The sequence below is a fragment of the Saccostrea cucullata genome, unplaced genomic scaffold (assembly GCF_032062105.1).
Source record: "Saccostrea cucullata isolate Sc308-1 unplaced genomic scaffold, CSIRO_AGI_Scuc_v1 ctg123, whole genome shotgun sequence".
Lineage (NCBI taxonomy): Eukaryota > Metazoa > Mollusca > Bivalvia > Ostreida > Ostreidae > Saccostrea > Saccostrea cuccullata.
This window is the reverse complement of record NW_026927579.1, coordinates 185,001-318,458: the sequence shown is the minus strand read 5'-3', so window position 1 is coordinate 318,458 and position 133,458 is coordinate 185,001. Positions and strand designations below refer to the sequence as shown.

Genomic DNA, 133,458 nt, shown 5'->3' with positions numbered 1-133,458 from the left:
AAGATAAGCGTAGTGTAGAAATATGTCTCGACCAGTATCTTAAAGTTATCAGCCAGGAAAACAGTCAAAGGGAATTTTCAGAAGACCTCTTAATGAAGTATTTTTCTCTTGCCTGTCTCTCTCTTTCTTCCATTGCTTCCTTGGTTACTATACTAACGTTTTTAGCTCACCTGAGCCGAAGGCTCAAGTGAGCTTTTCTGATCAAAATTTGTCCGTTGTCTGTCGCCGTTGTCGTTGTTGTTGTTGTCGTTGTCGTTGTTGTCGTCGTAAACTTTTCACATTTTCATCTTCTTCTCAAGAACCACTGGGCCAATTTCAACCAAACTTTATACAAAGTATCCTTGGGTAAAGGGGATTCAAGTTTGTTCAAATGAAGGGCCAGGCCCTTTTCCAAGGGGAGATAATTATGAATTAGAGAAAAATTAATGACATTTTTAAAAAATCTTCTTCTCAAGAACCACTGGGCCAGGAAAGATTAAACTCATGTGGAATCATCCTCAGGTAGTGTAGATTCAAGTTTGTTCAAATCATGACCCCCGGGGGAAGGGTGGGGCCAAAATGGCCGATCAAAGTTTTACATAGGAATATATAGGAAAAATCTTTAAAAATCTTCTTCTCAAGAACCACTGGGCCAGGAAAGATGAAACTTATGTGGAAGCATCCTGGTATAATGTAGATTCTAAATTGTTCAAATTATGACCCCCGGGGGAAGGGTGGGGCCAAAATGGCCGATCAAAGTTTTACATAGGAATATATAGGAAAAATATTTAAAAATCTTCTTCTCAAGTACCACTGGGCCAGGAAAGATGAAACTCATGTGGGATCATCCTCAGGTAGTGTAGATTCAAATTTGTTCAAATCATGACCCCCAAAGGTAGGTATATATATATCCTAGCCAATTTCTCAGGTGAGCGATGTGGCCCCTGGGCCTCTTGTTTCTAAATAAATCTCACAGGTCAGTCGCAGATATGAACATCATTACTTTAGCTGTTTTGTCAATTTTTGCAAACACTGGGTACACTTTCTCTAAGTTTTTTCTTTGGAATGAGTCATTGTGCATTGGGATGGGCATGCTGGTTCATTTCCTCTGGCTCTCTGTCATATGTTGGATGAGCTTATCTACCTTTCAAATCTTTCAAACGTTTACGACTATATCAACTGTACAGAAGAAAGACAGTACACGGGTATTAGTTTTCTTACTGATTGATGCCGTTCTATGTTTGGCAATAGTTGCTTTGAATGTCATTGTAAGCTCTGTCCAAAGTGATTGGTTGAGCCTCGGTTACTCTCCTAGTACCTGCTACATTGCTGATCCAAAGATGACCCTCTTTACTTTTACACTTCCAGTTGGTTTATTCATCTGTATCAATTCTTTTATGTTTCTGGTGACCTTATCTAGGATCTGTGTCAAGGCCGACATCCGAAAGTCAAAGGATAAGAGTAGATTAAGTGCATACTTCCGGCTTTCTACCCTCGTTGGTGTTGCCTGGTTGTTTGGCTTTCTGGCGCAGTTCACTGAATTACAATTATTTTCTATGTTGCATACGCTTTTCAATGGCGGTCATGGCGTTTTTATCTACATGGCCTTTGGTTTACCTCTGAATCTCAAATCTTTGTCGCGCAGGCTTGAACAGAAGGAGAAGAATACGGATAGTTATACTACAAAATAGATCGTGTCGTTTGTGAATAGATCCAGTGATTTGAATACTGTAGACGTACTTTTTTCCATGGGGTAATAATTCCGAGGAATTTCAATTTCACTTGAATCCGCGGTTAAAAAATTTCGCGGATTTCTCATGCTATCACTATACTGTAAACGTATTACATTTAGCGATGTATTCTTTTTAGCAATTTTGGCGGAAAGCAGAGTCCGCTAATTCAAGTACATCGCTAAATGTCTTGTATATTAACTTTTATAACTAGCAACTTCAGACAGCACTTAATCAAATATACGCTAACTTGTTGAAAATTGAATTTCCGCCAAATATCGTATACGCCAATTGTAATACATTTACAGTATGCTTTGCATTTATATCAAGTACGTTTGGACATATCCGCGGAAAATTTGTGACCGCGTACATAGCATAAATAATACCACGTGGAAAAAAGTACTTCTACAGTAGAAAAATAACCTAGTAAAGTATTGAAACACGTTCTTTAAGAAGAAGTTTTTTTTTCTTTTTGCGTGAATAAATATCAAAGCAAGTACTTTAAAGTAATATGGTCCAATACATTTCAAAACCCTCCCCAGGTGATTGATTTTTTAATGGCTTATATCACAAGAATGTCCTTATTTTAGACAAGTTAAAATTGAGTAAAATAATCTATTAACAAGCATTTTGAAAAACAAAGATTTAATGACTGTTTTCAAACTAACCTGAATGATTTGACACCCGGAAAGGAATAAATGTTATTGCTAAGTTAATGGTTGGCATAAAACCACTCAATTTATGTATTTTCGCGCATTGCCTAGTATGTAGAAAGTTTGATGAGGTAAAAACACTTCTTCGGAGTTTGATATTTCGCACATATCTAGAGTATTTACATAGTTGTGAGTGTTCAGTACTCTGAATGCTCCATAATTGTAAATAAAAACGCTGAAATATAAAAAAAAAAACCCGAACTAGTTACCACTACTTCTACATTACAATTTTCAAGAAGAAGCCTTAGAGCCTTTTTCTTACGGTTCATACGTAATTCAGAATAACAGTAACATAGGCTGATGAAATTGAAAGGAATAATGTTTTCTCCATCGAATTACACCCAAAGTTACGGACCATATCATATCTAATAAGCCGGAAATCTTTGAAACATTGCGGCATCTTCTCAGTTTTGTACGAGTTTGTGATTGTGTTCTCTGTTCATTGTTGTATTTAAAGCAAAATTATCTGGGAACCCCCCCCCCCAAAAAAATAAATAAAATAAATAAAAATAAACAAAAGAAAAAACAAACGAACAAGAATTTTATACCAAGGATAAGAGGTTTTGCTTGAAAAAAAGTTGTTTTTCTGTGTCAGGTTTATGTGTTGTGTGAGTGATTAATGTCGCGTTACCTAAGAATTTCAAATGTAAGAAGTAAAGATTATCAGCCGAAAACTGATGGTGATGCTGGATTATGAACCGTTCTACGCGTCTGACCGCCTAGAAGCGATGAAATGTTTTAGGTTTATATCTGATGACCAACACTCCCATTATTTACATACTGGACAACAACTACAGTAGTTAAGAAAAACTGTTTGCGTTTCGATAAATTTATCTAGCACTAACCACGAAGTTGTCAAATGATAACTGATTTATTTTAGCAATAATGGGAATCTACATTGCATTCTCCTTGGTCTAATTTATCTGCATTGCAAGATTTTTATTCTACATATGTATATACATGCCTGATTTTTTAATTTTTTTTTAGGCCTTACAACTAGTTTTATTAAAATCAGCGCAAATCCGAGGATTATGACATTAAAATCAAGGCAGAGACAAGCAGAAAAGAGGGATACATTTACCTGTATTCCATCGATCAAAAATCTACAGTATAACTGTAAGAAAACATGTGTATCTTATTTGTCTTTGTATTCCTAGTTTTTTTGTAATTATTTCTTTTCAAGTGTATCAATCATTGTAGAATTTAATATTAAAAAGTGTTCATGCAAATATGTTTCTTTTTAAAATTGAAACTATAAGTTCAAGTTGCTGATTTGCCAGATTGCTCGTGTTAAAATGTTGTCTTCGAATTCTTTTTTGCTGTACTACAGTGTTGTTATTTACCTGCATTTTTTTTTCTTCCAGTGTTACCTGTAGCTGCCGAAAAATTTTATAACTTTTTTGGCACCTACAAGTACATGTAACCTTAAGATAAAGTAATAAAATGTTGTTTTTATTGGAGGGGGTAAACAATTATGACGTAACAGAATCGCCTAGTAAGGAGTTGCTCCTTTCGTCGCGGGTTCCAATCCCATTGCGGGATGTAGAAACCGGTCCTTCGATGAGACCGTATTACAACAGATGCTGGCTCGAAAAAGGTCACTACTCAATGACCCTATGAGAGATTAGCTCAGAATTTGCAGTTCTCTCCTGGCAAGTGGTGGGCTCTCCTTATGAATGAAAAATTCTCGAGAGGGACGTTAAACAACAAACAAACACGTATAGTAAATTGTACATGAATGTGCTTCGATGAATTAACCTTACACAGACCATAAAGCAAGGCAAATGATAACTAAATTTTATTTTGATTTCTAATAATTTGAATCACCTAGTATATACATGTTTGAACGTTTTTAAAGCCTTAAGAATATGAATGTTAATTGCTGAACGCCTAGTTGGCGATATTTCAGCCATATTTCGGAGGAATAATACTATTAGTTTTCTTACGTCACCTGAGTAAACTCAGGTGACCTATTGCTATCCGTTTTTGTCCGTCGGCGTCCGTCGTTCGTCGTGCGTCGTGCGTTAACATTTGAACATATTCAGCTTCTTCTCTGAAACCACTGAACCAATTTCAACCAAATTTGGCATATAGCATCCATGGAAGAAGGGCAACAAAAATTGTGAATTTCATGGTCCCTGCCCCCCTGGGGCCTGGGGGTGGGGCAAAAACAACTAAATTTAGTGCAATCTTTAAAAATCTTCTTCTTTACTCCTGGACATCAAGCAGTCAAACTGTTGGTATGATTGTTATCAGCATTGAGTCCTCTACCAAAATTGTGAAATTCATGGCCCCAGGGTCAGGGGTTGTAGTGCTAGGGCGAGGCTAAATAGTTATTTGGTGAAAATGCATTATTTCTTTGAAATTCTTCTTTTCTGCTCCTGGACCCGGTTGTATCAACGGTTTATTAATTGATTATTAAATTCCTAATGATACATTAGTTAATAAAGTCATTAAAGTGTGTTGTACAAAACCTTTATTAGAGTCTTATTACTTAATGAATCATTAAATTTTTAAGAATTCATTAAAGATTTATTAACATTAGGGGAATATCCCACAATACAATGCGCTACCACTTCCGGGGCGTATAAGTAGGCATTTCCTTTGTTTATAAAATACCTATAATAAAGAAGCTCTAATTAATAAAACGTGTTTTTAAAAATCATCCAAATAGAAATTGTTTTTGATTATGACGTATAAATGAAAAAAAATTATGTCATTTAACAAAGTCTGTGAGTGTCTTGAAGGATATAGACCTAACATAAAAAGAAACGTCATTTCATCAAAAACTGCACTAGAATTACTGACGGAATTCAATTTAAATGTAATAGAAATCAGGGAAAGAAAATTTATTCTAGCGAAATTCAACTTTTAACCGAACTTATAGAGAGAAATTTCGATATCACAAATACATGAAGCGGGGGTGGGGGGGGGGAGGGAGGATGGAAGGAAAATACAAGCAAAAGTCTGTATATTTTGCTTTCATTTTTATTCTGTCTGCTTGTCTATTCTTTGGTATTACAGGCTCGGGGGAAATACCGCTCCTTCCCTTTTTTTCTCTCTTTAAAATCTGGGGTCGTCACATCTTTTTCCTATTTATGTATTCTATAGGTTATATGAATGCACTATACCTGATGGATGATGTAACCCTTTTGTCTCAATAAGCTGTTTATATTCGTGCTTATTACATTTCACTTTGATTTATTCTCTTCATTTACTCCTATGTTGTTTTATTCTTATAAATTCATTCTTAGATTCAGTAACACAAACAATAAAACTCATTCAACGATTGCGATTAAAAGTCGTTGGAATTTACGTTTTTAAACCATGTATATAATCGTAATAATGGGAGGGGGTTGTAGCAAAATTCAACGTATTTCTAACCGTACGAATAGAAGAAAATATTAATATCATTAAAAGAAGAACGTTCAATACAAACAATTAAGAAAAGGATAAAATACGGGAGAGTATCACGGGGCAAAATGAAATCACGTTTACCTTTTTGCAAAAAAGATTTCATTTATGTATTGTACATGTAATATTATGTTCTGCATTTTTTTGCATTAATTTAAGTAATTTATTAGTGTCTTTATGACAATTTTCTAGATGCAGATACAAATCAATTTTTAGATAACTTAAAAATACGTTTATTTATAAAATAATAGCTTGATGAGACATCGTTTACTACAATGTAACTGAATCTTTCAATTATGATTTCTAAGAAAAAAAAAAGTACTATTACGTCATGTTTATGAAATGTTTAGTTGGTAGGCATGATTTTAAAAAAAATCACATAAAGGCATATACTCGTATCTTAAAGATATTATATGTGAAGAAGGTTACAAACCCTTTTATTGTACTCAAAATATAATTTTATCTTTCTCAATGCAATGAAAAATTTCTAACATCTTGACTTTAGCAATGAATTAAAAAGAAAATAAACCGTTAAAATATCTCTGAAGCGATTGTTTTATTCGTTGTTACATGTACTTGTGATAGAAGAAGTATCAGGCTTGTGGCAATATTTTTCAAAAATGAGTATTTTTTTTTATTATAAATTCACATATAAAAAAACATTCGGCCCTAACACGCCAAAAATGACAATTTGTGAAAATATTTCGTGATGGTAGGCTTAAAGGTGTGTTTGTGGGAAAGGAGGGGGGGGGGGGGGGTTGCTATTACAGTATTAAGAATAAAATCTCTGATATATTATTCATATTCATGATTTATTGAAACCTTTAGACCTTATAATAGGAGCTGTATTTATTCTTTTACTGTTTACCTTTGTAACAAAGACCTTAGCACCTCATAGATGATGACGAAAGAAATGACGTCACTTAGTTTACAATATACACGAAGGTATTTTGGATTCACTGGGATTAACGTTACAGTTGGGATTTCTATTGTAATTTGATTCAAAGAAGCATCGATCTTTATACCTATAATTTTGTTGACAAGGTAGGTGATGTATTTGTGATTTCGAGGTTCAACAGACCGTCCATTATTTTCTTTACGTTTTAAAGCGGTATCCTTTCCGAATTTCCTCGTCCATAATGTGCAGTGAAAAATGGTCACAAAATGCACTGATTCTCCTCCTTCTGTCAAGCGGGCAAAACATAAAGTAGGCCACCATACTTAATGACTACCTTATGAAGCCCCCACACCTTCATTAAAATTTAGGAATTTAATGAAGCTTTAATGCACCGATTCGTTCATTAAAACATTGAAACAACGGAATTTAATGACACATTAAAAATGATCACTTTAATGAAACTTTAATCAGTCTTTAAATATTGATACAACTGGATCCTGGGCATTAAATAAACTAACCAAGTGCATAGTTAAGTTGAAAATGACTGCCTCTTCCAAAATTGTTAATTTCATTGGCCCAGGGTCAGGGGTTCTAGTGCTAGGGCGGGGTTATATATATATTGTATAGTGAAAATGCATAAATTCCTTGAAATTCGTCTTTTCTGTTTGTGGGCATTAAATAAACTAACCAAATGCATAGTTATGTTGAATAAGACTGCCTCTTCTCAAATTGTGAATCTAATGACCCCAGGGTCAGGGGGTTCTAGTGGTTGGGTGGGGCTATAGATTACATGTATATAGTGAAAATGCATTATTTCTTTGAAAATCTTCTTTTCTGCTCCTGGGCATTAAATAAACAAAACAAGCACATAGTTATTTGAATAAGGCTGTCTCTTCCAAAATTGTGAATTTCATAGCCCCAGGGTCAGGGGTTTTAGTGCTAGGGCGGGGCTATATAGGTTATATAGTAAAAAATGAATCATGGGTTATATAGTTAGCAATGATTCATTTCTTTGAAAATCTTCTTCTCCAAGTACATAGTTATATTGAATTGTGAAATTGTGAATTTCATGGCCCCAGGGTCAGGGGTTTTAGTGCTAGGGCGGGGCTATATAGGTTATATAGTAAAAAATGAATCATAGGTTATATAGTAAAAAATGAATCATTTCTTTGAAAATCTTCTCCAAGTACATTGTTATATTGAATAAGGCTGCCTCTTCCGAAACTGTGCATTTCATGGCCCCTGGGTTGAGGGTTCTGGTGTAAGCGTGGGGCTTTATTGATTATATAGTGAAGATGCATATATTCTTTAAAAATATTCTTTTTTGCGTCTGGGTATTTAACCAATGAACTATGTACATAGTTATGATAAGGAAAGGTGCCTCTTTGAGATTTTTGAATTTCAGTTCGTCTTGTGTTAGGGCTGGACTCTAATGTTTATATAGTGAAAATGCATGAATTCTTTGAAAATCTTTTCCTTTGATCCTGGGCATTATGCCAATGATCTTAATATATATTTATGACAAAGAAACCTGCTTCTTCCAAAAATGGTTAATTCCCTGGTCCCTGGGACAGAGGTACTTGGGGGGATATAGTCTGAAAATAATTTATTGCTTTGAAATCTGCCTTTGGTATTAATCAACAACATGATGACATAAAATTTATAAAATTTCCAAAATTTTGAAAGATGTGGCCCCAGGGTCAGTGGTTGCTGTGGGATGGGGTGCACAACTGTAGACCCGCCCTGACCCAGGGGCCGTGACATGCACAAAAAGTGGAAATGCATTTTCTCTGATCTACCTCTGGGTATTAAGTAACCAAGCATGTTGAGTGTAAAATTATGATGAGCAATGGTGCCTCTTTCAACATTGTGAATTTCATGGCCTCTGGTTTAAAACCATCTTCGCTAGCCAAGGGTTTCTGATACGCTACTCTCCTCATGAACCCTTGGCATACGGTGAAGTCAACAGACGGGATTGTTTTCAGTACGTGATCTCCAATCTATCAGGTACGCACAGATTGCTTCATCGACAGAAATAAAGACTCGTTTTAAAAAAAAAAGATTAAATCAAAGTTTTTTCAAAAATAATTTAGAAGCAATAATTGAGTCTTGTCTATGTAATATTTAAAGCACAAATCTGAAGCTTCAATATAGATTCTTAATCACATATTTAGAAGATATTGGATGACACCATAGCTATTAATAGAATTGCATGTTATCTTACGGATCGTTGCTTACTTGCGTTTTTCATTTCCAAGATTACAGAGTCAAAAAGTATCCCAAACGCAAATATCGTCATTTACAAAAAACCATAGTTGATTGGTCGACCGGGTGTACCGAATCCCAATCAGAACTTGAGAAAAAAAAGTTCTATCAACACCGTATGCCAAAGGATTATGAGGAGAGTAGCATATCAGAAACCCTTGGCTAGCGAAGATGGTTAAAACATGAATCAAATTCAATTGTTGGTAAGTTTTGCATGATACTGTAAATCACTTTTTATTCGCGACAACTTTATTTTCGCGTAATTACGCGAGAAAATGTGTTTGCGAAAATTTCTCGTATAAAAGTATTCCTTACGATTATATAGAGGAATAACAACTATTCGTGAAAATTATGTCTCGCTTACAAAAATTCAATGACAATCACGCGAAAATAAGGTGTGGCGAAAAATTAGTGATCTACAGTACTCAGGTGACCTATAAGGCCCATGGACCTCTTGTTTTGTTTTTGAACCACTTTGCACCTGTTATTCATTTAAATTTTTTCAATACATTACACTAGAAAGATCTGTCAAATTACTTCTCTACTAACGATCAAACTGTTGATCTTATTTACAACTTATGTGGCGTATATACTCGGAAGTTAAATTTTAAACCAGAAGTGCAGTTGCCCTATCAAAAAATCTTATGACCAGGATAAAACTTTAAACTCTGTAAATTTTTGTTTAATACGCTCGTAAATATATTTATTTTTTGCTGAAATATTCTATTAAAACGTAATTTAATGTAAAAGAATTATCAAATTTTTCTGTCCTTATGTATAGTGGCATACTAGGCTTGTCCAAAAAGTTCATGGACAATGACGTTTTTTCTGAAAATAAATGGTTCTATATAAAACTTTTGTATATCAAAATATTTCTTATGAAAAAACAAATCAGAATTATTGATGGAAAATAATAATGTTGTAAAAATCGGGGTCTTTAAAGGTCGCGGATAGTGCACACGAACCAAGGTTCAAATGACATAAACTCTAATATAAAGTCTTCGGATTAAAGTGATTGTTTTCTATATAAAGCAAGTCAAAAAATTAATAAAAATTTTATGTAACACAAATAAAGAGGCTATAATCATTTTGTTGGTTTGAACATATTTTATTGTTTTTGATGTTATAACAAAAGGATTGGACACAAGTTCTTAAAAACTTAGAACGTCCTCTCCTTATTTTGTTATATCTTAAGTATCGCTTACTATATAGACAGTACAAATACTAAACAAAAACCCTAACAAATATATGTCAAAACTCGACAAAAAAGCGACGTCGGCCGTCGATCCGCATGGGGCAGCGTCCGATCAAAAAAAGTTTTTATACGGTTGAAACGACCTAAGAGACAAAATATTTGTTAAAACAATTCAAAATTATTGAAATATATTTAGTGTATCAATTTTATATTGGTATATACGATTTTTCAACGGTGTGTACAAATTCGAAGACACTACAAGAATTTAAAAACACATGTAATTTACTGCAAATGGAGATTTCTATTCATGACGTTGTTATAAATCTAGCGCAGCGTCGGACTGTGTTGTGCAGTTCGTGACGCTCGTAAATTTTTGTGCATTGTTTTGAATTTTAAAACTTAAATAAATTATAGTCTATGCTTAAAGAGTATTGCTAGCACTTGGAAGTGCGTTGCGCCATAAAAAAGATATGAAGTATGTGTCCTTGAACATGTGTTTAGTCAAAATCCAAATGTTTGACGTTAAAATAAAATTAGCATACCGTCAGACTGGTCCGTGCGCACTATCCGCGACCTTTAAAGACCCCGATTTTTATAAAAATGTTACGTTCCGTCAACAAAAATTAAATCATTCTGATATATTTTTTCATAAGAAATATTTTGATATGTAAAAGATTTATATAGAACCATTTATTTTCACAAAAACGTCATTGTCCACGAACTTTTTGGACAACCCTCGTATTTATGCCATCTCGTAATTTTTTGTCAACATGACATATCATGTTAAGTCAAAATAATTATCATTATAGATTATTTATCCGATATTAGCTGCAGTTTCTTGCAAAATATGCGGGTCAATGGCTATTTTTTTCTTCCCAGTTGGGGCGTCTGTATCAAATGAGATGATAAGGTTACTGCGTGGTTCATAGATAAGTTAGCGTGGTGCAGAGCTAGACGCTTTTATTTTCCTTTTGTTTCTAAAGTTAAACGAGACTTACCTGGAAGGTGAAGTTTGACTGGAATTTCTTCGACCAATTGGGGGTGCAGAGGGATCAAATGATAAGCTTACCACGTGATTCATACTTTTAGAGTTATATTTGGATTTATCAATTTATACTTTACGGGTGGGTGTATACTGCAAGTATACGGGAGGGCATTTGATCCCTCTGCACCCCCAATTGGTCGAAGAAATTCCAGTCAAACTTCACCTTCCAGGTAAGTCTCGTTTAACTTTAGAATTTCTTCTCCCAATGGGGTGCCTCAGTCTCAAATGAGACTTTAGAGTTGATAAATCCAAATTTTAAAGTTTTCTATAAGTATTAATATAAAGTTAAACTTGCATCCGCATTAAAGCTTACTTTAGCTGTGTCTCACGTATAAATAATCGTAATTCATAATGTCTATGATTTAGTTATAAAATAAATATTTTCTTGCTTTTTAGTAGTAATCAATATAAAGTAGAAGTCAAATTTGTTTCAAATCTATTAAAATGAAATAAACACCGGCATACATGACATATATATGTGACATTCAAACTTGATCATATTTGGAAAGCATTCTTTGATTAAAATTGTCATCCACAATGATAGGGTTGTTATAATATTTTCTAAAAACACAGTCACTTTTCCATCCAACAGTCTTCAAGATGGTAGACATTGGAAGTTTGCGCGCGAGCGCTGCGCTGCTGGACGCCGCCCTAGTACTATGGGGTTTGAATATGTTAATGTCAATTCCAGCCGCACACATAACGGATTTCATCCATCTGCCAACAGTGTCCCTGGACACCCCGCGATGGGGTTTCTGCGTTGTAATGAATAAGTTTGTAACATCATTTCTCAGGTTACTCGTTCTTAGAAGATAGTGTTTCATAACACGAACAACACATCATCATGAGGATAGCTTGAAAAATTTAGTTCGCCCATATGTGACTTAGGATTTGATGTTTTCAACAGATCACCTATAACAATTTTCAATAATTTGTCTTCGACATGTACATTTCTTATATCTATTAAATGCAACGTTTGACCCCTTTGTCCTGACAATAACGCAAGTAACATTAATAACTTGTGAGATACATGTAACAAGGTCAAATCCTTTAAAGGTTCTAGAGATTTCAAATAATCCAACACAATATCTACATTCCATGTTACACTATATTTAGGTAAAGCAGGTTTCATAATAAAAACACCTTTCAAAAATCTACAAACTAAATGATGTGAGCCAATATTTACAGAGTTTGTTAATTGTAAAAACGAAGATAATGCACTTCTGGCGGTATTCAATCCGCTGTAACCTAAACCTGCATTATACAATTTTGTCAAAAACGCCAAAACATTATTTACATTTGCGTCAAAAATATCAATTTTTCTTTGCTGACAAAATAACATCCATTTTTGGTGATATGTCCAATATTGTTTCTTTGTGGATTCCCTCCACGAGGAGAGGAGTACGTCGATAGTGTCCTCCGATAAGCCTCGGTTCTGGAGCGATTTCCGGACACACGAAAAACACCCAGTCTCATCTTGGGTATCGGATGTACTTTGTCTGGATTGTTCGGTAGCCTCAGAAGTTGCTGATTGTTCGGTAATAAATAGCTGCTCGCTGCTATCAGCTGTAGTAACTTGGGAAACCAGGGTTGCGTCGGCCATATCGGGGCTACAATGACTGCTTCCACATTCTCTATCAATATTTTCTGCAGTACCCTGCTGAGAATACAGAAAGGACAGAAAATATAACATTTTAATTCACTCCATGAAATTGTAAAAGCGTCTATCGCTATTGCATGTCTATCAGGGGCATATGACACATATGGAGAAATTTGTCTATTGTATCGGGATGCAAATAAATCTATGTCACAATTCCCGTATAGTCTTGTAATCTCGTCAAAAATCTCTGGATCAAGCATCCATTCCATATCAGGATTAAAGTTTCGTGAAAGGTAATCAGCTTCTACATTTTCTACACCTGCTATATGACATGCCGTTGCCCAAATGTTTCTTTTTATACAAAATTCCCAAAATTGTTTTGTTAATTCATTTAGGGTTTCAATTTTTCCTCCCATTTTATTAATATACGTAACAGCGACAGTGTTATCTAAATACAATTTTACATGACAGTCTTTCAAGTATTTGCACATGCGTGTCAAAGCGAGATAAGCTGCTTTCAGTTCCAGGAAATTTATATGAGCTTCCTTATCGTAGTCATCCCATAATCCCTGAATGCACTCCCGGCTGTTTTCATTGATAGCGCCCCAGCCATTCCCCGAGCTGTCAGTTTTTATCGTAACGAGGGGGTTATCATGCATTATTTTTCGAGGATAATTATTCACATTATTAATCCACCATTGTAGGTTAATTAGGGCATCTGGCGAGAGTGAAATACGAGCTTCATAGTTTCCAACGTTTTGTTTTAGAAGTCTTTCTTTCTCTATTTCTAATGACTTGTAATACAGAGGTGCGAATTGGACTTCTTGCTCACTTGCCACGAGTTTTCCTATCAGTTGCGCTAATTGCCTAATTGTTAGACTTTGTGAGGCAATGATTTTGTTACAAGTGTCTTGTATAGATTTTGCCTTATCGTCCGTTAAAGAAACTGTCATTGTTTTCGAATTGATGATAAATCCCAAAAACTCGATTTTCTGTGTAGGAATAAAGACTGACTTTTCTATATTCACTGTTAAACCGAGGTTGTCTAGCAATGTAGCAGTGGTTTTAACGTTTTTTACACATTCAGTCTTAGAATCACTGATAAGTAATGTGTCATCTATGTATGCAACATTTGAAAAACCTTGTTTCCGTAGAGTTGAAAATGCGGGTTTCATTAATTTGGTAAATATTCTGGGCGCTGACGCTAATCCCATTGCCAAACATGTATACTGATATTTTTGTCCGTTCCACAAAAATCGTAAATATTTTCTGTCATTAGCATTGATCTTACAGGAATAATACGCATCTTGTAGATCTATTGAGGCCATGAAACAATCTTTGGTCACTAAATTTATTGCGGCTTTTAAAGTCTCCATTTTGAAATGATGATATTCTACACAATTATTCAGATTTTTAAGATTGAGAATTACTCGATATTTCCCATTTTTCTTTGGTCTAATAAAGATATTTGATAAGAACTCATTTTCCTCCGAATCTATCACTTCTTCGATAATTTTCTTATGCAATAATTGTTTGATTTCTTGATCTACCAAAATCATTTCTTCATTGTTAAATTGAATTGGTTTTGGTGAACACATTTGATAGGGAAATTCATCAAATTCTATGGAATACCCTCGAACAGTTGAAAGTACTGTTGCATCAGAAGTTATTTCTGCCCAAGCTTCAATACAGTGGGATATTTTCCCTGCTTGGAAATTATCATTTGTGTTCATGAAATTCATATCAAATTTACTCACTTCTTTTGTAGTTTTCATTTCCGCTGTTTGTATTGAGTGCTCGGGGCCTTCTTCCGGAAATGAGGAGTGGATCTGTGGCCTAAAAAATGGGACTGTTTTCCCGATCCTCCGTACTGAGTGTAATTTGACTTGTATCCATGGCCAAAAGGTTTCCTGTTATAAGGTTTTCTATCCTTAGGAAATGTTCCGGATATCTTCGACCCTACTTTATTGCTTTCCCAAGGTCGTCTCCGAACAAGTTGTCAGTCACCGGATGGTCATTGGAACACAGAGCCTTAAACTCCTCGTTTTTGTCCGGCTGAACGATCAGCTCTCTGCGCCGATATGAAAGGTCGCAATATACAAAAGTCATTAATTTGAGGCTGTCCATCGCTAGTTTCGTAACCTCGCCAATCGGAGCTGTTTCGCCCCCCTTCTTTTTTGACTTAAGAAGTAAATCCAGCTGTTGGAGTTGTGGCACAATAGCTTTGCATACCAGTGCCTGGGTTTTTTGAAGTCGGACATCCTGTGTTCTGACTTCCCTGTTAAGATGTGCCCAGATTTCGCTGTTCACTTTCGGTGTGATCAAATTTGCGACATTTTTCGGTCTGCTATACTTTTCACCGATCTCCTTAATTTTGTCATTGTTTAATTTTGTCCGCATGCCTTCATTTGCGACTTTCGCCAATTTCTCATAAATTGGTTCGCTGCATTTTTCATCAGAACCAAAACATTCTGCTAGCTCTTCTAAGAGATCGTCTGGATCGCTTTCTTTTTCTTCTGTCACTTCAGACAGAAGTTCCTCAAATTCGTCTTTGGTATTGTCTGCCTCCGACTCGGACTTGCTACAGTCAGGTGCCTGCTTTTTACTTGTTGATGCAGACTGGGGATTATCCAGCGCCTTGCGCTTCTCCCCCTTATTTGTTTGTTCGCCATTCATGCGTTCTTGCATCTTTTGTACAGTTTGTGTAAGACACAACATTGATTTTTGATTTTCTAATAATTGTTTTTGCATTGTGGCAACTAGTGATTCCACAGCTGTCTCAGGTGCGTCACCTTCGAGATCTTTAGCATTACGATCATTGCCATTGACGGCCATTGTTTCTGAGTCTGTGCTCATGTCTTTGGGCGCGTCGCCACTAGACAATTTATATATATAATGTTCAATTAAGAAAGTTCCAAAGATAGTTAATCCGTCTTGCAATCACGAAAAGAATCCAATTAAAAGTTCACACATATTATCTAAACTAAACTATAACACTAAACTAGAACACAAATAAAACTAAAAAAATCCAAGAGCGTAAAAATTTGCTGCCGTACGAATCACGTTTGCTTTATCTATGAATCACGTGGTAAGCTTATCATTTGAGACTGAGGCACCCCATTGGGAGAAGAATTTAGAATTCAACAGTATATTTATCTGTTGGAACTGTGGCATCATGGCTTTCGCAAAGAGTGCTTGTGTTCTTTGAAAACGCATGTCTTGACTGCGTATTTTGCGGCCTGAGTGCGCACAAATTTCTTCGTTATTTTAGGAGGCACTAAGTTCTGCACATTCTTTGGCCTGTTGTATTTTTCACTTACTTCTTTTATTTTTTCCGCATTCGAAGTTGCTCTAACTCCCTCGTTAGTCAATTTAGCTAGTTTTTCATGAATTGGTTCTCCACATTATTCTTCCGACCCAAAACATTCGGCCAATTCGTCTAACATGGAGTCATTATCTAGTTCTTCCTCCATATCTTGGTCTTCAATTAGGTCTGAAAAACCATCTTTATCAACTTCTTCTTCGTCAGAAGATATGTCACTTAAATCTTTAGCCTTGGACGGTCCAGGCTGGCTACTTTCCGAATCGGCTTTCCGCCTTTTCCCCCTTTGCTGGAGGGACGACACAGACGATGTTAATGGGGCAATGCTATTCTGCATGTCTTTTAGCATTGACAGCATGGGCGAATTGTCCATTTGTACATTCATTCACTCTTTTCCTTCCGTATTGAGGATAGGCGACGATGGGTTTTCCGAGTTCGCACTCATTGTTAGTTGCGTTCAATATGCATAAAACTTGCTGCGTTCAATACGCAATATTAGCGTTCAATACGCAAAAAAAAAAAACAGCGTTCAATACGCTTTTAAGTCATGAGATTACACACATTTCAATTGTAGAGAACAAGATTTTCCACGGAAAAAACAAAAATAACACAAACTTAAATCCTTGTCACAAATTTTTTTACATCTGGCTCAGTACAACGCTAACTTATCTATGAACCATACGGTAACCTTATCATCTCATTTGATCCCTTGGCACCCAATTGGGTAGAAGAAATTACAGTCAATCTTCACCTTCCTGGTTAGTCTCGTTTAACCTTTAGATTTTTTTCCGAGTATGGAAAAATACGATCGATTGATAAGGGGACAGACGTATATGCGAGTATATTGGGTATATACGTCTGCTTTCTGGGCAGTAAAAACTGCCTTAAAACGAGGGAATTACGTGTAAGTAATAAATATTATATAATTTTATCACACTGACTTACAAATCTTTATTTCGAGCTTTTCTTCTGAATTATCACTTTAGATATTGAACTTGAATGTAAAATGAGCCTAATGATTCTAGACCCATAAAACCTAATTCATTAATCCAAAATCTTGATAAGATGCACATTCGTATATTTTGCTCTTCGTTTTCAATTGAATTGTTTGAAATGTGCAAAATGTTAACATTTTAGGTAAAGTTCCAGAAACAGTGTTGAATCCTTACCTTATGACAGTAAAAAACCCAGTTCCTGTGACGGAAAAGACACCGGTCTTTGTACCAGACCCAGTCATTGATCACGGACCAGTCATCCCTCACGGACCATTATTACCTAATGTAGAGCCTGTATATGTGGGGACAGCTGTGGGAACAGCAGGGGCTATTGGGGTAATTGGAGCCCTGCTCACGGAAATGCTGCCCGTGTTACCACTCTTTGCTTTTGGAAAACGATCTACAACAGATTTTGGAAAACGATCTACAACAGTTGAGGCTGCAACTTTTCAAAATCTCATTAAGGAAATAATAAATGCTAAAATCAATTGATTGTTTATTTATTGGTGTTCCATTTTAAAAAAAAACATGTCTGTTAGTAATTATCTTTGTTTAAAATTTTGTCTTGTTTATAGAAAATAATACTAGTAGTACGTTCATCATCCTCTAAACTCCATATGCAGCTGAAAAAATGTTCATACGTTAACCGATCCTTAATGTGTATAGCATATGGAATCAACTGTGAGATGCTAATCCCATATGCAGGTAAAGGACCTGTTAGTTTAAAGTATTTTTTTGAACTAAAACAAAATTCGAAGTCAAATAAATAATGCAAAATATATTGATTTAAAAAATGCAGCTATGAATTCCTCTCACTTTAATTGTCAGGTAACCAATGCTATTTACTTTAACTTATCTCAGGCATTTTTGTGTATATTTTTTTCAAATTACATTATGTTTATGAATGGGTCAACTAAAGACACATTTATACTTACCTTGTTGTAGTTTTTTCCATATTTGGAAATCTTAATCTAGTCTGTCTGAACCTCCCTTTTCTCTGTGCGTATTGTTACAATGTTACGGTGGTGCAGTGGTCAGCTTGTGCAATATTTTGCTTCAGACTCTATATCTGAGTCCCTTTCTCTGACCCCAATTATTCTTGTATTCTTAACTTTGTTTTACTACTTTTCGTTATTTAATTCAATCAATGCCATTTTTCACTTCTACTGATATTGTTTGTTTTTGTCTGCTAAATTAAACCAAAAAACAAAAGTTCAGTCGTTTGGTAGGAGAAAAAAGGAACATAAATATATTCATTATAAAAGTGATTTACTTTCATGTGTTTACAATTAAACAGATAGTTTTATTTGAGAACTTATAAAGATCATGTCTTTATTAGATGAGAAATATGACATATGACCCAAACTTGCAGACTTTGAACAAAATGTGGTATATCTTTTTCTTTTTATTCTAATGTATGATTTTAAACTTTTCTACTTAGAGAACTTTCAATTTGAACACAATTTATTTACATTTTTCATTTTTGATTGTCTTTGTAGTAAGTCTTAAAACCAGCTAAGCAAAAGGTATACATCTCCATATTCATGGAAAACCACGCAATTTCAAACGAGATTAAAGGTAAAAAAAAATCAATCATATCCGTTCACATAATATCAAAGTATCAATGGTTTAAGATTTTTTTTTTCATTTTGATGCTATAACTTGGTAATAAAAAGGATAAGGTTTGATTATGCAGTTGATTAATAAAAAATCATTTTCTCCTTCTTATACATGAATTCAGATATTTCTAAGAAGATAAGTCTTGGAGATTTTGGCTTTTATCTTTATAATTTGTATGAGACAAGACTTTATAGAGATAAAAAGAATTCAGAAACACGAGTACCATGGACCACAATGTTCACCTGTTGACTCTCTATGGTCCTAATGTTCTTTATCAGCATAATTCATTTCTCTTCTTAATATCTCTATATAAAATTAAGAGTACCTTTGTTGCCCCATCTTACACCAAAGTTTTAATGATTAAAAAAAAGATTATAAGCATTCTGATAATGATTCTACTTAATCATGACTTATTGTTGTTGTTTCTTCAGGAAGAAAGTTTTTTTACAATTCATTTTTATGTTAACTTTGAAAACTTAATGAAACTTCATCCTATTCTTGGGAGTTATGATTTAAACAAACTGCAATCTGCAGTACAGCTTCAAGTTAAATATAACTAACCATTTATTATTCTGTTCTTCCTATAAATTCCATATATGTTTCAATTTTATTACCCATAAGGACCCATCGTATTTTAGGTGTACCCCAGGGAGCCATGATTTAAACAAAATTAATATTTAATACCTGAAATAACTTCCAGATTATACATGTATATGGCTTATCTTGGCTCTTGTGTCATTCTATTAGATTTCTACTATATATTCCCTTGTAAAATTTTAATCGTGAATTTATTTCACCACATCCAAAACATTGACGCGGTTTCAGAAGATTTATTACGTAAGATTTCTCCTTTTTGGCTTAGCGAGTTTTTAAAAGATCCGGTCCAGTTCTAACTATGTTGTATTTATATCACTCTCACATTGCAAGAACAAAAAAAGTAATTTTTTTTTTTTATAAAAATGCGACTTCAAAAAGACAACGACAAAAGGTCTATTTTCAGAACAATTCACTTAACCCTACGGGTGAGCTAAACATAGATTCAAAGCAAAATTATTCAGAGTTTGTTGTTAATAATGTATTGAAGGTAAGGAAAAATATTTGTGTGATTTATTCAAAACTCAGAATTAAAGAATGAAAATGAACTTCAAGACTCCAAACAGCAATAAAATATATATGTACTCTATCAGTAAGTTCTTAAAAAAAAAAAAAAAAAAAAAAAACGACTCGCGTTGTTTTTTTTTTTATATTATTCAGGGTATGAAAGAAAATATAATTACAAGTTGCGAATCTTTGCTATGATGTTTTTTTAGCTTTTTACTAAATGGTTCCGTATTATCTATTTTTACAATAAAATAAATTTAAAGATTTCTCTTAAAAATAATAGTAGCATTGAATTCTTTGTTTTAAAAAGTAAAACCATTGTAAAAAAATTGAAAAATTGATTGAAATAACAAAATAGAGACAATGTTTAAAATAATTCAAAAATTTTATCAGAAGAAAATTAATGATTTTTTCAAGCACAAAGGCTTTTGTTTTGCTTAGTTACGTGCAATGTGATGGGTTTTTTTCCCTGGAATGAAGGTCTTGTTAGTTTTATTGATGTTTCATAACTCCACTAATTAAATCTCTTTTTAATTAAGACGTGATTGATACCCGTAAGCAGTTGCGTATCACAGGTACCGTTCGTGTTGTTATGGAGGAGTTCTCCTGTTAATTAGTTTCTGAGCAATGAAGAGGACTGTATGCTTGACATTTTGCGTTCTTGCAATTGGTATGTTATACTTGTTTTAATCTAAAACCCCCTTTTTATGGTATAAAAACGTACAGTGATATATGAAAATTTTTAAGAACTTTAAATCATTTATGTAAAATGTGCATACATAAGTAATATCCGGTACAATTATTATCAAAAGAAAAATGATTCAATATACATGTACATTTTATTAAAAGGGATATTTATATACAGGAAAATATAAAGAAAAACAGTGACAAATATTATTGTTTTAAAAATATTTTTGATTTATTGCTTGTCTTGTAGCAATATTCTTGAATAATGTCTTTTACCATTTTATTTTACAGGTGATGTTCAAGGTTTATATGAAACGTACCGTTTCAACAAAGTTCATGTTAACAGTACAACAATATCCTTAATGCAACAATTTCTTCTGTTGAATACTACAAAAGTTTCAAAAATAGCCTGTGCAATTCAATGCTTGGAGATAATGACCTGTCTTTCATACCTTAGTGATGAAAAGTTTAGGTGTGAATTATATTCTGTGAATACTGAAAATGTTTCCGGATTTATATCTGGTACAATAAGAATTTACCAACGACAAGGTGAGTCCTCTTAACATTCTTTATCTGTCCACAAAAAATATCATAGATTTTGATGACATTTGCACCACGGGTGTGTTATGGTACAAACTGGCAGGAATGTTGTCGGAAGTTCCAAACGTGCACTAGTAGACGAATCCATTGAATTTGACCATTTTTGGCACACTTTGACAAAACAAAAACATGAAAATTAAGGAAATGTAAAATATACATATATATCGGTAACTAGTGCACTTGAACAAACATCATTAGATTATAAGATAACATGATTTTTTAGTGTTTATATATAGAAAGAGATATAAAATTATTCCAATTCTAAGAAAAAGGTCCTGCAAACTGATAGTCTGAAAATGTGAAAAAAAAATCAGATTGTAAAGGCTAAATGAGATAATGTGTGCGCAAAAAAAATCCAAATCTTATTGGGGTGGGAGTTTTTACACATTGGGTTGAGTAGTGTCATCTTGTTAAAAATACCATTAGTGTTTCATGCTACATGTATCTGTAAACAAACATAAAAAAAATGATATAGCTAATTTGTAAATATATTTGCAAAATACTTCAAAATAATGCATTTCAAATGAATTCATTTTTTTTATTTTTATTTTGTATGTTCTATTAAGCATCCTGCGAAGATTTTGGATACATCAGTTTACAAACCACAAGGAAGTGTATGAAATTTAACCAGAGTAAGTTGTCCTGGTTGGAGGCAAACATGACCTGTGTTGCTATTGCTGGGAAGCTTTTTGGCATCACAACAGCTGAAATACTGGAAGAAGTGCTTAATTTGATACCTCCCCGAACGGGTATATGAGAGTGTTTTTTTCATGCAGTTATTTCTTGTTATATACTAACTAAACATAAAAGGTTGTAAATAAAAATGTTCTGAGAAAAATGATTCATGTAATGAACTTGCTGACCTCCTCTCTTGATCCAATTAATTGTAAAAAAAAAAGGGGGGGGCTTCGATAACAACCAAACACAAATATTCACATTACTCTCATTTTTTTTGATACGTGTGAATTATGACATATTGGAAAAACATTAAAAAATTGAAACTTTTCATACTGCACAAAAACATCAGAGTTTAATATTGTCAGGAAGACGTGATAAAATTGATTTATATATATTCGTGTTTGATTTCTTCATAGTCATCTTAATGAGCTAATCAAAGGAATCTAGAAATGAGGTCATCTCTCTCTCTTTCTCTCTCTCTCTCTTTCTCTCTCTCTCTCTCTCTCTCTCTCAAAACAAGAAAATTCTTTTCGATTAAAGTTTCCATATCAAATCTTATTTAATGCATTTAAGAGTCATGCAAAGAGAAGTACTGGAATGCAGATATCATGATACGAATTTTAAAGATATCTTTTATCTAATTCGGTGAATGTTCTTTAATCTCCAAATTTCAAGTATCAGCGTAAGTACATATTGTTAAAAAACGTAAAATTATCGCCTGTATTTTTTTTCTGTTTAATTAATCATCTAATTTATCAATCAATAAAAATACTTGATTGAAGCTTTTGATGCTTTAAAATACAACTTAAAACACAATTAAACAATGCTTAACATTCCAGATCAAGGCCTTTTTCTCGTATCATATAAAACGGAAAGCAGTGTAAATGTAACAATGCCCGAGTTTTATCGCTGATTTAAACAAAATTTCATCAAAATACTCAAACGATTGGGCAACAGGTAAACTGCCAATAAATACCAAGCTTAAGGTCATGGGTAAAATTACAATGAATAGAGTTTTACCGTTATAAAACCTTTGACATTCAAACCAAAAAAAAAAAAGAATTAATAGAGACAACAACTCTTAAAGCTTCTTACATGTACTAGTATTAAAATTGTTATATACCTATTCACTTTAAAACAATTACACAAGCAACAATAATTTTTATCTATTTGTTTAGCTTTTTTATTATTTTTTTTTAGCTTTACTTTGATTGTGTATGAAACAAATAATAAATTTTCTCAATTATTAAGAAATTGTAACAATTTTATATGACAATCAAACCTCAACCTTTTTCAGTCTCTTCATAGATTTTTGTTTTATTAATTTATACACTTTTCGTCACTTTTGAATCACATTATTGTGCAGATATTTGAATTGAATGTTAGAAACTATGCAGTTTACACTTATTTATTTAACGTATATAAACATGACTTTAATTAATATGTTACTTTTTTTTACTAAAACCTTAAGCATACCATTATATAAAATTGTATCTTATGTTTAAATGATTTATCACAGATATTTTTATCGACGGAAATGACAACGAACAGGAAGATAACTGGATGTATTTTGAGGGATCTCCGATGTCTTTTTTGCCTTGGGACAGCGGGCAACCTAATGGCGGACAGGAACAAAACTGTTTGCTTGTTCAATCTCGAAAATTTCATGATGCCCCCTGCGAAAATCATCTTGCAAGTTTTGTCTGTGAAAGAAATTTTGTGATTCTGCTTTGAAATGTATAAACCATTTGTATAGTATTTATACATATGTTCAAACCAAATATATGTTTGATACTCATGTTTTGGTTATATGTTCAGTTAAGTTTCTTTTTTTAAAAAAAATGTTCTAGTTCCCATAGTTTCCTTTAAATGTATTTACTATATACATATTCCATGCAACATAAATGAAACATATGTAACATTATACACAATGGTTTGCTTATATTTTAGATAAGTTTAACTTCTTTTTGAATCTTTATTTTAATCTGTGAAGAGTTTAATTTTCATGAACTACCCCATACGGGGGCATCAGTTTTCCACAAACACATCTTTTTTTCTAGACACAAGATCTGACCAGAACAAGACTGTACTCTATCTGTAGAAATAAAGGTCATTAAATATGTGTGTAAACAGTTTTATATGTGTTAATAAATAGTAGAAAAATAAATTTAGTGCTTTATCAATTCCAATATCTTCTCGAGAGATTTGTTTTCATTCTGCTTTATGTCTAACTATTATTTTTTTATAAAATATATTCAAAAGTGTCATTTATAAATGATTTAGCTTGCAATGGACGAATATTGCAATGTTGATCTACTTAACAACGCATTGTTTTCAAGTTATTAAGTGGATGGTTATTTAGTTTTCTATGTTAATCAAATCAATTCAAAAATCTATACCTGATGCCGCAATTGACAGGTTTTTTTTTTTGTTTTCATCAAGAATAGCTTTAAAATGATATAAGAAAGTTACTAAACCCTTGAGAAACAAACTACTGACAATTCTGTCTCTGAGATAACATTATAGGCGACCTCGTTATCAGTGTTAGGGTTTATAATCGACAAGACAATTACCTCACAAGGCCAAACAAACATGTCGTCTTTAAAGGACTTATTTGAGGGGTTGCCTTTGGACCCCCTCCCACCCAAGAGGTATCGAGATGAAACTGTGGCTCACGCACCTGTTAGGACCCCCCACCTAAGTTCTGAGGAGCAGGCGGTAAACATAAATATTTGATATTATATTAGTCCAGACCTCGATTCTGGTTGTGTTCATGTTTGTAAATATGCATTATAAATTATAAGCACTTTTATTGATATTTTAGTCACTGTAATAAGCCAAAATATGATAGAGTCTTAGCGTTGTGTGCAACAAAGCTTTTGCTATGCACTACAGTTGTATACTTACCTTTTATTAAATCAATCTGATCAGAGCATTTTGTAATCGTTTTAAAAACTTCATAGCAAATTAGTTTAGACTATGACAGCAAAACTATTAGTTTCTCAGTTAGTAGGCCTTAGATATAACACGTTTATACTTTCTTAATTCAATTTACAGTTAGCCCTGGAAAATGCCTTGAGATATTTCCCTGCAGAAGTGCATGAAACATTGGCAGAGGAGTTTGCAGATGAACTCAGAAATTATGGACATATCTATATGTACAGGTTTATGCCCGAAACTCAACTGAGGTACTATACTTATTTATCATCAAAGAAAATATAATAAGTTTACAAAATTGCATTGTGGCTTAATTTGAATTTTCATTCTTCAGTTATAACATTTAACCTTGCTTACAAAGCCTATATGGATAATTCAAAATCATACTAGTATATAAAAAGAACGTTTTGAGTTCATTGTTTTAAATCTAATAAATAAATACATTTATCATTTCTACTCATAATTCTTTTTTTAAAATATCTTCTAAGGGGTAATGGCATTTCAGGTGAAAATAATTTCAACAATAATATTAATATTAATTTTACATCATACATTAGAATATTATTATTCCTTTTTCATTAAGAGCATACCCAATAGATGAGATACCAGCACGCACCCGACATGCTGCTGCCATAATTCATATGATTTTGAATAACCTTGACCCCAGTGTAGCCCAGTTTCCGCAGGAGCTTGTAACATATGGAGGAAATGGGCAGGTGTTCTCAAACTGGGCACAGGTAAATATTGTTGATTCCATTTTTGTTCTCTAACGGTTTTTTTTAAAGAAATGGTTTTTATATTTTAATTATATATTAGTGCTTCAAATTTTCCTACCATAAGCATTTCCTGGCATTATTTTTAAGGTAGCCAAAAGGAGATTCAAAAAGTGTTGCCCTTTGATCTTGTCAGTGGAACATTTTTGTACTTATTTTTTAGGAATTTGATTGAGAAAAATTGCCAAAGTTCTACTTATTACGTATTTATCCTTATTCATTTAATTTATACATGCATGTATATGACAGTTTTATAATAATGTTACAATACTTCCTATAAGTATGATCAGATAGTTTTAGAAAATCAGAGCCATTCTAAACAAAAGATAACAGTAAATTATATAATATCATATTCAACATTTTTCGATTTAATATGTATTGATAACATTTTTGGTCATGCTTTTAATGCCACGACAATATCCTTTGGAAAAATCTAAATATTCTGGAGTACCTTTTCTCATTTTAAGCATGCTTAGTGAATCAAAATTCTAAACAAAATTCTGTCTGCTATCCAACCCCATTCACTTTTAATTGTGAATAAGATTTTGTATATATTTTTCCTTGACATAAGAATTTTAGAAAAATTCCAATAGTCCTTCCCAAGTGACCATGTAATTTACAATGAAATGAAAAAGAATTGCAAAGATATGCCCTTCACGCCTTGGATACAGCTTATGACTATTATTTATCTTATAAAAGATCGAATCAGTTAGATTTAAGTTCAGGCTAATTACAAATGGATAGAATACGTGTGTTATTTTAATCTTGCATGAATGTTTTCATATTAGAGGAATATTTTGCTTTGTCTCCCTCACTTCACTGAAGCATGCAAATTGCTATCATGTTAAATTATGAGCTGTACGAGGGTTGATCCAAAAGTTCGTGGAATTTCTTCATATTTTATTTATTTATAGGTGAAATTGGTTGAATATTTCAAATGAGAATATAGACACTTGTTGAATATCTTAAATTAAAAATCATTTAAAATATCTATGATAGTAAGTCTATGGCAGTTGCCATAGAAACGGTTGTTTGGAAATGCGGGGGAGACATTACTGCGTTTATTATCATTTAAATTCTTAATACTTGTAATGAGCATAAAACCGCCCTATGTGGCATATAAAACGAAAAATACGTCATTATTGCGATTGCTTGATCTTTTATAAGCCTTTGTATGGGCGTTTTACTGATTTTTCTGGATAATTAGTTTATTAGTTGGTGATTAATTGTTCACCTTTGAGTTGTGAGACAACGTCAAATTCCGGTCAAGTCACAAGTTTTGTGAAAATCCCGGGATCACTCTATCTTAAATGCTTGTATTATTGACACATGCCGGGGAAAATGCATTTAGTTACTGGTTTTCCAGTGGCATAAGAAATTTAAGGAAAATAGAACGTCCATGGACGTTGATTAAAGATGTGACCGCCTTTAGGAGGCTCTGTTTTAAGTGTTTATCCCCCTAGACAAATTAAAAGCGTTAATAAACGTCTGCTGACGTACTACTTTTGACATTGCTACTGAAATTGGAACATCATATGGAAAGATGGGGAGTATTTTGAAATCAGTGAAAAAAAATGAAGATAAGTCAATGCGAGAGGATATCCAGGCTTTTTTGGAGATAAGGGCAGCATTTTGTAGAATTACGTATTCGAATTGGACATTAGGGTGAGATGCGTCTATAGCGTAACGTGACATATCTAACTTGACGTTACGTTGAATTCTCCCCCGGGTTTCACAACAATCCATTTTCAGAAAGCTCGTGTGACCTTATTGTAATTGGAAAGTTCTGAAATTTTCCAATATTGTTGCATTTGGACTCTAAATTATAAATATACCTATTGTTTGCTTTCATCAAATCACGATAAAATTTTGGAAAGAAATTCCACGAACTTTTGGATCAACCCTCGTATATAGACTGACATAACTTTCATATAAATGTATGATGCATTCGATGATGAATTTTGCTGCCTGCACTCATTTCTGCATTTTATGGACTTTCTTTGCAATACTGAACAAAACATACATGTTTTAGGACACCCCGGTATATGGCATCTTCATTGTATATATAAGCTAGGTCATATGTTTTGAACAGTTCTTATTAATTTTCTGAAATATATAAAGTGTTCAAACTCAAAAGTCCATTAGGTAATACAAAATTGAAGCAGAGCAAACACGGATCTCAAAAACATGAGAAGTTAGATCAGGTGACATGGATGAGTAAGCATCCCATGCAGACCGGTCACACCCGCTGTGTGTTCCTTGTCATGATCGGGAAATAATGGGGAAGCTGTCAACCATTCAGACTGTGTATAATGGGTTAACAATTAGTATGAAAAACATCAGTGAGCATTTGACCCATGATCAATTGTGTTTGCTGACAAGGTCATTGTATCGACCATATAGTACGTACGAAATGACTTTAAACAAGACCGCTGATATTCTTGTTAAATATTAACTTGTTTGCCAAAATTTACTTTCTTCGTTTTAGAAATTGTTTATACGTAGAGCATGCTTTTGACTATCGAATCAGCTGAGAAATATACATGTAAACCCCGTATGCAGTTGACGACCTATACTGCTGCATAAGTAAGGGAAGTTGATGCATGTAAAGTTAATTTTTTTTTTTTTAAAAATACTAATTATGGTTGAGGTGTTTCTAGTAAATTCACATATATATTATAACGTTTTTCATGCCCGCATCAGTTAGGTCCTTTTCTGGAATCAAACTGAAGGGTGCAACCACAAAGTACTAGTAGATATCATTTCTTATGGTTACATTATGTTTTGATTGAATGTCTGTATGAATGTTCATTTGAAGAAAATAGGGAGGATATTCTGTTTATAATTGTATACCCACAGAACATGAAGAACTTACGAAAAATCCCATTGTTTGTATGTAGTGTATTGTTGTTCTTGTTGTTTTATAAGTTTTAGTTTTACTTTGCGACAGTTTCTGCTGACGATGAAATATCTCTCGGAGATGACGGATGAACAGACCCTGGTCATGTATTCCGGTCACCCTGCAGGACTCTTCCCCAGCTCCTCCTCAGCTCCACGAGTCGTTGTCACCAACGGTATGGTTAGTATAAGAATTCTGTTTTGTATTATATTATTATAAAAAGCACGATGGATTGTTACATGTAGCACTGGAATACTGTTAATCTCCATGCTTTATAGAAATAAACTTTTTCATGTGATTTTGCACAATAGAAACTATAGATTACTTCTTGCTAAAACTCAGAAGTGACCTTTTTCCCTTTCTAGAAGTTATTGATAGATCAAAAGCACTCCAGTCTAATTAAAATAAGATTTTTTTACGCTACTGTATTTTGTTATGGCGCTGAAAGAGAGGTAACAAAATAAGGAGCGTAAAAGATCTAATTCTAATTAGATTGAAATGAAAGCGACGGAACAAAATTGTAGCGTAAAGAATCTTATTTTAATAAGACGGAAAGCACGCAAACATTTAAATAAAGTTTTTTCTGAGACTATAATGTTGGATTTACAATAGAGAATCATATAGGCGGATTGTTGGATCAAGACCTCTTTCTATTTCACATCTTCTAAAAATTGCTTTTCATTTGCAGGAGTTATACTCTGGCCTTAAATCATATGGCAATGTTTAATGCATTGATATAGCTATAGCATGTCCTTGTTCAAGATTCAAAAAGAAGTTACACTTCATATTTTCAGCTGATTTAAATCAATTTCAGGTCATTCCCAATTACTCGTCTCGAGAAATGTATGAAAAGATGTTTGCTCTTGGTGTTTCAATGTAAGTCATGTTCTTATTTTTTTCCAGCCCTAACAAAATAGTACTATAACTGAAACAATAATTTACTATAATTGTATTTACTATAGTTGCTAAACTACAGTAAATCAAAGTTCTTAGTATAGTAAATCAAAGTACTTTTGCTATGAATTTCAGAAAGATATGTACATACAAGATGTTATTATTTAAACTTCTTACAGATATTATGAACTATTTCTAATATTATACATAATTTATAAAACAATTACATCATTGATATGTACTTTAAGATAAAGTAAGGCTCTTAATCTTCAGGAAAAAAAGTTCTAGGGAAAAGTTTCAGTGGTAAATCAAAGTATTCCCTATAACTAAATTTAGTAAATTATGATAGTTAACTATTATAACGAAGTTTTGCTAAAGTTAGATCATAATAAACTAACGTCTTTCTTTTTATTTTTTTTTTTTTTCTTAAACGTTTTTTCAGTATTAAACATTTCTGTCAAAACAATCATTTTTGAGGCAGGTACGGACAGATGACGGCTGGTAGCTATTGTTACATAGGACCACAGGGAATCGTACACGGAACTACGGTTAGAACACTTCATAGCCTACACTTGCTTGAATGTATTATAAACAGTTTCTTAGGGAAATTAGTTTTCATTTAATTTTATTTCTGTATAGCTGACTGTTTTGAATGCTGCCCGTAAACACCTGGGATGTACGGATATGACAGGAAAGGTATGGAATACTAGTTGCTAAAAGACAACAACTGAAAAAATTTCTGAGACTGTCTGTACGTAACAACAAACATATATAAAGTCTAAAACTAGATAAGATTATATATGTGTGAGACTCTGTCTCTTGTAAATATTTAGAATTTATTTTATGATAAACTAAACATCAAAAATCGGTACTTTTATATGGTACCTACTGTATTGTACATGAATCCGTATGGACAGAACACGAACAGAAAACGATTAAATAATAAATTAAATTCTAGTTTTTTCGGATATATAAATTAAATCTATGGTCTATGAGTTAAATTTACTGTTTCAGGTGTTTGTGTCCTCCGGTCTGGGTGGTATGAGTGGAGCTCAACCAAAGGCTGGAACCATATGTGGCTGTATCAGTGTTGTTGCCGAGGTACAGATATACATAAGTCCAAAACATTTTCTAAGAGCTAGGAAAACTGATACTAAAACACTTAATTGCATACATATTGTAATGTTACATATAGAAAAAAACTCAGTTTCGAATATATTCGTTTTAATTGCCAGTTTCAACCTTTAAAGGGTTCACAATTTTTTTGGTATAATTCCATCAAAATTTTTGTTATTACCACCAGTACTCCGGTCGCAATTTCTTTTCAGTGCTGAAGTTTTAACTTTTTTGTTAGAAATAGCAGTCAGTTCACGATATATCACAGGCTTGTAGAATTATCTATAATGATTTTATTAAAAACATCAATCACTGTAATCATTGATGAAGGTCAGCAAAGAAGCTTTGGAAAAGAGATACAACCAAGGATGGGTGATGAAGACGACAGGGGATTTGACGGAATGTGTCAGTCTCATACGCCAGGCCAAGAAACTGAAGAGGAAATGCAGCATTGGATACCACGGAAATGTGGTGGATTTGTGGTAAATGAAGTTTGACAAAGAGTTTCTTGTACACAAAGAAAATGTAATATAAGGAAAAGAAAGACTTGCAAACAAGACGTGAAAAAATAAGCAATATTCATGAAATCATCCAAAAATCTAAGGGAAAGAAACAGAAAGAAACTTGCAAACATACTAAAAAATAAGCCACCTTCAAGAAATCATCTGAATGAACAATGAAAATTAATATACTTGAAATTAAAATTGCATTAGCAATATATGTAATATTTAACAATTGGTTATACATGTATTACCAAAAATATTATCATATGTATATGAAAACAAATAAACTGTCTGTGAACTCATTATTACAGCTGTACAAAATTAACAGTAATAGATTGCTGTAAATGGATAGCCCATATGTATCTTAGACATACCTAAAAGAATGGCTTATACAGCTCAACGCACTTTTTAAGCTCACATGGTTTTTCGCACAAATTAAGGTCACATTGTTGTAATGAAAATTACCATTTTCGATCTGCAGTACAATGACATAACCCTACGTTATATTACGTATAGAATGTTCAAACATAGATGTCTTTTAAAATTATTATCTTAAGTTCCCAAAGTGGATGTTTTTTAGGGGAATTAATATATAAATGGTACGATGTTTCGACTACCAGTATACGATTCTACCATAGGTTTTTAACAATTTTATAAAACGAACTTACCTTGATACCATGTAGTTGAAATTTTTTTAATTTTCTTCTTAAAGGTGAGTAGTTTTTAAAATTATTTTTTTCATTTACAATATTCCTCTTGGTTTTGTCGAAATGTAGTGCCGAAAAGGGATAACATTGCAAAAGGAAGCCACACTAAAGGGTAGGATTATGAAGTATTGTTTATTTTTTTTAAATAGTAAATTCTTTCTATGAAAAGGAAAATTCCTCTGCATTTACGGTTTAAAAGGTTAGAATTTTGCTGTGGGATGAATCCCTCATGAGTCTAGATTTTAGAACTTTACTATGAAAAATCCCACCTTATTAACATACAAAGCAGTTAAACAGATGAAAAAATACTATTATCACCCCGAGCAAAAGAGAGTCAATATGTACAGAAATTACAAGTTACAGTAGCTAAACTGTGCCCATGCGCATATGTCTACATTTCTGCAAAGAGCTATTGCTTTTAAAAGAACGGATAAAAACAGAGCTGTAATTGGCAAGAGACCACAAAAATTCAAATGAGAGTAGTTGTTATTTTTCAGCCACGCAAATATCAAAGTTCTACCAATTGATATATGTGAATTATGTTTTAATAAATGAAATACCCCCGTTAAATCTCAATTAATGTAAACAAGTACTTTTAAAATGTATTTTTATGCCTCGATATACAATAGTTTATCCTAATAATGTGACCTTAATTTGTGCGAAAAAACATGGGAGCTAAAAGTGCGTTGAGCTGTATATTCTGTATTCTCAGGGAGCGTTTGGTTTCTGAGTACGAGAGTACCGGAGAGTTATTAGTGGATCTTGGGTCAGATCAGACCAGCTGTCACAATCCCTTCCTGGGAGGATATTACCCAGATCAGGTAAATACATGTACCTTTATATTCAATCCACATAAACTGTATGAGATAGCTGGGAAATGCATGTATAGTGGTTATACATAATAATTAAAAAATATACATGTATATCATACGGAGCAACCATCTAAACATAAAATTACACAGATATTATTTGAATACATGTATTGTCATTTATTAGATGATAATAAGTCAAATAATAGATTAAAAAGATTAATGATCGTAAAAAATTTATTTTGTTTTATATGGTTTTAGTTATCCTATGAAGAAGCGAGAGTTGAAATGCATGAAAATCCTGTAAGATTCAAGAACTTGGTTCAGGAAAGGTAACGTGTTTGAAGTAATATCAATTATACTTGCATAACTAAAGTTTGGAATGAGACGTTTGTATTTCATTATCATGAAAAACAAAGCGGTGCAAACTGTAGATCATACAATATCTATATTGTACCTTTATAGCAAATAGATTTGCCTGTAAAAGATTCTCTCTTGGATTATTTTAAGTAAATATAACATAACATGTGAGAAAACTGAATTCAAAACACAACGGGGTTTATATATCTCAGTTGATTCGATACACAAGAGCATGCTCTACGTATGTACAATTTTTAAACTGGGGTAAATTATTGCTAGACAGGTTGATGAAACCAGAATATCAGCATTATCATTTAAAGTCATATAATTCCGTATGTTTTATGGTCGGTACAATGGCCTTGTCAGCAAATGCAATTTATCATTGAGTCAAATGCTGATTGACGTTTTTCATACTAATTGTTAGTCCATTATTTACATACAAAATTGACGACGTTATTTCCCGACAAGGAGCACATGGTGATGTGACCAGTCGGCAGGGAATGCTAACTCCTACATGGCACCTGATCCCACCTCTGATTTTTGGAGGTCCTTGTTTGCTCTGCTCCTATTTCGTATTGTTTTATGGAGTTTTGAGCTTGAATACTGTTCGTTATCTCCATACATTGAAAGACATTAAAGGGGACTGTTGACTTCCTCGTATTCTCAACTTCAATGCCAATAGCTAACTTGTCTCGTTTTAGATATTGTTCATACAAAGGACATAATCTACTAGAGGGCATACACTGTAGATGCAGTGATAATGGTATATTAAAAGCATTTTAGCATGAATATTATAGCTTCTAATACACTGAACAGACTTGTCCTCCTTGTTGCAGTTTAAGACGTCAGGTAGATGCCATCAATAAATTGTCAGCGAGAGGAATGTATTTCTTTGATTATGGAAACGCCTTCCTTCTGGAGGCTGGGCGAGCAGGTATGGTACATATTTTTTTACTCGATCATTTTATTTCCACAATTAAACTGAACATGGCTTTGTTGTTTTTTTTTATTTTTAACTTGATTCCAAACAATTTTGAATTTTTGTACATCTCAACTTTTCCGTGTTTTTATTTTTATTTATTTATTTGGGGGGGGGGGGGGATATCTGACAATCACAAAATAAAAGAAACGCATGCACTATTGTTATGGAGTAAAAAAAATATTTGGAAGAAAAACTAAACGGAACTATATTAAGTCACTGGCGTTTTTTCAAATTAAATTTTGAATTTTGCGGATATAGTTACAATGTACGATGCATAACTTGTTTAATGCATTAACCCTACATATAATTTATCAATTAGCATTTCATATTTTTGAAAGGGGCGGATGTAGGAAAAAAGTCAGGGGTGACAGGAACAACTTTTCGGTACCCTTCATACGTTCAAGACATCATGGGGGACATATTCTCATTGGGGTTCGGTCCGTTCAGGTAGAAATGCCAGGTTGATACATTGTACAAAAACACATTGTCAAGAGAATTCAATATTAGATAGTTAAAAAGTATGATATATAACACGAAACTTGTTTTATAATTGTTACATGTAGTACATTGTGATAAATATTATATTTTTGATATAAATCAAGTGATTTTGATCTTTTAAAGGTGGGTATGCACGTCAGGTAACCCTGGTGATTTAGATACGACAGATGAAATCGCCACTTCTGTTCTAGAGGACATGATAAACAAAGGGGGTAAACAAGTTCTACCGACTCTGTATCACATAAAGCATATAACACGTCAATATAGATTACTGAAACTTATGAAAATTTATGTATAGGTTCTTTTGGGAATTTTTTTAACGATTTTGTCTCAAATACTATTATATATTCAAATGAGTTGAAATTTATACATTTTATTTTGTGTATAAATATCTAGTTCCGTTGAGCACTAAACAGCAGTATGAGGACAACATCAGATGGATAAAGGAAGCTAATCAAAATAAGCTGGTTAGTACTAAAACTTCTAAAGTGATATATTTCCCCACATCTATATCCCTTTCAACAATACATAGATGAAGACTGCTTCGAATTTTTCTTCCAATTTTTATCTTCGCTTGTCAAGGGATTCTGGTCCGCTAAGTACTCTGCTCTCTTCGAGAGAAGCGGATCAGAAACTATTGGCTAAAGAAAATGCTTGAGTTTAAATATAAATTAACATATGCAAATAGCATGAATAGTCAAGAACGCTTTACATTAAAAAGTAATGGTTAACGTGTCTGGCCTGTATATTTATGAGAAAGTCTTCCTATTGACATCATAATTGTACAATGAAGCACAATTAAATTTTCCAACAGGTTGTTGGATCACAAGCCAGAATACTTTACTCAGACCAGAAGGGCAGAACAGAAATAGCTACAGCGTTTAATGAAGCAGTAGGCAGCAAAAAACTAAGGGTAAAGGCGACAGTCAAATAATTCCTGCAGCTTAGTTAAAGTAAAAAATGTTCGCAGCTGAGTCTTCTCATAAATGCGATGCCTTAATGTAGTTGAATTGCAATTATTGAAAGATTTTTGTTAAAGTGAATTAAATGCATGCTCAATAATATATATATATTTGTGTCGCTGCATTAAATTAAAATGAATGAGATATTTAGAAAACGTTTCAACTCCAAATTTGGAACCTTTCATTAAAGGTACTTGGACACAGATTTGAAGTTATTATTTTCTCTATAATATTACGACTTATATATTTTAATAGAATTTCACACAAAAATTAATTAAAAATCTTATTTCTTATAAAAGATATTAAAATTTCAAATTTTTTGGCGGGTTTGATTGACATCCTTGCACTTTCATAAATTGATTTTATTCTTAATCCTTAGGGAAAAGTGGCAGTCTTGTTGTGTATCAATGAAAAATATTAATACTTTAATCCAGAAAATTCAGAGTAGACATGTTCGAAAGCAAAACAAACACGCAATATATTGTCAGTCCGTGCAGTTGTGGTAAGCAGACTATGACGTTTGAACACACCCGTAGAATAATAAACATCAACAATAACAGAATTCGTGCCCTGTTTACAAAAACTGTGTACATAACACAAGTGTGCTCGATTTGCTAAACTCTGTACGCAAATCTTAGTTCGGAATGACGATACTTGTGAAGGAGTTTTTCTTTCTAACATTTTTATTCTGAATAAAATCATTTTTATTGATAAAAGTTTTAATATTTCTCATTAATACACAACAAGATTGTCACTTTTCTTATAAGGAAAAAGAATAAGGTTAAAATTTGTGAAAGTGAGGATGTGTCAATCAAACCCGCCAAAAAATGTGAAGTTTTAATAACTTTTAAATGACATAATATTCTTAATTAATTTTTGTGTGAAATGATATTTAAACCGGTATATAAGTCGTTATATTATAGAGAAAATATTGACTTCAAATCTGTGTCCAAGTACCTTTAAAGCTCGCATAAAAGAATTTGCACAAAGATACATTATTTCAATTTTGTTCTATGTGACGGCAGGGTCCAGTGGTGATCAGTCGTGACCATCATGACGTCAGCGGTACGGACAGTCCATACAGAGAAACTTCCAACATTTATGACGGGTCAGCATTCTGTGCAGGTGGGCCATTTCTTTTATATCGTAATATTTTAATCTGTTATGTGTACATGTATTGTATTAATTTGCTTTCAATTGATTGTATTAAAGGTACTTGGACACAGATTTGAAGTTAATATTTTCTCATTTTTTTCTGTATAATATCACGAATTATATATTTTAATAGCATTTCACACAAAAATTAATTAAAAATCTTATTTCGTTTAAAAGTCATTATTAAAACTTTAAATTTTTTGGCGGGTTTGATTGACACATCCTTACACTTTCACAAAATTTAACTTTATTCTTAATCCTTAGGAAAAGTGGCAATTTTGATGTGTTTTAATGAGAAATATTAAAACTTTTATCAAGAAAAATAATTTTATTCAGAGTAGAAATGTTAGAAAGCAAAACACCTTCACAAGTATCGTCATTCCGAACTAAGAGGTGCGTGCAGAATTTAGCAAATCGAGCACACTCGTGTTATATACACAGTTTTTGTAAACAGGGCTCGAGTTCTGTTATTGTTTATATTTAGAATTCACCGGGTACGTTCAATCGTCACAGTCTGCTTACCACAACTGCACGGACTGACAATATATTGTGTGTTTGTTTTGCTTTCGAACGTGTCTACTCTGAATTTTCTGGATCATTAATATTTTTCATTTATACAAAACGAGATTGCCACTTTTCCTAAGAATTACGAATAAAATTAAATTTGTGAGAGTGCAACGATATGTCAATCAAACCCGCCGAAAAATTTGAAATTTCAATATCTTTTAAACGAAATGATTTTTAATTAATTTTTGTGTGAAATGCTATTAAAATATATGTCGTAATATTATAGAGAAAATAATAACTTCAAATCTGTGTCCAAGTACCTTTAACGCTTATATATGTATTTGTACTACTCCATCAGATATGGCGGTACAGAACTGTATTGGGGATGCTTTCAGAGGAGCCACTTGGGTGGCGCTCCATAATGGTGGGGGTGTAGGATGGTATAAAATCTAAGTATCTCTTTACTTGCATGATTTATTGTCAAAATGATGTTGAAGTGTACAAGTTCTTCTGTTTTTATTTTTACCACCAATATATAATCACTTACGAATAGCAATCAAATAGCGGAAATAACGAAAACTGCTAATAGTTTGTGATGGCTCAAAATAGTTGTTTTTTTTTATTTAGATATGTTTTAAAGGACGAGATAGGGTAAGACCCGTTTTGGCTCCTGGTTGGGGGGGGGGGGGGTCTTTTAGAAAGATGCAACAGTTTATAAATTCAAAACTACTTATCACCCCTTCCACAAAATGAGTATTGGTAGAGGTTACAGGAAGGTTAATTAGAAAATATGTCAATTTCTGATTTTTCCCACTTTTATGCAAATTTTAATCAATTTTACCGCATATTTTCTTTCAGAAAACATAGAGCACAAGCTTGCCTATCTACCAAATTTATATATTTTATACACTAGTGTCAGATGCATCTTTCGTGTAAAAATCTCAGATAGGCAAGAGTGTGCCCTATGTTTTCCGAAGTGAAAAGTATCTCAAATATGACGAAATTCCACCAAAATTGAGCAAATCAGGGGGAAAAAACCTATTTTTGCACCAACTTGTGGCCTACATGTAAGCTTTGAATCAAACATTAGTGCTGATATTAAAACAAGCGTCAATTTTAGTTCTTAACTACAAACTCTCACAGTTTTAACTGCGTTCAGAATTTACATCAAATACGGGGCAAGATTCAGTAGTAACCCTACCTTGCCCTTTGGTTTTTATTAGAGCAAATATATGGTTTTACCATACAAAGATTATTTTTTAGTGTTTCATTAATGCACTTGAACATGTATCCCTGTATTATAGGGGTGAAGTAATCAATGGAGGTTTTGGATTGGTGTTGGACGGATCTAAGGTACAATGTAGTAAAGGAAACACTTTCTGAACTCAAACTACGTAACATTTTTCTGTGAAAAATTCGATCATTTCAATTTCATTTAAAGTATTGAATGTTTATTAAGTTTCATCAAGTAGTTACCCTCTCTATTTATAGGAAGCTGTGGAGAAAGCCAGGAGAATGCTAGCCTGGGATGTCTCAAATGGGGTACATATTTTTCGGCTTGTTTTAATAACTGAACATTTAGTCTAACAAACCTAATGCCATTAAAAATGGACCTTGGTATGTATCAAAACTAAAACTATGTGGTACCCTGTCTCTTTGTCAAATCATAGGTTAATTGTTGATCTTACTTTTATAATGTAAAGTTGGGGTTTTTTTAAGGTAAATCGTAGATGTTGGGCTGGAAATGCAAAGGCTGAGGAGACCATATGTAGAACCATGGAGGAAAACCCAGGACTCAAAGTCACTGTGCCATATCATGTCCAAGACAAGGACCTCCTGAAAAGGGCTCTAAATGACTAGATACATTCACTCTCCTAAAAAGGCTTTAAAGGATTAGTTTCCTTCACTCTCAAAAAAGGGACTAGATCTATTCACACTTGTTATACTTTGTCCATTTTTTGAGGATTTTGTGTTTAATGCCAAAATCAAGTAAAATCAAAAGCTACCAATGTTTTTGTCATTCAGTAAATCATGAAAAAAATTAAATTCATAACCATTGTTGTTAGATTTATTGAACCAGTAAATGCATCCAATATTTTACACTTTTTAAAACAAAATGTTCACAAGTTTGTTTCCTTCATCAGTATTCACTAATTATGCCAAGTTTCTTGGAGACATCATCATACAAATTTGTTAAGTTTTATAATCGTGTCAAACACATGTATCTACAGCAAGAGTACATAATTCTTGCAAAACCTGATCAAAAACTACTCAATGAAATATTTACAAAAATGCCTGATCATTGATCTTGTTCATATACCAGTAATGTGATCTGCATGACTGTATATATAAGCCCAAAAAGCCAACATTGTAAAACACATGGCAATTTTCAACCAGGTGATCAAAAATTCAATTCAGATAAAATTTTAACTAGGTCTTTGCAAAATCTGTTGTGAATTCAGTACAATGTCAATACATTCCTTTTCATGCTTCAGTTCAAGAATAGTTTTAAACTTTCCTCATAAAGCACTCTTTCAAGTCTGACCATTCAGAATAGCATTCTTGTTTGAATCCACTCTCCTCACATCACTTAAGATCACCTGGTAGGTTGGAGTGCTGGCACTGTTTTTCTGAAGTTATTGAAATGTTCCTGATACTGCAGTATTGTATCTGACGGTGTGTACACTGTGTCTGGTTTGTGCTTGAGAATGGACGGAGGGGCATCCGCTGCACTACCCACCAAACTCTGTAGGAGCTCCTTCATCATGTTCCAACAGTCGTTCATGATGACACAAGGGCAATATTCCACCTGTTCAAAGTCAATATCAGATCTGAACTGAACAGATAAACACATTTTGCATCAGTAACACATATAATTTGATTAAAATACAGTTTTCTTATTTCACTAATACATTTATAGATAGGTAAATAGAAAAAGTAAAATATTTATTCTATGTATAAACTTTACATCCTTTTATTATTGAATAAATTTCATTAAGGACAGATGATACAAACAAACTTTTGTCAACTAATATGAAAATAACAACTTGAGTCATGTTCTAATGAGTAAAATGAATAACTTTCACCGCATAGTTTTTAATTATTTATTCAAAATTTTACGAAAATGAGATATGAAGTGAAAAAAAAATTGTATAGATAAATAAGGATAGTTTCAGAGAGACAGAATTAAAAGGTTACAGAAGGTTTACAAATTCTTTATACTCTGGAAATTTTCCATTTGCATCATTTTCAATGAAATTAAGCCAAAAAATATATACCTATCCAGGCATCCATTTTTTGTTAGTATCATCTGTCTTTAAGTTTTAAAATATATTACACAAACAATGTAAATGATACTGAAATTGCATGCATAATCATGTCAACCTAGAAAATTCCAGGAAAGTTAACCACAATCACTAACCTCTACTAAAATTCCTCTGAAATTGGATCCCATAGAAACAGAACCAATCTTGATAATGAAGTCTCCTATTTCATATCTCTGGCCCCTTGACTCAATTTTGAACCCTTTTCTTTGAGAGTAGAAGCTCTCCCTCCCTGCCTTTGCCATGGTTAATTTTGTCATCAAATCCTCGAACAGAAGGTCTGATACCAAAATCTGTCCCGATTCTGTCACAGCAAAACACGAGGCTGGGTGCTCACTGTTATGGAGAATGTTGACGACACACTGCTGGGCTATAGAGTAGAAAATTTGATGTAGCTGACTGGACACAAGATAAATTAGCACAATAAAACATCTCAGTTCGGCATCAATCAAATGCCATTATGTGCATATAGTTTTTCCATACATGTGTGTTTATATATAGATGATAACACTTTTCTTATACAAAATGTATTATTATCTGACACATTTTAATCTTTATTTTAAACTACATTTAATATATATATAAAATCTCTACATGTGCATGTTGATGATAAGTTAATAACTAAGGTTTCTTTTTTTTCTTCCTGAAGTATCTTTACTGTAAAATGGTTATTAGAAGCATCTAAATTATTCATATAAAGCAGCTTTCTCATATTAAGCATAAAACCATGATAATGCTTAGTTTATACTACCAAATATACATAATATCACACATTATCAGCTAAAATCTCTACTTGTGCATGTGCATTATAGCTATGTTCACTTTTTCTTTTCAAAGATATTTAAAAAAACATCCACAATATAAATCATTCATAAACAACATGTTAAAACTTTCTTATTCTAAGTTTAATATTCATGAAAATGCTTATCATTTACCAAATCTACAAAATAATCCACATTATTAACTTGACTAACACACACCTGACTGCATCACATTCTGTGGATTGGACTGGTACGTCTCACAGTCCACCAGGAAGTTACCGGCCTTACTGGCTCCCATCATCTCCACCTGCTTCTGGAGGCCGTCCACCACCTGCTGACCACTCTTACCCTCAGGCACCGGACAGGCAAACACACTGAAATATAAAATACCCATGAAATATACTGTATCCATATGGTTTTATATTTTACAATAAAGATTTAGGTATTCAGTCTTAATTTATTAAAGTGGTTAGTCTGTTAATGTGTATTAAGGTAGGTCACTCGTCAGCTTTTTGGAAAAGTTCACGCAGAATCTCTTACTTCAAAACTATTTATCAAAATTCAATTTTTATAACAGATTTAATTTCAACAATGTTAATGTGTTAACATGCAACAAAAAACTGCTCAAAAACTACAAAGAAGCAAGATTTGTGAGTGACTATTTTTTGTGGTGGAAGGATATTTAGCTGATAATTCTGCAAATCTGCAGATTTATTAAATCTAATATCTTGGACTTTTAGCCCCACATACTCTTACTCAGAGAATATTTTTCATTATGATATTACTAGGAATATTTAATATAGGTCTTAATTTATATTTTTAGAACAAGTTTTACACCTTCCTTCAACAAACTTTGCCAAAAAATGAAGATATGTCAAATAAGTCAATATAAAATCAACACCATTTTTTGCCTGAAAATCACATATTTTGACCAATATTTCAAAATTAACATTACTGACCCCAACTTTTTCTTTCATTATTTTAAAGTACTCGATACTTCTGACTGATCAGCACTTAAGTCATAAAAAGCTTGATTTAAGAAAATGTTTTATTGCCTATTTAGTTTTTAATACCCCAAAATATGTTACTTTTTCGTGCAAAAATGTCACACAATAATTTACGCGCATTAATTTGCAAGATTTTTTCCAAGATAAATATTATTCAAAATATTTTACGTAAAATAAGATTATATTTTTTGCCATGGTTACATCTGATAAAATAAAATAAAGGTTTAAGTAATTAACCAAAGAGTTAAAATTTAAGTGCCAAAAGGTCAACTTCATTGTACCATAGATCAGTAAGATGAACACTGATCCCATATTTTCTCTGTGATTTTGAGTCATTCTATATGAGTACTTATCCAAAATATACTGCTCAAAAAATCCTTGATTTAACAAATTTCACAAGTGACATACCTTAATTTGATGAAAGGTTAATTTCATTTTATGACAGTTCTTAGAAAATAATGGCCCTGCTACCTCTGGTATATGCAGAATATCTCTAACTCGACAGGGCTGTCACAGCACCTTTTGGTACAGGAACCGGGTCCCTCTATATTGGGAAAAATCCTCGACATTTTTGTCAAATTGGGAAAATTATAAACATACTTACATGTATTAACCCCACTGACCCCCCCCCCCCATCAAAATTTTAATCATGAAAGCCATTTATCACTTTAAAAAGTGTACTAGAAAAGCTAAAATTTACAGGACATTAAGTCTGATAAAATCTATATTTAACAGACCAAACATTTTCTTACTAGACGGGATTTTTTTCTTTTATTTTCATATAATGATACAGAGACTGAAAAAAATGTGGGGAGGGAGTTTTTCTTACTGTTTAATAGCACCTTAAATAAATTAAAAATTTAGATTATGAAGAATAACTTTATTTAAAATTTTCCTTTTAAAGGTTAGAATAAAATTGCCTAAAATTTATTTCTTTTTTTCTGGTCATTTGACTCAAGCAGATGAAATAGATAGTCTCCAAGATTTTATTTTAACTTATAATTCACTTTAAAATATATATATCTATTTTATGAACTAATTCATAATGGATATCCTTGTTTAATAATGAAAATAAGTTCCCCAACCCAATCTACGTATGACCTATCTATAGATCTCTATTCCATGACAGAGGAAATTCGAATTAGAAATATACGATCATGACAGGGTTGTTGCAGATTAAAATTAAGCATGCATTGCTGCTAAATGGATTAAATAAAGGATGTATGAGTGGGATATTAGGTCTTATATACGAGAAAACACGTGTTTGGGAAATTTTTATGTATGAAATTGGGAAAATCCAACACTTTGTGCCATTGGGAATGGGTCCAATATTCGGTCCAAATTTGAGGGGAGTGATGGCCCTGCTCGACAACACTGATGTTTTGAGACTGGATATATTGACTGACTTTCACACACTTTCAAATCATGTGACATTTTGCCCCTCTTTGTAGAAATTCATTTACAAATTCTAGAACTATAGAAAATGCTGTAAGGCACTTTCCATTAGAGTAATGACTAATATTGTACAAAGGGTACCAAATGTCACAGGTGATGAAAAATAAAGTCTCAATGGCCAACGGCTACTGGAACCTAGGATCTCTGGCATACCCTGCCTAGTATATAATAACTGTCTAGTGTTGAGCTAGGTGGTGTCATAACAGTATTTCACTTGGGTTCACGTCAAATCATGGCTGACGCAAAATAATCCCGGAATCTCGGCCTTCCAAATTGGGCATTTTGATACAAGACTGGAGCTGAATTTTTTAATGAGATGAAAAACAAAATGTAATTTGTAAACTTCATGTATTGACCAGATTTATTAAAATTTGGGGCGTGCTGATTTTTCTATATACTGTTAAGAGTGGGGAGTGATTAGGCCCTGGACTGGATTTTCAAGCACCTGCTCGACTTCGACCGAAACAAACTTGCGTGCCTTGCTGGATGACTATGTATTTTTTGGTACTAAAATCTTTATAAAGAATGGTTTTACAAGACATGAAAAGGAAACGTCTCAGAAATTTGTTTCAAATTAATTACATCTACTCAAACTTGCGCATTTTTGGTAAGAATACCAGAATTTAATACTGTTGTGACACCTATAGCTTTCAACCCAGTGACTATTAAATTTGTTGTCAATCCCTAAACATGCTAAATGACAGTAAAATACACAATTACACAATTACTGACTTGTGATCCAATGGTGGCCTCCTTTCTATGAAGTCAATAATTTTATTCTATTGTTTGTTGTTTGATAAGTAAACACACTGCAAACCCGAATTTCCTCAAATTAGATTAAATGTTTATGTATTTTATGAAATGACAAAGCAATAACAATAACAGAAATATATTGGCAACTTATTTTACATGTAGTGCAGCTAGTCTGATCATTTAATTTACCATACTACTCCCATTTACGCTATTTTATTCATTTTCCCTCCATCTAGACAGTCCACTGGGTTTGTTGATGATTTGAAAAATGAGAAAACGAAAAAATAAAATATTAAGGTAATTTTTTTTATTATTCCTACTTTGCACAATAAAAAATTGTAAATAAAAAAGCATTTATATCTCTTTTTTTTAATCTGAAGTTTGCATGTTGACAATATCTCTTACTGTTTATTAAATTTATTTCGTTTTCTCAAATTAAGCATCTCTGATTGCGCATGCTAAACGTTTGGAAGCACGCCGGGTTGAGCATCAAATATAAGGGCCACTTTATTGTAAAATTGTCAACAAATACAATGGCGGTGAGTAAAATAGACCCTTTTAAGTCATAAATGAACATATACTATGTAATGGAACCGAGTAACTAGAAACAGTACCTTGAATTTTATGCATTTTTACGATTCAAACTAAGTGTACACATGGGCAGTGTCTATATGCACGACCGTCGTGCACTTACTTTTTCAACGGCTATTCGCACGACCGTCGTGTACATAATTTTTCAGTGACTATTTGCACGACCGTCGTGTTTTATATATATATATATATATATATATACTTATCAGCTGTTCGCACGACCATTATATTTTTTATTATGGCGTTCCTTTTTTCGTCCCCAGTTAAGTTCGGCACGCAGTAATTAAAGCCCAAAAAGCCTTTTGGTAAGAAAACATCGCAAAAACTTTCTCTCATGATGTTAATTTATATAATAAAATGACATATAGGTCCAATGGACAGATCGTTGTAATGTAAATCTGTTTCTTTTAGAACTACCCTTGTATTGTATACATATAAACAAGTCATTTTCATAAAATATTTACTTACTATTTTGGTAGGCCTGGGTTTACCCTTTCCACCTCAACCCTTATCCCAACAATTAACACGAGCCAGGGCGCATTTGATAAGCATTTTCACCTACTCTAGTACTGAATTCTTAATACACTCTTTTATAACCAAAAACTTGTCATAAAACCTTAGTTTTATACTGTTATACACGTGAAATCTCAAATTAAACAATTATGTTGATATTTAAATGTTAATAGTTCCCTTAAAATACTATTTATAAAAATCATCAAGTTTTTATGGAGTATGTAGTAAATAATGACGTATGTATCATATGTATCTTGTTGAACATGTTGAACACACACGTTGAGCAAACGAACACCTTACGATCCGTTATTTTTGGAAGTGCATATTGTCGTTTACTAATTATTGAATTAGAAATTCAATAATGAGTACACGACAATTAATAAAAGACAATATTATTAAGTCATGAATTTGAGCAGGCATATGATACAGCATATATTTTATCTTAAAGTTAATAAATAAATTTTTAAAAAAATGTAATATATTTAAAATATAACGTGAGATGTTTCGCGCTGAAATCGGCGCGAATCGTCCTGGTGCGAACCATCTCAGTGCGAAACAGAATCGGCGCGAGACATCCCGGATTCGTGTAAACAATATTACCGTCGTGTGCATATATATGCGATTGCTATTTGCACGACGGTCGTGTAAATAGATTTTTTTCTAACCTATGTGCACGACGGTCGTGTATATATCTCAGCAATTTGCATTAGCTATTCGCACGACGGTCGTGTAAATAGACTTTCTTTACTATGCGCACGACGGTCGTGTATATATCATCGGCCGTACACATGTTGATGAAAAGAAAGCACTTGCTACATGTATTTTTATCAGGTCGGGATCAGCTGCCCAAATGATCAGGACACTGATTCCACAAATGGAATCAGTCTCTCAAAGCGATACTTATGGTTAAACAGAGAAAGCTTTTCTTGCCCAATCCATTGCATTTACAGTCTTCACGAAAACTTTTCTGAGGCACTAGCCAGTAGGGCTAGTGGATTTGACAGTATTACTAGCCCAAAGAAATTTTTAATAGCCAACGAAGAGTGTGACTAAAATGGGTAGCGAAACCCGGGCCGGGCCGGAATTTCGAAACTGGAAACCGGGTTTTTGACAATAACGAAATAAATACTCGTTCTTTCTTCATGAAATTTACGGACATAGTTTATAATCATACTATTTGCCTTCGCTGAGAGTTTTAACTCAAAATGTTGTGTTTTTCAATGATTATCGCCGATTGTCCTTTTCCAAGTGACTAAAATGGGTAGCGAGCCCGGTTTACTCATTTTGGCGATTTAAACTTAATTTCGGCAACATATTTTAAATTATTTCTGTAGGATCTTTGAAATTAAACTTAAGCTACTTAATACATCTAACTGTTGTAGTATTATCCCGATTATTAAAAAAATATGCATTTTTTAATACCTGGGACGGCCAAAACCGGACACGTTCACCCGGGACAAACCTTTAATTTCCGAAATACTTATCAGAGGATGTAAGCTATCGCTTACGTTTATTCACTTTAATCCTAATGGAAATTGAACACGAACTCAGAATATTCAAATTAATTAAAACCCCCAGCTAATTAATACCTGTTTACCAATTAAGGTAGCTGTGCAGACATTATCATATTTACTGATAATAACTTCAGGAATCTTAATTAGGAATCTTCAAAGCCACATGTGCTGACATTACCCCGGTATTCAATGTCAAATTAATACGTGAACAGCAAGCTAATTGTGCAGAAAAAAAATTGTCAATGATTACTTAAAATATATTTTGACTGTGGTTTGATTTGCATATTTTTAGTATTTTTTTCAATTTATTTTTTTTAGATGTATCAGTCAATGACTATGAAAAAATCTACATTCTTTCTCTGTCAATAATTCGGAATTATTTAGTTTATCCCGGGCAAACGCGTCCGGTTTTGACCTGTCCCGGGTCTTTAAAAAATGACAAAAACCCTAATAATCGACATTTAATTTCATAATGATTGAAAAATTTAACTATTTGAAGTTAATTAATAATCAACCAATAAATGCAGATATCCCATACGTTTTCAATGCATTAAGCTTTAAATCGCCAAAATTAGTAAACTGGGCTCGCTACCCATTTTAGTCACCTGGAAAAGGACAATCGGCGAAAATCATTGAAAAACACAACATTCTGAGTTAAAACTCTCAGCGAAGGCAAATCGTATGGTTATTAAGTATGTCCGTAAATTTCATGAAGAAAGAACGAGTATTTATTTCGTTATTGTCAAAAACCCGGTTTTCAGTCTCGAAATTCCCGGCTCGGCCCGGGTTTCGCTACCCATTTTAGTCACACTCGCCAACGAAAAAAAGAAAGAAATGAAATTGCAGAATTTACTGTTGTATCACTCTATTCCATTTAAATTTCATACTGAATTCCTTTTCTTTTGTATTTCTTCTTCTTAATTATTTTGTTTTTTCCCGTCATTTGAATCATAAATAAATCAGTTATCATTAATAAAGATTAAATTAATTTGAACAAACAATTTTTGTTTTAGCTTTTTGATAATGTACATGTATTGTACATTAGACCCTTTTCTGGTCATTAGACTTCTCTCCCAAAGAAGTAACTTTTTTCCATATTAAATTTTCAGATGTTGTTAATATAAATTTGGATAACAGTTAATAATAGTTAAATCATGTAATCCTTTACTCTTCAATTAAATGAGTAATCAGAATTATTAAATGGGATTTCTGCACGCATTTACCATAAAGGATCGGACAGCGGAAATTCGGATTAGAGAAAAAAGAAGTTCGTTTTTATGGAAAAATAAACTATTTTAAAGTAGTGCTACGTGAATAAGATGAGGGAGTTTTCTGAAGAATAGGACTACAGTGCTTTGATTTTATTTATTGGTTAAGATTTAAAAGCAAAAATTCTGAAAGTACCTGCTTACTTTTCACTAGCCAGTCGGGCTACTTCTGAAACAATTTTTACTAGCCCAGACCAATTTTTACTAGCCTCAAAAATGCCTCAACACATATCAAGACAGAGGATACATCAACTTTTGGTGTGGATTATAGTGTAGGATAAAACTAATATGAGATTCAAGCCTTTTGTTTTCGATTACCTATAATATTTACATTTCCAATGTCTTTGTCCAAAATAAAATTACAAGTACTTATGTACTTAATGTACTTTATTTTCCATCAATATACTGGTTCATCAATAAGTGTAGTTAAAAAAATCATGCACAGGGCATGACAAATGTAGACAAGAAGCTGTGCTTCTAGCACGTGGAATAGTGGAATCAATACCATGTAAAGATAAGGAATAACTGTCAGATTTTTCAATTTCATGACGATGATAAATCGATTGGCTTGCATGATAATTTTAGCCAATCTATTGATCAAATCATGAAATGGAAAAATAAGTCAGTTATTCCTTAATTTAATGATGATAAATCATAATGTATCCTCTGTAGACTCAAATTATCATGAGGTAATTTTTAAGAAATAAGATACTCATGAAAAAATAACTGGAATGAGGTATTAAATTTAGAAATAAGAAAAAAGTCTATCCATTCTCCAAGGCAACTACATCTTTTTAAAATGATTTAATCATTTAAATGATTGATAGATATAATCAGTAATTAAAAAATCTCGGATTCTCATTGAAATTTTTTTTTTAATTAGGCAGGCGGACGGATTTTATTAATCTTCAATTATTCAGATTTTTTGTTGACATGAATTGATGCAGATTTATCTATTTTGTATCATGTATTTATGTATAAATCAATAACCTGACTTGTTTGATATATTTCAGTCTCTTCCTATGAACCCTAAGCCATTCCTTAATGGACTGACAGGTAAACCAGTGATGGTGAAACTAAAGTGGGGAATGGAATACAAAGGCTACTTAGTGTCTGTGGACGGATACATGAACTTACAGGTATAATAATGACTATAGTGTAAGAGCTACTTTCACCAATCTCAAATGAAATATTTCACTTTCCCTGAATTCAATAGTACATGTTGGTAATTCTGACACTTTAGATCTATACATTAGATAGACATACTCTCTAGAAAGAATTATCCCATTAAAGTGATATATGGCGTATTTTTTTTATAAGTTCAGACTAGCAATTAAAAATTAAAAAGGTCTTGATTATATAAAGATAGGGCTTTTCTGTAAATTACACAATCTAAATCAATCATGTTTTGTAGATATCAGAGATTTAAAACAATAACCAATGTATTTCTGACTGGAATAAAAATATCGGACATGATTGCGTCAAATTAACCTTTAGAAACATAGAGATATTAATCAGTGAAAATTAAAAAAAAAAATTCCTGTAAACAGTAAGCATAAGGAATAAATGGATTGAAATGATCTTAATATGGAAAATTAAATTGAAGTACAATATTTTTCAAATGTATACTACATGTGTATGTGCATATTTACTGTATTTCTAGAAACAGGATATTAGTTAAATTACTTATAAATATAATTCATAATTAAATTTTTTTTTCGAATTCTCAGCTTGCCAACACAGAGGAATACATTGATGGGGCCCAGACAGGGAATCTTGGAGAGGTTCTAATTCGCTGTAATAATGTGCTGTATATTCGAGGAGTGGAGGAAGAGGATGAGGAAGGAGAGATGAAGGACTGATCACTTCTCCTCCGTGAGGAAGAGGCAGCAATCCTCGTTCATCATGGTCATCTCATCATGTTCATCATGTGTCATTTCTCACTGACTCTCACATTTTATGTTGTTTTTGTAGATGTCTACAATCATGTTTTTATAAAATTGAAATATAATGATGTAAATATAACACAAGATGTTTTATAGATTTGTTATTATTTTTTGGAGGAGGAAGAATAATGCTTTTTAAATTAAAATGAGGTCAGTTCTTTCAGTACAAGTTCTTGTTATGCCCCTGACCTCCATGCTGAAGCTTTGCACCTGGGAGCTAATGTGGTGCTCTGTAGACCACATGTTGTCTACTCAGTATTCTGATAACCATTTATGTGAGAGATATCAAACTTAATACACTGATATCCCCTGCAAAAATAGGTCACTCTTAGTGTTTTTGAAGTTACAAGGTCAAGGTGAAACTTAACACAATAAGAAACTGTCTGTTTAGTAACTTCAGAACCACTTTCTTGACAGACAACAAACTTGATATACTGGTTCTTCTTCTATAGTAGATGATTCCTATTTAATTTAATTCTAAGGTCACAGGGTCAAGGGTCAAACTGAACATATGAAGATACTGACTGCACGATTTGTTACGAGAACCTTTTGCCTGATAGAAATGACATTTCTTACACTGGTGGCATTTGAGGACACAAAGTCAAAGATCTAAAGAAAATATTGTCCATTTAATATTTTTAGTCCCCTACCAGTGAAACCGGAGGGGACTGTAGGTTTTCTCTGTGTCTGTCTATCTGTCCCCGTCAGTCTGTCCTACTTGGTTCTCTGCACTTTTTTTCTAAAGGCTTGCAGATATTGAACTGAATTGGTATATGTGAGTGTAGCTTGAAGAGTTGACAAACATCAACGTACAAGGTACCGTGGGTAGATACATGTACATGTATATGCATGAGTTCCCAATAGGGAGTACTGGTAAATGAACCTTGTTGATTTTGCGTACACCAGGTCAAAGAAAAAGGGTCAAAATGGACAATGGAAGTAACTGACCACTGAATATCGTAAAATAACATCCTTGTCTTGACAGACATTAAACTTGATATATTGGTTCCCTCTAAATAAAACATAACCTTGTTGTTTTGTTGGTCACGAGTTGAGGAGGGGAAAAAACTTCAATCTACCAGGATCATTAGATACTATTATTCACAACTAACTCTAAGTTGTAAAGTTGTTGTCCCTGGGATGACTAGCAGGCATAGTTTGCATTTAATACCATAATGAGTATTAAAACTTATTAAAAATACCAAAATTGCAAATAGAAGGAAATACATGTAGTTAACCACAAACTGAAAACACCTTTGAAATTTTTTTTTACTAAAATGAATTACTATCAGATTAAGTGGGATCCACTGTATATGCAACATATTCAAAAGGAATATCTCTCATAATAACACACTGTAGTATGTAGTTTTAAAAAAAAATTGTTTGTCTGATATACGTTCTTAAATTATTCTTTTAATCAATTTTTAATCCATGTCGCAATTCATACCATACTAAAACTCTGTACTCCTGTGTTAAAGAATCTTAAGCTGATATGTACTCGAAATTCAAACATACTTTTTCTACCAAAAGGGAGAAATTAGGTTAAGCCTCAGGTTCATGTACATATAATCTGTCAATGTAATTATTTCAAGAATCTTAAAATATTGTCCTTAATATAATACATGTATAGTAGAACTTGGTTATCTTGAAAACTGCATCTCTAATACCAGGGATATGTCAAGTGTACGCAGACAGTCCCAACTAGCCTATATGTTTTAAATGTTTCTAAAACCTTTTTCTTTGAATCTCTTGAATCTTCAATATCTGGAAGTTTCATCTTGCTCCCAACAAGTTCAAAATAACAAGGTTTAACTTTAGTACGAAAATAAGCATAAAATGATATTCTGAAATATATATTTTATTTTATTTTGTACCAAACGTAAGATTAGGCACACTCTTATGATATTAAAAATTTTCTCATTCTATGTTAAATGTCACTTTAAATTTCCATCGATCAGCTTAAAGCATCACAATCCTCTCTCTCAATCCTTGGAAATTTTCATCTAAAAGAAAGAAATAAAAAGAAAAAAAAATTAAATTTTCTTTGTGACACAATTAATATGGCCAATAATAATAGTAAAATATATATTCAAAGTATATTTTACAGAAATACTGTGCATGTTCACAAGTAAAAGAAAATTAATACGGATTTTGCCATTGCCTGACTTTGGCACTAATGGTACAATTAGTTTTTGACCATAACACTACAGATCCTGCAATGCAAAAAAAGTGCAACTTAATTATGGCGCAAGATTTTTTGCGCACTATTGGGCCCGGGAAGAATTTCTCGGCTTTACAACTTTGGTCAATCAACTACTACCACTCCCTAATTTTAGAGACATTCTTTAACTAATTTGTATATTTTAACCACCTCTAAACCCTAAAACTATAACTTGATTTGAATTTTCTACTATAAAATGGACAATTCAATCAAGCTAGTTTATTGCCTGTACAGTGTCATGACGACTTTAACATGTATAAAGAGTTGAGAGGTGGATGAAACATACAAATTAGTCAAAGAATATGTCTTGAATTACATGTAGGGAGTGCATGGTAGTTGAATGAGCAAAGCTGGAAAGTGGATAAATTCTTTCCAACAGTGCACAAAAATCCTTGCCCAGTAAATTGCACATCTTTTGCATTACAGGATCTGTAGCGTTATGGACAAAGACTGAAGTATGAAACCATAACACTATACCCGGTAGTTGTGCAGTTAACATGTATCTCAATCAATAAATTATGAAATTCTTCTTTAATGAGCTTATACCTGTAGGAAATTCCAAAAATATTCTTACCATTTATATTTATCAGCTTGTTTTAGCAATATTTCCTGTGATTTCTGCAACATTAGCCGCATCAGCAGCTGACATCTCCTTGGCAACCAGGATTACCACAATAAATACCCCCCAGCTCTTTGCTGCCTTCCTGTTAAATGTGAAAAATACAGTTATTATAAGGTCCATAAATTAGATTTATCATCTTGATCATGATTATTCATGATACACAATCACATGAATAATGTAAAGGATGTAATGGAGGAGAAAACATTTCTAAGAGATAAAAAATTGTTTGAAGGCTTCTTGGTACAAATCAAACTGCAGTGTACATTTACATGTATGTGCCACAGGCACCTGACGTTACTTATTTTTCTTTTAATAAAAAAAAATATACACATACCTAATAATAAACTAAAGACACTTTCAAAAAGAATTCGATCTTTGACGTTTCAAAATGGAGGATTTTGGCAAAAGATCAATCCTTTGTTTATGGTATATTTTTTTTTTATTAAAAGAAAAATAAGTAACGTCAGGTGCCTGTGGTATGTGCATATACTACACTATATAAGCAAAATTTAATCAATTTCAAGTAATGCTACACTTAACAAATATTAATATTTACATCAGTATTGCAGCAGCAATATAACATTCTTACGATCTTCTTGTAAATTTGTAACCGACTAACAGGGAAGAAATCATGTCGAGGTAGACCAGGATTCTAACTCAGGCCCACTTAATCTCTTGATCGGTGCTCTACCCACTGAGTCACCTCATCCCACTGTGATCAAACCCATCTCACCCACATTTATTTCTCCAAAAAGGTCTTGAAGGGCCAACCACAGCACTTAGAGGTAGTTCACCTGACATTTCCATGGCATTATACAGATGATCAGGAAAGGAGAAAAATCAAATGGACTAAACCATTAGGATTCAACCCCAACCAACCCCCAATCTCTAGTCAGGTGATTCATTATCATTCTATGAGAGTTATCCAGTGTAACATGTATAATGGCAACAAAACTATACGACTGCTACAGATGTATTTAGCTAATTTAATTTTCTAGATATTATAATTATTGTTTCCAGAGTCAGAACTACCACAGGCACCTAAATTTTTATCAATCAGTTGCTCGATCAATATGGAAAATAATCAAAAAATTCTACCCCTATATTTATATACTGTATAAGCAGAATTTTTAGTGAGGATTTAATTTTGGCATTGCAAAGATTAAAGTACCAATTTTTATGGACACATCCCTTTTGTCTCGCGCTAAAATTTCCACTTATACAGTATACAGTAAAACTCGGTTATAACGAAGTCGCTGGGACCTTTTAAATTACTTCGCTATATCCGTAATTCGTTATATCCATATAAGAGTTCATTAAATTTATATAGCTAAGGAACCAAGATAAATTCACTATATCCGTGAATTCGCAATATCCATGTTCATACTAAACGAGTTTTACTGTATTAAGGGGTAGAATTTTTCCATATTTGACATATTGAGTGACTGCACGATTAATAAAAATTCAGGTGCCTGTGGAACTACATTTGAAAATGTATTTGAACAAACTGTACATGACAAAACAAGAGGCCCAGGAATTACATCGCTCACCTGGGTACTGTGGCTAGGAAAAAAAAGCAAAAATCAGTTTAGTATTAAAAAGCTTTACATTAAATGCATGAATGGTCCTGACCTACCCCTAAAAGCTACAATTTGAACAAACTTGAATCTACACTATCTGAGGATGCTTCCAAATTAAAATGACAAACCAGCTTTGATGTTCTTGAGAAGATTGTTCCTATACATTCCTATGTAAATCTTTGATCATGCAGCCATTGTGACCCCGCCCTACACCCCAGGGTCATGATTTGAACAAAACTGAATCTGCACTACCTGAGGATAATTACATATGAGTTTCAACTTTCATGGCCGAATGGTTCTTAAGAAAAGAAGATTTTTAAAAGATGCCATTAATTTTTAGCTGATTCATAATTATCTCCCCTTGGAAGAGGGCAAGGCCCTTCATTTGAACAAACTTGAATCACCCAAGAATACTTAATGTATAGTGCTCAAGTTTGGTTGAAATTGGCCCTGTGGTTCTTGAGACGATGACAACGACAGACAACCACAGGGGCATCTTATCAACTCTGTTCTCTACTTCACATATAAAAAATATATGTGAAGTAGATAACAGAGTGGATAAGATGCCCCTGTGCTCAGAATCAAGATATTAAACTGTTAAAATTTGGCTCAATTTAGGGGTAACTTAAGATGGTAGAAGAAACAGATGAAACCTCAATAATTTAGCATAATTAACAATTATACCAGAAAAAAGGATTGCCCCATATCGCCTTTACAACGTTTTTGGCCCCCATCTTAATCTGTTTTATATGGATCTTTGATGTTTCACGTGTACCCGTGTTTACCATACACAGTAAAACAACTCGTACCTAAAACAGACAAAAATGCTTATCGTTAAAAATATTACCAATTGTTTTTTTCATTTGAAAAACAAAGAATATACAATTATTCTTTGCCTTATGCTTATGATTAATGCATATTTTTCCTAAAGAAAAATACTGAACATTTATTCTTGTTGTCCTCGAGTAATCTTTGTACGAATTAGTCAGAGCGGTGACACCGGAAATCACTTATCAACTAGAAATATTGAGTTGTGAGAACGTTTCCAGACACTGCAAAAATGTCCACCGGATTGAGCAAAGAGGAATATCTGAAACGTTACACTTCTGATTACACAGCATCGGATAAAAGAAAGAAACGAAGAAAAAAGTCAGAAAATGTCAGAATTCCTAAGTCAAGAATTGTAGATGATGACATAGATCTGAAGACACTTCTGCCAAGTAACAACGAGGAGACCACAGCATACGACAATATGGAAGAAAATGTACCGACTGTTGCAGCTTTTGTGGATGAGCGTCCAAAACATATTCAACAGCTGGAAGCATACAAAACAGACAAGTGGAAGGGAGTAGCCGCAAAAGATGAACACTTGACTTTGGTTAACTCAAAAGTTAGAAAAAGACATGACTCGGATTCTGCTGATTCGCTGTTAGGTAGAGAAAGACATGATTCAAATTCAGACCAGTCACCTCCAAGAAAAGGACGACATGATTCTGATTCTGACCAATCCCCACAAAGGAATCGGAGACATGAATCAGATTCTGACCAATCACCTCAAAGGAATAGGAGACATGAATCAGATTCTGACCAATCACCTCAAAGGAATAGGAGACATGATTCTGATTCTGACCAATCCCCACAAAGGAATAGAAGACATGAATCAGATTCTGACCAATCACCACGAAGGAACCGAATACATGATTCAGATTCTGACGTATCTCCTCCAAGGAAATTTTCAAAAAGTGACTCGAAAAAAAGAAAACAAACAGAAGATGTTTACAAAACAGGAAAAAGTATGAGACGTAAAGAACAAGATGAGAATGGTAGCAAAATGAATAAGACATTGTCTGGAAAGAAAGCTGGTCTCTCCTCAGCAAAAGATATGAAAAGAGAAGCAGATGTGTTGAGAAAAAAAGAGGATGAAACATTTAAACAGATATCATCAGATCTTTTAGGGAAAGATGCTAAGACTCAGTTTAGAAAAAGTGGAAGGCAGCAAAAGAAAAAAGATGCAGAGCCAACAAGAGAAGAAATAGAGAGAAAAGAAGAAATAGAAGCCAAACACCGTGAATGGGGGAAAGGTATAAAGCAAACAGAGAACAAGGCAGCTCGACTAGAAGATCATCTGTATGAAATGTCTAAACCTTTGGCACGAGCACGAGATGACAAAGATCTGGACAATATGTTAAAGGATATGGAAAGAGCTGATGATCCAATGTTAGCCTTCATTAAAAAGAAAAAAAGCAACAACAAAACAAAAAAAGAACTTCCAAAATATAAAGGACCTCCTCCACCTCCAAACAGATTTGGGATTATGCCAGGCTACAGATGGGATGGTGTAGACAGATCAAATGGTTTTGAGCGATCAATATATGCAAAAATTTCAGACAAAAAAGCTGTTGATGATATGGCTTACAAATGGAGTGTGGAAGATATGTAATTTGTATTAAAGTCATGTGTCAATTTTTATGATCTCCTGAGACATGAATATCTTTGATTAAGTGCAAATTCTTCAATAAACAAATGAAAATCAACACAAAAGTTACTTTTACACATGAGACCAGTCCTTTGTGGCCGGAATCTTTATTTTTTAAAGTCAAGCCAGTTTTTCTTAAACTTGATGATAATTGAGAGTTAATGTTCATTTTCTGATATGCGTAAAGAACAAGCTGTGTTCGTGAAACTCTGATGCCCTGTATTGCAGGTTTTTGCAAAGGTTACAGTTTTAATCAGGTCCAGTACAATCAGATTTAGCTACGTAGGTAAACTTGATGATAATTGAGAGTTAATGTTTAAATGACTATTTATTTATACTTGAGGCTATGCAATCCAAAGCAGAGATAATACATTGAACAAGCAAAACGTGTGTTAGCTGTCCGTGCGGTGAGGCATGACTGAGTATGATTACTTCACATTGTACTGAATAATTACCCACCTATTATCGTGTTAACCGGAACTGGGCTTCTTTGTTATTTCATCCAAGGGGTAACTGTTCTAACTGTCAACAGGTTTGATTGCAATTGCAGTTTTTTCCAATTTTTCCATGCAATGAGTTCAAACTGCATCAAAATGGTTGTTCTGCACACCCTGAAAAAATTCTTTTAAATAGAAATAAACCAATTTGGTAGCTAAATAAAGCTACCTCAGGTAGGTAAATAAAGCTATGTAGGTAAATCAAGCTACGTAGCTAAATCTAGTGATTGTACCAGACCTGTTAATTGCAAATCAAAGTGCAAGGTTTAGAGAAAAACATGATGTGTTAGTGAAACACTGATGCCCCCCTATGGCAGTTTATGGCAAGGATTGAAATTTCTCCAATGCAAGTTGAACATCAAGGTCAAAATTGTTGGTATATACCCAATGGAAGGTCATCTCACAAGGAATACACCTGTGAAATGTGGAAACCCAAGTACTACATGTAACAATTCAAAAGTAATGGTAAAGGTAAATATTTTAAGATTACTGTGAATTGGTAACTTTTAAATGAGAAGAGATGAGGGCTTTCATATGAAACATGTTTTTATTACCTGACAAGACCTTTCTAAATATACTATGATTTTTGACCTCCTGACCTTGAAGTTTTTCCTACCAAAACTTTAACCTTGGTCATGACTTTAAATGGGAAGAGATTGGGCTTTCACATTAAACCTATATGTATTGCCTGAGAAAAGACCTTTCTTAAAATACACAATGATTTTCGATCTCATGGGAGATGATCTTATGTACATGTATTTGGCTGTGGATTCTGCAACGATGACCTACAATCTACTACATGTATTAATGAAAGAACACTTAGCAAATTCAAGGAATTGTGGTCCCCCGCTTTCGGTGCCTTTGTGGGTGAGATGTCATTTTTAATGACATATTGTGTGTAATATCAACACCCTATTATATGTCATTTATTTAGGAATCATCACTGAACTCCAAGGTCAGGGTCAAAGGGTTAAAGTTTTTGGTATCCAATAAAAAGTCTTCTCATAAGGATTACATATGTGAAGTTTGACAGCCCTAACCCTTACCATTCAAAAGTTATGGTAAAGGTTAAAGTTTTTTCATAAGTACAAAAAATCGTCAAGTTTGTTGATATCAAATGAAAGGTCTTGCCACAAAAAATACATATGTGAAATATGAAAGTCCTAGTATCTACTGTTCAAAAGTTGTGGCAAAGGTCAAAGGTTTTGAAAAGTAGGTCAAACTCCAAGATCAAGGTCAAAGGGTAAAAAATCTTGGTATTCAATGAAAAGCCTTCTCACAAGGATTACATATATGAAGTATGAAAGCCCTAGCCCTTACCGTTCAAAAGTTATGGTCAAGGTTAAAGTTTTTTCGGAAATTTTCAAGGTCAAACGGTCAAAGTTGACAGCATCCAATGAAAGGTCTTGTAACAAAGAATATATATGTGAAATATGAAAGTCCTAGTATCTACCATTCAAAAGTTATGGCCAAAGTAAAAGTATGGAATTTTTTGTGTAAAAGTGGGTCAAACTCCAAGGTCAAGGTCAAAAGGTCAAATTTTGTGGTACCCAAAGAAAAGTCTTATCACAAGGAATATATATGTGAAATATGAAAGTCATAGCTCCACTAAATCAAAAGTTATGGGCAAGGTTTAAGTTTTTGTGACAGACAGACTGATGGACATACCAATGAGATTTAATGTCCCCTCGCTTTCACGAAAGCGGGGGACAAAAAGTGACCAAGCTGACAATTACCCCACCGCCCCCAAAACTCAACAATGGAACACGTAATGAATGGCACAAAAATAATGGAATACTAATTTACTTGTAATATGCACATCTATGCACACTGTGTACTAAATTTCTGCAAAGTCTGACCAAATTCTGTGCAGTGGTTTCAAAGTTAGTCGCAATCTGATAAACTGCTCATCTCGATATTCAAGATATGGCCAAAAATCTAAGTTGAAAAGTGCTGAAATTCCCGGCAAAAAAGTGGTATCTGAATTTCTTGGTGATATGCACATCTTCACATTGTGTCCTAAATATCTGCAAAGTTTGACGAAATTCTGTGCAGTTTAAGGAGTTGCGCTGACAAAAACACAGGACTGATGGACTGACTGACACACAGACGGACAGGTCAAAAACATTAAACCTCCCACAACTTGTTACGTGGGGTATAATAAGAATACAACAAACACAAGCCAGAGTGAAAATGTTTTTTTCTTACCCAATTCATGAATGTTTATAAATGATTTGAAAGATAATGACTGCTTTACATCCTCAGAGTAATTAGCAAACGAACACTATATTTAGTATTGATAAATCATTTATTTTATTCAAAGCATTTTAGGCACTTACATGTGCTATTATCTTACATGTGGTTAAAAAATGTAAACACTAAAACACTAAGCAATTTGCTAGCAAAAAGCACATATCAGATCAGAAGTGAAAGTTTACACATTAAAAAACTTACTAACTACTTGATGCATATAAATATCACATGCATGGATTTGAAGTACTTGAAAAGAGGATTTTAAAAGGTTTCATATATACCTATGTTAATTAAACTTTGATCAGATTTTGGCCCCACTTTTGATTAAACTTCAATCAAAATGATTCCACATGAGTTTCATCTTTCCTAGCCCAGTGGTTCTTGAGAAGAAGATTTTTCCTATATATTCCTATGTAAAAATTTGATTGGCCATTTTGGCCCCACCCTAGTCCCAGGGGTCATGATTTAAACAAACTTGAATCTACATTACCTAATGATGATTCCGTCTGAGTTTCATCTTTCCTGGCCCAGTGGTTCTTGAGAAGAAGATTTTTAAAGATTTTTCCAATATATTCCTATGTAAAACTTTGATCTGCCATTGTGGCCCCACCCTGGTCATGAAACAAACTTGAATGTACACTCCTCCACATGAGTCTTTTCCTGGTGCACATGATTTTTAAAGATTTTCCCTATCTTTCCTATGTAGAACTGTTTTGGCCCCACACAATGAATTTGAATCTACACTACCTGAGATGATTCCACATGAGTTTCATTTCCTGGCATTCTTGCCATTAATTTTTCTCTAATTCATAATTATCTCCCCTTGGAAAAGGGCGTGGCCCTTCATTTGAACAAACTTGAATCCCCTTCACCCAAAGATACTTTGTAGCAAGTTTGGTTGAAATTGGCCCAGTGGTTCTTGAGAAGAAGATGAAAATGTGAAAAGTTTACGACGACGACGACAACGACGACAACAAACAACGGACAAATTTTGATCAGAAAAGCTCACTTGAGCCTTTGGCTCAGGTGAGCTAATTATTAAATGCATGTCATGTACATGTGTACAATGCACCATTGATACTCGGTAATCACAACACAGGGTGCAGACATATTTACAAGCTATATATTTCTTTCATGTTAGCTATGATTTAGAGTTCCTTGCATGATAAACATGCTTTTATGCAACCCTGACTTGCTGAAAACTCCACAAAACTTTGATTTCCAGACCATAGATATTTCAGCAATATATCCAAACATTACAAATTGTGTATCATTTAAATATATAGTATCACAATATAACGGCTTGCACCCCTGCATCCAGTTTGATAACTTCACCATTCACGTAAGGATTGTCAATAATTTTCTCACAGAGGTGGTAGAATGTTTGTGAGGAACCAATTTTATGAGGAAATGCCATTAAACTGCAAAACTTGACCTCTCTTCTCCTAGGCCAATCCTCTGGTATTTGGTAGTCTAAAAACCCTGTTAACAAAAACAACAATTTACAAAAAAATCATTTAGTAATTAATATAATTTTAAAAAAGGTAAATCTTTAAAGTTTAACTATTACATATAACTGTATCCTTAGCCTAATTGGCACTAGTTGTGCAGCTAAATTATCATCATGTTTAGGAGAGCTGGAAATGTAACATTTAACAATTACTTCTATCAAATGGAATGTGTATTTTTACACTAATCAATTCCCAGAGGTCATCTCTTTTAGAATGTTGGATCTGAAATTGACCTTCTTCTTTATAGACTTTTTAAAATATTATTACAAATGTCCTGATTTACTGCAAATATAATTGTCATTTTCAAGTTGAAAGGTGAAACTCTCTCTCTATACATATGCTAAAGATGAAAATAAATTATCTTACTTCGAATTAAAATATACCATTCTCTATCCAGAGTTGTTGTTCGCGCTTCTTTCCCACATACAGCTCTGTCAATGCTTGTTATACAAAATTCTTGGAAAAATTGTTTTTGACCTTTTGTATTTATAATTGTGTGTTTATATTTCAAAAACATTATTAATTTTAATGTCACCTTAAAAGGAATTTTTAATTAAGCAAATATAATTGTCATTTTCAAAATCTTTGAAAATAAGTTGTTCTAAGTGACTCTCTCTAAAATAAATAATGAATTATCATCTTTATCAAGATTTACAATAAAATTATCTTTTTTGAATTAAAATATACCTATGGCTGAAAAGTGATTAAAAATACATGTATCTATGATTAATTATGAGCTAGTCAAGATTTACAGAATCAATTAAAATTTAACTACATTATACCAGTCTTAATAAAATTTAGTCACCTGTTGCAATACTGTTGACCCTTATTCCCAAATCATGAAAATCCCTGGCCATTGGGAGTGTCATTCCTATTATGGCTGCCTGGGACATGGTGTAAGGAACTAGGGAACTCCCAAATCCTAAAGTATGGGATTTGTTGATGATCACTCCTCTCTGTCCATTTGCATCAGGTTTATTTTTAGACATCAGTCTTGCACTTAGCCTACATACATTGAATGTACTAGTCAAATTTTCCTACAAAACATGTAATCAAGTTGATGGAAAATTCAGATTTAGTGATCGTCCATAAGAATAGGTATTTTAAATTATAGCAAGAAGAAATTTTAGCAAGTTTAAAAAGATCACTTAGGTAGCTATAATAACTACAATGCAATTAATTTTAGCAATATTTAATTTTAGTGATCTCAGCACCTTTGCTAATAATGCCAAAATTAAATCTTCACTTTCTGCTTACACAGTACCAACCCTTAAAAGTTTCTCCATAAATTCCTCTGTTAACTTTTCTTCAAAGGTTACAGTTTGTGTGTTTTCCTGTGATTTTTCTCTCTCTATCTGACTTCTGATATGAATTTTGCTAGACCTGGCATAACTAGGGCAGTTGATTGTAACATCCAGTTTCCCAAACTTTTCTTCTGTCAGATTTATGGTCTTCTCAACATCATCTGCTTTTGTTAGCTGAAAGAAGTGAATCATAATAAATGGAGAGTATATGTATATTTTGATATAAATATTCTCTTAAACCAAGAATTAGCTAGCTGAAAGGAGAAAGGGGGCATGATTTTATTTACAGTGAATTTTCTTCACATATGCATATCATAAACTTCTTTGATGAAAGTCTCAGATATTGGGGCCATTATTAAAAAATCTTTTTGTTTGATGTACTCCTACCCACACTTTTCAATGTAGGTAGATACAGGTAGTATTTCTTTTTTTTTTGTTTACAGTATTGAACAAATTGATAACTGTCATCAAAATCACAGCCTCATAAATTTATGTTTTCATTACATATTGGATAGAGTACATGTACATGTTTATAAATGCTCTAAAAACTTTCAGTTGAAAAGTAACATGAGAAATTACATAACTTAGCTTTGAAATGAAACAATTCTTATGGAAACTAAAAAAAAAATAAGATAAAGTTCAAAGTGCTGAAAAAAACAAGAGATGTTTGTAAAACACTTATGCCCCCTCTCCCAAATTGGAATTTTTTCAAGTCCAAAAGAGCATAACTCTGTCAAAAATGATGCAATTGTACCCAAAACACAATCTGACCTAGATATTAATATGATAAATCTGTATACCAAATTTCATTTCAGTATGTGCAATGTCTGCAAAGAAAATGAATGGAAACTGCAATTTAATTGGAATTTTTTTTTAAGTCCAAGGGGCATAACTCTGTCAAAAGTGGCGTAATCGTACCCAAAACAAAACTTTACCTAGATATTTATCTGATAAATCTGTATACTAAATTTCATTTCAGTATGTGCAACTGTTAAGAAGAAAATGAATGGAAACTGCAAATAATTTGAATTTTTCTGAGTCTAAGGGGTATAACTCTGTCAAAAATGGCGCAGTTGTACCCAAAACACAACTTGACCTAGATATTCATGTCGTTTATCTGTATACCAAATTTCATTTCTGTATGTGCAACGGTTACAAAGAAAATGAACAGAAATGAAGTGGACCGACAGACAGATGGACCGAAAGACAGCATCAAAGCAATATGCCCTCCCTTCTTTGAAGGGGGGCATAATAATTGGAAGGTGTAGCTACAGAACTGTAGCTCTCCAAAAAAAAAATATATTCAATTTGACAGACTGGAGAGCTACAGTGCCACCCATTGAAAAAACTGTATGTTTATAGCACACTAAAAAGTGTGCTGTTTATCGATTTATTTCTCCATGTTTTCAAAACAGTCATCTTAAAATATTACAAACAGTGTGTTCCTAATATATCCTTTCACTATTTCCACAACAAAACATTCCATATAATTGTTGTTGACCCTGAAATTGAGATCATCAAAGATTTTGTCTATTTATATCGTCATTTTGTGACGATTTGATCTAAGGCGCTTTGTACAGATATTAACTACGAAAGTAGTTTATAGAGAAGTAAGAAATACAGTAAAACTCGGTTATAACGAAATCACTGGGACCTATGAAATTACTTTGTTATATCCATGTAAGGAATTCGTTAAATTTATATAGTTGGGGATCCAAGATAACTTCGCTATATGCGTGAATTCGCAATATCCGTGTTCGTACTAAACGAGTTTTACTGTATTTTGAAAATTGAACTTTTTTGCAATTGAGAGAAGAATTTGGGAGAATTAATCCAGAACCAAGCACAAAATTTTGTGTGCAATAATTATAAAGTTTTTTCATTGGGTGGCACTGTAGTTCTCCGGTCTGCCAATATATTTTTTCGGAGAGCTACAGTTCTGCACATACATGTACGAAAGGTGATGATTTTGACGGGTCGGTTGGAATACATCAAACAAACGATTTTATTTTTTATTTTTGACACAAGCACAATATACATGAAAATGCCAACTAAATCATAACCTGTCTACATTTCAACTTACATCTGCAGTAAAAAAGAAACAGTTTTTTCTACCAAGATTTTCTTGTATTTCTTCGCCAGCTTCAGTATCAGTGTCACATAAAACAACTCTCCCTCCTCTCTTCACAAAGTTTTCTGCACACGTTCTTCCCAGGTTCCTAGAACCATTCGCAATTAAGAAAACGGTACCCTGTAAACAAATCGAAAACATTTGTAAAACAATGCTACGCGTTCGAATTATCTCCATGTGAAATATGAATTACATTTCTTTGAGTAAAATGGGCCTGAAATAAGTAAAAATATAAAAATATCAATTGACTGATAAAAACACGTAAATCTTAAACTATGAAATTGACATTATCTTATATTTTAAGTGATTGTATGTGAAATTCTAACCTTAAATTTTGACATAGCCGAGGCCATGTTTTACACATGTGGGCCAAACTTTAAGTAACTCGTACTCTTAATATTCACGTAAATTAAAAATAAAAACAATCAAGCTCACTAAAAGTAAATTAATAACATGTCCTTTAAGTGTTAGTTATTTAAATTTCAGAATTTACTCATAGATATTAACTATCGATGTAAAATAGAGATATCGCAAAACCAAAACTGACCCAATCAGCGTAAGAGTTATTGAAAATAAAAGATGGCTGCGCCCATGTTTGATGCAATGAACCAATTCATTGATTGATTGAAGTCTAATTCTTCTGTCATTGAAGCATTTCTGTTACAAAAAGACGTCATAACACATCTTCCAACTTCTTTCACTACAGTGAAGAGTGTTGATTACAAGATTTTTTTTTCATTATCAAGGTAATTCTGTATTTTTTATGGCCCATGCCAAAGACCACTAAGCCAGTTAGCTACTTCAAGCTACCATTCAATTTTATTGAAATTTTCAGCAAGTAAAAAAGATACGTAATACCTATAATAATAACACAAGGAGTGCAACGGTTGTGTTCGCCCATGACGCCGTTCGCCCAAAAATAAACAATCATACACAATTAACTAGAGATAACGATATTACGAGAGTACAAGTACTTGTAACTCCCCTTTTTAAATTTTCTTCAATGTCACTGTCTCTGGTTTATTTTCGCATATGACTTCAATATAGATTAGCATTTCAATTTTGTTCATCTTCCATCATATCCATCCAAGGCATCTTCTTATATTTTTTGTAAAACACGAGTTTGAAATCTTATGAATTAAGAGAGAATGGTCCCTTCCAAAAAGATTGGTTTGTGTTTTATAACCTTCTTGAAGATTAATTGTGCGACAGCCTTGATATTAAGCGAGGGGTACCCAATGACCTAAAATGTGTTGCACTCCTTGTGTTATTATTATACGTATTATGTATCTTTTTTATTTAAAAATTTCGGTAAAATTGATTGTATCCCCCTAATTAACATCTATATTAATCATCTAAAATTACCTATAATGCAAACACTTGACTAAGCCTAAGGCCTTCTAAAAACACTGGGTTTGTTCGCCATACTTAAATATAGAATAAGAATGTTCATCTTCCATCATATCCATCCAAGGCATATCATATTTTTGTGAGGTCAAAGAGAGATTTGAAAGGTAAAAAACAATCCTATTAATGTGTATCTTTTTCAAAACCTAGCACAATTATAATATTTAATTCATATAGTACATGTATATACAGTTAATTCATCGATATTAATCATCTAATAACATGTAACTATAATGCAAACACAATTTAGGAAACAAGAAGTAGAGTTACCACTCTTAGAAATTGACCATAAGCCTTTTTATTCTAAAAACATGTACATGTATATAAAAACAAATTTGAAAAACTTCAAGTTATTTTTTATGTACAATTTCAAAATGTGCATAAATATACAGTCATCTTAAATGTCTGCTATTGAAAAAAAAAAACAGAATATATTGAAAAAAAAAATTCCATTCTTTATGGCATCATTGGTAATTAAATTTATACCGTATAATTATTTTTAAAGCAAACTTTGCAAGGTTTAAAGCAGCGATCGTCAAAATAATATTGTTATCGGCGTACTTTTATTATGATCGCTTTCGTTGTGAAGCCATGACTATAAATGATTTAAGACAGAAAACAAAATTATTATAACAGTTCATGTTAAAATTATTGTTTATTCAATTCTTATTTAATTATTTAATTGCATGTACCTCGTCTGATCGTAAAATAAATGCTTTATAGGATTGCATAAATATAATTGACACTTAAAAATGGACCTTTGTTTTGAAAACAGGGTGGCGGATGGCGGTATGCGAATTTGGCGTTATATATATAGCAGGAAAAACGTTCTTGGGAAATCATGGCGGTATGGCGAAAATGGCGATGAATCGAATGGCGAAGAAGATATTGGGCGAACAATATTTTGGGTGAACGGACTCTGCGCGAGCGGACTCTGGCGAATAGGTAGATCGGGCGAACGAACCCTATACCCTACCTAGGTATGTAAATGTACTCCAAGTACAAGTAACTATTTTTACCAACTTTTTGCTTAACTTGCATGTTATGTCCAAACACAGGAACTGCAAGTACCAAATTTTTTTGATATCACACTTAGGACAAAAACATGCCCATTTTTGACTTTGTGTCCTTAAAGTTTGAGTATGATCTACTTTAATTAACCTTGGTCATCATGTTCATGATTTTCTAATGGTTTGTAATGAAGTTTTCACATTTCACATTCTTCATTTGTTCTTTGGGTACCAACATATTTATTTGTGTCTTTGAAAATCTTGTCCATATCTTTTTTGTATACAAGTTGTATTGGTTTTCGTACCCTTAATTTTGCATGACCTTTCAACTGCATGTAATATTTATTTCACAACTTTATATAATCTTGAAATTTAACTCTCATTTGATTTTTTTTAACATAGGCCATAAAGTGCCATACAGGAGCATCAGACTATTTCAAAAAACTATATCTTGTTTCATTATTAGTTTGCCTTGTAAGGGAAAAAAGTGTTAACAAAACATGTGTAGATGTTAGTACAAGTGTATTGAATATTTGTTTTTATAATAATTATATTTATACATTGCCTATTGGGAAAAACAGTAGTCTGAAGTAAAATCTTTTAGGATGGAAGATCATCCGGTGGAGGTAAAAAGCCCCTCCTTTCCCCGACTACTGCAGCTTCTCTCAGATTCCCAAGTCTTGAGCTCTGAATTACAACAAGAAGTTCAGGCTTTAATGGAGATGGTCAAAGAGCAACAGGAAAGGTATTAACTGCTTTGAAAAGCTTTCAGGTTATTTGTAAAATTTTGTAAAGTCGATGTCGTAGAAAATTTTTTGTGTATCCTTGTGTAATACTTCATTTGTTACCTGATGCATCATAATTTACTAATTATGTCAACATTTTCAGAGAAAAGATAACGGACCGTGATGTTGAAGCCATTGATAAAACACTGACCTATTTTCTAGAACTCTTGGAAAAAGAGTCAGCATATAGTGGTCTAGCGGACTGCTGCCGATTACTGCGCAATATTTGTGTCCAGTGTCCATCAGCACAAGACAAAGTTTTGCCCTGTCTCAAGAAGATCAAATCTGTGATTCACAGCTGTGCAGGGCTCAAGAGAGGGATACATAAAACCGAAAGTGAAAGTGGCATCATTTTGTTCCGATGTATTGTACAGTTTATAGGGAACTGTATTGTCAACCACCCAAATAACCAAGAATATGTGTGGAATAATTTCCAAGATGAACTCAGGTAAACAAGTAATGATGATTCCAATTAAAAATATGTTGGTTTTTTTTGTCTGAAAATTTACATGTTTTTCTTGCCAGCTAGAGACTGCTCCTCTATATTTCAAAATTTACAACAAACATCTTTTTCAAATTTCTAGTCTGTATTCTGATTAGCTCCTTTAACACAATAAAGATAAGAGTATAAAAATAATGTTACTGTAGAAGTACTTTTATCCGCGTGGTATTAATTTACGCTATGTACGCGGTTACAAACTTTCCGCGAAAATTTGTCCCATCAAACTCTATATACATGTAAGGCAGATACTGAGAATTTAGGAAATCCGTGTAATTTTCTACCCGCGGATTAAAAGGAAACAGAGATTCCGCGGAATTTTGATCCCGTGGAAAAAAGTACGTCTACAGTATCTCTGATCCTTCTCAATTAAGATTTGGTTAAAGTGCATAAAAGATATCTCTTTTTTTTCCCTAAAAGAAATTCTAGAGCATTATGTATTTCAGAAAGCTAAATTTAAGACTTTTTAATTTTGATCATGTTGATTTGTTGAAAACCCCTTGTTTTCATTTTATAGTCTTTGACATACACAATTCACTTACCTGTAGGGGTAAATTGTAGTTTGTAGTCTAATGTATGGTGAAATGGTGTCATAAGATTAGAGCAAGTTTGTCTTGCATGTGCCTCTGTGTGAAAATTATTATATATGAAACATACACTGTATATTATGAACATTTTTTTTTGTCCTCTTTACCACAGCGATCTGTTGACTTTTGGAGATGAGAAGTTATGTACATACACATGCATGGTTTATCACAATTGCCTTAGAGGGATGCTGGACAGGAAGTCCGAGATGGATACTGAGCATTGTGGGCAAATTCTCTGTGATGTTGTCAAGGCAACCATTGACAAAGAATCTGAATATGGGTAAGGACTGACAAGGTGAAAAATTCATGTAAGAACAAAATAAAGAATGTTATACATTGTTCATAGAATTTCTTTATTGCCTAAAAAGAGAACAAAGAAGAGCTTTATAATAAATTAGTCTGAAAGTTAATTTTTTTAATTTTTAGAATAAAACCTAGTACATGTGTCATATGAAATGATTCTTTTTAAAAGTGGTGGCTAGAACTCTTTTTTTTAATTTAATTGTGAATGTTTCCTAAATCATTGAAAACTGACAAACACCATTGAAGACTCGTACACACTCTTTTGTTTTGTTATTCACCTTAGATTATTTGTGGTAGGAGATTGCCTGGAAGTTAAGGGTACACTGGAGGTTGCTGATGAAGATCTATTAGATCATGAAATGTAAGAGATAAGTTCTATATATGACTGAAATTAAAGTAATGCTTATACAGTAAATTACTTTTAAATATACAAAGTCTGAAATGATAAAGTTCGATAGAGTCTGTTGCTGTTCGTGTGAGCATGATTTCTCTGAAATTTTTATCATGTAAAGGAAGTTTTATCTCGAAGTGAATTCCCTGCAAAAATCAAACATTTAAATTGTATTCTAAAAATACTTTAGGTTTATGAACCCGCTATGCACTCACATAAAATGTTTTATATAATGACTTGGTTATAATTTTCTGATAGAAATGTATTTTATAAGCAAAATTCAAACTATGATCATAGAATGGTATGTTGGAAAAATTGGCCAAGAATATCATTTCCACTTGATAAATTTTCATGTGTACAGGAATAATTGTCATTTATGTCATTTAGAGTTATCTCTCTTTTCACAGTAGCAATGAACCTTAATACAGGTATTTGTAATGAAGTTCAGAATGTTGGGGAAATTCTTCCTATATCGATAACTTTCATTTACAGATTGTATGTACTGGAAATCTTAATAGACCAGCTGAAGAGATTGCCAAAGGACTGTGATTTAACGGGGCCGTGTCCTCACCCTTCTGTAGACAATTTACGGTATGTCGTGACCCAGGTAGCTACATACTCCACAGCCATACTCAATGTCATCGAGGAAAAAATGGAAATCGTGAGTATGATAATAATACAGTATTGACTATTAAATTAAGTATGAAGTAAAATCAGCCTATTTTACCATATAAGCAGAATTTTTAGTGAGGCTTTAATTTTGGCATTATTAGCGAGGGTGCTGAGATAGCTAAAATTGAATATCGCTAAAAAATAATTGCGTTTCCTTTGAAATAGCTTCTTTAGTGAGTTTTTTAACATCGCTAAAATTACATTTTGCTAAAAATAAAATATGAATTTTTAAGGGCAAATTGCTAAATTTGCGTCTTGCTAAAATTTCCACTAAAATGGTATACCCGTAAGAATTTCTTTTCACTCAAAAAATGTTTAAAAGTATCTACTATTATTTCTCATTGTTTTTACTGAAGAGTTATTGTTTTCAGAATCCCAATGTAATTGTGAAGCAGATAGAGATCCTAGGCCTTGCTTCCTCCCATACTCAGCTGTACGGAGAACTACAGAATGAGTCAGACTTACTTACTACTTGTCTCTGTAAGTTTTCATCTCTGTGAATCCACTTTTCAGAGTTTTCAATCATCACTTAATGGACAAAATCCCATTTACATGTATGTAAGAAAAAAATCATTGTTTTCTTTTTTTTGTACACCAATTTAATGAATATAATATACTTGCAACACTGTCAACAACAAAAATTCTTTAATCTGAGTTAATGGTGTGGAGTTATTTGAAAAATAGTAGATTTAAAGGTGCATTAATGCATAATCTCATTTTAATTCAGATTTAAAAAGAAGCAAAGACACCTTAATTTTCATAAACAAAAAAGGTCACTAAAGTATATTCAAAATTATCTTGACAATGAAAAAGAACAAAAACTCCCATTTTCCAGATTTGCTGCACAGTATCCACCGTCTGGGTCAGTGTGGAGACAATGTGTTCAGTAACGTGGAGAAGGTGACCCGGGTCACAGAGGTGGACGTCCATCATCCAGCATTCGGACTCAAGAAGGACATCATCCGCTTACTGGCCAACCTTGTACACAGACATAAAGAAAACCAGGATAAGGTAGACATTAATTAAGAAATAAAGTCCGCGTTTTCGTGAATGTTGCAGAATAACCTCGGCTTTTATCTTTATTAATTTCAAACAACATTTCGAGACCGAGGAGGTTATTCTGCATCATTCATGACAACAAGGACTTTATTTTTATTCTACCATGTATAACTACAATCGCTAATCGTAACGGATAATCATTTCCTCTGTAGAGAAACGAATTATGTCACCATGTCTCGATTACGCTGTTTCATTTTACACCAGAGGTAAAATTTGTTTGCTTACCTGTGTATAGAATGCAGACGATTTGAGCTTTCGTTACATTAAAAATAGCCTTTTTAAATTACAAATTGTTCGTAATATGTATTAATCAGTTAAAATGAATATACAATAACAAAATCATGTTCCTGTTTTACTGCTAAAATCATGTTGTTTAATGTGTAGGGAGGTTTGTGGAATAGCCCCGCTTAGCTATAAAAATCGACATTCATCAGCAGCTTGATGCAATTTACAGTGTTTATACTGCAAAAGACGACACATCGATGCGGTCTAAACAAGTATTTCATTCTACAGCCAAACATGCATTTGAATTGTTCAGATTTGATACGTGTTTCTGATCTCAAAATTTTTTGATGACGTTCGTGATTTATTGGAGAATAATGTCCGCCGGTTTCCTTTGATGTTTTCAATAATCGTGGTAGAATATACGTGTACTACCACACTCAGGCATAAAAAAAAACAAAATAAGGTATACATATAATTATAATACGTGTACTAGCTACCATACACACATAAAGAAAAAAAGATAAGGTATACATTAATGTATAATACATGTACTACACACAGACACAAAGAAAACCAGGATAAGGTATACATTGATATATAATACGCGTACCACACACAGGCATATGATAAAACCAAGATAACGTACACTTTATTTATTCAGTTGCATAAGGTGTAATACTGTAAAATCACTTATTTTTAAGGGGTCAGATTTTTTGCTCCAGTTTAGGCTTTAAGCTTCATTCGGAGAGTAATTTGAAAATATACTTGGTCAATTCTTTTTTTTTTTTAAAATAAAGCTGCTGTATGCATTAAGTGACAAGCAGTATTATGATAAAGATCCAGGAGTATTTACAAATGGTGAACAATGTAAACATTCCTATTCAGAAGATCAAGAGCTCAGGGACTATGTAGCATATTGCTATACATAACATTATTTGCATGATAAGGAAAGAACCCTCAAATAAACTGAAAGTCATACCCCATGGTTGTGCAATTTAGAATTGAGGTTTGGATTAATACATTCGAAAAAAAAAGCTTTCTAGGTAGTGTAAGTTTTTAAAAGTTATTCCCCAATCTTTTTATCATGTTTATATTCAAACTTTTCAAGCATTGATTTCTGCCTTTTTCTGTGCCCTGGTTAGCGATGTGGTTCATGGGCCTCTTGATTTTTTTTTTTATAGCTGATGCAATGCTCTTCCAACTTCATCCTTAATAGAAAATCCTCTGCTCTCAAGTCATTTTTGCGTCACAAAGTATTGTGGATCTTGTGTTCAGTTCTTGAAGAATTGTAAAAAACCTTTGTACATGTAGATTTAACAAGAGTTTGTTGAAGGAAGGGTTTACCAATACAGTATGATATTCCTTTACTCTCTCTCTCTCTCTCTCATGTTTGACACCTAACTTAATTAGGCTACCTTGTTAGAAAAATTAGAGGCCAAATACTAAGTTATGCTAGTATACGGTAAAACATTTTTCCGTAAATGTCCTAAGTAAATTGAAAACCTTAAAAAAAGGTACGAAATTTCTTGATATTACATATACATGGAATTTAGGAGGAAATTAAATATTTTGGGGAAATAGATATCTATTTTGGTTGTTAGTTTGAGGAGATGGGGTGATAATGAATTACGATGTATACGGTTACCACGTTATAGTAAAACCACGCTGATATCAGTTCAACTTCTGCATCCTATCACACTAGTTCAGACCTCAATGATTAAGACAGGACGAAGTTGGTCAGTCACTGAAAAATTATTTTAAGCACAGACGACAGTCAAATTTCTGGACACATATAAAATTGGCGTGCGTTACAAAAACGATAATATGACTATATAAAATTACCAAGTTGTCACAAAAACCTTGTGTGCATGATGCAGAAGTGAGTTATCCCTCTTTCTGCCGAGGAAAATCAAAATGGTTCGAAACGATCTCGACAAGAAGATTTGGTACTTTGCTCTTTTAATTTCGGGTATCATATGCTTTATATCTGAAACAGAAGTCTCGAAGGGCAGGACCGTAGCATCGATTTTGAAAGTGGGGGGCCAGCCACTGAATTTTTTTTTTTAAAGGGGGGCAAACTTTTTTCACTACCTATTCCTTTCGATATCCAGCGTTTACACTTTTATAAAGAATTTTTTTTTTTACTTTTACAAAATCAATGAAAAAGTTGACAAGCAAAAAAAAAAAAATTATTTTTTGCAATATTAATCCCAAAGAAAAATTTTTAAACATCATTTTGCCTATTATTTGTGTTAAAGCAAAATTATTTCAAATAATTGAATGAAAATCCTATTTCGGGGGGGGGGGGGGGGGACAGAGGAAATTCTTTTTTCACTACCAATTCCTCTCGATATCCATGTAATATTTCATGTCTAGTAATATTTTGTGTGTATAGAAAAAATTGGTCAAGCTTACAATACTATATTTTTTTGGTCCTTCATATTACTTTCCTTTAGTATAAAGTGGGTGGCCAACCAGCCTTTCAATGAACATTTTCAATAGTAAAAGTATTATTGGCAAAAAAAGTGGGGGGAGGGCAGGCCCCCCTGCCCCCCCCCCCCCGGTTGCTACGTCCCTGAAGGGCATGAAGAGCAATATTTAAGGGGTATTTTATGCGTTTAGGTTCATAACCTAGGTTTGCATCTGTCTAGACTAACTGCCAATGTCCTCTCTGATATTTTTGTCTCTCGCTTTCGGGAAAGTAATGGGTAATTCATAGGCGTCGAAAGCAAATTGAAAGTGGGAAGTGGGGGGGGGGGAGGCTAATTGAAAGGGGGGCTAAACCAACAACAAAAGGTGGAATCCAATTTTCAATACCTGTATTACGTATATATTTGCGGAAAAAGTGGGGGGGGGGGTAGCTATCCCAGTTTCGACGCCTATGTAACTAAATCGTATTCGTCTGCCGGTCTGTCTTAAAAACCTTTATTCTTTGACCTCAAGACCAGGATCTTGATGCAGTTTTGAGAAGTTTAATCTTGACCGTAACTTAAGGTATATATTTCAAAAAATGGATACCGCTATATATTTTTGTATGATGAACAGACAAGACAGGGTATACAAACAAGACAACTACAATAAGCCGTCATGTGATATTTAAGTGCATCTTAACCACTAAGAAACGAAAGTGGGGGACCATAATCATTTGAATTTGCTAGTGCATGTATGTATTTTTTTGTTTTTCAATATTATTGTTGTAATGTTACATACAATACTGCGTGTGTCGCGAAATACACGAGTTGGATTTAAATAAGAAATCCTGCAATGTAAACTTAAGATTTTTTTTGTGTGTACTTTTTGTCACAGTTTAATCTGGGTCTTCAAGCCTTCATTCTAACTCAATTGAATTTCATTATTTTCTGTTGCATCTCCTTTTCAGATCAAAAGTTCATAATCACCTGTTGCTTTGCAAGGGGTTAGTTCTATGTTTTGATCTGGGTCATTTTAATTCTTTTATTTAGACTAGCAATATGTTTGATCTTTGATCACACTTATTTCTAACAAAGCATTTAATTTTCTTTTGACGTAGGTGAGAGAAATGGATGGATTGCCACTTATTTTGGATCAAACGAACATTGATGCCCGAAATCCCTGTATCCTTTTTGTATGACATATTACCGACACCTGTATAGGTCTTTTAAAAACAGTACAGTGTATTAGTTTAAAATACAAAAACGAATTTTTATTATATGTGCCTATATTATGTGGGTTTAAAATTTATTTCGACTCTTTCACTAGGCTACATGTAACACAGTTCGTCTATTTATAAGTAATATCTAGCTTAAAAGTATGCGTTATAATTTTATTGCCAAGTGCATGTACTGAGTACTGTAAACCAACATTTATTCGCGTGCGAGAAATTTTCGCGATATTCGCGAGAGCCTCGTCATCGTTAATATTCTTGCCGCGAACCGATCATAAAGTCTCTGTTGTATTAACAACAGATCCCAAAAAAGACTTGCTCGCCAAAATTAATCGTTGCGAACTAATCTTATTTCGGTGAATCGGCGAATTTGCACTGTTTTCGAACCATCAAATCATACCAAATACTCCACTGAGACTTCTCTTTATATTATGCAACTTGAAATTGCTGTAGATTGAAAATATTGTTTTTGTTCTTCAAACCTTACAAGTTGGTTTTGGTATACCATGTATACCTTGTGGTATTCGAAATTTGCAGAAATATTTTGCAAATGAACATCTTCACTTTTACAGGTAGAGAAATTCGTCAACAGATTGATGAGTCACACTCAATCACAAGCACCGTTTCTCTTTTTATAGAACAAGTAAATTATTATGAAATTAAAGTTCTTTCGCACTGCAGAAAATAAACACTTTAATTGACATTATTTTTTAAAAAATATACCCTTTGTGTTTTATCTGCTCTATCAGTGTTGTCAAAGGTCAAACTAAGTCAACAATTCCTACTTTCTCTTTTAACTTCTAGTGTTTCTTTGTCTGTCTATACCTTTGGTTAACCAATACAAGCTTTGACTTCCATCCACTCAATGAAATTTTACTCTAAGTCATAGATTGTCACATTTCTAATTAACCACCATAGAAGAACATGTATATTCCAGTATGTATAAGAAAAAGGACACTCCAAAAAGAACACGAAAGTCTCTTAACTAGTTCTCTAGATATTTCTCAGTGGGCGATACTGGCCATCCACAATTTGTGTGAAAATAACCCAGACAATCAGAAAGTGTTGTCAGACCTTAAAATACAGGGTGTCTGTGACAAATCGGCCGTGGTAGAGGAGTTAGGAATCGAGGTGGAACTAAAAGACGGGAAAGTGTCCGTGAAACCCAAAACACAGGATAGGTGATCGACAATTGGACCGAGCATACTGTGATAAAATACGCAGCTATTCATTGTTAACTGTCTTCATGTTATAATTAAGTGTTTTATGAAAACGTTTTCAATTGCTTATATACTGTACTGTATGCTGGGTCACTTTCGTCCCGTCTTATTTTCGCCCCTTTAAATTTGCAAACAGTTTTGCACTATTTTTAATTCGCCAAGTCACAGTTCTCTTTTAAAACCGTGTTCTTTGTATTCGCCTCGCTATAAATTCTCCTATCGATTAGTAGGGCGAAAGGGGCAAAAATAAAAAAAAAAGGCGAAAATTTTCCTTTATACAGTACTCTTGGTTTCATTAAATCCATGCAATCATAGATTTTTTCTTCATACTTGTAGTTCATTCCTTTAATAAAACGTGAGATATACAAGAAAAAGCAACCTTCATGTATCTATGCTTTTGCCCGAATTCGTTCAATACAAATGAATCAGCTCTGTTATTAAAAATCATTAAATGTAGTTCAACAACCAGGAAGCTATTGTATACGTTTGTGTCAGTTGTAATATAGATGGGTTTGGTTCCAGTGATAACAGATTTTTTTTCTTAAATCGTTTGTTAATGGTATTCATATACAAGGAATCTTCATTTACAATGAAAACACCAAGCCCTATAGCTATTATAGTGGTTTTGTAGTAATCCAAAGCAATTGCGCTGTTTCATAACCTTGTTCACTTAATCCTGTTAATCCCATATACAATGTTAATTGCGTACGTTCGAAAGATGGCCTTGTGTTTTGTTTTTCCCCAAAGATAGCAATAGTTATTTATGATTGATCAAGCTTCAATCAAATCAGATACGTTTTTTTGCAAGTGTTCTACAACCACCCCAAATTTTACTACATTCTTTTATAAATTTTTAGGTTTAGACTGACTATCTACATTTAAAACCTATCATTTAACCCTAAACTCTAGACAACTCAGTATTGAACAATTGTACGTTTAAGGTCATACGAACCATGTCTTACAAATTTGTACCTATTAACTAGTATAATTTCTCAAATAATGTTGAAAAAATTGTTTTTGAAATTGTGTAGAACATCATTAGGACTCAAACACTCTCTTCTAATTTTGGAACTTTTAAATATCATATGGAATATGTGGAGTTAACGAAGAGTATTTCAGCTCAAAAGTCCATTCAGACAATACAAATCAGCAGCAGAGTAAATATTGACCTCTAAAACTTCAGCGGGGATCAGGTGTCATTGAGGAGTGAGCATCCCCTGCCGATCGGTCACAACTACCGTGTGCTCCTTTACATCTTCGGGATTAGCGGGAAAAATTCGTTGGCAGTTTTGTGTGAAGTGCAATTGTAATGGCCTTACAATAAGTAAGAAAAACGCCAGTCATCATTTTACTTAATGATAGAATGTATTTGCTGACAATGTCATTGTATCGACAATAGAACTTACAAAATGATGACTTGAAACAAGACTGCAGATATTCTTGTTTCGTCGACTTTATTGTCAATAACGGATCTCTTTTAAGAAATTGTTCACATATAAACCATGCTTTTGCGTGTCGAATCAACCAATTTGATAATTACTATATGTATCTACAAATATGCAAATCTACACAATTTCAATAAATTGTCCCCCAAAATTTCACTTCCTGTTTTATCTCTATCGTTCTAAAGATTTTTGACCCTGAAAACTGGTTGTGTTGTCAATTTGATTACATATTAGGGACTAGTTTGTCTACCTTTGTAAATGCACGATTTAAAAATCGAAAGCAAAGTATATTGCTGAAGACCTAGTAACACTGTAATTAAAACTTCAAAAGAACAGTTTCTTCCATGGTATCCAAAATACATTTTAATTTTTGGTTTTTAATATTGTTTTCTTATTATTAAATTACATGATTAACCAAAAATTATAATGAAATCAGATGTCTTCAACAGACTTAGTCCTTTTTCAAAACAAAAAAAAAACGACAAAATTAAGGGTGTTACAATAACTGAGATGTAGTACATGTTATTGTCTTATATTGCTGACTGAATCGTATAGTTCTTTTCATAATTATTTATTTTTTCTGTATTAACAATTTATACATGTTTATGTGGTGCCTTATTTACGCGTACTTTGTAAGGCCTTAAATTACATGTACCGCTATATCTAGACCAATTCAACGTTTAAAATGTTGTTAAAAGTTAAGTATGTTTTAATATCAACAATGTTAAGTTTTTTTGCAAGTCATTTGAATTTTATGATCTAGACTGCTTTGTCAGTTGACGATGGATTTGAAATGAAATGCATTAATTTGGTATTTCATGATATATATGGTTATTATGAATTGTTGCGTTTATGTAAATTATAGAAATTTATGTTACAGTTTATTTTGTACTTAACGGTTGTAGACTGTTTGTCATATCAAGAATTTTTTTTAAAGTGTTTAAAAAATAAACGAGACGTTAATTTATAAAACATATAATAATTATGCATGTTTATGTAATGTTAGAGTTACATAAAGTGTTTTTTTTTTTTTTAAGAGAACACACGTATATCTTAATCTAAGTGTCTGAGATATTCATCGAGACTAAAAATTGGGACTGAAGTTACCAAAGTGAAAGATTGTAACGATCAAAGGAGCAAGTGTGATCCGTTTTAATCATAAAAAGTGTCATTTTGTTCCCATTTGAAATTGTAAATGTCATAATTCCTTAAAATATCATTAAAGCAGAAAATGCCAAGGTGGTAAACTCACTTTTCTAATGCCTGGTGGGATTTAAAATTAGACCAAAGGAACCAAAATGAATTTGAACTACCATATCTATACTGGATTCCGAAACTTCACAAAAATCCCTACAAAGATACATAGCAGCCCCGGGTTACGGTAAATGCCCATGCAAGCTTCTTTCTTTACTCCTCACTAAGATATTAACAGTAATGAATGAGAAACTTCAAGAGAACTGTGCAACAATAAATTCGAGAAGTGGTGTTTATCACTTGTGTATACTTAAAAATTCCAAGGAACTTTTGGACATTAGAAATTACAAGAATTTACCAAAATCAACAGCTTAAAACTTGCGACTTTTCACTTTATACACAACCATTCCCCACGATAAATTAAAGTCCAGGGTTTTTGATATCATTGATATCATTGACAGCTGCTTTTTTAATAAAAATGGAAATCGAAAATTTAATTACCTTGTAATTGGTCATTTGCGAAATTATTTTGTTAAAAAAACATTCTGATTGTACACACAAGTACTCTGAAGTTGACATCAAAAAGATGCTTGAGTTTCTGATTGACAATATCTACTAGTGCTAGTATGTGGTTTGTGGAGACCAGTTCTAACAACAATCTACTGGAATTCCCATTGGTACCAATTGTGCTCCATTATTAGCAGACCTATCTTGTATTCATATGAATCAAAATTTGTCCAAAATCTTACACGAGAAAAGAAGAAAACATTGTTGTGGCCGTCAACTCGACATTTAGAGACATCGAAGACTTATTGTCAATTAACAATCATTTATGGTAATACTCATTTTTATGTCGAAACGATACATGTATATCCCGATTAGCTTGAGGTAAAAGATACCACAGAGTCTGACACACCTGTTTCATATTTGGATATTTTACTTGAAAAAGATGTTAAGGGTAATCTAACAACCAAGCTCTGTGATAAACGTGATGACTTTAACTTTACAATCGTCAGCTTCCCTTATGTACTAATAAACTTTCATCACCCGCATATGGAATTTATATCTCTCAGTTGATTTGATACGCAAGAACGTTCTACGTATATACATTTTCTAAAAACGAGGTAAATTATTGATAAACAAATTGATGAGACAAAAATATCAGCAGTCTCGTTTAAAGTCATCATTTCGAAAGTTCTATGGTCGATACAATTGTCAGCAATTATAGTTTATCATTGAGTCAAATGCTGACTGACGTTTTTCATACCGATTGTTAGTCCATTATTTATACACATTGAATTGACGACGGATTTTCCCGTTATCTCCCGAGCATGAAAAGGAGCACACGGAGGGTGTGACCGGTTGGCATGAGATGCTCACTCCTCCATGGCACCTGATCTCACCTGATGTTTTGGAGGTCCATGTTTGCTCTGGTCCTATTTTTATTATTGTTTTATGGACTTTTGATCTTAAATACTGTTCATTATCTCCATATGTTTGATTATAGAGTTAAATTAATGAAAAACATTTATGACTTTAACAATAATTTAATTGTCAGATTAAATTAGACCCACTCGAAGTTACATTTAGTGGTTAACGTTGTATTTGTTAAGATGTGAATAGTTTTAATATTGATCAATAGCATGCGTTTCATAAAGAAATCACATACATATACTAGTATTCAATTTTAAAAAATAAAAAAAATATAATTAATGTCTTCAAATAAGAATCAGACGAAATGAATAACGAACAGTATTCGAGCTAGTAAGATGAGCTAGAGGAATTAATAATATATGAAAAATAAAAGTGATTGTAAGAGACAAAGTTCTTTTATCAATATGTTTTCGTAAATGTCCGTATTTCAATTAATAGTAAATGGATATTAAGTTTTAATTAATTGCACACAGTTACATGAAAAATTATAAAAGCAGCACTTTGAATGTAAAATTTCCAAGAAAAATTGAATTAAATGCAATATTATTGAATTATCTATATTTCTTATTTCTGTATTACGCCGTGCTTCTGAACTGTACCGAAGAACCCTCTAAGTACATGTATCATAATTAAGCATACTGTGCATGGTTATTTAAACCATTTTGAAGTGTTTCACCCGCTGTGTTATTGTGCTGCATTTAGATTTTATTCTTTTTTCGTCTGTAAAAAGATTTGACGATCTAAAGTATTTAAATACTATGTATTTACTACGTCATACCTATCTATATTCATCGACACCGAATCGATGTCACCAATGACGTACTTCAGGTTTTTTTGTGTTTTTGTGGTCTTTAGAATGTTTAAGTAATTTTCAGATATTGCTATTTTCTTTCAAAATTTGAAACTAACAGGACTATGGTACACGATAGAATATATTCATCTGAAACGGATAACTCAAGTGTTTCTTATATTGTAAGATCTATTTGCAATTAATTAAAAAAAAATAACGTGGAATTTTGATACATGTATAAACTAGTATATTATAGCTAATGCGAAATGTTACAGTTTCATCTATCTGCTTTGCGAGAAGAAATATGATTCACAAATACCAATGTACCTACAACGATTCGTAGGGATTAATTCTGGTGGAATTATGGAGACGGTTTGAGACAAAATTTACACCTTGGACAATGAAAGTTAGATCATATGCTGTTGTTGAATATAATGTTTCTAAACGAATGCATGCTTTGACTGCGGTAGTTCTTTGCATTGTTTTGTTGAATTTGGACAATCTTTCATTCCAGATGTTAAAAATGTGTAATGAAATGTTTAAAAATTGCATGTTACTATTATCAAATAAGAAGACACTTGCTGTGTCCTTTTACTCGACATTTAGGTATATCGATGACGTTTTATCAACGAGATACTTTTAAATTCGTTCATATCTCTATAGATCCCCATGAGCTTGGAATAAAATATAAGGAAGACTCACAGATCGGTTTCATATTTATATATTTTACTAGGAAAGGAAACATAACAGCAAGCCATTATGATAAACGTTACTTCAACTTTCTGATCTCCAACTTCTCTTTCTTCTGTAGTAGTTCCGCCATATCACCTTAGTATGAAAATGTTGTCTCTCTGTTAAACAATGCAAGATATTGACAAACAAGTTGATGAATTAAGAATACCAATAGTTTCGTTTAAAATCATCAATTTGAAAGTGTTATGGTGGAGTCACTGAATTTGTCAGCAAATATAATCGATCATTAAATTTTATTCTGACTGACGCTTTTTGTAATAATTGTAAGGCCATTTTTTTACACACTGATTTGTTAACGACTTTTCCCCTTTTTTCCCGATCTTACAAGGGGCACACAGCGGGGGATGAATACACCTCTATGGTACCTTATCCCACCTTTGATGTATTAGGAGTTCGCGATTGCTTTGCTTCTGATTTGCATTTTTGAAATGGACTACATATTATGGGTTTGAATACTGTTCATTTTCTCCGTATTTCATACAATGTTATGTTTATTTCAATTTGCTAAAACTCTAGTTTGTTTGATCTCTGCGACATTTTCAATTTACCTAACTTTATATCGAGAATTTGTGCTGAGTACTGGGAAATATATACTTACTCTTGTAGAAACTTTGTGGGTTTTTTTATATAAATGTTATTGAGTCCTTGAGTTTTGAGTGTAATTTATCGCCAGTGTCGACATCAGATTAAAAATTCTTTAAAAAAAAAAACTTAAACGGAATCGAATGCATTTTCTTTTTCAGTTGCTAAAATGGATAGACATAGATCATTTTTATATTATTCAGGCTCGCTTTGATCTGCATGTAAATACAATTATAGAAACAAATTGTACCCCAATGATCCCATGTAAGTTTTGACACTTGTTCAAATATAATTACATATAGAAATAAAGCTATAAATTGTAAGATGTTATTCAAACAAGATATCATCTTTAATAACGTGATCAAAAATTCAACAATGTTTCTATTGTAATGGAAATATTATGGCATCATTACCATAAAAAGTAGACTTAAATTTTGACGGTTCATTTGCTTTGAAATCTTTATCATCTAAAGAAAATATTATTAAACATGCATGTTTTTTTCACTCCGATATAAGTTACTATTCATTCAAAGGTATTTTTTCCTCCTTTCACCATGTTCACCAGACAACTAAACACGATTAATAAAACGCATTAATATGTTCACTAACTGAATGATTCAAAATGTAGTTGAAACTAAAACACATTGTAAATTGTAGAATAAAGACAATGTACACTTCCTAAATTTCACTAAAGTAACTTATTATGGTTTATATAAATGAAATAGATTATACGATAAATAAATAATGCTGGGTTTTTTTGTTAGGTTCTTCACTTTAATCGTACATTAAAGGTACCTTGATTAACAATTATAATTATGCAAATCTAAATTCATCTTGTACTTTAAGTCCCTTTTCTAAGAAAGAAATGCTTCAAAATCATATACCAGTGTTAAATATGCTATACATTTTTAACTTGAATAACCTATTTGTACTTGTTTCCTTAATTACTTAAATGCATAAGGAATTCTAGCAAAATTATTTTACTTCTCGTTTATATATTTATAAATATATAACGAGCAGTGGAGGTGAAACTTCAGATTTAATGTACAGCAATATATTTCAGAAGTTGTACCTGTGTTAAACAGATGTGGATATTCAAAACTTAGAGGAACTTTTGAAAATTTGAAATCCTAAATGTTTACTAAAAATCAAAAACAAGAAATTTTCAACACTTATTGCAACTTTTCTACAAATAGAAACTACAAATAAGCATTCTTATGTCGATACGATACATCCCGGTGAGCTCGAGATAAAAGATAACATAGAGTCTGACACATCTGTTTTATGTTTGGATATTCTACCTGAAAAAGATGTTAATGGCAATTTAACAACCGATCTCTATGTTAAGCGTGATGACTTTACAATCGTCAACTTCCTTTACTTATGCAGCAGTATACCCTCATCACCTGCATACGCCGGGGTATATATATCTCAGTTGATTCGATACAAAAGAGCATGCTGTACGTATGAACAATTTCTAAACGAGGTAAATATTGGTGACAAACAAGTTGATAAAGCAAGAATATCAGCAGTCTTGTTTAAAGTTATCAATTTGCAGGTTCTATGGTCGAATGTCGATACAATGACCATGTCAGCAAATAAAATTTATCATTAAGCCAAATGCTTACTGACGTTTTTCATACTAATTGTTAGTCCATATTAATACACTGAATTGACGACGGATTTTTGCGTTATTTCCCCATCATGACAAGCAGCGCACGGCGGGTGTGATCTGGTACACGTAAACGCCTTTACAAGACAAAATAAATAAATAGTGACAAACGAATTTAAGCTACCAAAACAAATGATAGCAACTAAATGAGAAGTGGTATAGAATTTTTAAAAATGATTATGACGTCAAAATGTTTGTGACATGTATGGGAGATTAAAAAGAAATAAAGTTTCATTTCTACAAAGGTCTCTCCGTGTTAGAAATATAGTGATTATTTTCAAAATCAAGTATATTAAATCAAATAAAGATACAAACCAAAAAATAAAATAAATGTTTTACAAATATATATGATGTTGTTAATTTTTCTATTCCTTGAATATTATATATATCTAATCTATGAATTAAATATATCTATATCCATATCTATGTTGAATTCCGAAACTTCATAAAAATCCATACAAAAACACAAAGCGGGTTCCAGTAAATGTTCAACCAAGCTGTTTCTTTTATCCTCACTAAGATATTAACAGTGTTGAATGAAAAACTTCAAGAGTATTGTTCAACAATATATTCGCGAAGTGGTGTTAATCAGATGTGGATACTTAAAAATTCCAAGGAACTTTTGAAAAATTTGAAATCAAAAGAATTTACCAGAATCAACAGCTTAAAAACTCAGGATATTTCAACGTTATACAAAATAGATATAAATCAAAATTCAGACTTTTTTTGATATCATCGACAGTTGTTTTTTCAATAAAAATGGAACTTGTAAAAAATTACTTACATGTACCTTGTTATCGCCCATTTGCAAAATGATTTTGTTAAAAAATCATTATGATTGTTCAAAAAGTACTCTGAAGTGGACATCAAAAAGATGCTTGATTTTCTGATTTGATTAACAATACATTATATCTATGTTGTTCTTGAAGACCAGATCTTCCAACAATTTATTGGAATTCCCATGTGAACCAATTGCTCCCCGTTATAAGCAGACTTATTTTTGTAATTATATGAAGCATAATTTGTCCAAAATTGTGAAAAAAACCCACTTGGTGTGGCCTTCAACCCGACATTTACGTTTATCGACGACGTATTATCAATTAAAAATGGTTATTTCCAGTAAACGTTCGACCAAGCCTGTTGTTTTTACTCTTCACTTTGATATTAAATGTTGTGAAGGAGGAACTTCATGAGTACTGTACAACAATATATTCAAGAAAAGGTGTAAATCAGATGTGGATACTTAAAAATTCAAAGGAACTTTTAGAACATTTTAAATCAAAAGATTTTTACCAAAATCAACGACTTACAAACTTAAAACTTTTCATATTTATACACAACTATTCCCCACGAAAAATTAAAGTCCAGGCTTTTTGATATCATTGACAGCTGCTTTTTTAGTGAAAATGACACTCGTAAATTTACTTACCTTGAAATTCGTCATTTGCAAAATTACTTAGTTAAAAACATTCTGATTGTAACCACAAGTACTCTGAAGTTGACATAAAAAAGATGCTTGAGTTTCTGATTGAAATATCTATGTAAGAAACCAGGTCTTTCAACAATCTGTTGGAATTCCATTGGGTACCAATTGCGCCCGTTATTTACAAACCTATATTTGTATTCATATGAAGCAGAATATGTCCAAAATCTTACACATAAAAGGAATAAAACACTTGCTGGGGCCTTTAACTCAACATTTAGGAATATCGACGAAGTATTGTCAATTAACAATGGTTATTTCTAGTAAATGCTCGAACATGTCTCTTTCTTTTATCCTTAATAAGTTATTAACAGTAGTGAAGGAGGAACTCCAAGAGTGCTGTGCAACAATATATTCAAGAAAAGTTGTTAATCAGATGCAACTTAAACATTCCAAGGAACTTTAGGAAAATTTGAAATCAAAAGATTTTACCAAAATCAACAAATTATAAACTTCATATGAAGCAGAGTTTGTCCAAAATCTTATACGTGAAAAGAAGAAAATACATGTGGTATTTAACTCGACATTTAGGTATATCGATGACATTTTGTCAATTAAGAATGAAAATTTTTGTTTGAACCATCATGTATATATAATACGTGGTGTAAAAGGCTTTTGCTATAATAAAACCACCACAAATAAAACAAGAAAATTATTAATGTTAAAAAGCTACATTTATTTCAAAGCTGAAAATTTCAATTCAACATGATTTATACTTTTCAGAATATCGGAGTATATACAACTTTTTTCCTTTATATAGTCGCCGCACAAATGTCAACTTTTATGACGGACCTTTTCTATCTTTATATAAAATATTTAATCTTATAACACAAATTTCAAAATCTTAAAGAAAATTGTTGCATGAAAAAAATTCATTTTCATAATTATTTTGTCATTTTAAATTAAATATTAATTTTTGGATATCCTTCTGGCTGAGGATTATCCTTAATCAGTGTAACACCATTGAACATTTCCAAGGAACTTTAGGAAAATTTGAAATCAAAGGATTTTACCAAAATCAACAAATTTTAACTTCATATCAAGCAAGTCTCTTTTCAAAATCTTATTCCGTTAAAAGGTGAATCAACGTAACTGTGTTGTGGTATTTTGAAGCAAAAATGCATTATAGTTTGTTTTGGCTTTTTTTTGTTCATTTCGACATTTCCTTTTTTTAAATGCATCGGAGGAAAACAACGATGTTTTACATCAAAAATAGCAATTATGTCATATATATAATATAAACCTGAGATATAAGATGTAGATTTTTGTCTTTTAATATTTGTATATTTTACGATTAGGCAAGAAAAGTTAATGCGTTTGTTTTTTTATGTAAAAAAAACTTTAATTTGTGATCAATGATAAACATGATGACTTTGACTTTTCAATCGTCAACTTCCCTTACTTATGCATCAATAAACTTCATCACCTGCATTCGGAGTTTATATCTCACAGTTGATTCGATATTCAAGAGCATGTTCTATGTATCAACAATTTCTAAAACGAGGTAAGTTATAATTGACAAACAAGTTGATGAAATAAGAGTATCAGCATTTTCGTTTAAAGTCTTCATTTTGTACGTTCTATGGTCGATATCAAGACCTTGTCAGCAAAAAAAAAATTATTGAGTCAAATGCTGACTGACATTTTTCATACTATAATTGTTAGTCCATTATTCATACACTGAATTGAAATTTTTTTTCGCGATCATGGCAAGAGCACACTGCGGATGTGTATGCTCAAATGGACCATATGCCACTTCTGGTGTTTCGTAAATTTTTTATTCAATATAAAAACTGTATATACATCTCCATATATTTCAATAATTGTTCAGCGTTATACAATTGAAAAATCCAACTTACATAAACTGCTCACTTTCTAAGCATAAAATTCTCAAGAATCCCATTTCGTGTTCAATATTTATAACATAGCACTCAACAAATAAAGTTCTGAAGACGATCTGTACACTTTATACGCACATTACTCACTATAAATCTAAAACGAGTCTTTATGATATCAAAGACAACTGTTTCTTTAATTCATATTAAACCCGGACATTTTGTGAATGGTTATTAGGGATGTCAACGAATATTCGAATATTCGAATATTCTCCTATTTTGTATTGTTTAATGGAATATTCTTTCAAAGTGTAAAAGCAGTAAAAAGAGAGAAAAAGCTGGCAAATTCATTTAGAAATTGATTCAAGTTTGTACAAAATTAAAAGACACTGACCTCTTGGATTATCTTCAAGGTGTGAAGAGTGTATATAGAGTAATTTATTCAGTTTTTCACTTGATTAGGAAAATCCAACTTATCAGCTTGTAAACTGTTTACTCTCTACAGCATATAAATATCATTAAAAATCATTATCATGAAATTAATTAGCCAAAATTAATTTTTTTAACATTTCTCTGTTAACATGTGTATTTGTAGTTATCAAAGCATACTTTAGTAAGACGATCAATTAATCTGAAACATATTATAGAATCTTTTGAATTTCAAAAAAAAAATTACATTTTGGATGTATACTCTTCATATATTTGATAATTAGAAAAGAAAATAATTTAGGTGCATTTACTACGACGGCGTATTCGTGCCATTTTAACAATGTAGAATTTTTTTTTAATCGTTTGAACGATTTAAGAAACTGTTTCAAATTGTTTGTACAATTTAATAAATCGTTTGTACAATTTAAATTTGGTTATCATCAAAAATTATAGAAATTAAAGAAATTGAAGCTGATATCATTCGTTTCATAAAAAAGTACTCTAAAATTGATAGTTAAAGGATACATGAGTTCCTCACTGACAACTTTTTTCAAAGTAGTCTTCGAAGATCAGGTATTTAAAAAGAATGTTGGAATTCCGAAGGACACTAGTGGAGTTTTGAGAGAAGGACTGACTTTTACCGTCGATAGTGTACTTAAACAATTTAATTTTGTGCTATATAATGAAGTGTGGAACTGATATGAGATGAAAAAGACTTTGATAGTTTATGTTTGTTTGTTCAATTGTTTAATGTCCATTCTAGAACTATTAACTAATGTTGAGGTGACAATACTTCTCGATTGTGGGCTCCAAATTTTAACGTACTTAGTGCCTTTGAACAGTGAGGAATATTTTTTGGTCGTATACCGGTGAACGGTTTTAAATTTAAACCTTTACTTGACACTCAGCTTTTTTGTGCATAGAATGATTTTATCCTGCATACATCTGCCATGCAACCCGCCTCGGGTTTTTTGGTCTCGTCCGAAAGATTCGCAAGTTTCACTTCAAATTGCTGAGCGCCTGGTGAAGGAACAGTTGCTACAGTCTACCTAGTTTTTATAGTCGCACCCAGGGTTTGAACCAACAACCTTCCGAAACGAGCGATTAATCAACTTTTCAGATACATTTTGATTTTAAATTTGGCTAATCACTTCAATTCAAGTCAAGTTAATGATCACGAAAGTTCAATGTATGATGTCTATGAAAAGCAAAATCATCAAAAGAATCAAGCGCTAAGCAACAACTTGGTTTTTAGGACATGCCATGTAAACCAGACAAAACATCTTAACGCAGAAGATAGGGGTCCTCTCAAAACCTCTTCCAGGCGTCTTTAAATTACCTGGTGACTGTTTTTGGTCGATGAGGTTTTTCACTCCAAAGGTGTAGGAATCTTTCACGAGCAATTTGTCTGCAGTCCTGCTGTTTTTCTGACAATACGGACAAACAAACACAATAATGGCTCGTCAGGTATTCGGGGTATCAATATATCGCGCTGACAGCTTTGCTCGGGGCTGTTCCAATATCGAATGACATGTGGACGAGGAAAATCACGCTTCCTTTAAGAGGAGAAAAATTAACATCAAAATTATCTAGCAAGCTAAAAACAAAAATTTTTAAAAACTTTATTGAAGAGAAGTACATAATATACTCTTTATTTGTTCGATATTTTTTTCTAGTATATGATGAATCAGTAAATCATCAGTGCTGGATCTCTAGTCTTGTAATTTTTTATCTAAAAACTCTTGAAGTTTTATTATTCTTATGGTTTAGCTACATGTACTTCTCACCTATCAGAATTTGCTATTATAGTAATAATATGTTTAATATCCTTCAGATTCAACAAACTTTCTCGCTAATTTTGTTAATGGTAATTTTTACTTTATTTCATTTTTGTGTTATGTCCCTCCAATAATTTTTGTACAATATTTTATTGTTCTTGTTTAATTTATTTTTATAACGCTTGAAGATTGCATTTTACCTGTAAAATAAAGTAGATGTAGAATCTAAAAAACTTCACTGAATAGCAGACAAAGTTTTGAAAATAACCTCTATTACAGACTTAAATGGGCATGGACACATTTTCCATTAATTTTTTTTGGAACTATATTTTCTTGTTTACAATAACTAACTAAGACAATTCTAATGATCAGCAAAGTTGAAGCCCATTCGTTGATTTACAAAGATAGAACTGTTTATATATAGAAAATATATTTCTAAGAAAATGAGATTCAGCAAATCACTGGAAATTGTCTAATCGTATTTATAATTAACTTATTTATTAACTAAGTCTACTTTAATCGAACATGTATGAATAGTATATATTTAACCTTGGTTACACAAACAAAATCATTACACGGGCCCTATTTGCATAACACAAGTTTGGAGCTCTGAATATGTCTTGTACCTCGACAAATGAAATTCATTGAGGATCGTTAGAAATACTTTAGTTACATATTTGTAAGCAAAAAGTATTGAAAAATGAATTTGAAATTTTTTAGCTGAATCCGTGTCCATGTCCCTTAAATTACGATTAAAATCGTGCAGTTGAGTAAAGATTGCATGTATGTAGAATATGAACATAATAAGGCAAAATACTCGAGTAATTCTGATTTCATTAAAACAATGAATTCATGTACAGTAAATCAAGTTTCATAATTATAATTATTGTTGTCATTTTCTACGAACTTAGAAAGTACGGCAGTATCGATTTTTTTTGTAAGCCCCTAGCTTCATATTTGGTCTGATATGATCAATGTAACAAGATACATTACAAAATAACTTTATATTATATAAAGTACGTAGTCTGCACTTAAAAACCGTTTGTATTTAAAATTGCTCAATTTGTCGATAATGATTTTGAACTTGTTTTAATTTTATCTCTTGTTTTTTCGGCTCATTGTTATTTACTCAAAAATAATGACTGGCAAACTAACAACTTAACTTTATGATATAGATGATGAATTCAACTTTACTATTGGCAGCTTCTCTCGTCTGTCTAGGAAAAAAGATTACTGTAAACTTACTACATTTAGCGATGGATTTAGGTGGAAAACAGAGTCCGCTAAAGCAAGTACAGCGCAGACTGTCATACATTTATGTCTAACATATTCAAATAGCGCTAAATCAAATCTACGCAAACATGTTGGAAAAAGAATTTCCGCCAAATATCGTACACATCAAAAATAATACATTTACAGTATCAACTGTATTTGTGGATTATTTTTCACAATTAATTTGATATGTATACGTATTTATACCAATGCACAACTTTTAAAACAATTCAGTCTAATAATAAGAAAAAAAAAACTGAGTTCAGTAGGTAAAGGTAGTAGGGTATCTACAATATCGTCAGAAGATAATATTTGGCATCTTTTTTGTCGATACAGTGACATTGTTTGCAAAAAAAAAAAAAAAAAAAAAAAATTTCATTTTGTCGACTAACTTTTTCATTCAGATTTTAAGGCACTTTATTTTTCATAGTTACTTAATTTACAAATGGTTCCCCGTTCATGAAAGAAAGCACACTGCAGGTTTGTCTGAGCGACAGGGAATATTTAGTCTTCTATGGCAATGATATATAAATACGCTTCAATCATTTCTATACAGGACAAAAATTTTCGCAAAATCGTTCAGATTTTTATCAGTTTATTACACAAGAAAAAAAACAATGTCCAGTTTTATTAGAATGATGTACCGTATTTGTCTGGTCATTGTCCTTGTAAAATCATTTTTTCTATAATATCTATGCACGAAAAGGCAATATATTGACATCTTCCTCGGAATAAGATAAAGGTCTTTTTTGTTTTCAATGCAATTTTGTATAATCAATGTTTTTTAATCATATTAATAATCGTTCGTGATACGACTGCATATTTTTTAAAGATAAGTTATCTAGCATACTATAAAATTGTGTTTTTAACGGTATTGAGTATATTTACACATATGTCTTATGATGTAAATATGAGATTCAAAACTGTATCTGGTTGATCTGTGGAATGCTTAATTCCGTTTCACATTAATTGTATTTCTGTGTAACTTTAACAATCTCAAGACCATGTTTTTTGGTTAAAACATAATATACTGTTGTAATTTATGATAGCAAAATGTACACTTTTAATTCTACAAAATAAATCCACGAATGTTTTTTTTACAAACCATATGATGCTTTAGAACTGTATTGGAGGTGGTTTGTAATGTATAGTACATAACTAAGGAAAGTGACCGATGGAAATTCTGAAGTCATCCATTATATTATGCAATTGAGCATAGTGCTAGTAGTTAATCGTCATTTATAGTCAGTAAAATCATCAAAATCCGAAACAGCTGTGGCAGAATCCATATGCATGATGTGTCTTTAATATCAAGTTCAACGGGATATATCAATTTGACATATAAATGAAAATAACTATTATTAATTGAAAAATATCATCGATACATCTGAATGTTGAATCGAAGGCAATTCCAAGAGTTTCCCTCCTCTCATGTAGAAGTTTTTTTAAATTAAATAAAATAATTTTCATACTAATTGTTAGTCCATTATTTATACACTGAATTGACAACGGTTTTTCCGTTATTTTCCGATTATGACAAGGAGCACACGGTGGGTGTGACCGGTCAGCAGGGGGATTCTCAGTCCTCCATGGCACCTGATCCCCCTCTGATGTTTTGGAGGTCCGTGTTTGCTCTCCAATTAATTTTTATTGTTTTATAGACTTTTAATCTTGAATACTGTTCGGTATCTCCATGATATGTATGTTTCATAATAAAAACAGATCAACGCATAAAGGATCACAACTAGTGTCCTCGAAATTCCAACAGTTTCTTGTAAAATACGACGATAACGTACAGCATCCTTTTAATATTAAATGTAGAGTACTTATATGTAGAATCAGAGTCACCGTGATAGGATAGCCATTGTATATCAGACATTAACTGTAGAATACTTATATGTAGAATTAGAGTCACAGTGATAGGATAGCCATTGTATATCAGATATTAACTGTAGAGTACTTATATGTAGAATTAGAGTCACAGTGATAGGATAGCCATTGTATATCAGATATTAACTGTAGAGTACTTATATGTAGTATTAGCGTCACAGTGATAGGATAGCCACTGTATATCAGATATTAACAGTAGAGTACTTATATGTAGGATAGCAGGCACGTAGCATCGTTTTTGAAAGTGTGGGGGGTGAACCTAAGAAAAAATTTTTTTTACTCACCTGAAAAAGTTGACATAGCAGATATTAAAAAAAAAATATGTAGTATTAGCGAAAATTCAAAGTTGTATATCAGATATTAACAGTAAAATCCTATTTCGTGGGGAGGGGGGTATATCAGATATTAACTGTAGAACTTTTTCAAAGCCAACTTACTATCACTTCCAATTTTTCCCTTACAAACCTTACTATCACTACACTATGGTTATAAAGTGGGGGGGCCAACCATCCTATCAATGAACATTTACTATAGTAAAGGTTATGTTGATAGCCATTGTATATCAATATTAACTGGGGGGTATTACCGTCACAGTGATAGGATAGCCATTGTATATCAGATATTAACAGTAGAGTAGAGTACTTATATGTAGGATAGCCATTGTATATCAGATATTAACTGTAGAGTACTTATATGTAGGATAGCCATTGTATATCAGATATTAACTGTAGAGTACTTATATGTAGGATAGCCACTGTATATCAGATATTAACAGTAGAGTACTTATATGTAGGATAGCCATTGTATATCAGATATTAACTGTAGAGTACTTATATGTAGGATAGCCATTGTATATCAGATATTAACTGTAGAGTACTTATATGTAGTATTAGAGTCACAGTGATAAGATAGCCACTGTATATCAGATATTAACTGTAGAGTACTTATATGTAGAATTAGCGTCACAGTGATAGGATAGCCATTGTATATCAGATATTAACTGTAGAGTACTTATATGTAGTATTAGCGTCACAGTGATAGGATAGCCACTGTATATCAGATATTAACAGTAGAGTACTTATATGTAGGATAGCCATTGTATATCAGATTTTAACTGTAGAGTACTTATATGTAGAATTAGAGTCACCGTGATAAGATAGTCATTGTATATGATATATTAACAGTAGAGTACTTATATGTAGGATAGCCATTGTATATCAGATATTAACTGTAGAGTACTTATATGTAGTATTACCGTCACAGTGATAGGATAGCCATTGTATATCAGATATTAACTGTAGAGTACTTATATGTAGGATAGCCATTGTATATCAGATATTAGCAGTAGAGTACTTATGTGTAGGATAGCCATTGTATATCAGATATTAACTGTAGAGTACTTATATGTAGGATAGCCATTGTATATCAGATATTAACTGTAGAGTACTTATATGTAGGATAGCCACTGTATATCAGATATTAACTGTAGAGTACTTATATGAGGATAGCCATTGTATATCAGATATATTAACTTATATGTAGAGTACTTATATATCAGATATTAGAGTCACAGTGTAGGATAGCCATTGTATATCAGATATTAACTGTAGAGTACTTATATGTAGGATAGCCATTGTATATCAGATATTAACTGTAGAGTACTTATATGTAGGATAGCCATTGTATATCAGATATTAACTGTAGAGAACTTATATGTAGGATAGCCATTGTATATCAGATATTAACTGTAGAGTACTTATATGTAGGATAGCCACTGTATATCAGATATTAACAGTAGAGTACTTATATGTAGAATTAGAGTCACAGTGATAGGATAGCCATTGTATATCAGATATTAACAGTAGAGTACTTATATGTAGAATTAGATTCACTGTGATAAGATAGCCACTGTATATCAGACATTAACTGTAGAATACTTATATGTAGAATTAGCGTTACCGTGATAGGATAGCCACTGTATATCAGTCGTCTTGACGTCAAAATTGTTTTTGCGTGAATTTGATTAAGTCAAATGGTGTGCATTTACACACATGTATATAAAGAGTGTAAAATATTGAATAGGTTATACACAAGATATGATAAACGTGTAATAAAAGAATCTTGAATCCTGGTTAGTGGTTAGATATAATTTTTTGTTATCCTACATGCACTCGTTTTTTTTTTTCATCTATAAAGTATTTAGACCAAGCATGTAGTACTTTAAGTATACTTATGAACGCATTCCGTATCTGTGAATTAATACATATATGCTATCAGTTCCTCGAATACAAAAAGTATAGATTTGTTTCTTTTTTTATAGTATCAAAGTCGACACATGTATATGTTCTTTAAAACATATAATTTATTAAAAATATTTCTCTTCAAATGTAAATTTTCAATTGACATTTTTTTTTTAAATTGTGACATTTGGTAGCTGAAAAAATTAATAATTCAGTCTGATAAGTAATAAATAATAATTAGAAAAAATACATAAAAAAATAATGTCCATCCTATTATTTGTTACTACGATATTTGCATAAAAATACAAAGTGTAGAGGAATGTTTAAACATTTAGAAAATTACAGAATTGGTTCAACGAGAAACATGAAAAACTCCTACTTTTTAAAAACATAGTTAGTACAAAGTTAACAATTTCTATAACTTATGCAAAAAACATACATTAGGCATTACAAGGGCTACATGAAACAAGAAAAGAAAAAAATATAATTTTCAATTTTTAAGTTTGGAATGTCAACAGTGGAGATATAGTCAACGGGTAATATCTATGTAAGGATGAAAAGATAATTTATTATTGGAATTAAAACTTGTACATATAAACACGTACATTTCAAACCATTGGAATAAACATGATACCTGTATACGTACTTGTCATGTGAAATATAAGCGACTCTGAGACAGATTCAACAAAAGACATATAATTGCAGTGAGGACATTTATGGTTGGAGGAAATCAACAAATTTAATAAATAAAACCTCGGAACGGGATGAGTATGGTATTAGTGCGATAGCATCCCCCAAGACTATTGTGATATATTAATTCTTAGAAACACAAAAGATTTTTTTAGCTTTATCTAGGAAAACGAAATAATTTTTCTAAATTTCGTTTATATGATTCTAAGAAAGGGACTTCAAATATACAAAAAAAAGTATTTATTTTATAAAGTATTTTAAAAATAGCGAAGATAACGAGCCGTGATTGATGTGAACAAAATCTACAAACAATACAAATATGTGAACAAGGCATAGAACACGGACGCTTGTTATTCCAGAGATAGGGCCCTGGGAGCCATAAAGCTTACACGAGCTCAATTTTGATCTCATTCTCACTTTTTCTAAAGAAATTAATAGTGGAAAAGTGAGACTGAGATCAAAAGTGAGCTCGTCTAAAGTTTTATGGCCCCCAGGCTAGGGACCTAGGTGGAATAGACATCCCCTGACGTCCAGTCACACCCACTGAGTTTATTCCTTTTCAGGTACACGGATTATTACGTCTTCTATAAGTTTTAAAAAAGGCCTATGAAATGAAAATTCCTGGCACATGGGAGGCCTCTGTACTTTCCCCTTTCCAAAAACCTGGTAAAGGTCGTTTTGAAAGTTAGAAGCATTCGGCATGGTACAAATATTACAGGTTTGATTTAGTTTCCTATTTTCTTGAAAATTATCATAATTCAACAGTGGCAATGTAAGTCTTATAGCAGTATATGGGAGCACTTACTTGTGGAAGGTTCCTATTTTTAATTAAGATAAATATCATTTATTTTTTGTGGGCTTTTAAAAATAAACTACAAATAAAAGTAGTGTTTTCAAAATCATTGTATACATAAATTTCTTAGACTATCTAAAATAAATACATTAAACAATATATAACTTGTATAAAATATGAAACAATGATATATATACAATGACATTTGAAAATGTTATAAATATCACAATATTGAAAGAAATGTACATGTAAATGCTATATCAAACAAAAAGTGGAGTGTCTGATATGTGTTAACATTGAAATTGCACTCGTTTCCTTGTACATGTACGTATAAGAACATGTATATTTCATGTTTGATTTTTTTTGTTGGAGTCCTTAATCCAACATTCCATCAAAAATGATGTCGTCATTTATTTACATGCATATTCCTCTGTCCGTTCACTGCATTTATTACAATGCACATAGCAACACCAATGAAATTTGCAGTTACACTGCCATGTTTTTGTATACTGATGGGTATTGTAACCCCGCCCACAACACATGAGGTCACATCCGTCCGTATCGATAGACGTCCTATTACACTTCCTTCCCACAGTTCCTAGCGAACCAACAGACTCGTCATAATCACAGTAGTTCGGCGATTTCTGTAAATACACTAAGTCTGATCGCCTTGGTTTTGTGTGAGAGCGCCTAGACCGCTTTAAAGTCAGGTAAACTGGACGCCTGTTACGTCCCCCTACCATTGGGACCACTTGTTTTGATCTTCTGTATTTCTTACGTAAATGGTCTCCTATTTGACGAAATGGCGGTAAGGTGGTCCAGCAGGTTTTCATGGTACAAGATCCAGAGACACCATGACACTTGCATTCTGTGTCCATATTTTCCTTGACGGCCTGAAATGATCGAAATAAATGGTGAGTTGTTGCAACAGAAGATGAAACAGAAAATTATCATATTCATTTTTTGGGTTCTTTTTAACACATTAAACCTGAAACCATATTTATGGCCATATTTCAAAAGAAATATTATGTAGCTTGTATAAATTCGAGTGTATATTTTCAGTTAAAATATCTGAAATATAAGTTTTTTCTAACTGTTTCGACCAAATTTTATTGACAAAATGATTATGTTAATGGGATTAGGCATAAACTATAAACTTGGGTATATTCTTACCAAAATTAATACATTTAATAAATATTGAAAAGAAATAATTCAATAATTTGATAGAATCTGATAAAAATTAAATTTTAATTTCTTCTTGGAGATTTCACGGTACAAGATGTAACATATTGTTCCTTGTAAACACCACTGTCAAGAGCAAGCTAAACCGTCAAGAGCTATTGTGAATACTCGGCGAATCCCCTTTTGTAAACTTGGTGGTTGTGCGATGTTCTTTAAGATAGTATCATTTTTACAACTTCAAACAAATCTCTTTTCACTATCAGAGCGCCTTCGGTTCATAAATTACCATCGCTGATCTTCGCTATGCAAACGAATCGTTTGAAGCTCAAACTTGATTAAATAAAATACTAGATTGTCTAGAAGTGTTGTTATTTGCGCACGGTATAGCGTTCCATGGGAAAAGACGCCCCAATAGAGACCTTAATTTACGGTGACAGCACCTCGACCATGGACGCTTGTATACAATATGTGGCGGGGAAATTTTCAACCTATAATATAAAAGCCACCGACATCATAATTGGAGCATCCTTTTTGAATGAAAGAATGTTGCGAATTAAATGCCGTATTACCTTTCAGCGAAGATCACGTATTAATGTATTTGTAGGGAGCATATAATACACTGAAACCTACACCCGTATATTTAGAGGTATAAAATTTCGATTTTAGTTTCATAAACTGATGTCAAAATAAAAATTCATTAGAACTTTAGTATGAGTTAAAGGTGTATTTGAGAATAAGGAGCTAATTATATATTCATGCACTGGTATTTCAAACAATCATGCAAGATTGTGAACATGTACATGTACAAGGTCAAACTAATTATCCATTATTTTTTATTTAATTTGCTATAAGATAAAGATTCTAGAACACATTTTAACGAAAATATATTGTAAAAGGATTCTTAAAAAAATAAAGTAGAAAACTGATTTGCAAAAGCATTTTATTTTTAAAAAGTAAATGATGATTTTCTGCGTGTTTGCTATCATCCTACAAATGTTTACACTTCATTAATACAATGTACATTATAGGAATTATTGATAAACTTTGAATAAAAAATTAATCTGTGCGGCTTTATACGTCATTACTTTTTTCATTTTATTTATTTAAATGTTTAGTTGTTATTTTCTTGATTTTGTAATTAAAAGGTTTTTTTCATCTGTACGTAAGGCAATGAAAATAATTTTTTTAGTTAACTGCAGTTCTGTAGCTTGTTTGTCTGGGAAAAAATAGAATGGTTGACTAGAAAGCTACAGTACTAGTGCCACAAACTGGGAAAAAGTGTTAATGTATTGCGCACAACATGTACCCTTTGTCTAGTTTATTTCTCCATATATATTTGCTTTCATTTCAAAATATTACTTACCTTGTGTTTTAAATTGTTTTTACAAATTTTTACTGCTTTCATTAACAATGATTGTAGGACATGCTTTGTTGTCGTGTGGTAGTATGAAAATTTTCAAAGGACACATGTAAGTAATATTTTGAGATGAAAGCTTAAATTAACGAAGAATTAAACAGAGAAAAAGGTTGTGCACATTAAAAAATATACTTTTTGCAATGTGCGGCCATGTAGCTGTTTGGTCGTCCATCTCATTTTTTACACGAACAGCTGCAAACTTGCAGCTTATCTTCATTAAGAAATGTTACGTACAATGCTTTCAGAATTTCACTCGATATACAAGTAGTGAAGAGCCCTGCAATATGTTCAAATCCATGAGGTAAACTTAAAAAAAATTAAATAAAGGCAAGTAATAGAACCTTATTCCCAGTACCAATGCAACACATGATGAGGGACTTTTAGAAAATGGTCTTTTTGAAAGAGTGTTCTAGAGAGGGAAAAAGAGGTCTGAAATATACATGTATATACATTTATACAAGAACAACTGTAGACTGACACAGTAACTATGTGACTGACTACCCATTGACTCTGTCTTGTTCTCATCACTCCAGACAGTTGAAGTATATTGCTATTTTTGCTGTTAAACATTTTGCCAAAATGGCGCACGTCACAAGCATTTGGCTCGGGTTACCGCCACCTACCGGGAGTAACAGTCATTAAAATATTGTATGACTCTAATTTCTAGGTGTTATCTATTTCGTCCTGTTTATCCGTGATTTATTGTACAGCACACATTCATGCATTTACAATTTACTTGGGATCATTTTAACAACAGGTTTCTTAAGGATATTTTCCTGTAGAATTTTTTTTTACAAAGTCGTCACCTTTACTCATTTGTTGAAGCTAGTCTAGATAAGATAGAATAACTTTTTTTACATTAAATTTGATTTCCAACGAGAAGAGAGTCTGAATGTTTTAATTTAAAAAAATATATATAATTTTTTATTTTAAAATTCTCAGGTATACATTTTTTAGCATATTCAGAATACTTTTAGTTTTCAAATACATCTTAGTTTACACATGAACCTAACTATGGCGATAGACCCTTTTTATAAAAATGATTTAGACATCACTTTCAAAGTTTCATTCTGACAGATGGCAGCTTTTCACATTCATGAGAATTCTTCATAATTTTTTTTAAACCAAATTTTAAAATTTTATACTGGTGTTTGATCTTATCTCTTATTACATTATGCATAAGATACTAGCGTTAATGGATGACGATTACCATATATAGAGAGCCCCTCTTAAACACTGAATAAAGACCCCCATCATTATGTGCCAATGGAGATTCCCGTGAAAAGTCGGAACGTGATAAGAAAGGACTACAAAACTTAAATAATTCGTTACACCATTATCCATCATATACACCTGCAAATATTTCTTATATGTGACAAATCACACTTAAATCAAGTACACGTTTTTATTATCACCGATTTTATGAGAAAAATGAAACGAAATTCTTCACAAGACCTTGGGAGAACATTCTCTCTCTCTCTCTCTCTCTCTCTCTCTCTCTCTCTCTCTCTCTCTCTCTCTCTCTCTCTCTCTCTCTCTCCTGACCAAAGTCTTGCAAGTTTAATTTGATAAAATTTAAAAAAAAAAGACGTTTCAATGAAATAAATAGAGGATATTCAATGTTTTGTAGTTGAATATGGAATTTATTTCACGAGTGGGACAGGATTTTTGATATTATATCAAAAATCCTGTCTCACGAGTGAAATGAATTCCATATTCAACTACAAAACATTGAATTTTCTGTTTATTACATTTTTAAAATAAAATTCTTTGATTTTTCCTTTGCCTCTGTCTTTTTGTTACACAGTCATAGGCTCGTGACGTCATAGTTGAGCGGTTGAGACGTCATAGCTATATATATATACATTTGTGGTATCTCTCCATTATATAAACATACAGAGAGAAAATATCTTCAATTCTGTATGAAGTTTGTCAGAGGTCACTTGACCTAATCACACGGCGCAATAATATCTACCGGTACATAAATTATGAAATGACCTGCTCTATTGCTTATCATGTATAAAAATGAATAAAATAAGCAAGTAAAATGATAGTAATTATTTTATTTAAAATGTAAACAAGAATTTCATACAGTTTTGGGGCCATCGATTCAACCTGTATACATGGAAAATCACTAAAGCCTAGCGTTTGTTTATATTTTTCTTCACTTTTGTCAGCTGAACGTTCATCCTTATATTTTGGGGTAAACCTTTGGTTAAATTTTCATGATAAACTTTCATTTTATCTTTAAATTTTACTCACGATAAATGTGTAAATCTGTTGAAAAATATCATTGCAATCATGCCATGAACAGCTGCCAAACACCTCGGCGTTTTCGTAGTTCATTGTAGGACCTAAAGCTGTCGCCAGTGTCTCCATGTTTATCAATGTTTTACGATAAGTATGCCTTTAGTTACTGAAACCGTAGAATTTTTTTTTATCAAATTGCAAATTTACTGGCTCGGACAAGTGTCTCAATCCAGATAGATCTATCCATCTCTTTCCAGCGACCGAAATTCTTCCAACTTTTTATCATCAAACTTCGGACGTATTTCTTGTGTCTAAGCATCGATTATAATTTTTCACGTAAAAATATTCCTCAACAATCTGTTCACTATTACTTCACAAGTAGCCTTTCACAAAATATTCCCTTCGAAATAGATTCCTTAGCCTAATGAATTCGAAACGTAACCGCCATGCAAGCCGATTTACACCTTGCGTCATTTTCAAAATCTACGACGGACGGTTAGTGCAATAATTTAAATTCGAAAATATTCAATTGTCTGTCTCAAATGTATATATAAAAAATAACAAGTTTATAAACTTCAATGGGAATTGAAGTGGGGACAATCAAATCTTCTGAGAAGGCCTTCGGCCTTCACAGGATTTGATCACGTGACAAATTCCCATTGAAGTTTATAAACTTGTTATTTATTTCTTAAGTGAGGTGAAAACACTGTAAACATGGATTTAGCAACATATTTTTGGTAAACAGTTTTATTCGCTGCCAGAATTTATTTCATCTATCTTATATTAGGTCAAGGAAGATTTTTTTACAGCAATCTTCGTTATGGGAAGGGAAATCGAGAGTTTTCCCGCACTTCTGATATTCGTCACACTGTGACAGGATATCATTTTGATATTCTTTCACAGTGTGACAGGATATCATTTTTATTCAATGAATAAATTACAGTATTTCACGGGTAAAAATGTAATAAATATATTTAAGTGAACCTTCTCCACTGTATTTTAGAAAACAAAGACGGAGATTTAACACTTCATGATCAATGGCTTATGGAAGTTAATTTGTAGATTAAAGTCTGCGATGAAAGATCACCAAAGTATATTAGAAAAAAATCCTTTATGAAGGATGTCATAGGTACACATAAATTTGCAATCTGATACGATTTCGTGCCTATTTGTCAATTATATGGGTCTTAATTTAGATAATCTGGAAATCTACCCTTAAACATATATTGTCCTCCCCCAACTTTTTGTTTGAAAATAGATCTCGTTGTTATCGACAATTGATACTGTTTGATTTAAAAATATTGTAGGGGGACAATAGTACTACACAAAAACAAAGGTTAATACATGTTATTGAAAGCGAAAATTTAAGCATGGCATTCTCTTTAGAAACTGCCATGGTTCCTACATTATTTTTTGCTTTTCTTGTGCACCAGTGTATGAGGGTTTTTCAGTAAAATCTTAAAACCTTTTTTAGATAGAAAAAATGAGGTCTACCAGAAGCTTATGTTTAATTTTCATATAAATAGGCTTATTTTACTAAGATAAATTATGTTTAAAAAACAAGGATTTTATATAGTTATATGTGCATAGAATATTTATCGACCAAAATAAAAATCATTTTAGAATACGCGAGAAAACAAAAAGCAATAAATAGAAAACGTTGGATTAAAAACTATCCAAGTTTTAATTCAATATCTATTACTAGTATGCTATCATTTGAAAATTCACTTTAAAGTGTAAAATTCTCTTTAATCTGTAAATTTTACACTTTAATCTCTAAAATTTACACTTTAATGTGTAAATTTTACACTTTAATCTGTAAATTTTACACTTTAAAATGTAAATTTTACATTTTAATCTGTAAATTTTACACTTTAGTCTGTAAAATTTACACTTTAATCTGTAAAATTTATACTTTATTCTGTAAAATTTACACATTAATATGTCAATTTTACACTTTAATCTGTAAATTTTATTTAATCTGTAAATTTTATTTGTAAATTTTACATGTTATCTTTAAATTTTACAGTTAAAGTGTAAATTTTACACTTCAAAGTGTAAAATTTACACTTTAATGTTTTATTGATTTAAAAAAAATTTTGAAAATTTATTTATTTGTTTATTCACATAGTCAATTTAGCATCTTCACACATCCTCACACATTTCTAAATAAATTCGAATAAAATTTACCATATATTAAAGCTATATAAAGTGAAGAGCATATCAAACATATATGCACATATTCCCGATCACAGGTGCTTGAGGATTCCAGGGCCTGTTAGACTTTTTTCACATAAATAATATATGGATGACACAATTGTGATATAATCTATAAATCCTATCAATTCAGAAAATTTGCTTAAACTAACATTTTATTGGCTTACAAATGTGTTACTGAGGATGTGTGAAGATGCTAAATTGACAAAAAACAATAAAGTTAAAATTTACAGATTAAAGTGAAAAATTTACACTTTAAAGTGTAAAATTTACAGATTAAAGTATAAATTTTACAGATTAAAGTGTAAAATTTATATAAAATTTGAGAAAGTGTAAATTTCACAGATTAAAGTGTAAAAATTACACTTTAAAGTGTAAATTTTACAGATTAATGTGTAAAATTTACTTTTAAAAAATTTACAATTAAAGTGTAAAATTTACAGATTAAAGTGTAAAATTCACACTTTAATCTGTAAAATTTACAGATTAAAGTGTAAAATTTACAAAAAAAAGAAGTAAAGTGTGCAAGAAAACAGAATTACTAGTATGCTATCATTTGAAAATTCAAAGGGATTCTCTCTTCTTTCAACAACATAAAAGTAACGCTATTGGATTTTATCATCAATGCGCTTTATAACATTATGCCCCATATTTCGTTTATCTAAACTTGTATATGTATTCGAAATTTGAAATGTTTATTGATTTAAAAAAATGTTTGAATTATTTCTATAATATTCCCAACAACCAAAATAAACTCGAATTACCATATTAGCTATACTGGATTCCGAAACTTGATAGAAGTCCTAACAAAGATACTTAGCAAGTTCCAGTATAAATGTTCTACCAAGCCTCTTTTCTTACTCCTCACAAAAATATTAATAGTAGGGAAAGAGAAATTTCGGGAGTACTGTGCAACAATATATTTGAGAAGTGGTGAAAATCAGATTTAGATACTTTTAAAAAATTCCAAAGATATTTTCAAAAATTAGAAAACAGAATTGAACCAAAATCAACAACATAAAAACTTATTTTCAACTTTATATACAACTTTTCCCCGGAATAAATTAAACTACAGGCTTTTTAACATCATTGACAACTGCTTTTTCAACATTCCGATTGTACACCCAAGCTGGTATTAAGATGATGCTTGAGTATCAACGTGGCTTTTGGAGACCAGTTCGTCAAACGATCTATTGGAAATTCCATGAGTACCGATCCGTTATAAGCAGACCTCCTTTTGTATTCATATGAATCAGAATTTGTTCAAAGGTTTATACATAAAAGAAAATAAAACAGTTGCTGTTGCCTACAACTCGACATTTAGATATATCGACGATGTATTGTCAATTAACAATGATTATTTACAGTCTCATGTCGATACAGTATATCCAGGGGGCTTGAAATAAAAGATACCAGAGTCTGGCACATCTGTTTCATACTTGGACTTTTCACTAAAAAGACGTTAATGGTAATCTAACGACCAAGCTTTTGTTATAAACGTGATGACTTTTAACTTTTCAATGATCAACTTCCCTTACTTATGCAGCAATATACCTTTATCCCCTGGAATTTTCATTTCTCCGTTGATTCGATACGCGAGGGTATCCTTTTCTTATGAACAATTTCTAAAACGAGGTACTACATGTAGTAAGTTACTGACAAACAAAGATGTTGAAAACAAGTACATTAGTAATCTCATTCAAAGTCATTATTTCGTAACTTCTTTTGTCGATACAATGACATTGTCAGCAAATACAGTCTATCATTAGGTCTTATGCTGACTGAAAATTTACATGAAGACTTTTCCCGTTATTTCCCGATCATGACAAGGAGCACACGGCGGGCGTGGCCTGTCGGCAGGGGATGTTCACTCCTCCATGGCATCTGATTCCACCTCTGATGTTTTGGAGGTCCGTGTTTGCTCTGCTCAAAGTTTGTATTGTTTAATGGACTTTTGAGCATCTTGAATACTGTTTGTTATATCCATATATTTCATTGAAGAATACTTAAAATTTTTATGGCACTTTTGACTAGTTTTCCCTCTATAGACAACTTGTTCACGTTTTAACGGAAAACATTTGTTGAGCATAAACACATTTTTTCAAATTATTTTCATTTTTTCTCTCATTTATTTTACGATTTTTACTTTACTAAAAGCTATAGTTAATAAATAGTGTTTTTATTTGTGTAGAACAGAAATTAAAGAATAATTCGCAGTATTAAAAGTAAACACATTTTATGTATGGCTCTTTGACACCATTACTTACTTGGCAATTTCATGCTTCAAGGGTGGTACGAATATATACCGATATATCATGTTTTAAAGTTTTATCTCGATGACTTTCCCAAAACACTTCTAAATTATAAATTTTGCAGTATCATGCTTACCATGACTGTTAATAGCTTTTGGAAAACGGTTAGACTATATAAGTTTTGTAAGTAATATCGGCATGTATACATATTCATCCTAAATAAACTCGTACTTAGCACGCTTAGGATAAGAGATATCTATCTGAATATTAACAAAAGTAACGCGGGATAAAATTAACTAAACTGTTAGATTTCACTAAATACTAGTCTCTTTTTACACATGACACATTAAATGAAGGATTTTGAGGACGTCAAATTGTGGATTAATGTTATCTGTCTAGTGTATCAATGCTAGGTATTGAAACAATCCGCAAGAAAAAGAAGAGCCAAGGAAAGAAAGAAAGAGAACTTCAAATGATGAACAAAAGAATTGAGTGAAATGTATTTAAGTCGCACACGAAAATCATCACTCACGATTTCTAACTGTCACTTGACAAATGAAAGAAATTATTACGCTTAAGTAGGTGTGAACACGAAGGTCAGAGGTTAAGCATGATAGGGTCGTATAACATCACACAAATACCACAAGGTATCAAGATTACACAGATTTTGTACACTTTCATTCAATTGTAAAATGCTCTTTGTTCTGTGTTTTAAATGCCTAGAAAATAAAAGAAATTGCACAACTTTGAAATTCAAAAACGCATATCTCACTTAAAGACAAGTAAAATAATTTTTTTTCTTAATAGTCATGATTTTTGAATCCATATTTCGAAAAAAAATCTGTGGGAATTCTTTAATTAGTAATTAGATAAATTGTTAATTTTGACATGAAGAAATGCATGGTAGAATATTTGTTAATCCATCAAAAGGGAACACGAGCATAGCATGTGTACATCGTAACGCCTAATAAATCCGTAAGTCAAGAAGACAGCTCCTTTTTATTTGTTCCTGCATGGACTTCTAGTGTTTTGTATGCTAATTTAAGGCATAACTTTGCTATATTACGATGGATTGTTGTGAAATATTTGCGATCGATCACTGCCAAACATTCCTGTTCAATAAGATACATCGTCCCGAAAGCCTGACATAATGGTATGTTTAAAATTGATATTGTTGGGCTTTTTTCCACTATCATTGGGGATTTTTAGGAACTGCATGTAGATTTTTTGAGCAGTGAATCATAAGTTTATAATTTTTGGAATTTATGAATTATACAATAATGTTTCTCTAGAACTTTTCTCACCAAGTTCTAGTTAAATGCTATATTAAAGATTAGATTTTATTTTTACTTTAATCATAAATTTTGATTGAAACTTAAATTAAAATTTATTTTTTGGAAGATTTTTGCGTTAATGAGTAATAAAACCTTCAAAGCCAAAGAAAGTTAAAGGCATTTTTCTCTGTCCTCAGCATCAAAACACGATATCTTTTAAAAAATGAAAACATTCTACAATTTTAATAAAGATTTAAGAAATTTAAAATCCGTGAAAAAAGTGCACATGATCTATAATTTTTCAAAAATACCTTTAATTCTTTTTCATTTTCAGACCAAAATCTACTGCTTAAGGCGTTTTGCTCATTCAAGTGTGTGCAAAGCATTCTGAAGGATTTCTTTATTGTTCTTAACTTATTTAAGGTACACTGTATGCATCATTGGAATCAGAAAAACTGTCTCAAAAAAGAAAAAAGATAACCACAGGCCTTTATATTTAATGGACAGATACCAAAGAGGAAATATCAAAATCTTGAGTAGATTCGAGAGTACGTTTATATTTACTTTTCCAATAATGATCTTTATCCATTGAAATTATGTAACAATAGGCTAGGATCTATTTTGACATATTATCAAATATTTATCATCACCACGAGCTGAAAAGCATTCCGAAATATGGCATATATTTAAAAAGTGACTCGACAGAAATGGAATTTTGTTGAGAAGGTGAAATATTTCACATTCGTGGGAGTACAATGGAGATTTTTGAACGTACCTCATGGAGTGGGACTCGAAAACATGCAGCGGTTTTAGTACATTATTGATTGGGGTGATAATTTGTGACCACAAAATGATATTTTTAAGATAGCTTTGATGAGCACCAAACATGCCGGAATTAAAGTTGGATTTTTCTTGGTTGCTCAACGTTTTTAAAATGTTTCATCAGTTAAGTTATGAATCCAGAAATGTCACAGGCATTTTACAGCTGTCCCAACAGACTGGAATTTTTTTTTTTTTAATTTTAAGAACGAGCTCATAATGCTCATCAATCCCACCCATTTCCATTTCCAAATGTCTATTCAAAAACATTTAGCTACCGACGGTAACCTTTGCAAAACCTAGGCATGTTGTTGAAAAACGAAATTACGAAGCAAAGCAACAAATAATGAAAGGATCATCATTTCCCTTACCGAGGTTTCTTCATAATTGTAGTTATTTAAATACATTTACTCCAGGCCTAATATTTATCATATCAAATAATTCATTACAAATGTCATCCATTTCAAAAAACTCGACATGTGTAACGCGATCGGTTTGCTTACCACCAAACTGACAAAACAACCGTTTAATGGAAGTCCCTTTTCAAAGTGCCAATTTCTTTGGAACTTTGAAGCAAACCTATGTCTAATTGCCTCAATAAAAGTGTCAGAGAATGAGCTATCTTTTAGTATCTCCTGATCATTATTCTACGCACAAATATTAATATATATTGAGTTCATCAAGATGAATAATACTGTTCAGGGTTATCACTCCATTATATATGTTTCTCTATGCATGCACTCATCGACATATCCAAAACTGTATTTTCAGTAGTAAAGAATAGGTATATAATTATTGTGTTTATCAAGTGGTCTCTAATTTTTTCAGCGTCCGTGAAAAAATCGTTTTCAAGGTGTGTTCCAAAAATTGATACCACATTGTGGCACAAGCAGGTGCATTGTCAAGAATATAAAAAAAAACCTTGATTGATACCATTATGATAAATTATTATACATTTGTGCGAAAATTCGGACGTGCGCACGTGGTCAATCATAACATAAAGATTTGAATGATTGATAGCATAATTAGACATCACTCCATTATAGAAGAGTCTGTCTATAAAAGCTTAATCTCTTATGGCAGAAAAAATTATCATTCTCTTGTCAAAATGTAAGCTGTGCATGTTCCTATTTAGGAAGACACGAAACGATCTTCTTTTATTTCCCCTTTTCCATTCATTGCTGCTGAAATTCATTTTCTCCCACCTCATTTTCAAAGCGACCTTCCACCTTACTTCTGCAAACACCTACCAAGAATTGAGAAACCGGAGAGTTAAAAAAGCATTGGTCGGATTGAATTGGAAATCTGATTAGATTGTAACAGATCTAATGATGAGTGAATTATTCTGTCTCTAAAGGGTAATTCTTTTCAGGCAGACAACAAGCCAATTATTTATCTCTAATTATCACGTTTGTCGATTTTGAATAAGGAAATGATCTTATGAGTTTTGTCCCGATTCCGTTCCAGACAGAACAATGTAAATTTTCCGTCGATCTGCGGAATAATCTTCACACAAACGCTTAATGTGTCATAGGATCCTTTTTTCCCTTAAGCCATTAAAACTGAGGACAGGGCATTGTGGTTAAATAGATAATTCTCACAACCTTCTCTGTTTGGGTAACATTGGCGTAAATAAATGAATGAATGAATTTTGCTAACGGGCCATTGATGACAAAGTATTGCTACGTTAGATAAATCGCCCATTCTCAGTAATAATGTGCAGTTACGGTATATCAGAGACGTAAAATTCAACTTGAGTATACGCTCAATTTTTTTCCTGCAAAGTTTTCTCCAAATTCTGAGTTATATGGTAAAATATCCATAACACCAATTTGTTGAACAAAATTATGACAAATTGAAATACATGGTATTTTTTCTTTAAAATCACCCCAATATATACGTTACTGTGTATATTGATATAGGAAATACAATGATTAAGGCATTTTGACTACTTTAGAAAACATTTATATGCAGGAATATAATTTTTATTCGATGCAAGGGCAAATTATCTGTACTTTTTAAGGCATAAGAGTCAATAAACCTCTTTTTTAGAACAACTGAAGAACACTTTTAATAATCACTGAATAATGTAGTATGTTACGTTACTTATTACTTTTAATTGCCTTCATGAAAAACATGACCTGTATCAAATTGAATAAGTGGACGATGGAAAAATCAATAAATTTAAAAACAGTCATAATTATAATATTTATAAGAATAATATACGGTCTCGGAATTGTGTACGTCTAAAGTAACAAACTAATAAGGTAATTTGGTAACTATTTAGACATATGGATAAGTACATTGAAAATCCAGACTATAACTGTTGATAAAATATTACGTTATTGTCGTAACGTAAAATCATACGTTACTAGCTATGACAAAAGATTTTATATGATTTGTTGGGTTAAAGTTTGAAATCTTTTTTGTGTTTAAAGGTATAGAACATCAAATTGTGTTTGTACATTATCAACAAATTTGGTCATCTATTGAAATAAACTAGGGGAAATTTATAAACAAAGAAGTTCTGATTAGATCAAAGATTTTGTAGTGATTAAAAAGAGTATTAGGTATATAGATAATAAAGTTTACGAGATTAACTATAATTTAAAATGGTAGACTTATTGTCAACATAACTCCTGCCATTATAAAAACCTTAATTTTTTTATTTGAAATGAAAAATTAAGGCTCAGTTAATACCAACGTTACCGAATGTTATGTAGGTATCCGAAAATATCGAAGCTCTTTAAGATTTACTGATATGCATGTACTACATTGATATTTATTGCATATCTGTATTTACAACCATGATTTTCTTAAAACATCAAGTAATGAGGTACATTATATAAAACACGTATACACATTTCAGGTATTTATTGCTACATGTATTTTTCAAATGTTGAGACAATTTAAAAATGTGTACGCAATAAAAATATGAACCATTTCCTAATCATATAAGTACCATTAATAGGGCCAAACACATTTATATACTTTTAGAAAGATGTATAACGTATGTATTTGTACAACCGTAATATATAAGTCGTTTGAAAATATTTCAGGGAAAGTAAATATCAGATAAATTTTACAAGATAGTACAAGGTGTCTACCGTTTGATTTTCTCCAAAATGAAAATATATTTGCATAAACATAATTTACAAGCTCAGTTATATGATGGCGTTACGTAGGTATCAAACAACTGGGCGACAACGACATGCTGCAAAAAAATTGTCATTTACATGTGATTTATGTTTTATTTTTATAATTATTTTTTACTCTCATATGGTGTGCAGTAAATTTCTGTGCATAAAAATACACGTTTATTAAAAATACGGATTTGGCGACAGTAACGTATGTATCGTTTTCATAAATTCAGATTTTTGCGGTGTTTACAGACCATAACCTATGTTTACTTGCTCGTACTGAAAAACATTCTTATATTATTAAATATCGAGTAACAAGGGAACGACATTAATTGCACCTTATTGCTGAGAATGGGCGAAATATTGAATGCTTGTGAAACAAAAATTATCTATTTGACATATGGGTAATTGTGGTTTTTCGACACATATTCAGATGTCTTTGTAAAGTCATACATATTTTGAAACATTTTCTCGAAAGGACATCGACATCAACGAATGAATTACCATTCACAATGAAAACCACTCAGTCGTATAAAATGAGTATACACATTCGGTATTTATTGCTACATGTATGTTTAGACAATTTATATTCTTAAGGGGAAAAACTCAAGAGTGTAATACGGAAATAACGAACAGTAGCCCATCCAACCAATGCTAAAAGGGAACAGATCAACCACGGACCTCTAAGTTTAAAATATCAGAGGTGGAATCAGGTGCCACGGTGGATATTGTGAGTGGTAACATCTGCCTATATATTGACATAAATTGTGCATGGCTAATGGCTTCACTATAGGAATATTATACCGCTATATTTGATAATATGCTAGTCAGAAATTCCAATATTGCATTGATAAATATACATTATTAATTGCTGTTAATAGAATTATATACCCATATTAACGCAGGGACGTGAACAAGGTCTAATTGATATGATTTAATATCGTTAAGGAAGAATTATTTAATTGCTTTCAGAATTAAAATACACTTAATACTCGCAAGTAAGGAGTGTTCATGTGGCCTGGAATTAGATTCGTATCAAAGAATCAAAGATGAAAGACTAGCTGAAGAAGTGTTTAATAAAAACTGAAAAGATCCTTTAACGTGAATATTGGCCGATATAACGTATTATCGGGTTCTCCAGTGGATTAGAAATGGCTTTACTTCTAACATGAAGAACCCTTCACGCTATTCGAATAATGCAATGCAATGGCGTCTTAAAGCCTGAATCGGTGTTTTAAGTATAAATCAGAAAAATCTAATTACATTTCAGGTGGAAAATTCTGTAAATTTACTAGTTCTGTTATTACACAGTAAATTAATTTACGACATTTTACGATAGTTGTATCAACAAACGTTGCGATAGATACGATAGTGTTCTTTTGACCTGTCAAAAAGTGGTCTTACGTGATTGTCGTAAAACAAACTTCCCTTCAAAATGGTAAAGACAGAACCGTGTTTTACAATGTTTCGGTGAGGGCGTTTGCGTGTTTAAAGTATAACATCGTGTAACTAATTTACAGCTCTTAACATCGTTTGATAGCCTCTTCTTCTTTCATTTTACAAACTTAATCTTATTTGAATTATGCAGTGACAGGATGGTAAATTGATCTAACAGTGTTGTTTAAGTTGTATCATAATATGCCCTTTTAAAGACAAAGGCTTCTCAGACCCAAATAATTCTGTCATTAAAGGTAAAGCTAGATAGTTTATAAATATTGGAACTGTTAGTATTCGGCATGTTTTCTATCAATACTTCTTTGAAAATAAATTTATTTTTTTCTGTAATGTTTTGAGATCAGCGTCCATATAATTAGCTGATCTTATCTAAATTTACGTATGGTTTTGAAAGGCTCTATATTTGTTTTGTTTGAATTAGAATACAGTTTTAGCATGTTTCAAACCTTAGTCTGAATGATGTTTTAATTTTGTCTTTGAAAAAGCCACTTATAGACACGAATGTTTGTACATTTATAGAGGAAGGAAACGCAGTGTGTTTGTTTTCAAATTAATCGTTACAATGGTTCAGCTCAAGTTTAAGTACAGTCATATCAGAGACAACGTATAGGTATTCAATAAAGCCATGTCTTGAAGAATTCATTAAGACTAAGCATTTACATTCATATTTAATGATGACTGTGCTATCCCCTCTTATAAATTAAACACGATGAATTTTTTTCCAGAATGTTTAAAAAAAAAATTTGGTTGAAATTTACTCACCTTTCTGCCGGCTCTGTTATTATGTTTATTCATAAGAGATCTTGCGTTCTGTTCGATTTCTCTCGCGTCCAGAAATTTTCGAGAAAATTTAAGTCCATGTTTGATATCAGCACTACATCCTCCCCATTTCCAGCCAGCATTTAACACTCGGCTTTTCTTTTTACTTTGGTCACAACTGCACCGTTTTAATTTCCCCAGACTACAAGCTTGTGTTATGGAATAAGTTACTCCAGCGGACGTTATTGCATATGTAAACGCAGCTTCCTTACTTCCTGGAAAAATAAGAGTAGGTAAAATTTTTTAAAATGATTTTTTTTATTCATCTACGGGTTAAAAAAAAAATTTCAGTAGGGATTCAACTTATATTTACAGAAAGTTTTGATAAACAAAGAAAAAGTTCAATAAAAATTTTAAGAGGGCACAATCGAAAATAACGTATATAGCTTGAATTTTTAGAGGAGACCAAGTCATGATTTGTAAAATAATTTTGGGAACACCCTATACACAAAAAAGAAGTTTTTTTACAATGAAACATGCTAGGCATGTTCATAAATTTAAAAACTAAAAGAGTAAAAATGTAAACTTAAATAAAAAAATAATAACAATAAGACGAAATGCGTCGTGTACTTTCATCCACATCTAAGATGCACTTGACCAGACTTCATGAACTTTTTTTTATGTTTTGATGTTAAAGTTATGTCGAACATATATTAAAAGTGTTGTTCAAGTTCTTGTCTAGATCATACAAACGCTTTACTCTCAGGCAGACATGACAGTCTGATAAAATTGATAGCGACACGGTTCCAAGCGATAGGAAATTTATGCTCGGACAAAAGTAGGAAAGACAAAAGTCTTCGAATTGAACAAAAGTCATGTTGGTAAAAATATGACATTGTCGATACAACATATTAATAGCTGTGTAACACACGAGTCTTATCGCATACTGAATATGAATATGAAATCTAATATTCTGGCTTGTAATATGATGTTGTAACAAGTTGAACTGAATAGAATGGTCGTGTTTTATTTTGTTGTCTATGTAAGCTAGGGGAAAGGACAAGATTTAAAGTGAAGTATATAATGTAAGATATGATTTATGATTTTTGTTAATGTCCCAGGAGTGTATTTTGATCTAGATTTCAGCTTTCGTTAAAAGTACAAAAATAGATATTAAAAAATTAATTCGAATTTACTCATCAATCAATAATGACAGACAAGATATGAAATAAATTATTTCGAATCCAATTCATCACTTTATATTTCAGTAGCCAGTTCTATGACATCGTCGCAAACCACGGCCAAATTTTACGATCCTCTCCCATTCTAGTAGGAGAAAATGATATGCGGACTCCGAATCGTGGCTTGAGACAATGATTCTATGAACACGTTCAAAAAGCAAACATATCATATAAAAAAGCACGTTTTTAAATTTGATTATACATGTACTCAGTACGTACATATTCGTAGATTGAAACAATATATGTGTATGTGATACAATATGAACTGAAAATGTACTAAAAAGTGACTTAGAGACAGAGCTCTGTCATTTTACTTTTACAGACTTTCAGTGACCATTCAGTCAACTGAAAGGCACATTTTTACCTTGTAATTTTAAAAAGGACTTTTTAAAAACCGTTCAAACAAAGGTCCATTTAATATTCTTTATCACACTCACATGCCAAGAGAGAGAGAGAGAGAGAGAGAGAAGAGAGAGATCTAGAGAGAGAACTTGAATCGTGATATTCAAAGACGTCATCTTCTTTTAATGTATCCTTCTGTTTCTGGAATTGCAATTCATGTTGTCGTGAAAATCCATTTTCTACGTCATGCAGACTTTGCATTTAATTGGACCCTTATTTCTGCATTATCTGCGTGCATTGTTATTAATCTCCTACTAACATAGTTTTCTTTGTTCTTTAATGATTAAGGATATATTGTTATAGACCACCATCGTCTTAATGAGAAGGGAGAAAGAAATCTGGGCTATTAATAACGTCCGGTCGATGCATATTACGTAATAAACATGATAGTTAAACATGTTAAATTGCTGTCTTTTTAACTATACCAATCGTTATCGGAAATTTAAGTCATGAAGTACATAGTCGTATGTTCGCTCCTGCAGAATTTTAATTAATGAACACCACGTCACAAGGACATGCGATATGTACTCCTTCAATCAGAGGAAAAAAAGAACCTTATTGCCTGATTTGTATCATTAAAGGTTAAATAACCTAAATATTGATGAAGCGTTATTAATTTTTTGTGCGATTTTTATCGGGTTCGACATTCATCGCGAAATGATAAAATGACGACTTGGCTCAAATCACGTGACAAGAATAGACAAATGACTGTTTACATGTAACCCCTTCAGGATAGAAGATGGGTATTTTCTTAAGGTAATTTATGACACTTTATATCATCAATCGCTTATATTGTTGTAAAGTGCAGGGATTTGTACCTTTCTTTCAATGCTTTGATAATATTGATAATCTTGCTTAATTGGGCTTGCATAATTAATATATCAGTATATGCCACTTGTCGAGACTGTCAAATACACAAAAGATATATATCATTTTGCTTTATCTCCTAAATATATGTTGTTTAATTGCTCGCCTCAATGGTGCACTACCCGTGCCTGTAGCTAGCATCCTTGACCTTGCTAACTGGTAGAATACAGATACAAGTACTCATCTTTATTGGACATTTTGACGTGCCGCACGTGCGTGACCTAGAGGATATTAAGTTTGAAAGATTGATGGTTATTAAACCCAGAATTTTTATACTTGAAGTACCAGGCAGACAAAATTTTAATCCACCCCTCTGACTAATTGCGGAAATAGACTCGTGATAGCCACTGGTAGGAATAGTGTTTAGACAAAAATACTTGCATAAGGTCTATATCCATACGAGATGTTTATACATAAAATTACTAACAAGGATTTCTTGACCCTTTCGAACACTTATACATGTATAGAACCAGGCTGGCACAAGAGACATGTTAGTGGCAGCAGCCGCCTCGTGGCGTCTGTCAAATCACAAAAGACACGACACAATGCAGGGGTCTGCCTATATGTCCAGTTTAGCAATAAAGTCCATACGCGAGGATTCTGATGAAGAAAAATAATATGATCCGAAACAATCAGTCGACTGCTGATCTAATTTCGTGCAAAAAGTCGCTGTTTGGTATAGAGGCCGGCGCTGGGGGCGTGGACAGCCCCATTGTAGCGATGTCGGCCCGCACAGCTGCTTCTGTTTGTAATTGGGTATGAGGGTATTGATATTCAATGAAGTGCACGAGATAGATTCTGTGTCCCCTGTTTTGGGGAGGGACAGACCCCGGGCTTTAAGACTTGAGGTCGCATTCCTTGCCATTATTTTGCAATTTGCAGAGGTGAAGATTCAGGCGACACAAGAATTATTCTATCCCACTCAATATTGAACATGGCAATATATTTTGTCCAAAAGCGCCTTTTCTTTGTGTTTAAGAGTAGTTTTGCAATTTTTCAAAGCACGTGTAAAGAAAAAAAAACAGTTCTCCTGATAGTTGATGTTGGGTAAGGTATATTGTAACCATTAATTAAATGAATAAGACAGATGATCTTGTATATTACTGATGATACATACATGTATATGAAATGTTTACAGTATATCATAATTAAAAAAGTGAATAAATATTGTTTAAATAATTTTTAGAGTTTGCTGATTATAACTCGGACTATTTATTTACTATTTATTTATCATGCTCACTTTCACATTGTTTCATGTACCTGTATACCTTGTAATGTGTACCTCTGTATCACAACTAAATAAAAACTGTGTATTCTGATGTGTTTGACAGATTAAAAGAAAATAAAAATTCTAATATTTTTTATCATCTACTTTTATGAACTTGTTATTTTCCAATTTGGATACGTTAAGTGATATATACAGGGATTTTAAGGGCTATTATTTTGAAAAATATTCGAATAACGCATGAGATGGGGTGAAAATATTTTTCAGAAATACGATAAGATCATTTTTATTTCTTTCATACATTACATTTTATTTCGTACATGCTTTTTTGTATAAAAGCTTTAACTTCGTCTCATATGTTCTGCTCTTTAATTTTTCATCGTTAATTACAGTGTGAAATAAATCTAAACGTTTCTTGTGTGTTTATGTCCTGGCAGATTTCATCACCAAACTTAATCAGTTGGAAATGTTTTAAGCCAATTTGGGCGTCGACTTGCATTAGATATATCTCCTAAAATTTTCTTTTTCGAAGGCCGTTTTTCAGACCATAAAATGTTGTAATTCGTGTTCGAGAATAAATATTGAAAAATGTGTTTATCATGGTATATTAGTTTTCAAAATTGCTCGATTCAGAACAATTTTTGTCATTACCCTGCTAAATTGTTCGTGAACTATTCCCATCATTTTGCCGAATAGAGCGAAGGTGTCGTGGTAATCGAGTTTTTCCTAGACGTGCGAAGAAGAATTCAGACGATTAAAACGTGCCTGCGATTCCTTGTCAATGTTGATATTTAAACAAGTAAACGAATTTATTTTTCATTAAAGAGCGAGGCATACAGTGTCAATATATCTATTACTAATCCCCGGTAAAGGTATTCTAAAGTGGGCTAAAAAGAAGGAAAAATGAAACATGTTAATCGTCTGTTTTTATGTTCTCCGCCCGCCATTGCCAATGTCGCGGTTTTGGCATTCAAACAGGTGTTTAGGAAAGTCAATATTATCATTTCTCTCTTGAATCTGAAACACAAATAAACGATGACACGGATTATAGGGCTATTCTTCCGATTTACGATAATATTTTTTCACGAATTCTTTTAATAGGTTTGAATGTTATTACTATATGTACACATGATCTGTGCTTTGGTCTGTTGTTGGTATTCAGGGCTAGTTTTGATATGGTCGATCTTCTTTCCTCTTATGAATAAGGCATCGAGACGAAAACCGTGAGAATAAGCTTTTTTGAATTTAAATAAAAATCATTTCATTGTAGACCATATTTTCCATCTTTTTCTACCCCCGCAAAACACCTTAACATTTGAAATACTGCGTATTATTATCAGATGGTTTTTAATAATTTAGGAATAAAAAGAAGGCAAATAGTGATGATGAACCAAGTTAATTATTTATATGGATGTGGGTTTGAAACCTTTTGATAAGACTACATTGCAGAAAATATTCCACGTATTTCTTCCTAATTTCTCCTAATTTTGTCTCTGATGTTTGGGCTTTTTGACGTGGGAGGAGATTATAGAATCTTTTGTCTATACAATCAGTTAAATATTTTCTATTTATTTTGAAAAGGTTTTTCTCATATTTTTTTTAAACATCCATACATGTGGAAGTTAAGTCCAGGAAATCTGAAGAAATATACACGTAGGAAATAAATTAACATCTTGAAGTATCTTACAAGTTTCGACTGCACATGTACGAAACTCGCATGGCACGACGTGTTTATTACTTCCGGAAATCTGTTCGCCCTTGTATGTGATTATGGTTTCTGGTGTATTTAGCAATTGCAATAATTTCGCACCTGAATGTGGCGATGGTGTCTGTTATATTTCTATTGGCAATATATTCACACCTACGATACTCAAATTGTAAGTTTCTAATGAGCACGGACATAGGTGACCCTAGACTGACAATCATTACGGTTTATTGTTCCGTCTGCCATAAAACGAGTTGTCAGGTCACCAAATGTCAACTGACCTTTGGTCACTATACCTATCTATATCCACATACCAAACGGTCTGTCTAATGGAAATGATCATGCCAATAACGATTTTCCTCAATGGGCTCAATGAATAGATACATGTATTAGGTTTGTTTAAAAGAATAGATATTTGTTTTGTTTTTTTCTGAACAGCAGTTTAACTAGTACCCTACGTTTTAAAATCGCAGACTAAAAATGTACTCACCAACTTTATGCGTGTGACCAAACATGGTATTTTCTGCTCCGCTACTTGAACAGTTCCAGCGATTATTCCGGAACTGGTATTGGCATTCGTTTATTCCCATTTGTACTCCCTCTCCGATTGTAACTATTGCGTTCGGTCTTTTCCGGCAAATTGATCGTTGTCGAGGAGTTAAACCGGGGATTCTGTTACAAATGAAATTGGCGCGGAGGGCAACCACTGATGACAATGCCCTACAAAAAAGGAAAATAAAATTAAAGAAAAAACAAAAATGGATATCGAAAGAACTGGTACCCCATTTCTTTTCCCCAAACTTCACCCAAGTTAGATTTTTTGGATGGCTCTATTGCATTGTTCAGATTGGAAAACATATATTTTATAATATAAATTCTATCTTTCTATATTGGTCCCAAACCTTTTGTCATTCAGTATTTTATTTTTCGAGTCAAATGTATTGTATGTTACGAGCATTTTTGATAAAAAGATACACGAAACAAATCTACATAATGCCGTAGATCTTGCAACAGTGTTAACCTATCATTACACTGTATTGCTACACTCAGATTGTGAAGACATTTGTATAAGCCACGAATAAATTAAGGGTTGCTTCATCAAGATTAGCTTTGATTTTGATTCCCATTCTAAAAGTCACTCAAATCAGAATGTAATATCTCTCTACACTACATGTTCGTGGTCAAACTTCAACACACCACTAACTTTTTTTTGGTGTTTTATTTATTATCAGGGTTTGTGCAATATTTAACTCAGTCAGAACAACTAAATCACAGCACTATGTCCACAAAGAGTTCCTAAATCATGGAGGAAATAAATTCTGAGATTTACCATAAGAGGTAGAAGATGGATATCCAGTGACAGCCGGCGTACATTTGTCTGCCTATATGCCAACACCTTATAGGAGAAGAAAACAGTCTATTAGTATATACACCGCCCAAATAAACCATTTTCCAACAGATATTTTATTTTCTTGACCGTTACATGCAGGGATAGAAAAAAGGGGATAAATGAAATATAGGTGTCGGAATGGTATAAGGTATGATCAGTGATGGAGAAAGTATAGAAATATGCAAGTACATGTAACTGTTATAATTTCATTTTTTATTATTTTTATCTCTTTTATTTACTTATGTTTGGGGGACAACTTAACCTTAATTCCACAACTTTATAAACTCTGTATATGAAAAAGAAGTTAAAAGCAATGATATGTGTAAAAAGCAGTTTCACATGCTTAGTATTAATATTAAGCATCCCAACATCAGGGGAAAAATTAATTAAGGTTTATACTTTAGCAACTCAACTCATTAAAGACCTTTTTCTAATTTAAAAACAAATAGAAGTGAAAAGTTATTAAGGTCAGAAGTAGGAAACAAATTAAGACAGAAAGTATTAGTAAATGTAGAGTTTTATCATTTCATAGAATAATGCTTTCTATGACTGACGTATAAAAAGGCCAATTTTTACGTTAAACAAAGAATAATCTGAATAGTTAAAAAAAAAACAGAAAAAAATTCGAAAAATTCGAATTTATTTAACGTATTAAACAATGCATAAATGATAAAACTCTTAACATTATCCATTATCCAAGCGAACACTTTGAATTGAATAATGGTTTCAGAATCAAGTAATTGTCGATATTTATTAAGTGAATTTGCTTTCTTTTCTGTTTCTTTTTTGCTATGGTGACTTAATTTTCACTTGTTTGATAATATCTTGAATGTCTTTGTCCGCCAAAAAATTTAATGGAAGACTATGTGTCATAAATATGCAATAAAAAAATTGACTAGGAAAGAGAGAGAAAAAAAGGACAGGAAATCGACTGAATTACATGTATTAAGTACGCTGATTGATCCCTGATTAATCACCTGTTGGATTAACGAAGTGACAAATATTATTCAATTTATTTTATCCCTAAATGGTCAAAGAAAAAAAAAGACACAAACCGTATAATAAATTTTGATGCATTTGGTATATTCTGGAGGATTAACGGGAATTAGAGGAGCTTAGCCAAAGGGCGTAATGAAAAATATACTGTCTGCAGTGTTAACAGAAGAGCCATTCAGAATTAGGTTTTTATGCCTATAGAATTGCATGTGCACTCGTAGAACACCGCTTTATATTTCAACGTATCTGTTTCATATGCATCGTTATGGAACAACGTATTTCATTGAAATCCTGTCAGAAACGATTTCATAAACAAAAATTGTAGACATTTCAAGATATAAAGACTATTGGTGTATGTTTTCAGTAGAAGTTCAGAAGTTTTTTGACTTGTCTAACACTTTGCTTAATTACACAAGCCCCGCGATTTTTCACTTCTAAAATGATAAATTACCTGTAAGTGACAATTTGAAATATTACACATTATTTTCAGGGTCAAAATTATCTTCTATACCCTTGTCAAAATACAGTAATGGTTTTACTATAAAGATAATTTTTTTTAAAACATGTAATACGGGTAATTGTCGACTATCTATACGCACGAATATTTCAAACTGCGATATGCAAAGAATTTCAATATCCAAGTTGTCCCAGCAAAGTGCCAAAAAATTCATTCATAGACTTTTATCAATGATTTTAGTCAATCAGCGAATAATTATCTATACAATTCAGTTATCTCCTCTCTTAAATATTGTCAATGGCTACACAATGGTCGGACTTATAAAAAAAATACTGACAGATAGGAAATATCATTATAAGGTCGAATTACTCACAAAAATTCGCCGTATATGCAGAAGGTCAGATAAAGAATTCCCACTGAAAACTTAGTCGATCTGCTAACTCCCATTATGTGCAATCATCGTGTTTGTTAGACATTAGTTCCATTCACAATCACAAAGTTAATTTCTTTCAAATTAATCCAAGACATTATTTTGGGTTAAAGAAAGTACCACAATTTTTTTCCCACTAGCGATTTACCAATATTATGATTTCTGTTATGAAAGGAAATTCTACACCATTTCTTGGAGGTATATTTTTAAGATCCTTTGGCGGGCATTGAGAATTTGAGTGATGATAAGGAAAAGAAAACAAAAATAGGAGTCGAAATGTTTCATCAGTAATTTGTAATATAAGAATGAGTCCGTTCCGGTAAACGATTGGTCTCTACATTGTTGACAGGTAAAAAGATCACATGAGACACCATTGGGAGAATCGGTCTGTTACACTAAAAGCCACGCCCCCTCCAAACACTATCAAGATACGAAGGGTTCATCTTTTACTGCACAAACGCAGATCAAAGAATTGCCACCTTGCTAGTAGTGCATTCGAGCGAGACAAAAAATAGCCGAAAAAGACGCAATATTAATGAAAAAGATCGAAGAATTTTTAAAAAACACTTTTTAAACATTGAAAAAAATTTGGAGACTTGTTTATTAATTTTAAAAATACATAAAGTTTAAGGAGGAATAAAAAATGTGCGGGGAATTTGTCCTTTTTTCGCATGCCTTTTATTCATAAAAGGATAATCTCATGTCAGATGAATACTTTGTGCTTGAGGACACGACAAGGTTTGATTTGATTACCGTGCTGAACACGCTTGGAAAAATCTATTGAGATAATTGAATTTTGGCTTGTTTTTGTTGATATAGGTGTATTGTTATCGAAATGTCACAATAATCGCCTAACCTCGTCCAAATCAATTTAAAAGCTGACATTCAATCAAATATCTAACTGTTCGCCACCTTGATGAACCTAATTATTTCTTCTTAAATCAGGGTATGGTCTTCACAGGCATATCTCTATATCCTAGTTGAAAAAAGAACTAAAAAATAATCCTTTGATCCGCTCCCGACTTCTACGTCACTGATCTTTGCAATTTCTTCCACATGTTGTCCGAGACCATCGTATATATAGACCGTTCATACATGTATGACCTCAGCGCGGAAGACCACATATTTGCGGTAATTAATTGTCATCGTCTGGTAGAAATAAATATTATTCGACGGAAATGATTTGCTAAAAGTGAGATCTTTACCTTGGATGACATGACGTTGTCACAGATGCGTAAAAAATAGGCATGGTATAGTTGAAGGAGTTGCAAAAGTATTGAAGTTTATGATGTGAAGTTTTGCGGTACAAAAATTAACTTTAAGAATTTGCGTAACTACGCACAAATATTGTTTTAAGTATCGCGATTGAGGTAATAAAATCAAGGCCTATTGCTGTCATCTGGTTCTTCCAAATTTACTACATTTAGAAAGACTTGTTTGCCTTGCAACACAGCTTCAGATGAAAAAGAAGTACTACAGTTTTATAGAAATTAAATATTGATGTGTGAATAAAAAGAAAACTGTATCTTGTCTAAAGCCTCTAGCTATGTTTTTCCTCTTATTTCGAAGTTAAACAAAACAAACATTACTAGTACCCTAAACTTCGTGTCACATTCACCCGCGCTGTAACTGATAGAAACAAATTGGAGACTTTTTTTTCTGAAGCTAAATCTACATAATCTACCATATTAACAGTCGTTTTTGAGACCCTGGCAGGATAATCTATTTGTTTATGTTTTACTTTGTTTGATTTACCTTTCCAGCACTAGGAGTATTTTAAAACCATCATCTCGGCCCGAGGGGGATTTTGTCAAAGACACCGCTAGTCCTTCATAAATTTACGTGTATCCAGGTATCTTTCACACATTTCAAGATGAAACCCTGTATTGAAAAGCCCACAATGAGCGTTATCTAGTGGTAGATGTCATTTGTGGACAAATAATGATGTTTGTTTTCCTATTAAAGGTAGATTCGAGATTTTATTAATCTGTTTGTTTGATAAGAGCCTGTTGTTTCAAAGCGACTGCACTAAACAGAGATGCCTTGCATTTCCGCTGGCCGGGAGCGGAGTAGAGGAAAATAGCGTTTTCCTTGTACATTTTTTCTGCTTTGTCTTTAGAAGATAAGTGAATTCCAAAGGATCCGTGCTGCTTGCTAATAGAAAGAAAGAGGTGAGAACGAATTCAGCAAATATTCACGATTAAATCAGATCAGTTTGAATGCCAATCTAATGAGTCGATTGAATGCAAAGCTAACACTGAATTATGAATATTAACCTTATATTGCGACAAAATACAAATCAAAGCATTCCGTCCTGTCACTTTTTTAACCCCTCTATAAATTTAGAATTTTGAAAATAAATCCATAAAACGAGAGAAAGAATTGATAAACATCTCTTTTTTTAGGTTCAATTTAAATAACGAGTCTGTATAGGGAATATCTTGATTTGACGTGACTTTTAAAAAAAATCAAAACAAAGTCTATCTTGTCTCGGCTACTTTTTTCTCTCCTATTTTTACTGTAGCATGAATGAAGGACAAAAATCTCTTTCTTCAAAAAAGCCTCTTTCTTTGACAAACATCAAAGAAAAAAAAACCCAGGGAACCAGCATGATTCTTTCATGGTGTGTTTGTAATATGTCTCTCTTGAGGCTCATAACCAAATGTTGGAATTTCAATTTTTAGTGAATTGATAAAAATCAATTTAAAACGCATTTTATTTTTCACTGGTTAACGATAAAAGAAGAAGGAGCAATTTGATTCACTCATAGTCTCTTAGCTCGAAAGATGGCTTGCGAAATTCTTTTATAAATTATATCCTCAAAGAACGTTTCGAATGCAGGTACAAGATTGATTCTCATAAATTTGTTCGGGTTTGATAAAAACCCATTGACAAAATAGCTAAAATATGGAGTGAAATAAACAAGTTTTGGTTGATCGATCAATAAATCAAGCATGTCAGAATGACTATTGATGGATGGGAAACCGAGATATGAATGGAAGGTGTACATTATATTATAACTGATACCCAAGAGGAAAATGTGTTTGCCATGAATTTTAATTTGACGCCTACAAAGAAACCTGTGGGTAGGTCAATTTAAATTTTTTCCTCAATATGACATTAAGATTTAAACGAGCTCTCAATTTTTATTTTTCAGATACACTGTTTCCTTTTTCTCTGAATAATTGAGGCATTTTTCTTTTCAAAAAAATTGACAGTTTATCCTTTAAAGAACGTAAACATTTTCTTTTTTCCAAAAAAAAAATTCATTTAATACAGTTATTAGAACACATAACAAGGATATAAACGAACACCTTTATGTAGTTGGTACATCTGCACATTTATTATAATTATACATGTAATTACATAAATTTTTACTCTGATTTGTTGTACAGCTTTATAGAACTTACATTACTTTCTGATAACATAAACAAGAAGTGTGAAAAAAGAAATACATCAAGTCAGCCTATTTTTTATTTTCATGTTAAGGATTTTACAAGCAACATATTTAACATCCAATAGAGATTTAAACACTCTCTTACGTTTATATTAATTTTCATAAAATCATAAAATACTCTGAAATTCCAGAAGCAAATAATTTTTTTTTTTACAATGGCGGCTTTACTGAATCCATTTTGGATGAAAATACACTACATATTTGTAAGTAACGTTCTTCTTTTCGTGAAATTGTTTGCAGGATAAATGTGATCAACGATAATTTATCTAACTTTATAAGTTTTTTGCTCCCTTAATCTGTAAGAATGTATATTAATGTGTTGTACTATTAGATCACCTTATTTGTGACTATGCCAACACATTCCTAATATAGGTCAATGATACAGAAATTTAGTAGAACGACTTACTACATCTGCTGATATCCGGTACAAGAGTACATTTCAAGGTAACTTCTACTTTTCATTAAATGACGTCACTCATAAGAAATCTCAGACAATTGCTGGTGCACTTTTTATCACTGTTGCCTTCTAACTGACATTAATATCGGCCATAACAATTATTGTTAACACGATAATAAATTTTTTATCAAAACATTAAACAGTGTTTCACCAAAAACCATTTTAGCCTACAACAATATTTGATCGCAATGTTCATCCTTCTACATGGAGAAGTCAAATTTCAATTTAGCCTAATTAAGACCGCCACTCTCGCCCATTGACAAATTAGGCTCTGATGTGTCATATAATTTGTTGATACTGCTTTCCCTTAAGTCCTATTATACAGGTATCAATTGTTTATATCCTGCTTCTTGGCACTATGCATTACGTAAGTGTGATTCAGGAATTGCCAATACGTGTCTTGGAAAAATCACCAAGGCTTCCAAAAGTACTGGTACACACAAAAATATCAGTGATGCCGTTAAATTGTAGAAACAAGGGTCATCGTTGCCCTGTTGTATATTTTTTGGTAATTTTACCCTCTATTTCTTAAAAATGACCTATATTATGACTCCAACTTTAGCCTCGAGGTTTTGATTAACAAGATTGAATCTACATAATCAATACTTGATGCTTCATCATATTTGTGTAACTTAAAGTACCTTTTGATTCTGGAGAAAAAGATGTGCTTTTGAAACACTTCTGCCCCCGTATGACATCTTTTAGAGATGGTTGAAGTTTCTCAAATTCAAGGTAAACTCCTTCGTCAAGGGTTGAAAAATGTTACTCATAAATAAAGGACTTTTTCAATGATTATTGTGAAAAATGAAGGCCCAAGCTCTAATAATTAATATGTTGTGGCCAAGGTCAAGTTTTATAATCAGGGCCAAACTCCAAAGTCAAAGGTTCAATAAAGGTATCAAAAGGAAGGCCTCTTGATAGGAAATACACATGTAAAATAATAAAGCCCTAGCACTAACTGCTCAAATGTTAAGGTCAAGTTAAAGTTTTCAAAAGTAAGTCAAACATCAAGGTCAGAAGGTCATTATTGTTAGCATCCAAATGGAAGGCTTTGTTACATGGGGTGCTTCTTTACCCGCTTTTTATTTAATTAAATGTGACCCTGCAACTCTCTTAAAGCTTTTCAAATGCACATCCACTGACATAAAGCTTAAAAATTGCCGAATCCGCTTTAAGCAATAATCAATCATATTTTCTATATCAATTTACGTGTAAAAGATAAATTTCCCATTGTGCTCCTTACTAAATCCAGATACGATGATGTGGAGAAACGTGAATTTGCACTATCAGAGTGTTAACTCAATGCCATATTAATATGACTAGCCATGGTCTACTTTTAAAAAAGAAGTTCTTTCCATATATTCCCTTCTAAATCTTTGATCTTATATTGTGATACCATCCTTCTATCACGGCTATGATTAAAAGAGATTGCTATTGAAATCTCCAAAATTTCAGGATGCATTTCAAAAAGTTTCAACTGTTTCCACTTGGTGAATCTTGAGTTGAGAAAAAAGATTTTTTAAATTAGCAATCAATTTTGTCCGACTAGTACTTATTAGCTCACCTGAGCCGAAGGCTCAAGTGAGCTTTTCTGATCAAAATTTGTCCGTTGTCTGTCGTTGTCGTTGTCGTCGTCGTTGTCGTCGTAAACTTTTCACATTTTCATCTTCTTCTCAAGAACCACTGGGCCAATTTTAACCAAACTTGGCACAAAATATCCTTGGGTGAAGGAGAATCAAGTTTGTTTTAATGAAGGGCCACGCCCTTTTCCAAGGGGAGATAATTATGAATTAGAGAAAAATTAATGGCATTTTTAAAAAATCTTCTTCTCAAGAATCACTGGGCCAGGAAAGGTGAAACATATGTGGAATCATCCTCTGGTAGTGTAGATTCAAGTTTGTTCAAATCATAACCCCCGGGGCAAGGGTGGGGCCAAAATGGCCGACCCAAGTTTTACATAGGAATATAAAGGAAAAATCTTGAAAAATCTTCTTCTCCAGAACCACTGGGCCAGGAAAAGTGAAACTCATGAATCATCCTCAGGTAGTGTAGATTCAAGTTTGTTCAAATCATGATCCCCGGGGCAAGGTGGGGCCAAAATGGCCGACCCAAGTTTTACATAGGAATATATAGGAAAAATCTTTAAACATCTTCTTCTCAAGAACCACTGGAACAGGAAAGATGAAACTCAAGTGGAATTATCCTCAGGTAGTGTAGATTCAAATTTGTTCAAATCATGACCCCCGGCGCAAGGGTGGGGCCAAAATGGCCGACCCAAGTTTTACATAGGAATATATCCTCAGGTAGTGTAGATTCAAGTTTTTTCAAAACATGACCCCTGGGGCTAGGGTGGGGCCAAAATGGCCCACCCAAGTTTTACATAAGGATATATAGGGAAACCTTTTAAAATCTTCTTTTCAAGTACTTCAAAACTATGATTAGTGTTATTTATATGGAATCATCCTCAGGTAGTGTAGAATCTAGTTTGTTCAAATGATGAACGCCTGGGGGGGGGGGGGTTAAATTCAAGCCCAATGTGCTCAGGTGAGTGCTGTGGCCCCTGGGCCTCTTGTTTCTCCTTGTCATCAGCAGTGAACCATCGATATCTTCAGTCTACGGCAACAAAAACTGGAAGAAAACTCCGCAAAATGTGGGTTGAAGCTAAATGCCAAGAAGTGCAAAGTGAGGAAGATAGATAGCAAGAATGAAATCAGCCTGACAGTTCGAAACAGCGAATCTGACGAGGTGGACAGCTTCACTTACCTCGGCGCCAATGTCACCGAGGATGGAGGATGAACTGCTGATCATGATATCAGGAAGAGGATAGCACTGGCCGGTGCATCCTTCAGGAGGCTATCCAACATCAGGAACACTACAAATATCAGTAAAAAGATAAAAGTCTCCCTCTTTAAAAGCTTGGTCCTCTCTGTATAATTATACGGGTGCGGGACCTGGAAGCTTACCAAGACAGAGGAAATGAAGATTGACATCTTTCAGACCAAGTGTCTTAGAAGGATCCTTAAGGTCAAATAGCAGCAGCATATCTCGAACAAGACAGTTCTGGAGATGGCAGAAGCAGAAAGCATCAGTGGCGAGGTGAGGTGGAGGAGATGGAATTGGATTGACCATGTGCTTAGAAAGATCTCATGGATGATTGTGTAATGGCCCTCTGGTCGACGCCAGAAGGGAGAAGGAAGCGAGTTCGCCCTAAGATAACATGAAGCCGGATGGCGGAGGAGGAGCGAAACAATGCTAGCTGGAACTCCTGGAACACGGCACGCCGTGAAGCCTCAGACTGGCCCCAGTGGAAAAGAGATATCAAGGCCGTGTGTGCCTCCTGACACAGAGAGAATTAAGGCTAAGGTAAGGTATCTCTCCTTGAAAGATTGTATATTACTGCACTACAACAAAACGGTATTGAAGCCTAAAAGTCCATTGAATCAATACAAACAGGAAGCAGAGCAAGCATGGACTAAAATGTCAGAAATGGGTTCAGGTGCCATTAAGAAGTAATCATCTGTCAACTTATCACAACTGCCATGTGCTCCAAATCATGAAAAAAAAGCTTTATCTACAATTTAGTATGAATAAAGGGTTAACAATTTGTATGAAACGTCAGTCAGAAATTCGACTTAATGATTGTTTTGTGGACAAATTCGACCACAGAACTTGCAAAATCATGACCTTAATCGTTTAAGGATTAGCGTTGATATCCCTGTTTAATCGACTTATTTGTCAATAGCTTGCCTCTTTTTAGAAATTGTTCGTACGCAAAGCATGCTCTTGTTATCATTTCAACTGGGAGACTTAAACCCCGCTTTCAAAGTTTTCAGATGGACAAATAGGCGTCATAATGTGACAAAAAGTACTCTTTTAGTTAATCTGTCTAGCAAAGCTAAATCAAAACTTAAATATTCTTGCCCAAAGCTTTAACAGTCTTCAAACAGTGTTTGTGTGTGAGGTTGGGGGCTATGCAAACTTTAAATTACTGAAGGTGCATTATCCTATTCCCAAGAGAAGATTTGGCAGGGTATGTGAAAGGTGTTTATTGAGATATTGCTGAACTTTTCAACAGCTTTCTTCAGAATAAGAAAATATTATGGAGACTGTGAATATTTTGAATAAATTCTTAAAATTACAAATCCATTGTTTAGTGAAAGACCAATATCTGTAAAAATGCTTATGTTTACGTCATCCCATACTCCTTGTTTTCCCCGCGATAAGATTAAGTCCAATTTTTTTTTTTTGACATCATAAGCAGCTGTTTTTTCTATAACAAAGAAATTCGTAGAAAATACATGTACTTGGTCATTCATGAAATTATTTTGGTGAAAAAAAATCTGATTGTTCCCACAAGTACCCTGGAATTAATATTTCAAGATGCTAAGTTTCTGATTTACAATATCTATGTGGGGTCGGGTCTTCCAACCATTGCACCCCGAAAGAAATTAAGCAGCAGACCTATTTTTGCATTCACATGAAGCAGAATTTAATCAAGATCTTGTACATCAGTCTGAGAGAACACTTGCTGTGGCCTTCAACTGGACATCAATTAACAATATTTATTTCGATTCATTTGTGGACACGATATACCGTAAATCTGGAAATTTTTGCAGTAGATAAATTTTTAGCAAATTTGCGAGTTCATTGCATTCGCAAAAATAATTTTTCTTAAAAATAAATCACCAATAAGAAAATGTAAACAAAGCAGTGGTCATTCGCAAAATTTTGAAACGTAAAAATGAATCAACAACATTTTGACCCGAATTCGCAAAATAAAATCGACGTAAAAATTTCCAGATTTACGGTATTCCAGTGAACTTGAAATAAACGATACCACAGAATCTGACACATTTGTTTCATATTTGGATATTTAACTAGAAAGAGATGTAAATAGTTATCTTACAACCAAACAATAGGATATACGCGATGACTTGAACTTTTCGATCGTCAACATCCTTTGCCTTTACAGCAATACCCTTATCACCTGCAGACTGGGTTTATACCCCTCAGAATATTTGACACGCAAGAGCATGCTCTTTGTATGAACAATTTTTAAAACGAGGTAATTTTCTTGAAAAACAGATTCACGAGACAAGAATATCTAAAGTCTCGTTTAAAGTCATCATTTCGTAAGTTATATGGTCGATACAATGACAGCAAATACAATCCATCATTAAGCCAAACGTTTAATGATGTTTTTCATAGACTTTCATTAATTTGTCAGACTATCATTTATATACCGAGTTGTAGACATTTTTCCCGATCATGACAAGGAGCACATGGCGGGAGTGACTGGTCGGCAGAGAATGCTCACTCCTCCATGGCACCTGACCCCACCTCTGATGTTTTGGAGGTCCGTTTTTGCTCTGCTCCTATTTTGTATTGTTTTATGGACTTTTGAGCTTGAAATCTGTTCGTTATATCTCGTCATATATGTCATCTGTATTAATCGTTTATCATTGTCCAAGCTAGCGACGATTTCTTTTTCTTCTACAATGGCTTCTGCATCAACTAGTATAGTTAGATACACAGATACTTCAATTTAAAGAGCTATGTTTCTTAAAGAGACATAAACTTGTAGGGGTTTGCAGACAGCGTTATGGTGTAGTAAAAATAATTGACTTAACCCCTTACACGGGATATACGCATTTCTACGCCTCTGACTTGAAAACAAGTATAGTGTGAAAAAACATTCATAACTTCGTTAATACTGGAAATATCAAAATAAATCTTGCACCATTGGAAAAAGAAAATAAATACGGTAAAATAATATACAAAAAATATTTTTATTGGTCGTACCATTTTTTTTTTTTTTTTTTTTTGCTAGCTTGAGTAAAACTGTGCGCACTATTTGAGCGATTTTGCCACTATCGAAATCATTGCGGGGGTAACACGTTATATTTTAAAAATGCTGAATTTTGGTGTTTACATCCCAAACCTACCCAATCCCCCCAAAATACTTAAAATTGGTTTGTTATAAAAATGTACATGTTCATAATTTTCAACGCAACAATAAAATATTTTTTAATATATTTAGATAAGGAAAAAAACTAGAATGAAACTCATTATTTAATAAATGGAAATTCCAGCATGATTATGGTCACGGTGTATTTCGTTGCCATGGCAACTGAAATGAAATTTTTATAATCATTTTCAGAACCAACACAATACCTGCTTTCGAATATATATACATTGGTATATACAAAAATTACAAGAAATACCCCCAAAAATGCATTGAAATCTTAATATCAATTTTTCTAGAAATGCTTATAATCTTTGCCATGGAAGGGGTTAAAGTTAAACAAATCATCCAGTCTAAGTTAAGATACTAAGTAAACCTCTACTACTGTGGTGTAAACTCTGGGATTATGTAGTGCAGTTGTCATAAAGTTATATATTGTAATGGACATAAAATTGGTATTAATGTGAAAAGTAAGTCAGTAGTACATACATCCAAGTAAAGAATTCGATTCCTAGACACCCCCAATGGAAACATTTCTTATAATGGCTCATCATGACAGTAATACCTTCATCGTATAACCATAAAGACAGTCTTCAGGCTCAACAGACTCAAGATAAAACAAATATATTTAAATATAAAGAGAAATTACAGTCATTGAACTTAAATACCACATGTAATTATGTCAGACCCCCTAAAGAGAACACTTGGCTTTGCTGTTCCCTTGAACTTTGGTTTTATGGATTATAGAATGTAACTTTTGGCATGTTTTCGGTTAAGCTTGAATAACGTTTGATGTTTCATTTTGCTGAACAATAAGGAAGTAGTGATTTCTACAGCATCATTAACTAAAAATAGATGTGAGAGAAAAAACGAGAAATTGTGACCTGTCATCTTTGTTTTAGCCAAGTGTACACAAAATAATACTTTTATTACCTCATCTGAGCCAAAGGCCCAAGTGAGCTTTTCTGACTTCTGTCATCAATAGTGCACATTTTGCTCAACCAATGGATCAGTTTCAGTCATATTTGGCTTGAAATATTCTTTAGGAAGAGGATTTCATTTCTTCAAATGATTAACTAGATAATCATGGAAAGCTTAAAAAAGAAACATTATATAAATATCTTGTCAAAAACCATTTTTCAACAAAATATTTTTATTTCAGGAAAGCATAAGTAAGAGGAATTAAAGTGCACAATCATGAAACTTGAATTCAAGTAATTTTTACGTCTATTAATATTAAATGTCTCAATTTTGACTCATATTGGCACGCCAATAATTGTTGGCCAGTTGATGGCTGCAAAATGGTCATTGTGCAGACAGGGTTCTCATTTTTCGTTTTAGCACCTACTG

At 32.6% G+C, this 133,458-nt stretch overlaps 8 protein-coding genes, 1 long non-coding RNA gene and 2 pseudogenes across 13 annotated transcripts in view; 5 read left to right on the top strand and 6 right to left on the bottom strand.

Annotated features, from left to right (window-relative positions):
* Positions 1-92: 92 nt before the first annotated feature.
* LOC134274835 (latrophilin-like protein LAT-2) lies at positions 93-1,670 on the top strand. The gene is made up of 2 exons (XM_062757070.1): positions 93-157; positions 956-1,670. Exons 1-2 carry the CDS (start codon positions 93-95, stop codon positions 1,668-1,670), a joined length of 780 nt encoding a protein of 259 aa, XP_062613054.1.
* Positions 1,671-12,828: 11,158 nt separating this feature from the next.
* On the bottom strand, positions 12,829-15,859 carry LOC134274843 (uncharacterized; annotated as a pseudogene).
* Positions 15,860-15,920: 61 nt separating this feature from the next.
* On the bottom strand, positions 15,921-16,534 carry LOC134274834 (uncharacterized; annotated as a pseudogene).
* A 7,864-nt stretch (positions 16,535-24,398) lies between these two features.
* On the top strand, positions 24,399-38,883 carry LOC134274831 (urocanate hydratase-like). The gene is made up of 21 exons (XM_062757067.1): positions 24,399-24,560; positions 24,900-25,030; positions 25,363-25,516; positions 28,503-28,631; positions 29,266-29,327; positions 29,827-29,893; positions 29,985-30,041; positions 30,360-30,446; positions 30,792-30,943; positions 32,384-32,492; positions 32,742-32,812; positions 33,677-33,774; positions 34,161-34,269; positions 34,444-34,532; positions 34,717-34,787; positions 35,135-35,233; positions 36,308-36,407; positions 37,303-37,384; positions 38,249-38,297; positions 38,436-38,486; positions 38,664-38,883. The coding sequence occupies exons 1-21, from the start codon at positions 24,435-24,437 to the stop codon at positions 38,802-38,804; spliced, it is 2,034 nt and encodes a 677-aa protein (XP_062613051.1). The 5' UTR covers positions 24,399-24,434; the 3' UTR covers positions 38,805-38,883.
* Positions 38,884-38,990: 107 nt separating this feature from the next.
* LOC134274830 (mediator of RNA polymerase II transcription subunit 20-like) lies at positions 38,991-44,527 on the bottom strand. Its single transcript, XM_062757066.1, has 4 exons — positions 44,433-44,527; positions 41,248-41,402; positions 40,366-40,637; positions 38,991-39,753 (listed from the first exon to the last, which is right to left on the bottom strand). The coding sequence occupies exons 1-4, from the start codon at positions 44,444-44,446 to the stop codon at positions 39,541-39,543; spliced, it is 654 nt and encodes a 217-aa protein (XP_062613050.1). The 5' UTR covers positions 44,447-44,527; the 3' UTR covers positions 38,991-39,540.
* A 156-nt stretch (positions 44,528-44,683) lies between these two features.
* Positions 44,684-50,150, top strand: LOC134274828 (small nuclear ribonucleoprotein F). Its single transcript, XM_062757065.1, has 3 exons — positions 44,684-44,782; positions 49,143-49,268; positions 49,860-50,150. The coding sequence occupies exons 1-3, from the start codon at positions 44,699-44,701 to the stop codon at positions 49,989-49,991; spliced, it is 342 nt and encodes a 113-aa protein (XP_062613049.1). The 5' UTR covers positions 44,684-44,698; the 3' UTR covers positions 49,992-50,150.
* A 1,838-nt stretch (positions 50,151-51,988) lies between these two features.
* LOC134274827 (uncharacterized) lies at positions 51,989-55,317 on the bottom strand. The gene is made up of 3 exons (XR_009993721.1): positions 55,183-55,317; positions 52,871-53,000; positions 51,989-52,078 (listed from the first exon to the last, which is right to left on the bottom strand). It is a non-coding gene; the product is annotated as an uncharacterized LOC134274827 (long non-coding RNA).
* A 241-nt stretch (positions 55,318-55,558) lies between these two features.
* Positions 55,559-57,047, top strand: LOC134274842 (BUD13 homolog). Its single transcript, XM_062757085.1, has one exon. It carries the CDS (start codon positions 55,559-55,561, stop codon positions 56,936-56,938), a length of 1,380 nt encoding a protein of 459 aa, XP_062613069.1. The 3' UTR covers positions 56,939-57,047.
* A 3,963-nt stretch (positions 57,048-61,010) lies between these two features.
* Positions 61,011-65,051, bottom strand: LOC134274826 (3-hydroxyacyl-CoA dehydrogenase type-2-like). The gene is made up of 5 exons (XM_062757064.1): positions 64,997-65,051; positions 64,623-64,790; positions 62,504-62,713; positions 62,041-62,272; positions 61,011-61,206 (listed from the first exon to the last, which is right to left on the bottom strand). The coding sequence occupies exons 1-5, from the start codon at positions 65,021-65,023 to the stop codon at positions 61,013-61,015; spliced, it is 831 nt and encodes a 276-aa protein (XP_062613048.1). The 5' UTR covers positions 65,024-65,051; the 3' UTR covers positions 61,011-61,012.
* A 199-nt stretch (positions 65,052-65,250) lies between these two features.
* LOC134274841 (ataxin-10-like) lies at positions 65,251-78,866 on the top strand. Of its 2 annotated transcripts, none has more exons than XM_062757084.1 (10): positions 65,251-65,416; positions 67,692-67,832; positions 67,976-68,320; positions 69,071-69,238; positions 69,545-69,622; positions 70,145-70,313; positions 70,696-70,804; positions 71,160-71,335; positions 75,138-75,201; positions 76,249-78,866. In XM_062757084.1, exons 2-10 carry the CDS (start codon positions 67,693-67,695, stop codon positions 76,434-76,436), a joined length of 1,437 nt encoding a protein of 478 aa, XP_062613068.1. In that variant the 5' UTR covers positions 65,251-65,416; position 67,692; the 3' UTR covers positions 76,437-78,866. The 2 variants fall into 2 exon arrangements, with proteins under 2 accessions (XP_062613068.1, XP_062613067.1); XM_062757083.1 differs by having other exon boundaries at positions 67,669-67,832.
* A 16,717-nt stretch (positions 78,867-95,583) lies between these two features.
* The window catches only part of LOC134274839 (protein Wnt-7b-like), a 47,756-nt gene continuing 9,881 nt past the window's right edge, over positions 95,584-133,458 (bottom strand). The window contains exons 1-5 of one of the 4 annotated variants that reach the window (XM_062757078.1): positions 122,173-122,563; positions 120,287-120,352; positions 119,447-119,676; positions 113,520-113,791; positions 95,584-97,644 (exon numbers count right to left, since the gene is read on the bottom strand). In XM_062757078.1, the coding sequence (XP_062613062.1) occupies positions 97,162-97,644; positions 113,520-113,791; positions 119,447-119,676; positions 120,287-120,352; positions 122,173-122,246 (1,125 nt within the window). In that variant the 5' untranslated portion in view covers positions 122,247-122,563 and the 3' untranslated portion in view covers positions 95,584-97,161. Of the gene's footprint in view, positions 97,645-113,519; positions 113,792-119,446; positions 119,677-120,286; positions 120,353-122,172; positions 122,564-133,458 lie in introns of those variants that run through there. The other 3 variants (XM_062757079.1, XM_062757080.1, XM_062757081.1) reach the window with 3 other exon arrangements.

Bases quoted from the DNA above. Each gene is read 5' to 3' on its own strand.
- LOC134274841 (XM_062757084.1), top strand. From the start codon at position 67,693: ATGGAAGATCATCCGGTGGAGGTAAAAAGCCCCTCCTTTCCCCGACTA. The intron at 68,321-69,070 runs GTAAACAAGTAA...TCTTTACCACAG, and splicing joins AATTTCCAAGATGAACTCAG to CGATCTGTTGACTTTTGGAG. The intron at 75,202-76,248 runs GTATCCTTTTTG...CTAGTTCTCTAG, and splicing joins CATTGATGCCCGAAATCCCT to ATATTTCTCAGTGGGCGATA.
- LOC134274830 (XM_062757066.1), bottom strand. The intron at 40,638-41,247 runs GTGTGTGTTAGT...TCTACTCTATAG, and splicing joins ACAGAATGTGATGCAGTCAG to CCCAGCAGTGTGTCGTCAAC. The intron at 39,754-40,365 runs GTTAGTGATTGT...GACTTTGAACAG, and splicing joins TCAGAGGAATTTTAGTAGAG to GTGGAATATTGCCCTTGTGT.
- LOC134274828 (XM_062757065.1), top strand. From the start codon at position 44,699: ATGCTAAACGTTTGGAAGCACGCCGGGTTGAGCATCAAATATAAGGGC. The intron at 44,783-49,142 runs GTGAGTAAAATA...GATATATTTCAG, and splicing joins TGTCAACAAATACAATGGCG to TCTCTTCCTATGAACCCTAA. The intron at 49,269-49,859 runs GTATAATAATGA...TCGAATTCTCAG, and splicing joins ACGGATACATGAACTTACAG to CTTGCCAACACAGAGGAATA.
- LOC134274826 (XM_062757064.1), bottom strand. From the start codon at position 65,023: ATGGCCTCGGCTATGTCAAAATTTAAG. The intron at 62,714-64,622 runs GTAAGTTGAAAT...CACTTCTTTCAG, and splicing joins GTTTCTTTTTTACTGCAGAT to CTAACAAAAGCAGATGATGT. The intron at 62,273-62,503 runs GTTGGTACTGTG...CATGTTTTGTAG, and splicing joins TTATGGAGAAACTTTTAAGG to GAAAATTTGACTAGTACATT.
- LOC134274842 (XM_062757085.1), top strand. From the start codon at position 55,559: ATGTCCACCGGATTGAGCAAAGAGGAATATCTGAAACGTTACACTTCT.
- LOC134274831 (XM_062757067.1), top strand. From the start codon at position 24,435: ATGTCGTCTTTAAAGGACTTATTTGAGGGGTTGCCTTTGGACCCCCTC. The intron at 30,447-30,791 runs GTACAGATATAC...TCATTGATGAAG, and splicing joins GTATCAGTGTTGTTGCCGAG to GTCAGCAAAGAAGCTTTGGA. The intron at 34,788-35,134 runs GTTAGTACTAAA...ATTTTCCAACAG, and splicing joins AAGCTAATCAAAATAAGCTG to GTTGTTGGATCACAAGCCAG.
- LOC134274835 (XM_062757070.1), top strand. From the start codon at position 93: ATGAAGTATTTTTCTCTTGCCTGTCTCTCTCTTTCTTCCATTGCTTCC. The intron at 158-955 runs GTTTTTAGCTCA...TAAATCTCACAG, and splicing joins TCCTTGGTTACTATACTAAC to GTCAGTCGCAGATATGAACA.